Source organism: Lepus europaeus, chromosome 14, assembly GCF_033115175.1.
Source record: "Lepus europaeus isolate LE1 chromosome 14, mLepTim1.pri, whole genome shotgun sequence".
In the NCBI taxonomy this organism is placed as follows: Eukaryota; Metazoa; Chordata; class Mammalia; order Lagomorpha; family Leporidae; genus Lepus; species Lepus europaeus.
Genome location: NC_084840.1, coordinates 68,349,972 through 68,494,150, shown reverse-complemented (window position 1 = coordinate 68,494,150; position 144,179 = coordinate 68,349,972). Strand labels below are relative to the sequence as shown.

General features: G+C 45.8%; 1 protein-coding gene across 1 annotated transcript; it reads right to left on the bottom strand.

Annotated features, from left to right (window-relative positions):
• Nucleotides 1-22,860: 22,860 nt before the first annotated feature.
• Nucleotides 22,861-142,231, bottom strand: CCDC3 (coiled-coil domain containing 3). The gene is made up of 3 exons (XM_062211418.1): nt 141,858-142,231; nt 138,646-138,820; nt 22,861-23,133 (listed from the first exon to the last, which is right to left on the bottom strand). Exons 1-3 carry the CDS (start codon nt 142,229-142,231, stop codon nt 22,861-22,863), a joined length of 822 nt encoding a protein of 273 aa, XP_062067402.1.
• Nucleotides 142,232-144,179: the final 1,948 nt, after the last annotated feature.

Genomic DNA, 144,179 nt, shown 5'->3' with positions numbered 1-144,179 from the left:
TTGGCAAGCAGGCAGACTGGGTGGATCTGAAGGGTTTATGCCTCTGGGACATGGCTGGGGTTACCTGGATGAGAGCCGTGGCAGGATCAGCCTGGCCCTCCCCCCAGCTGATGCTTAGAGAAACTTTCCACTTGGCCTTGGGCTGGGTAATCCAGAGATTTGCAGCAGCCTGCCTCCTCCAAACTAAACACTTGGGTCTGAGTAACTAACTAAAGTAACCGCCTTGAGGAGTCCAAGGCAAAATCAACCTTGCAAAGAAAATCAGTTTTAAGCATAGCCTGTAAATGACAATATGGGAGTAGGTGAGGCTGCTCTTCAGAAGAAATCCATGCACTTGAGCAAGTCTGAAGATTTTATTCTCGACCTATTTTCAGGGACCACGTAAGAATGATAGATATATAAATGATAGATGAATGGATGGGTAGGCGATTGATTTTGTATGTGCCGATGAAGAAAGCAGTGCAGAGAAGCTAAATTATCTGTATGGTGTCATAGAGAAAGTATTTCTAGTGAACAAGAATAAAACTCATGGGGTTGGTGCTTAGCTTAGCCATTAAGATGCTTAGGCCTTGTACCAGAATACCAGGGTTTAATATTCAGTTCTATTCCTGGCTCGAGCTTCCCGTTAATGTAGACCCTGGGAGACAGCAATCCTGTCACTCATGCGGGAGACCTGGATTGGGTTTGTGGCTTCCAGCTTCAGTCTGGCCCAGCCCCAGCTGTTGTGACCATTTGAGGAGTGAACCAGCAGATGTGAGCTATGTCTCTATTTTGATCTCTGTTTCCATCTGTCTTTCAGAATAAATAAACATTTTATTTTCTGAAGATTTACTTATTTATTTAAAAGGTAGAGAGTGATGGAGAGAGAGAGAGAGAGAGAGATCCTCTATCTGCTGGTTCACTCCCCAAATGGCTTGACTGAAGCCAGGAGCCTGGAACTTCATCCAAGTCTCCCACATGGGTAGCGGGAACCCATATACTCGGGGTGTATTCCACTGCTTTTCAGGCGCATTAGCAGGGAGCTGGATCAGAAAGCAGAGCAGCCAGGACTCAGACTGGTGCTCCTATATGCAATGCTGGTGCTACAAGCGGTGGCTTAACCTGCTGGGCCAAGATGCTGACCCAAACAAATAAAAAAAAAAAAACAATTTTTAAAAGAATAAAAGCACTGGGTTTTAAACTCTCAGAGCCATGGCTGCTTGCTTTGAAGCATGTTTCCCCCTGCCTTTGGAAATGTCCCCATGGAGCCTGGAGAGCCAGCAGAGAAAGGGTGCTAAGGACTGCACATGCTCCCCCAAGGTTCGTCTGTTTAAACCCCAGTTCCCCAGTGCAGTGATATTTGGATGTGAGACTTTGGAAGGTGACTAGGTCATAAGGGTCGTGCCTTCGTGTTGGGGATACATGTCCTCATGAGGAAAACATGGCGGTGATTGCTGCCTCTCTCCCTGCTCGCTGACAGATGAGGATACCGTGAAAAGACGCTTCTCCCAAAGCAGATCTTCTAGAGCTGTGAGAAGTAAATGTTTATTTTGAAGCCACCCAATCCAGGGGCCTCCGTGCGGAACTGACTGACACAGGGCTGTTTAGGGAAGGGCTCTAAGTAGAATTACAGTTGGAAAAGAGAATCCTTTAGAGTTCTTTTTTACCCTGGATTTCTATGTGCTTTTTGTTGAGTTTCACAGACTCTTTGTTGGATACTGGATGACATCAAGGAGACAATGAGTGACTTCTTAATGCTCCTGTGATGTGCGGCTCCCTTGTGGGTTACCAGTTGTCCCAGCACACCACTAGGGGTGATGGGATGAAAACGGTGGAGACATGATTGACATGTGTCTGGAGGGATGTACCCCTAGAAGACATGTTTTTTAGACTATGAAGTTGAATATTGATGGCCCAGTTGTGGAGACCACCTGTAGAAGTGTTCTCCTAGAATTCATGTCCCACATACCATCCTCCTGTTGGGTGTGAGAGGGCCTGTGACTTGCTTTTTTTTTTTTTTTTTTTTTTTTAGTTTATTTGACAGATAGAGTCAGACAGTAAGAGAGAGAGACAGAGAGAAAGGTCTTCCATTGGTTCACACCCCAAATGGCCGCCACGGCTGGCACCATGCTGATCCAAAGCCAGGAGCCAGGTGCTTCTTCCTGGTCTCCCACGCAGGTGCAGGGCCCAAGCACTTGGGCCATCCTCCACTGCCTTCCTGGGCCATAGCAGAGAGCTGGACTGGAAGAGGAGCAACCAGGACCAGAACACGGCGCCCATATAGAATGCTGGCGCCGCAGGCGGAGGATTAACAAAGTGAGCCACGGCGCCAGCCCCGTGACTTGCTTCTAATCCACAGATGGTTGCAAAGGTAATGGGGGGTCATTTCCTTGATAGCTTATGTCGGATTGTAATGTACATCTTGTAGACTTTCTACATTGCCTTGCAGCTTATATGCTCTGATGAAGCCAGTAGCCTTGTTGGTGGGGCTCATCTGGCAAGGGACCTAGGGCGGCCAAAAACCAAGCCAGCAAGGAATTGAGGGCTTCAGTTCAATGACCTCCAAGAAACCATCTCAGCATCCAGCTTGTGAGCTTGGAAATGGATCCTTCCTGGTCAAGCCTTCAGAGAAGACAACCCCAGACAACACCTTGACTGTAGCCTTGTGATACAACTGCTAGATTCCTGAACCATAGAAACAGGGAAATAAGAAAAGCATATTATTTTTTAAAATTTATTTATTTATTTGAAAGGCAGAGTTAGAGGCAGAGGCAAAGAGAGAGAGAGAGAAAGAGAGAGAGAGAGAGGGAGGTCTTCCATCTGCTGGTTGACTCCCTAGGTGGCCACCACGGCTGGAGCTGGACGGATCAGAAGCCAGGAACCACAAGCTTCTTCCTGGTCTCCCATGTGGGTTCAGGGGCTCAAGCACTTGGGCCATCCTCCAGTGCTTTCCTAGGCCATAACAGAGAGCTGGATAGGAAGTGGAGCAACTGGGACTCGAACTGGCACCCATATGGGATACCGACACTGCAGGTGGCGGCTTTACCCTGCTAGGCCACAGTTCTGGCCCCATTTGCTTGTTATGTTAAGCTATTAAATTTCTGTCTAAATTGTTATACAGCCACAGAGAGCTAATACATGGCCATGTCTAAAGATTCATAGAAAAATGGAATTAAAGGATAAGTTTATTTTGGTGCACAGTATTTTTGAAATCCATGCATAGTTTTTTCATAATATGCATTTTCCATGGACCCTTTGAAGACCTCTTAAACGTCAGTCTAAAAAATTTGCCTCAGTTTCCCGATAATCAGAACTATTTCAAGTCCCTGAACTTGTGGTTTTTTTCTTCAATAACATATCTGTTCCAAAGAGGAATAACTTATTTCACTGTGAGAGCACTAATTTCTCAACCCTGGCTACAAATTACCATCATGCAAGAGGTGTTAGAGGTGTTTGCATTGCTTTGCTGTGCTTGGTTTCTCATGCCGACACGAGGGACCATTCAGGTAGATGGGGATGGTTGTCCAATCTACAGTTGTTCCTGCTGGGCAGCCAGATCTAGAACCACTAGTTTAGAGTCACCTTATATATAATTGCCTGGCACTTTTATAGTGGCAGTTCTGTCCTTGTTTCTAGCTCAAAGGTTCAGAAAACCCAGCTACGTAATTAAGAAATGTTTTCAATAAAAGAAAAGCACTTTTTCTGTGTCTGGTTTAAATTTTCTCATTTTATTGGGCAGGAAGAAATGAAATGCCAGGCCTCCTAATTCATGGCTAGCCATCTGGCAACTGGAGAGTCATCTCACAGGGACAGAGTGGTGTGGCCAACTCATAAGCCTTTAATGGGAAGCAGGATTAATTGGCAAAACCCAGATAATCAAAAGGTTTCATTTTAGCCTGGTCCCTGCCTTTTTGGTCTTTTCCCTGAACCCTTAGCAAAAACCAAAGGAGCTCCTAAACAAAGTAGGGTTTTACCCCTTAGCTATGTGTAGTCTCCAGCACTAAAGACAACCAGCTCTGTAGATACCAGTGTGGTGGCAGTAGTGGCGTGAGAGCATTGTTAAAACCCTCCCTGGGGGCCGACACTGTGGCACAGTGGGTTAAAGCCCTGGCCTGAAGTGCTGGCATGCCATGTAGGTGCCGGTTTCTAGTCCCGGCTGCTCCACTTCCAATCCAGCTCTCTGCTATGGCCTGGGATAGCAGTGGAAGATGGCCCAAGTCCTTGGGCCCCTGCACTCACATGGGAGATCCAGAAGAAGCTTCTGGCCCCTGGATAGGATTGGCGCTGCTCCGGCTGTTGTAGCCATCTGGGGAGTGAACCAATGGATGGAAGACCTCTCCCTGTGTCTCTACCTCTCTCTGTAACTCTGCCTTTCAAAAAATAAAATAAATCTTTAAAAAAAAAACCTCCCTGGAGAAATGCTATATGGGCAACTAAGAGGTAAGTTTGCCACAAAGCATCTTTCTGTGTGAGGGAGACCAATCACAAGAGCTGACCAGAAAGAAATGTAGTTAACATTAGAATGGAAGTGTGGGGGCCAGCAGTGCTGTGGTGTAGCCACTACCTGCAGTGCCTGCGTCCCATGTGGGCACCTGTTTGAGACCTGGCTGCCCCACTTGCGATCCAGCTCCCAGTTATGGCCTGGGAAAGCAGTGGAAGGTGGCCCAGGTCCTTGGGCCCCTGCACCAGTGTGGGAGACCTGGAGAAAGCTCCAGGCTCCTGGTTCAGATCAGCCCAGCTCTGGCCATTGCAGCCAGTTGGGGATTGGGCCCGCGAATAGAAGATTCTCTCTCTCTCTCTCTCTCTCTCTCTCTCTCTCTCCCTCTCTCTCTCTCTTTCTCTCTCTCTCTTTCCCACACACACTCACACACACACACACACCTCTTCCCCCTTTTTCTCTGCCTCTCTGTGGCTTTGTCTTTTAAAGAAATAAGTGGATCGTTAAAAAAAAAAAAGGAAAAAAAAATGGGAGAGTTCCCCAAATACTATAAGATCATGGAGGAAGAAAGAGTAATTGATGTGAATTAGGAAGTTAGAGAAGTCTTCTCCAATCGAGGCTTCTATGTTGCTTAATTATTGCACAGTGGTATGAATATACATAATAAGTAAGATGTATATTATGTATGTTTTGCCTTAATTTTGAAAATTGATACTTAGAAAAACTTTCCATTTGGGCTTCAACTAGATCGACCAACCCTTCTCAACAGTTCACTTTCAAGCTATAACATTTTGAAGAATTTCACCACTTTCTGTGGGTATATAAGAATCCTGATAGCATTTTTAAAAGATTTATTTATTTACTTGAAAGTCAGAGTTACAGAGAGAGAGAGAGAGAGAGAGAGAGAGAGGTCTTCCATCGCTGGTTCACTCCCCGGATGGCCGCAACGGCTGGAGCTGTGCCAATCCGAAGCCAGGAGCCAGGAGCTTCTTCTGGGTCTCCCACACGGTTTCAGGGGCCCAAGGTCTTGGGCCATCTTCTACTGCTTTCCCAGGCCATAGCAGAGAGCTGGATTAGAAGTGAAGAAGCCTGGTCTCCAACCAGCGCCCATATGGGATGCCAGCACTGCAGGTGGCGGTTTTACCCACTATGCCACAGCGCCGGCCTCCTGATAGCATTTAAATAAGATTTTGAACCACGAATGGGATTCTCTCAAATGGGGGTATACCAGGAGAGGCCATAGCAAAAAGCAGGGGGAATGAATGGTACATGTAAAAAGTTAGTGTCAGGTGGATAGCGTTTGGGTGAATCACATCCAGTATTGCTTAGGATGAGAGAAGTCAGGGGGAAATAAAATTAGTATGATTGTTTTTAAAAAATGAGATAAATTTGCATGATCAAATTTGCTATTTTAAACATTTTGAATTATATATTTACATGCTTTTCAATATATTCACAATATTGTGCAATGATTACTGCTATGTAATTCCAAAACATTTTTATTATTCCAAAAGAAGCCCTATACCTTTTCCACATTCGCTCCCAGTACCTGTCACCACTAATCTATTTTCTGTCCATTTCTTTTTCTCTTCTCCTTCTTGAACTCCCAGTATGTGTATGTTGTTCTACTACATAGACTCTGTTTATTTTTCTTTATACTTTGTAATTTCTCAGTCTGGGTAAATCCAATCAGCCTATCTTCAAGTTCACTGATTCTTTATTCTGCCTGTTCCGATCTGGTGCCGAGTCCCTCTAATGAATTGTTCATTTCAGTTATTATACTTTTCAAATTCAGAATTTTTACTTGATTACGTTTTGTGATTTCTTTGTTGATATCCTCAGTCTTGTGTAATATTGTTCTCTTGGTTTTTACTTTATTATCAAGTTAGCATTATTGAAGAGTGGAAATTCCAGGGTTGGTGTTTTGTTTTGTTTTGTTTTGTTTTTTACTATCCCTGACATAATAGCCTGAATCTCATGGTTCAGAGAACCAGTGTGAACATCCGTCAGATGACAAGAATGTTTATTTTAATTACCTACTCAGGAGCTGGGGAAATGAGCACAGAATGGGTTTACAGACTCGTAAGACTCACTGTGTAATGGCCTTGTGCTCTAACCCCATTCACTGTCTGGTCCCCATTAGCATCCCCCCGACTATAGCCTCAGTGATAATCCAGCATCATGAAGATTTTAGGGTTTCCCTTGCTCTGGTGCACATTTCTACTGGTAAGCACCTGCCACTCCATTTGTAAATGATTAGGACGACTTACAACACCCTATTATGTTATCATAGAGTCTTTCTTCAAGGGGTCCTGACCAAGCTTTTTTTTTTTGGTGACAGGCAGAGTGGATAGTGAGAGAGAGAGAGAGAGACACAGAGAGAAAGGTCTTCCTTTGCCGTTGGTTCACCCTCCAATGGCCGCCACGCCGGCACACCGTGCTGATCTGAAGCCAGGAGCCAGGTGCTTCTGGTCTCCCATGGGGTGCAGGGCCCAAGCACCTGGGCCATCCTCCACTGAACTCCGGGCCACAGCAGAGAGCTGACCTGGAAGAGGGGCAACCAGGACAGAATCCGGTGCCCCGACCGGGACTAGAACCCGGGGTGCTGGCGCCACAGGCAGAGGATTAGCCTATTGAGCCACGGCGCCGGCACCTGACCAAGCTTTAATCAAGCAGCTCCTTTAACTTGTGTCTTAAAATTTGTTGAATGGCTATGGCCTTCCCATAAATAGAGATGCAAATCAGACTTCTGTTTCCAAGATCTCTCTGTCTGTCTGTCTGTCTCTCTCTCTCTCTCTCTCTCTCTCTTAGGCAAGTCAGACTGGTCCTTGCACCACAGGCTGAGATGCTGGGCACCTTTCGAAGGCAGCATCTCCCACATTTGTCTCTGACATCCAGAAGACGGTTACTTCTATGCTTTTCTTCCTTTCTTTTTAAAGGTTTATTTATTTTATTTGAAAGGCAGAATTATAGAAAGAGAGCGAGGGACACACACACACACACACAGAGAGAGAGAGAGAGAGATCATCCATCCCCAGATGGCTGCAGTGGCTGGACCTGGGCCAGGCTGAAGCCAAGAGGGTCTCCCACGTGGGTGCAGGGGTCTACATGGGTGCAGGGTGCACTTGAAACATCTTCCACTGTTTTCCCAGGCTCATTAGCAGGAAGCTGGATCCACAGCACAGCATTCAGGTATTGAGCTGGTGCCACATGGGATGGCAGAGCTGCAGGCGGTAGCTTAACCTGCTATGCCAGAGCACTGGCCCCACTTCTGTGTTTTCCAAAGACACAAACACTTAACACTTTCTAAAGGGAATGTATTCTGGGTCATCTTAAATGCCACATTAGGAACTGGATAACTAGATTGCAATTTGAACTTTCCTAATGATGTAACACTTTGGACTATTTTTTCTAAATTGCAGCTAGGAATTTCTAGCATCACAATTGAATTCAGCATAGGCTATCACTGAGTCCATATTTCAAGTAACAGAGCCAACATTTAGAACAATTCTCAGCTGCTTCGGTTAGTTCATTGAGTCCAGAAGCCTTATCAAATTGAGTTATGAATTCTGAGAGAATTTATAACAACTTAGGTTGTTCTCTCTAATACAGGAAAGATACTAAATGTATATTCCCATTACAATCCTGGGACTCTAATCTGTACAAATTAGAAAAATTCTTGAAATTGTTTTTGACATATGAGTCTTTTTCCAAGTGTGACTTGGCGATGTACTTTATTATGCAATGCAATTACTGTAGTTAATAGTCTGGAGGTAAAACAGGAATGTAGGGTAGGATAAACAGACCTTGTGGGCCTATGACCAGGGCAGCCACACTATTCCTTGTGTTCAGAAAGATCCCACACTTAGTTTATTGCTCTGCTGTCTCCACCTGGAAATTCTGCCAGGGCACACAGGACCCTGAGCTGTTATTTTGCAGCCAGTCCTGGGAGTGGAACACAAAGAGAATTGTATTGTTTGTGCAGAATAACTGTGCCATTTCAGGGGCCTTAGGTGCTAGGTGCAGCTTTGTCCGACAGGGAAGAGGTTGATGCTTCCACTCGCATGGCTCAGTAGTGTTTATGAACTCAGGATACTCGGGCTTAAAATTTCCACTAGGATTTTTGAGGTCCCCATTATCCAAATTAGTCCCTGATACTTTTGCAAGAGTTCTGGTAAGGCTATGACTTCAACCGAGGTTGCCCTATTTTGGATTTTTGGCTATGTCAACTTCGTGATTAGATAAATGGAACGTTTAGGTGATTTTTTTTTTCTTATCATGGCTTAATTAAGAATCTGAAACCTTGAGTCTGTGACTTATTTTCTTGCTTAACTCTTTAGTAGTTAGAAGAAACCATTCAACTTCACAGTTCTTATAGTCCTCACGCTTTTTTTATTTATTAACAGACACAAAGATTGTACGTTTTTCTGGGTTGCCCTGTGATGTTTGTATCCATGGTTGCATGTGTAACGTTCAGTTAGGCTAAGTATATCAATCCTCTCAAACATTTAACACATCCTTATAAGGAAAACATTCAAATCCATTAAAAAATTTTTTTGGGAAAATCTGTAGTATGTTTTCATTATCTGTTGTCCCTCTGATGTGCAATAGTCCTCTCTAACTATAACTCAGTACCTGCTAATCAATCCTTACCCCTCCCTCCCTCCCCCTACACTCCCCAGCCTCTGGGAACCACCATCATACTCTTAGCTTCTATGAGACCAAGTTTTTTTATTTATTTATTTTTTTTTAAATTTTTTTTTTTTTTAATTTTTGACAGGTAGAGTGGACAGTGAGAGAGAGAGAGAGACAGAGAGAAAGGTCTTCCTTTGCCGTTGGTTCACCCTCTAATGGCCGCTGCGGTAGCGCGCTGCGGCCGGCGCACCGCACTGTTCCGATGGCAGGAGCCAGGTGCTTCTCCTGGTCTCCCATGGGGTGCAGAGCCCAAACACTTGGGCCATCCTCCACTGCACTCCCTGGCCACAGCAGAGAGCTGGCCTGGAAGAGGGGCAACCGGGACAGGATCGGTGCCCCGACCGGGACTAGAACCCGGTGTGCCGGCGCCGCAAGGCGGAGGATTAGCCTGTTGAGCCACGGCGCCGGCCAGAGACCAAGTTTTTTATATTCCACTCAATACTGGTCTTTCTGTGCCTGTCTTATTTCACTGAACATAGTGACCTCCAGTACCTACCATGTTGTTATAGATGAACAGATTTCATCCTTTTTTATTTTAATTTTTAGAAAATATTTATTTATTTGAAAGTCAGAGTTATACAGAGAGAGAGAGAGAGAGAGAAACACAGACAGAGAGACCAGTCTTCCACCCCTTGGTCAATTTCCCAGATGGCTGCAACAGCTGGAGCTGGGCCAGGCTGAAACCAGGAGTTTCTTCCAGGTCTCCCATGGGGCCCAAACTCTTGGGCCATCTTCTGTTGCTGTCCCAGGCCATTAGTAGGGAGCTGGACAGGAGTGGACATGAACTGGCACTCACATGGGATACTGGTGTTGCTGATGGTGGCTTTACAATTATGATGCCTCATCCATTAGAGTATGTACACTACACACACACACACACACACACATTTTCTTTGTTCATTTTTCAGACTCATGTTGTTTCTTTGACTCTTGTGAATGGTACTGGATAAACATGGGAGAGCAGGTGTCTCTTCACTAGATGTATTCAGTTTCTTCTGGCTGTGTGCTCACCAATGGGATCGCTGGACCATGTGGTTGTACGGCGCTCAGCTGTTTCAAAAAACTTCCTACTGATCATCCATGATGGCTGTACTGATATAACTTCCCATCAACTCCTGTTCATCACCAGCACCTGTTATCTCTGGTCTCTTTGGTAGTAGCCTAACTGGAGTGACCTAAGAGCTCATTATAGTTCTGATTTGCTTTTTCCTGATGATTAGTGATGCTGAACATCTTTTCACACACCTGTTGGCACTTTATATCTGTTTCAAGAAAGTCTTGCCCATTTCAAAGTCTTGAAGCATCTCCCCGTCTATGTTTTTATTCTTTTTTTAATTGCAATTTGAACCTCCCTATTTATGTAATACTTTGGATTACTTTCTTTAAATTGCACCTAGGAGACAGCATGCTTTTAATTTACATTATAGTTTAAGGCTTAATACTCCACTAAAGAGTTCAGTGAGTAGACAGTAAAAAGACCATAGTTCAGCAGAAATACAGGTTAGGGCTGTAAACAATAATTAAATAAAAGACATACATTTCACTCATATATAGTAAATTTTAAAATAATTATAGATCATTTAAACTATATTAGTACATCATTTTTAACCATTGGTTTGGCAAAGAAATAAAACCAAGTTTGATAAAACTATATTTGCAGCAATACTGATACAGAGGCATTTCTTTCTTTTTTTGTTTGTTTTTAGATTCTCCTGCGTAAAAGGGAGAACATGTGATATTTGTCTTTCTGTGTCCAGCTTATTTCACTCAACATGTCCTCCAGTACATGTAAATGGTAGAATTTCATTCTTTTTTATAACTGTATAATATTTCATTGTGTCTATATAACAAATTTTCTTTATCCATTCATGTGATGATGGACACCTTGGTTGATTCCATATTTTGGCTGTTGAGAACAGTGCTGCTATAAACATGGTGGTGCAGGTGTCTCTTTGACTGTGTTCATGTCTCCTGGGTAAATACCCAGTAGTGGGATTGCTGGATCATATGCCAAGTCTATGTCTAGTTCTTTTTTAAAAGAAATATCCATACTGTTCTCCACAGTGGCTCTGGCTCTATCAATTCATTTTGAGACTATTTCTCAAAGTCAGGTAGACTAATGCCTCTTTCAGTGTTCTTTTTGGTTAAGATTACTTTGCTTCTTCAAGGTCTTTCATGTTTCCACATGAATTTTGGTACTTTGTTTTCCTAATTCTCTGAAAAATGCCATTGGTATTTTGATAGGGATTGCATTGAATCTGTAAGTTACCTTGGGTAGTATAGACATTTAAATGATACTGCTTTTCCAATCCACAAACACAGGATGTGTTTCCAGTTCTTTGTGTCTACTTCAATTTCAGTGTTTTATAGTTTACTTTGGTTAAACTTATTCCTAGGCATTTTATTTTATTGATAGCTATTAGAAATGGGATTGCTTTCTTTTTTAAGGATTTATTTTATTTATTTGAAAGAGTTACAGAGAAAGAGAGGGAGAGATGGATAGAGAGATTGGGGGAAGGGGATCTTCCATCTGCTGGTTCTCACCCTAAATGGCCGAAACATCTGGGGCTGGGCCAGGCCAAGGCCAGGAGCCAGGAGCTTCATCCAGGTCTCCCTCAGGTGTGCAGGGGCCCAAACACTTGGGCAATCTTCTGCTGCTTTCCCAGGCACATTAGAAGGGAGCTGAATTGGAAGTGGAGCATCTGGGACTCAAATCGGTGCCCATATGGGATTAGGTGTTGCAGGCAGTAGATTAACCTGTTGCACCACAATGCCAGTCCCTGGGGATTGCTTTCTTGATTTTTTTTTTTAGATGGTATGCTAGGGGTGTGTAGCAATATTAAGGATTTTGTGTTGTTGTATAGACTTTGATAGTTGTATTTCCATTTTCCTTTATTCAAAGAAATGTTTAAATTTTCTTCTTGATTTCTTCCTTGATTCATTGGTTGTTGAAGAGTAGGCTCTTTAATTTCCACATATTTATGTAATTTCCATAGGCTTTTTTTTGTTATTTAGTTCTGGTTTTATTGCATAGTGGTCAGAAAAGATACTCAGTATGATTTCTATTTTTAAAAATTTGTTAAGATTTGTTTTGTAACATCTTGGAGAATGTTCCATGTGCCATGGAGAAAAACGTATTCTGCAGTTGCTGCATGGAATGTTGTGTAGGTGCCTGTTAGGTGCAGTGATCTGGGGTATAATTTAAGTATGTGGTTTCTTTGTTGATTTTTTTTATCTGGATGACCTGTTCATTTCTAAAATTGGAGTGTTAAAGCCGCTTGCTATTATTGTATTGATCTTGATATCTCTCTGTGTGTGTGTGTGTCTCTCAGTTCATCTCTGTTTGCTTTATGTGTCACGATGCTGACACTCTGCATATATATGAGAAGGTATTGTTTCCTCTCCCAGAATTGAACCCTGTATCATTATCAGTATTGTTCTATAATGATCTTCCTTGTCTCTCTTTACTGCTTTTGATTTAAATTCTGTTTTATCTGCTGTACTATAGTTTCTCCTGTTTTCTTTCAGGTTCCATTTGAGTGGAATATCTCATTCCCCCTTTCATTTTCAGTCTATGAAGTCTTTAGAAGTGGAGTAATTTTCTTGTAAGCATGCATACATTTGGTCACTCTGTGTCTTTTAACTGGAAAACTGAATCCATTTACATTTTAAGTAGTTATTGACAGATAAGTTCTTACTCTTGCTATTTTGATACTTGCTGTCTACTTGTATTTCCCTTCTTTCTCCTTTTACAATCTTCCTTTGTTGTTAAATGATTTTTCTCTAGTTGTGTGCTGTGAGTTTTTTTTTTTTTTTGCCTATTGTTTTTGGTAAGTCTATGATACATTTTAATTTGTGGTTACTATGAGGATTACAACGAACATATTTTGGTTATAACATTTTGAAATGATAGCAACTTAACATTGCTTATATAGAAAAAGAAACAGAGCTAAGAAATTAAAATTAAGAATCCTACACTTGTACTCGATTCTTGTCCACATTTTGAATTTTTTAAAAGATTTATTTATTTATTTTGAAAGCCAGAGAGGTGTGGAGACAGAGAAAGAGAGAGAGAGAAAGAGGAGCCAGGAGCTTCATCCAGTCTCCCACGTAGGTGACAGGGGCTCAAACACTTGGACCATCTTCTGCTGCTTTTCCCAGGCCATTAGCAGGGAGCTGAGTTGGAAGTGGAGCAGCCAGGGCACAAATGGGGTCCATATGGCATGTGGAGTTCACAGGCAGCTACATGCTTCTATGCTACATGGTAGCCCCACATTTTGAATTTCTGGTGTTCCACTTTACATCTTTGTATATTATCTGTCTCTTAACATATTTATGTAATTATTACTTATTTTTCTTTCTTCATACTAAACTAGCATTTCTTGTAAGGCAGATACTGTAGTAATAAATTCTCTCAGCTCTTTTTTTCTTGGAAGGTGTTTATTTCCCCTTCTTCCCTCTCCTCCCCTCCCCTCTGTTCCCCTCCCCTCCCCTCTCCTCACCTTCCTTCCCTTCCCCTTTCATTCCCTTTTTTTTTCTTTTTATTTGAAAAAGAGAGACACAAAGACAGAGATCTTCTTTCACTATTTCACTCCCCAATGTCTGCAAGATCCAGGGCTGGGCCAGGCCAAAGCCAAGAGCCCAGAATTCAATCTGGGTTTCCCACTTGGGTGACAGGAACCCGTATACTTGAATTACCACTTGAACTTCCTCCCAGGGTGAGCTTCCTCCCATGGTGCTCATTAGCAAGAAGTGGAATCAGAAGCGGAGGAACCAGGACTGAAACCAGGCACTCTGAGAGGCTATGTGGGCATCGTAGGTGGCAACTAACTGTTGCACCAAGTGCCCACCCCTCTCCTTAGCATCTAAAGGTCAGCTTTTCTGCATGGGTATTCTTGGCTTGGTTTTGGTTTTGTTTGTTTTCCCTGAGCACTGTGGAAGTCTCAGTCAACTCCCTCCTGGCCTGTAGGTTTCTGCCGAGGAGTCTTCAGTCTGATGGATTGGGACCCCTTTGTGTATTATTTGTTTTCTGTTCTCCTGCAGCTTTGAGAACCCTCTCTCTATCTTTAAACTTGGTGAGCTTGACTCTGTCTGAGGCAGACTTGGTTGAGCTGAATCTTATTGGTGACCTCAGACGTTCTGTGCCTGGGTAGTGTCCTGCTCCAGGCTTTATTAGCACCTCCTGGAATGGACCTTCGGTACCTCTGGCAGTCTCAAGTCCCTCCTGAATGCCAATTACCCGGATATTTGCTGTTTTTGTGCTGTCCCAAAGTTCCCATAAACTTTCTTCATTCCTTTGGATTCTTTAAAAAATATTTCTCCTCTGTATATTTTCTTAAAAAAAAAAAGAAAGAGATGTATTTATTTATTTTAAAGGCAGAGAGAGAGAGAAAGGGGTCTTCCATCTGCTAGTTCACCCACCAAATGTTCATGACAGCCAGAGCTGTGCCAATTGGAAGCCAGGAGCCAGGAGCTTCTTCTGGGTCTCCCATGTGGGTGCGGGGGCCCAGGGACTTGGACCATCCTCTGCTGCTTTCCCAGGCACAATAGCAGGGAGATGGATCAGCAGCCAGGACTTGAACTGGCACCCATATGGGATGGCAGCACTGCAGGCAGTGGGGGGCTTTACCCACAAGGCAACAGCACTGGCCCCTCTCTGTATATTTTCAAATGGCCTGTTTTCAAGCTCCCTGATTCTTTGTTCCATTTGCTGTCTTCTACTGTTGATGCTTTTTACCGTGCTTAAATTGTGCTTTGTGTACTTCTCAGTTGAAGTATTTCTGTTTGATTTTTTAAAATTGACTTCCCTTTCTCTGTCAAGTCTCTGTTGGAGTGTTAAGTTGTCTGTGCTCTCCTGAAGTTTCTCAGGTTTCCTTAAAATGCCTCTTATCTGAGCATTTGACAGGGTGAGATAGGTGCTTTCTGCAAACTTACTTTGTCCATTAGGTGAATCCCCCTGAAGGAGCTTGATGCTTGTTGACATATGACATCACCTGTGCATTGAAGGACTGGTTATTTTTTTTCCTCCAGTCTTCATAATTCGGCTGCATTTGTGGCTGTCTTTTCAGAAAATTCTAAGCCCTCTGCTCCCTTTGTCTGGGCCTGTGGGCTCTTTGATCACTCCGGCAGTAGGTGGCGCCCTAAGCTGAGATTGGCTGCCAGTCGGCTGCAGTGTGCTACTCCTGCCTCAGTGACGCCCTGAGCTCAGGTGTGTCCCCAAGCTGCAGTGGGTGTGCTACGCAGACTGGACTGAGGAGACGTCAAAAAGGGACAGCATTGTGACACTAAGGGCTAAGCTGCTGCTTGGGATGCCCGAATCCCACATTGGAGTGCCTGGGATGGAGTCCCCACTTTACTTCTGATCCAGCTTCTTAGTAATGTAGGTCTGGGAAGGCAGCAGATGATGGATGGCCCAAGCACTTGGGATTCTGCTACCCATGCGAAAGACCTGGATGGTCTTTATTTATTTATTTATTTATTTACTTTGAAAGTCAGAGTTACAGAAAGAGAGAAGGAGAGGTGGTGGTGGTGGGATCTTCCATCCACTAGTTCACTCCCCAGTTGGCTGCAATGGCAGGAACTGCACTGATCTGAAGCCAGGAGCCAGGAGCTTCCTCTAGGTCACCTGCCATCTTTTGCTGCTTTCCCAGGCCACAGCAGAGAGCTGGATCACTAAGTGGAGCAACCGGAACTCAAACCGGCACCCATATGGGATGCCGGCATTGCAGGTGGCGGCTTTACCTGCTGTCACAACTCCAGCCCCAATAAATTTTTTTTAAAAAATGAGGTGGCCCACCCTTACAAGTCTCACCTGGGACCAGGGAAGGCCTAGCCAGCCAGTCCTGTGGCCCTCAGTGGGTCAACTCTAGCTCATTCTTGGGTGACCACAGCCTACCCAGACCAGCACAGCTGGGGTAGGACCAATGCTGGTGGTGCTATGGTCTGTCTGTCTGCTGCTGAGGTAGCCTCTTAGCCCATGCCCACTGCAACTAGCCACCAGGGAGGCTGGCTAGAGTGCTAGTTTAATTGCCTGGAGCCACAGGACTCCACCTGGGTATTAGCCTGGGGATAGGAACTGGTAGGATGTGTTGGGTTTTCCAGCCAAGCCAGCACTGAATTCCAACAGACACTCCTATGAGTCTTTGCTGTCTGCCCTAGGATGGGGCAGCACCTTGGTCACCCAGGCTGGCACTAAGCTGTGTCACACCTGAGACTCACAGTCACCAGGCTCTGCACAGTCTTGGGGGTACAGGCCAGGGCCATGTGAGGTTGGCAGTGGTACAAGTTTGTCCCACCAGGGCAAGGTTGCAGCAAATATGGGGACAGAGGCCTTGAGTTTGGTCAAGTGCTGGGTCTCACCGAAGTAGCCTAGCTATGAGCTCCACAACAAGTCCCTAAATTTCTTTTCCTGCATTACCCTTCCCTCCTATCCTGTCTTGCTCGACTGCCTACACAGTCCTTCAGCCACCTGGCTAAGGAGAGGCTAAAACTCAGGTGTGAGCCTGGGGGCAGGTTTGTATTGTGGGGAGAGCAGCACTGGATTTCAGGTCTAAGGTCTGGACATAACCCCACACCCCCACTGGGCCCCGCCAGGCAGATGTCATCTCTCTCCCTGCTGAGCTGTTTGCTGCTGTGGGAGGAGTGACCTGCACAACTCTTTCCCTTCCGCTTTCTTCAATGCACCTTTTCTTCTTATTACACTGAGACCAGGCACTGTGGCCTTCCACCTGGCTTCTGAGACTCCAGTGAAGGGGACGTGGTACATGAGTTGCTGTTCAAACTGGTGTCTCTGTGGGGAAATCACTTGAGCATCTTACATAGCCACCACCTTGTTCTGCATCCACATGCACTTTGGTTTTCTTTGAAAGAGTTACAGAGAGAGAGAGAGAGACAGACAGACAGACAGAGAGAGAGAGATAGACAGAGAGAGAGAGAGAATCTTCCATCTGCTGGTTTACTCCATAATAACCATTACTCCATAATGACCATAATAACCAGGGCCGGGTCAGGCTGAACCAGGAGCCAGGAGCCTCTTCTGGGTCTCCCACATGGGTGGAGGGGCCCAAGCATTTGAGCCATCCTCCACTGCTTTCCCAGGCACATTATTACGGAGCTGGATCAGAAGTGGAGCAGCCAGGACTCAAACTGGCACCCATATGGGATGCCGGCGCTGCAGGCAGCGGCTTTACCCACTATACCACAACACCAGCCTCTCCACATGCCCTTTGTAGTGGTTCATCAGAGCAGCAGTATAGTCTTCCAAAGCCTTGCCCTCAATAGACATTTCACTCCAGGAAACTCAGGGCTGTTTAATGAAGATGTCTTCCTACTGCATGTCGTGGAGTTGTAGTGCTCCCCCTCAAAAGCCAGAGCTCACTACTTTAAAACCCCATCTGGCCGGCGCCGTGGCTCAACAGGCTAATCCTCTGCCTTGTGGCGCCAGCACACCGGGTTCTAGTCCCGGTTGGGGTACCGGATTCTATCCCGGTTGCCCCTCTTCCAGGCCAGCTCTCTGCTATGGCCCGGGAAGGCAGTGGAGGATGGCCCAGGTCCTTGGGCCCTGCACCCCATGGGAGACCAGGAGAAGCAGCTGGCTCCTGGCTTCGGATCAGCACGATGCGCCAGCCGCAGTGGCCATTGGAGGGTGAACCAACGGCAAAAAGGAAGACCTTTCTCTCTCTCACTATCCACTCTGCCTGTCAAAAAAAAAAAAAAAAAAAAAAAAAAAACCATCAACAACAGAGACCCAAACAGGGAGGAGATCTGTCTCTCCCAGATCCTCAATCCCGGAGGTGGGTGTTTCAAGGCTGATGGCAGCCCCACATGGTCCTCAGCCAGCTCCTTCATCTTCCTTCAATGTTGTATGTGGTAGATGGCTCCTGCCCACACAGTGGCTTCACATTACATTGGGCCTATTAGTGTGCCAGCCATGACGTAGAAGTTCTAGAGAATGAAAAGTAGGAAGACACAGAGTGGCCGTGAAGTAAGCATGCTTTAGAAAGTTTTCTTGTAAGTTCTACCCAGTGACTAGAGCTTATATCTTGAAATGTAGGCTGGGAAATGTGGTTCTGTAACCAGACACATGGCCAGGCACAGCTACATACGGGGTTCTTTTGGCAAAAATGAGCAGAGAACAGGTGCCCGGAGGTAGCTCTGTCTTGAAGTGCTGAAGCATTTTCTCTAGATCTGCACTATCTTGTATGATGTCACTAGAGTTATGTGGCTACACGACTTTAAATTAGAATTCAATTAAAAGTCAGCTTTCGGGCGTACTCTTCACATCTTTAGAGCTGGTGGCTACCATATTGGACAGCGTACACCTCAATGTGGCCGTTACTACAGAAAGTTCTGTTGGGAATCACTGTCCCCATGGCTATACACATCAGCATTTTATTCTTTTAGAGGGGATTTCTTACAACTTTGGAAGTTAAAGATGAGGTGGAGAAGCTGGTAGAGCTTGCTGGCAATGGCCGAGGAGACTGCAGGGGCAAGTGGGGATGAGAGAAGGGAGATGGAGCATCAACTGGTGACTGTGGAGCTTCACACTTAAAGCTTGGTGACAGCAGAGAGAAACTGGGTTTGGCATTCTGGTCCCCTGAGGAGCAGCAGTGGGCACTCACAGCCGGTTCCAATGGGCTGATGATGAGGCATCGGGAGGAGATGAAGAGACAGAGCCAGCACTTGGAGAGGACTCGTTCGGGATTCCCAGCGTAGATTCCAGCAGAGAACCAGGGTCACAAGTTGAGGAAGACTCGGGGGAGGGCTGCTCTCGGACTTGTGGTTTGCAGGTTTCCCACTTTCCACCCTGGGGTGGGTAGCTTTGAGTGTGGCTGTAGGCGAACATAAGGGTTCCTCAAAGAGGAGAAGATGTACGACAGGAGAGGGGGATGTTAGTGCAGCCATTTTCTGTTGCTATGACGAAAATACCCACAACCGGGTAACTCATAAGGTTGTTTCTTTGGCTCATGGTTCTGGAAGCTGGGACATCTAAAGGTACAACATGAGCCTCTGGGAAGGATCTCACTGCTGCGTCACAGCCCGGTAGAGGGCATCACCTGTGAGACGGAGCAGCCATGCTAGCTCCGGTCTCTCCCCCTCTCCTAGAACGGCTAATGCCATCTGGTCTCCCCACAGCGCCAGGTTTTGAAGACAGCTCACAACCTGGCCAGGCCCTCCTTTTGGCCCTTGCTGTGACCTCTGAGCCTAGATGTGGTCCCTAGGATGTGCTTCGATGTGGTAGAGAGGAGAGAAGGATGGGGAAAACCAGACTGCACAAGTGGGGAAGGGAGAAGAGTGAACACATTCCTTGATGGACTGTAATTCTGGAGAAACAGTCAACTATTGCGTGGGAAAGAAAAGGAGATGGCTCAGTCTAAAGAAAATGAAAAAGAGCTAGAAAAGGCTGATGGTGAATGGGAAAGAGGCCAGAGTTTCAGGGAAAGAGTGACAGGAACATCACATGGCCTCAGCAAATGTCCTCTGGTTCTGAGAAGCGTTCTGCCTGTCTGAATACGAATAGCAACTATTATTGTAAGTACTGTGTATTCAGTCTTGTTGAGTGTGAGGCCCTGGGCTGTGCAGTTGAGTGCATCATCTCGTTCCATCCTCCCAACAGCCTTTAGGTTGGGGCTGGTCCTACCCCCATTTTACAGATGAGCAAGTACCAACGGAAATGAAGATGGCGCCGAGTCCTTGCTTGACCGCCTGTTTTGTTGTGGAACCTGGGCAGTTTATGTCATCTGTTAAAGCCTCAGATTCTCCTTGGGGAAATAGGGAGAAGCCTATTTTCTAAAATGGGACCATGAAATAAGATTATACGTATTAAAGAGCCTACTATAGGCTGTGTGTTTGACTTTTCAAATAAACAAAAAATCATAGACCATGAACCATTGCTGAGTTAACCATGTGTTCAAGGTCATCCTGATTGGAGTCTGTATGCCCTCCCCTAGACGTGGCCTTCCAGGAGGATCCATGTTAACTTCTGCTCCTCAGCAGGGAGCATAAAACAGTGGTGCAGCCTGGTATGAAAAATAATAATAGTTAAAAAAAATTGAGGAAGCAGCAGGAGTAGGCATGGTGGCCTTCACTCAGACACACTGTGGAGTCAAAGAAAGCTCCTTCTCCCACCCCATGCTCGCTCTGGCACACACATGCTGCAGCTTAGAGAGTCATGAGGGTCCCTAGATTCCACTTGCCTCTTTTTTTTTTTTTGACAGGCAGAGTGGACAGTGAGAGAGAGAGACAGAGAGAAAGGTCTTCCTTTTCCTTTGGTTCACCCCCCAATGGCCGCTGTGGTTGGCGCACTGCGTTGATCCAAAGCCAGGAGCCAGGTGCTTCCTCCTGGTCTCCCATGCGGGTGCAGGGGCCCAAGCACCTGGGCCATCCTCCACTGCCTTCCCGGGCCACAGCAGAGAGCTGGACAGGAAGAGGAGCAACCGGGACAGAGTCTGGTGCCCCGACTGGGACAGGAACCCAGGGTGTCAGTGCCGCAGGCAGAGGATTAGCCTATTGAGCCGTGGCACAGGCCATCCACTTGCCTCTTGCTTATCATCGTGTGACTCCCAGTACCACAATGGGAAACTAGGCAATGACCTGCATCTCAGAGCTACTGCTGGGCCAAGCTGGCTAAAACAGGCTAAGTGCTGTGTCATTGTTGGAGCTGGAGCCTAAGGATGTCTTTCGAGCACAGTGAGCGCAGGTGAGGGCTGCAGGAAGCTGACTGCACAGCAGATGACAGGGACCTGGCAACAGGGACCTTCGGCAACGGATCTCAGCACCCTTGTGAAGGCAATGAGTCACAAAGCTATCTGTCCCCCGGTGAGCGGCAGGGCAGGCTAACACTGCTTTTCTGCAGGTATGCTGAGAGACGGGCACCCGGGGAGAGGCAGGGCTAAGCCACATCCAGATGGAGACGACAGAGCGGCCCCAGGTGTGACTCACAGGCATTTCCTGCAAAGGCTCGCAATCACTTTTCCAGGCCAAAGCTGGAAACCCTGGAATCTCCCTGACCCCGAAGAAACACTCATTGCCCCGCTGTTGTGGTTGAAAACCGCTGCTCTTATTTATTGGAAAAGCAGAACATGGTGCACCTGTAGGGATCCAGCTCCCCCAGTTCTCCAAGCGCCGGCTGCTCGTCACCCTCAGTCTCACCATTCCCGAGGGTGGGAGCAAGCCTGCTTTCGTGAAACATTCCCAGCAAGAATAAACTAGAAGGCGCAGCTTCTGTCGTTCCATACTAGGAAGACCATAGCTAAGAAAGTGGTGGCAGAAGCTTGGCAGCGTGCGTGCCCTGGGCAGAAGTCCCCTTCTTATCCAATCCAGGGCACGGATGTCTCTCCTGCGGTATTAGGCTGTCACCAAGACTTAAGTGACACGAGGCTCCTCTCCCTAGCCTGGTTGGCTAAAGACAGAAGCACCCAGTTCTCCTAAAGGCAGAAGAGTAGAAATCTGACAGTCACTGCCATTTCCGCCGGAGATGACAGCATCATCAGGCCCTGCAGTGTCTGCGGGGGCCTCTGGCTGGCAGATCCCCGTGAGGGGCCAGCAGTGACTGTTGGTCGAACAGCAGGGAAGGGCATCTGTTGGCTTGCAGGGCCGTCAAGCAAAGAGAGGCGAGAGGCGGCCACTGAACTGACTTTGGGTCAAATGTGCTTGAGTGGGAAGTACAGGGTGCTCCCTTTTTTACTGGCAGTACTGTCTTTCCAGTGAGGATAAAAGTGCTTTGCTCCTGCTACGGGCTAACCTAATAACAAGCACGCTGATGTGCAGACATGATCCTCAGGGTGTGGGCGGGCCTTGGGGAGCCGGGAGCAGGTGCATGTGTCAACACGCAGAGACAGCAATGCCTGCAACAAGCCTTCAGGGACCCGGATGGGAATGAGGCGCGGTCACCTTGATCCCAGTAGGTAAGGAGGTGTCTCGGGCAGCACAAGAGTCCACAGCTGTTTTGGGCAGGGGGCATCTGACCTCGTATTCAGGACGCTAGAAGTAATGGCTGAGCAAGCAAGTCAAGAGTCGAGCAGTGGTTGAGATGGTTCTCAGCTGCTTCCAATTTAGCACCGCCGGCTGCAACCCTGTCGACATCATCTTCAACCGTAGGGAGCTGGTACCGGAGGCAGGTGTAAATGACTTGCTTCATTACCTGTTGCTGCCTCGTTCCCAACTCAGTTCCCTCAGCTGAATGAGCTAATCCAGCCTGAACCAGCCTCAGCTGAGAGGGGACTGCTGGCTGCAGCCGGGTGGGGTTCGCGGATGGGCGTCCTCCTTTTAAAGAGGCAGGCAAGCCGGCGGACGCTCCAGGGCTCACTGCAGCTCACTGGTCAGGATCCATGCTCTTCCTGGATCTGAGAGCTGACAACCACACGGATTCTCTGCTGAGACCAAGGCTGAGCCTCTTGCCACCTTGTACATAGAGCCTAAAGTAAACGCACTTCCACGTTGCTCCCGGGAGGAAGCAGGCGAGCAGAGAGCACCCCCGAGCATCCTGCTGCCTCGGGACTTCCAGGCAGGTGTTTGGGGCCAGGGCGGGAAAGAGCAGGGCGTGGAGGCGGAGGCCAGCGAGGTCAGTACCCACGGGGAAAGTCAATTTGCTTTTTTTTTTTTTTAATCCAAATAGACCGTACCAAGTGCATAATAAAATAATTCCTACCAGGTTTGAAACAGGTGCACGTAACAAAAGCTCCATCGTTCTCCCATCCCACCTCCCACCTGGAAAGGCGAGGCGGGCGCCGCAGCCCGGTGCACCTGCGCTACCCGCGCAGGTAGGGGGCGCGCGCGGGCTCCCGCCCCAGGGCGTTGATGTGCGGCAGCGCGGCGGCCGCGGCCAGCTTCTCATTCAGCTTCTGGTTCACCAGCTCCAGGTGGCGGCCGTTCTTGCGCGCCTGCCGCAGTGACCGCTTGACCTTCTTGACTCGCTCGCGGAGCTGCTTGTTCCGCTTCTCCAACGTGGCCACCTTCTGCTGCAGCTTCTTGACGTGGTCCTCTTCCTCAAACAGGGCCTTCTGCACCGAGGAGCACATGAGCTGGGGAGAGACACCGCGCGGTGGGAGAGGCCGGTGAGTCACAGACGCCCCCCGGCCCCCGACGGCCTCCTACCCCCAGCCCCAGCCCAGGGTGGGGACACACCAAGGAAGGGCCCTGACCGTGACCTTCTGGCCCTCCTCGCTGTGAGTCCCGCCCTGACCTCATACACACGGAGCCCCTCTTTGTGCTTTCCTTACTTGTATGGCTTTGGAGGACTGAGTGTTCAACTGCTGTTCCGAATAGCACTATGCAAGGAGTGCCTATGAGTATGTGCGAGACTAAAACTCGAAACCGAGAAAGAGCAAGGCTGGGTCCCAGGAGCTGTCTCTTAAACTTAAGAGCCTCAACCCTACTCTTTCAGATCTGTATCTTAGTATCTCTTATTTTATGTCTATATAAAAGTATTTTCTCACTGCCTATCTCTGCCCCCACCTGTTCTACATTAGAGTGATGCAGAGAAAGCCCTGAGCCTTGATCCCCCCCCCCCCCCTTAGGTGTAACTCCTGCATTTGCAGATTCAACATGTCTCGGCTCAAAAATACTTGGGGAAAAAATTCACAAAGTTTCACAAAGTGAAATTTTAACTTGCAGAGTGCCAAGAGCTAGGCTGAATCCATGTTATGAAGTGAGGTGTGGTCATACCTGTCATAGCTCCCCCCATTCCATGGGTCCCCCTCTCTCTGGCACCTGTTTTGAGTGTTTGCACTGTGTAGTTAGGCCTTTGGTTGCACCTGTACTGAATAGGTAGACTTTTTTTCCCCCTTGTTAGTCCCTCAACACAGGGTAACAACTAGTTACATAGCTTTTGCATTGTGTTAGGGCACTATGACCTGGAGGTGATTTTAAGCATATGGGAGAATGCGTTGTTGAATGCAAATACTGTGCCATTTCATATAAGGGTCTCGAGCATTCATAGACTTTACTATCTGCAGTAAGGGTCCTGGAGCCAATTCGCCAGGACATTATAATAGTGATGTTAAAATCCAGACCATGAGGTCAGGCTGCCCTGGTTTCAAGTTCCACTTTTTCTGTTGGATGAGTTGTGTGACCTTGGGCAAGTGTCCTAAGCCCAGAACTGGAGTCAGTGCTTCATCAGCCAGAGCCCCCTTTGGAACACAAGGATGTGTCCTCCCAACTTCTGGAGTGCTGCAGGCTGACAGCCCTCAGCTGGGTCTCTTCCCACAAACTGCCCCTGACTTCCAAGAACCATCCAAGGTCACACTCTCTTCTCTGGGGCACCAGTATCTGGTGGCAGATTGACACAAGGGTGTAAAAGCCAAGACTGCCATGACAACACAGACGATCCCGGAAGGGCTGTCCCAGCCTTGCAGCATCCCATGGGGTGGGTTCCAGCCTTTGAGACTGCATCACAGGCCACCTTTTCCCTCTGCCCTGTCCTGCTTCCCTCCCACCCTCTTCCTCTCCCCTACCCTCCCCTGGTGTTGATCCCAGGAGAATTCTCTAGAAAACTCTCATCTCGGTCTTCGGCCTGGTGAACCTACAGCTACGTTCAATCTCCTTGCCCATGTGATGGGATCACTATAGTTGCTGGGAGGGTTGCAAGGGTTTTACTTGACAAGTACTTAGACCCATGCTCTGGTCCACAGCAAATGGTCAGGGCTGGTCACTGCAGAGAATATAGGTCTGAGCCCTGATGGCCGCACCTTGCCCTTATTTGCAGTCTGATTGCTGATCTCTCTGTGCACACTTCAGGCCCCCAAACAAACGGTGTCCAGGTTGTTCCTCAGCATATCTAGTACTTCTCCCATCTCAGACTCTCAGCCCCTACTCTACCTTCTGCCTGGAGGGCCTTAGAGCCCCAGCTCTGTCCGGCAGTCTTGTAAGCACTCTGTGGGTCCCTTTTCTATGGGGTCTCCTGTTGGAGTTAGCCTGCCCCACTCCAGGGTTTGCAGAGTGCACCTGTAGCTGTTGACACTGTGGAGGAGTGGAGTGTGCATGTGTCTGTACAACTGGCAAACAGCAGGCTTTTTTTTTTGGACAGGCAGAGTTAGAGAAAGGTCTTCCTTTCGTTGGTTCACCCCCCTACCCCAGTGGCTGCTGTGGCCAGTGCACCGTGCTGATCCGAAGCCAGGAGCCAGGTGCTTCTCCTGGTCTCCCATGCGGGTGCAGGGCCCAAGGACTTGGGCCATCCTCCACTGCACTCTCGGGCTACAGAAGAGAGCTGGACTGGAAGAGGAGCAACCAGGACAGAATCCGGGGTGCCGGTGCCGCAGGCAGAGGATTAGCCTAGTGAGCCACGGCACCGGCCAAACAGCAGGCTCCTTAAGGCTTAGATCACATTGGTCTTTGTAACATTCTTGATCCGGCCATTTTACTGTACAGTGAAAACTGTAAGCCAAGTGTAGTGATCCAAAAGCACCTGCCATTTTAGTCAAGACCTTTGGGCTCCTGAATGTGTCACGGTTACAAGATGGACCATGCATACAACACTGCCCCCTCCAACAGAAGAGAAGGTGGACCCAAAAATTCCTAGGAGAACTATTAACTTCCCTGCACATGCATTGATGTAATCTATGTCCCTTACTGAAGGTTTGATGTGGCCAAGTAACTAAGCTAAGCACTTTCCATTTACTCTCCCATTAAGTCATGGTTTTGATAAGTTCCAATAGATTCTCAGCTCAACAGGATCCAAGAGTCCAAGCAAAGTCTAGGAAGGAAGGCAGTAGTGTGCTAGGTCATAACGCCATGGAGAATGGAAGGCGTGTTTAATGACATTCTTTAAAAGCTGCATTTTAAAGTGATAAACACATAGAAAGATGGTGATGTTGAGTGCCCCTTGTTCATAGAGTGCTTTCTGAAACATCAATACTCTTCACTGGCATGGCTATGACCACGGGGACACCTGTTCCTGCCTTTGGGGAGCTTAGGATAACAGGATGAACTTCAACTCCAAGAATAACACAGCGCAGCGAAGCAGAGGAACTTGGCAATGACTTGAAGCCACGGTAGAGCAGAAGGTGAACTTGGTAGTGGTTAGAGGTCGAGTTGTGTGTGTGTCTGTAGAGGGCATGATTAAGGTGGGATCAGCGAGTTCCAAAGCAGAGTTGAGTTTGGGAGGAATGGCTGGGTGACTGGAGTTACTTAGTGGGTATGTTCTTCTCTAGTACTCACAGCTTCCGTTTGAGTGGGAGCAAGAAGACACTAAAGGAGTCTAGTTATTTGTCCAGTATCAACAAGGAAGCCACGATCCAGGACTCCCTACCGGGCAGAGTCTCTCTGCAGCAAAGTGGGCTATGCCTCCATCAGGGAGTGCCTTGGCTGTGTGAGTGCAGCCTAATGCTACACAGTAAGGAAGCCCCTGCCAATAATTCATACCAGGACTCCTGAGTCCTGTCCCCTCCGAAGAAAAGGCCACCTTGCTTAAGGGGAGAATTTCTAGGGGAAATGTGTCTGTTTCCTTAAGAAACTCTCCTTTCTCTGAAATGCTTATCCGATGAAATCAGTCTCTTAAAAAGAATCAAGATATGCTATTCTCTTGTTTAGCCGTGTGGTGTATTTTAGTGAACTGAGAAAGGAGAGGGGAAAGCCAATCCCAGTGGAAACAGGTACTGCTACCTTTTTTTGAAGAAGAGCCCAAAAGAAAGTCCCACAGGGCAACCCTGTGGCAAGAGATTCCTAGCACGCAGGCTTGTCCTGAGCCACGGGTGAAAAATCGCCAGCCTGGCAGATGCTCAAGCCCTCCAGCACTCTGTGGCAGATTTTTCTCTGGAAGTTTCCATGCAGCCAACAGGATGCCTGCTTCGGGGCAGATGGGAAGATTGTCACTGGGGAGCTTGCTGCTTTTATGTTCAATAACACACAAGTTAGTCTGGGATATCTATTCTTCCTCATCTTTTAAAAATAACACTTCTAAAAACATAAAAGCAACACAAAGTGATTGCATAAAAACCTAAAACACAGGGAACCAAATGAAAAGAGAATTAAAGTCCTATGTAATTACACCGAGATAAGCACTGTTGGCATCTGAATACATTCTTCCCAGTGTAGTATCTGTGGGTATAGATAAGTAGATAAATGTTTTAAGCAAAAATGGAATCCTGCTGTGACTAGATTTTTCTGTTCTGATTTTTTTTCCCCCTTTACTTTGATCACGATGATTCCCAGACATTGGTTCCACTGCAGCGGCATCAGGTGGTTCCACTTAACCATGAAGTACACAGTTGGGTCACCAGTTGTTAACCCTCTGTGCTTGTGACCACAGGCCAAAGGGGAAATTGGTGCTTGGCCCTGGTGAGAGGGAGTGGTCTAAATGTGGCTCGTGGGTGACCTTTCTCCAATGACAGGCCAGATCCCTGGAGAGTCCCTCACCTGTGCTTCCACCTAATGTCATCTCATTGGCTTTGTGGGTTCCCCCAGAAGTTCGGGTGCCATGAGAAAGTTCCACAGTCAAGATGATGTTGAAAGGTTAAGGAAATGGGTCCATGGTATGCTCTAGAGTCAGCTCTGTCATTTTCAAGCCATTTCAGCTGCCATGTGTTCATTCATACCGGCAAGAAACATTTCCGGCACTGTGTGGTGCAGTTTTCCAGGGCGATTGCAACATGCCCATAAGCTTTGGATCTGACTAAACCAAAAGATGGCACATCTCAAAGTTGCTCTTTGAGGGCAGCAGGGATACCAGATACTCACTGAAAAGATGCTTGCCTTCACAGCTGCTTTCAATTTAAATAACCACCTATTAAGACAAGACAGAGTGTACTTTCTGGAATACAAAAATAAGGGAAAGATAGTCCAAAAGCAACAACACAGACAATTGGCTTGTCTTTTAAACACTTTGTTAGTGTTCTTAAGAATGAAGGAAAAAAGAGAAAGATCTAGGGTGGCGGTCAACAAACTATGACCAGTGGCCCAGACCTGGCCCACCACCTGTTTTTGTGAATACAGTTTTGGTAGACTACAGCTACCCTCGTGTGTTTATAAATAGTCGATGGTAGCTTTTGTGCCACGGTGGCAGAGCTGAGCAGTTGTGACAGTGACAGTATGCCACAAAGCCTGGCATACTTGTTACCTGGTCCTCTACAGCATAACAGTTTTGAACCCTGCATTCAAGAGGGGCTCAAGGCTAATAGAGGTGGAAAGGCAGCCACTGACAGATGGATAGATCAGGGGGCAACAAAGTAGGGATGGCCAAGGGATGGAAGACACTCAAGGATTTCACTGCCCGAACCTCACTCCTTGCATAACACTTTGCATCACTGATTTGTGATGGCGGCTTTGGGCTGCCGGCTCATAACCTGAGCTCTCAGGGATCCTCATCAAGGGTCCTTTTAGCTCCATCTCGATAGACTGCTGCCAACTTCAAGCATCTATGTGGGTGTTAACTAAACAGCTCTCCCCAGCAGGACTTGCCACCCATTTCTAAAACGCTTTCCCCAACAACACTGGGAAGATCAGCTCTCCAGCACCTGTGCTTGCCTCCAAAACATCAGCTCTCAGTGTGGAGAAGCACAGTGCAGGGGATTGCTCCGGCCATGCCACCGGTCATCCATTCTCAGAAGTGTGCCCCGCACTGTGTTTTCTCACGTAGTAGGGGGCAAACAGGAGTCCTGCATTGTCTGTCTGATCAGGGGACTCTGGGGCAGTTGATGAGCCTGTGGGCCTCCACCCAAGACCTCTGCACTTCTCTCTGGCTCTTTCCATAAACAGAAGTGTGTAAGGAAGTGGGTGGGAGAGCTGCATTCATGCATGATGGTTTCCTAAATGACTCTGCAGGGCGAGCCTGGACGACACCCAGAGCTGCTGGAAATGACGACAGGGGAGTTCTTTTGAGGACTCTCTGGAGGAGCAGCCAGAGATGTCTATGACTGTGTTTGACTTGGCAGCAGGTGTTTTTTTTTTTCGGTTTTTGGCTTCACCCAAAGTCAAAGGAGCTGGTCTCCCCAGGCTAGGAGCCCAATGAAGCAAAAGCATAGACCCTAGACTTGTGATGGTCAAAAGGCGAGGCTAGTGGAGAGTAAGGGAGGATCCTGGGGTCAGGCGGGAGTTTGCTTTCCACTGGGCAGCACTGCTTCAGAACCTCAAGGGCCGCCTCTACCTTGCCTGGCTGGGCATGGCCCCAGTTGCTGCTCCTGTTCCTCTCCTCCTCATACTGCCAAGGAGGCAGCAGCTGGGCATCACATACAGGAAGGGGTTAGCAAAACCAGGACCAAGTCCTGGCTCAAAGGATGTAATGGCCTACATAACCAGGCACCTGTTAGAGTCCATGGGGATTGGCGTCCTCAAATGCCCTGTCTCCTGACAGTGGAGGCCATGCTGAAGTCAGTGAACCTGCCTCAGCTCAGTCTTCTCATTGACAAAATGGGCAGAAGACGGTCTCTCCCATAGAACTGCATAGAACTCCGGACAGAGCCCTACAATCTTTCCCAATCCCATTGTCAAGTTTATCACATTGTGCTCTGTCGTTTAGTTGGATTCTCACCCAGACTATGGGAGCACAGGGCTCTATCCCTTTCTCTTTGTATCCAGCATCTAGGAAGCATTAAGAACTTAGTAAATGGATGAAGGTGAAGACTGAAATCAGGTTGATTAGCTTGATTAGCTAGAAGCCAGAGCTATCTGAACACTGTGCATGGTTCAACATCATCCTTGTGCAGCCCTGTCTACAAGAAAAGTTAGCTTTAACTGCCTGTTGTGGTAAGAGCCAGAACTGGCCTTGAGGATCCCTGAAATGAGTGCCTTTTCCCTTCTGATCCCTGCATCTCACCTCTCTACGCCCCCTCTTTCCCCTTCTCCCTCTCTCCAATACTGGGTTATTTTTTTTTTTTTTCATTGCAATACCAAATCCCACAAAAGTTGTGAGGCAGGACAGATGAGAAAAGGAACTGTATTTTAGAGGGGAGATGCTGGCTTACAGAAGACATGATCAACTTTGGAGAATGACCATGCTTCAGAAGCTGGGGCCCATTGGAGAGGGCAAACTGGGAGTGAGGCGGAAGAGGGCTGGATCTTTCTTGGCCAGGATTTAAATCCTGAATTGCCCAGGATTAAAACCAGGAAGACTGAGCTGTCCTGGATGAACTCCCTGCCATCAGAGGGAAGGGAAGTTTATAAACCAAGTGCAGCTATAGAGATCATAAAGCTTTGCCTTCAGACAAACACACGGTGCCTAGTGTTTCCCAGAGAAGGAGCCACAGAACGCTCATGTCATGAGATGCTTGTGTGGAGACCAAAGGGGCTTCACTGGTCCACTAAGTGCAGAGACACTGCATATTATGTCTTCCTCTTTGATGTAATGCTTGTTAACACAGATGTGCACACTGGTCCAGTGTGGGACAAATCTCTATAGTCTGTTTTCCTCCACATCTCATCCATAGCAGAGCTTGCCAGCAAGCATTAAGCACAGACTAGGAGAGCGAGCAGCCATCTGCATCTCCCAGCAAGTTTAGCAGATTCTTTTGTCTGTGATGTGAAGACTGGGAAACAGGAGGCCATGGAATGTGGAGTTCAGCCCTTGGTGTGTTCCTTGACCTACCAAGGGACCATGTGTTGGGGGAGGTGGGGGAGGGGTTGCTGATTCTGAAATCAGAATTCCAGGATAAGACAGCTTCTCTCAGCCCTCATTTAGCTGCTACTATCCATGTGAGTGGAGTAAGGCTCCCAGGTGATGTGGGAAGGAGGATGTTTTATTTTTTAAGTTACCAGATAGTCACTTAAGAATCAGCAGCACCATGGTTGGGGCACTGGTCTCAGCGCAGGGCCCCAATCAAGTTGGTGACCCAAGACAGTCACGTCCTCTAAGTTCCAGCCTCTGGAAGACACCTGCCGGTGCTTGATGCCTCTGAGTGTTTACTCAGAGCTGCTCTGGGACCCCAGCCCTCAGTTAGCCAGTCATGGTCAGCTAAGTCTGTCTTGTCACATGAAATCAGGAGGATGGAAGCCCTGGCTGATGCAGGCGTGCCCTTGGGTGTGATAGGTACCACTCACGGCCACTGGAGTCTCAGGTTTTTGTAAAGATGTGACCATTGGCCCTCTGATGTGTGTGTGCTCATTTCTATGGTATCTCTGGCTACAGGGAAGGAAAGGTGAAAGGATCTGACGATGTAGCCTTCTTCCCCAAACTTAGCAGAAGGCGTGCTGCTGTGAGGGCTCAGGATGGGGTGGGTGTGTGTGGATTCTTGTCCCATCCTGAGAGTGAGGGGCCCTGAGCCACCCCATCAGCCCTTTGAGCTCCATGCCTTGGGTCACTGCTGCTGTCCCAAGGAAGAGCAGATCATCAGCCAAGTTAAGCTGAGCCTTGCCCTGTGGACCCCTGGGTTCCAGGAAGAGCTCAGAGCAGCCCCTCCTCATGTCAGGACATAGCAGTGAGGCTGCTGGGAGCAGTCCTGCTGGCCCATGGACCAAGGGTCCAGGCTACCAGGTCCACAACAAGGCCACCTTGGCACAAGGATCAGCCCACTGTGCCCCTGCTCCCTTGGCACCGGAGCAGTCAGCCTGACCATGTCTGGTGTGATGCTTGCTTCCCTCGGACACCTTTCACAGCCTTGAGGTGTTGGACAGTTAAGGTTCAGGCTTCAGATTGTCAACTGAAAAGGGCAGAGAAGGCTTAGGCTCTGCCTTCCCTGCTGATGGCTGCTGTGTGCGCTGGCATCGGCACCACTGGCTGAGAACCCCAGCCCTCCCGCCTCCCGCCCCCGACTGGGGAATGTGGTGGAAATTTATGAGCTGCGAATGGCTTCATGTGTACTTCTCAGAGCCTGATGACTTGTCCACACCACATCCCGGGCTTGACTCAGCTGAAAGTTTATTTGGGAGAGTTTATCAAGCCCAGCCATGGGTTTTCCTGCTACTGAACTAAGACAGGTAGTCCTCGAGCTGGGACCACCCTCCAACTGCTTTTCCTTACGTTGCGTTTAGCGAGGCTTTGCTTCCAACGTGGCTCCGCCACTTGCTGGCTATGTAGAGACCCTGATATTCTTGGTGAGAAAGGCACAGGGGTATTTGGTACCTTCCAGCCACTGAATGTTGACTGTGGTTAGTATTACATACTGCCAGGCTCAGCCCCGGAATTCCTTCTTAGTTAATATCTCACTCAGGAAAAATATTGTTGGAAAACATGTAAACAACAGATGACAAATGGATCCCGAAGCGCAGGGCTGTGTGTTTCTGCCAATTCAATGGTTGTCCTTCCTGGCTTAGGGTCTGGCACATGTCCTTGCAAACTTGAAGGCTTCAATAATATGGTCAGGGAAAAATTTATATGCGGAAAGCGTCAGGTTCCAGAACCCTACCAGTGCGTGGTTACGGGCAGGCCCTGTGACAAATGAAAAATGAATATTATCTGCAAGAAGAATTTTAAATATGCCTTAATTGGCCCATTATATAAACAACCAGGGAGTCAGTCCTAGCCACCTCTCCAGCAGTCGGCTCTCCCCTCTTCCTTGTCAATGACTGCACAGCAAGCTCGTTTCTCATCCTGCTTCCTAGGTCAACTCCTGGGAAGCTTCCCCCTCTACCCTGTGAGCGGCCTCTCTTGATTAATGATTAATTGCCTCCCCTAAAACATGGCTGGGGGCTGGCACTGTGGTATTGCTGGTAAAGCTGCCGCCTGCAGTGCCAGCATCCCATATGGGCACCAGTTCAAGTCCTGGCTGTTCCACTTCCTATCCAGCTCTCTGCTATGGCCTGGGAAAGCAGTAGAAGATGGTCCAAGTCCTTGGGCCCCTGCACCTGCATGGTAGACCTGGAAGAAGCTCCAGGCTCCTGGCTCCTGATCGGCAAAGCTCCAGCCATTGCAGCCAACTGGGGAGTGAACCAGCGGATAGAAGACCTCGCTCTCTTTTTGTACCTCTCCTTCTCTCACTGTGTCACTCTGACTTTCAAATAAATAAATATTAAAAAAAAAAAAAAAACATGGCCTGATCTCTCGGGATTTTTTTACAAGTAATATGTGACTCGCAGCAAAGTCTCAAAAGAGTGACTGTTGAATGCAGTGATAAATTATGAAGCTATTATATGCTATGTAGTTTTAAAAAATCAGAGACTACCGCCGGCGCCGTGGCTCACTAGGCTAATCCTCCGCCTTGCGGCGCTGGCACACCAGGTTCTAGTCCCAGTCGGGGCACCGATCCTATCCCAGTTGCCCCTCTTCCAGGCCAGCTCTCTGCTGTGGCCAGGGAGTGCAGTGGAGGATGGCCCAAGTCCTTGGGCCCTGCACCCCATGGGAGACCAGGAGAAGCACCTGGCTCCTGCCTTTGGATGAGCGCGGTGCGCCTACAGCGACGGCCATTGGAGGGTGAACCAACGGCAAAAAGGAAGACCTTTCTCTCTGTCTCTCTCTCACTGTCCCCTCTACCTGTCAAAAAAAAAAAAAAAATCAGAGACTACCAAAAAATAGTCACCTGTAATCTCACCGCTCAACAGCAACTCTCGTTTTGCTCTTACTGGCATGTGTTTCCTTTAAATGTTCTTTTTAATTTTGAAAATATTTGTTTATATTGATGAGTGAAAATTTGGGGGCACACCATGATGTTTTGAAGTATGCATTATTTCAAATAGCTAAATTGAGTTAATGTCTGCATTATCTCATACACTTTTTCTGGGGCTGAAAACACTTAAAATCTACTCTCAGAGTATACAATACCAATATCAATATTTGTATATTTCATCGTTATTCATTGTAATCTCAATGACATACAGATTTCCCAGACTGATTCCCATCTAACTGAAGTTTTACATCCTTTAACCGCGTCACCCTAGTATTCTACACTTCTTCCTTCACAACCTCTCGTACCCACCGTTCTGCTCCCTGCTCTGAGTTCCCCTTGTTTTGGATCCCACGTCTCAGTGAGACCATGCAGTGGTTGTCTTTGCGTGTTTCACTCAGCGTCACGTCCTACCAGCTCCAAAACAAGACTTCACTTGTTTAAAGGCTGAGTGCACTGTGGGTATACACCACATTTACTCTGTCCATTCATCTCCTGATGCACACCGAGGTAAATGTCCTATCTTGGCCGTGGTGGATCATGCTGCAATGAACAGGGGAGCACAGAGATTCCCTCAACACCTGGGTTGCATGTTCTTGGGATACATATCCTGTAGTGGATTGCAGGGCCATGTGGTCGCTCTATTTGCAACTTCAGGAGGCTCTTCCATACTGCCTTCCATAATGGCTGTACTGATTATATTCCTACCAAACATACAAGTGCCCCATATCTCCACACCTTTGCCAACATTGATTACCTCTTGTCTTTTTTCATGGTAGCCATAGTAACAGGTGTGAAATGATATCTCCTAATGGTTATGATTTGCATTTCCCTGATGATTAGTGATGCTGAGCACTTTAAAATATGGGCCATTTATGTCTGTTCAGATTCATTGTCCATTTTTTAAAAAGATGTTATTTATTTTAGAGACAGAAAGGTCTTCCATCTGCTGGTTCACTCCCCAAATGGACACAATGGTCGGAGCTGGGCTGATCCGAAGCCAGGAGCTTCTTCTGGGTCTCCCACACGCGTGCAGAGGCCTCAGCACTTGGGCCATCTTCTACTGTTTTCCCAGGCCACAACAGACAGCTGGATCAGTAGGGGATTAGCGGGACATGGACCTACTCTCATATGGGATGCTGCCACTGCAGTTGGAGGCTTATCCCAGTATGCCACAGCACTGGCCTCTTGTTGACCATTTTTTAATTGGGTACTTTAAAATTATTCTTTTCTTGCTTTGGAAGTTAACCCTGATCAACTGTATGATTTATAAATATTTTCTCCCATTTAATTGGTTGTGCCTTCGCACTGTTTTCTCCTTGAATATGCTGGAGCTTCTCGGTTTCACGTAGCCCCATTTCTCTGTTTTCTCCTTTGTTGCTATAATTGGGACCAGGGGCAAAAATCTGCCCAAAAACATCATTATAGAAATTAACTCCCTCTGTTTTCTTCTACCAATTTTACAGTTTCAGGTCTTACTTTGAAGCCTTTAATTCATTTTGAGTTGATAAATTGGAAGGAGATGAGAGTCTAATTTAATTATTCTGTGTGTGGATATCTAGTTTTCCTGTCATCATTTATTGAAGAGAATTGGTACCGTAGTTGAAAATCAGTACACGTGGATTTATTTCTGGGCTCTTCATTCTGCTCTATTGGTCAGTGTAACCAGGTTGACTGGTTGGTTTGTTTGCCAATATCACGCTGCTTTGAATACTAAGGATTTGTAGTGTATTTTGAAGTCAGGTGGTGTGATGTCTCCCAACTTTGTTCTTCTCAAGATTACTTTGGCTATTAGGAGTCTTCTATGGTTCTATATGAATTTTAGGAATTTTTTCCTATTTCTGTGAAAAAATATCATTGGAAGTATTTTGTTTTTTATTTATTTATTTATTGAGATGGCACAGAATCTGTAGATTGCTTTGCTTAGTAAGGACATTTTAACAATGCAATTGTTCCTCAGTATCTGCAAGAGATTTGTTCCAGAGCCACAGTGAACACCATGAGTGGATGGATGCCCAAGCCTCTGACCTAAAATGGTAGTTTTTGCATATAACCTATGCACATCCTGCCATATGCTTGAAATCACCTCCAGATTATTTATAATACTTAGTTCAATGTAAATGAGAATAGTTATACTGTATTGCTTTTAATTTTCATTTTTTAAAAATATTTTTGATCCATGTTTGGTTGAATCCACAGATACGGAACCTGCATACGAGGGCTGTGCTTAATTTTTCCAAACCACGCACAGAGTGTATCTCTTCATTTACTTGTGTCTTCTTTGATTTCTTTCATTTCTGTCCTACAGTTTTCAGTGTTCTCTTACCTCTTTGATGAAATGTGTTAGTAAATTTTTTTGGGGAACTATTACAAATGAGATTGTTTTCTTGATTTTTTTCAGATAATTTGTGGTTAGTGCATAGAAACTACAAATATTTATATCATCAAGCTGCTGTTCATTTATTCTAATAGCTTTTTGGTGGAGTCTTTTGGATTTTCTATATATGTAACACCATGCTGTTGCAAATAGGGAAAATTCAACTTCTTCCTTTCGTGTTTGCCTTAGGTTTCTCTCTTTTGCCTAACTGTTGTGGCCAGGACTTCCAGTACTAAGTTGAATAGACATAATTAGAGTGGGCAGCCTCGTCTTGTTCCTTATTTTAAAGGGAAAACTTTCAACCTTTCTCCGTGAAGTGTGACACTGGCTGTTGGTTTGTCCTATATGGCCTTTACTGTGTTGAAGCATATTTTTTAAAAATTAATTAATTAATTAATTTGAAAATCTGAGTTAGAGCTTCCATTCATCAATTCACTCCCCAAATGGCCACAGCGGCTGGGGCAGGGCCAGGCTAAAGACAGGAACCCGTAGCTGCTTCTAGGACTCCCATGTGGGTGCAGGGGCCCAAGCACCTGGGCCATCTTTGGTGCATTATCAGGGAGCTGGATAAGAAGTGGAGCAGGTGGGACATGACCCGGTGCTCATATGGGATGCTGGCATTGCAGGCGGTGGCTTAACCTTCTGTGCCACATCACCGGTCCCAGTATATTTTTCTTAAACCAAATTTGTTGAGTTTCTATTTTTTTTAATCATGAAAAGATGCTTTTATTAAATGCCTTTTCTGCATCTATTGAGATGATAGTGAGACTTTTTCATTTTCTGTTAATGTGTATCTCATTTACAGATTTGGGATGTTACACCAGGCTTGACTCCCTGGGATAAATTCCATTTGATTATGGTGAATGATTAATCCTTTTAATGTGCTGTTAAATCCCATTTAGGATTTTTTGTTGAGGTTTTTTTACATCTCTGTTCTTCAAGGATTTTGGCTTGTAATTTTCTTTCCTTGTAGCATCCTTGTGTGACTTTGGTACCAGAATACTGTTGGCCACATAAAATGATTACAGAAGTGTGGCCGCCTCTTCAATTTTGTTTTAAAGTGGTTTATTGAAGGACTGGTATAAGCTCTTTAAATGTTTAGTAACATCCAGCAGTGAAGTCCACCGTTCCTTCCAGGCTTTCCAAGTAGTTGGCATATAATTGTTAGTAGCAGTTAGGAACTTTGTGGTCCTTTGTATTTCTGTGGTGTCAGTTGTAATGTCTTCTCTTTCATTCCTGATTTTATTTTTCTTTGTTTTTTTCTTAGTCTAGCTAAAGGTTTCTCAGTTGAGTTTATCTTTAAAAGTCAACTCAATTCGTTCATTGTTTTTCTAGTCTCATTTATTTCTGTTCTTTATGATTTTGTTCCTTTTACTAAATTTGGGCTTTGTTCTTTTTTGTAGTTCATTGAGGTAACATTAGGTTGCTTCTTGGGTTCGTTCTTCTTTTTTGATGTGGATGTCTATTACCATAAACTTCTCTCTTAGAATTGTTTTTTGTTGCATCTCTTAAGTTTTGGTATGTTGTATGTTCATTTTGGTTTGTCTCAAGATATTTTTAAGTTTTTTTTTTTTAATTTCTTCAACTCACTGATTGTTCAGGAACATGTTGTTTAATTTTCATGTATTTGGGAATTCTCCTGAATTCTTCTTGTTAATGATTTGTAGATTCACTGTGATTAGAAAAGATACTTGATAGGATTCCAGTCTTCCTTGTTCAAGTAAGACTTGTTTTGCCAGCCAGTGTATGATCTATCCTGGAGAATTTGCTACGTGCACTTGAGAATGATGTGTACTGTGCTGCCGTTAGATGAAATTTTTGTTTCTGTCCTTTAGGTCTATTTGGTCTAAAATGTAGTTTAAGTTTCCTTAATGATTTTCTGTCTGGATGATTTTTCCATCATTGAGAGCACAGGAGTCCTCTACTATTATTGTCCTGCAGGCTATTTCTTTCAGCTCTATTAATATTTTCTCTATATATTTGGGTGCCCCAATATTGAGTGCATATATATTTACAGTTGTTACATCTTCTTGATGAATTGACCTCTATGTCATTAAGTATAGACTGTGTCTTGTTTTGTAGTGTTTGAGTTAGTTTCCTTTATCTGGTATAGATGTAGCTGCACCTGCTCCCTTTTTTTTCCATTACATGGACTATGCTTTTCCATTTCTTCAATTTTGGTCTGTGTGTGTTCTTAAAGGTGTAGCAAGGGCCTGGCACTGTGGCATAGCAGGTAAAGCTGCCACCTGCAGTGCAGGGATCCCATATGGGTGCCAGTTCAAGTCTCGGCTGCTCCACTTCCAGTCCAACTCTCTGCTATGGCCTGGGAAAGCAGTAGAAGATGGCCTGTGCCCCTGGGTCCCTGCACCCGTATGGGGACCCGGAAGAAGCACCTGGATCCTGGCTTCAGATTGGCACAGCACCAACTGTCGCGGCCATCTGGGGAGTGAACCAGTGGATAAAAGACCTCTGTCTTGCTCTCTCTCTGCCTTTCCTTCTCTCTCTGTCTTTCCTTCTCTCTCTGTGTAACTCTTTATTCCAAATAAATAAATCTTAAAAAGGTGTAGCAAGTCTCTCTTGTAGGCAGTTTATAGTTGGGTCTTTTTAAAAATCCATTCAGCCTTTCTGTATTTTGGAGAATTTAATCCATTTACATTGTATGTAACTATTGATAGGTAAGGACTTCTGTTGTTTTGTTCATTGTATTCTGGTTTAATAAATCTTTTCTTTCTTCCTTTGTGATTATTTTCTCTAGTGGTATGCTTTTATTTCTTTTTATCTTTTGTGTTATCTACTGTGGGTTTTGCTTATTTTATATCTTTTTCTAATATGTATCCCTTAACAAACTATATAGCTATTAGTTTTAATAGTTATGTCTGTTAAATTCTTTTAGCATTTCTTGTAAGACAGGTCTGGTACTGATTAAATTCATCTGCTTTTGTCTGTCTGGGAGTCCCTGTCTCTGATTTCTGACGGACAACTTTGCTAGCTAAAGTATGCTTGCCTGGCACTGTTTTTCCTCCAGCATTTTGAAGCTATCATCCCACTTTCTCCTGGCTTGTAAGGTTTCTGGTTAGAAATGCACTGTCCTTATTTGAGCTTCCTTACAGGTGAGAGGTCTCTTTTTCTGCCTTCTGGATGACCTCATTGTCTTTGATTTTTTTTTTAACCTGATTATGTATTCATGTTTGGACTGGATCTGATGTGAGACCTTTGACCCTCCTGTACCTGGGTATTTTTATCTTTCCCCAGATTTGCAGTTTTCTGCTATTATTTTTTTAAATAAACCTTGTGCTCCTTTGTCTCTTCTTTAATTTCTGCAATTAGAATATTTTCCCTTCTGTTGCTATCCCATAAATTCTAAAGTTTTTTACATTCTTTTTTGATCATTATTATTTTTCCTCATCATTTTTTTTAAAGATTTATTTATTTATTTGAAAGTCAGAGTTACACAGAGAGGAGAGACGGGGTGGGGGGACGTCTTCCATCCAATGGGTCACTCCCTAATTGGCCGCAATGGCCAGAGCTGCGCCAATCCGGAGCCAGGAGCTTCTTCCGGGTCTCCCATGCAGGTGCAGGGGCCCAAGGACTTGGACCACCTTCTACTGCTTTCCCAGGCCGTAGCAGAGAGCTGGATTGGAAGTGGAGCAGCTGGGCCCCAAACTGGCACCCACATGGGGTGCTGGCACTGCAGGCCAGCGAGTTAACCCACTGCGCTACAGCACCGGCCCCTTTCCTCATCATTTTCAAGTCGTGTTTCTTTCAGGTCAGATTCTTCTGTTTGATCACTTCTACTGTTGATGCTCTTTATTACATTTTCATTTCACTCATATTTTTCAGCTCCAAACTTTATGTTCGATTCTTTGAAAATAATTTCAATCTACTAAACTCCTTGTTTTTTGGAGGTTTATTGTTGTCCTGATTCAGTAAGATTTTTGTCTATTTTCTTGAACTTCACTGAGCTAACTTAAAAGAAATTGATTGTACTTGGGCAGTCCATACAGCTCCTTCTCTTTAGGGTCAGTTTCTAGTGCCTCATCTTGCCTCTTTGATGGTATCATGTTCCTGGATGTTCCCAGTCCCTTGTGGCCTTGCATTGGTGTCTGTGTACTTGAAGAAGGAGGGACTTTTCCAGTCTTTGCACACCAGCTTTGGCTGAGAAAGCCCTTCACCAGTAGCCCATCCAGAGATGCTGAGTAGACCATCTGGTGTTGTCCATGGATGAGTTTATTGCTGGAGTCCTCAGGCTAGCTGGCCGGTGGCTAGGGTCTGCAGGATTGGGCCTGGAGCCTGGATCCAGTAGGGTAGATCTACTAATTGGGTCAGTGGGAGCTGCCTAGTGTCTTGAGTCCACAAGGGCTGACCAGGTGCTTGGATGGTTCAGTTGCCTGGTCCTAGGACTGGTACAGAACCTGGGACTTCTGGAATGAGCCTGAATCCTGGGTCTACTGGGGCCTAGGAGCAGCCTGGAACCTGGAGCCTGAGGCTATGGGTCCACAAAAGTTGTTCTGGATGCTGGTCCTGAAATCAGTCTAGCACTGGGGTCTGTTGAAATGGGCCTGAACTCTGGATCTGCTTAGAGTACAAGGCTGCCTGGCCCAGCACAGGGCAGGCATGTAATGTGTGGCCACAGGAGCTGGTCTAGTGCCGAGGTGGACCTGATGTCTGGCGCTGCATGGACTGACATAGATCAGGTCAGATCTGGAACACAGGATGGGCCTGGAGTCTAGGTAGGACAATGAGGTCTTGCCCAACTCTGGACTTGCCTGGAGAGAGGGTTTGCAAGTGCTGGCCTATGGCCAGGGCTACCGGAGCTCTGCCTGGTGTAGGGGTGGGCCTGAAGCGGGGGCTCATCCAGAACCCGGAGCTGCTGGGCTGAGCCTGCCCATGGCCTAGAGATGAAGTCTACATAGCAGTTTTGATGCCAGGATAGTCTTAGGGGCTCAGATCAAAGGTACTGGCCTGGACTCTGGGGCTGCAGGGGCCTGCAGTAGGTGTGGTCCAGTGCTTAACTTCCCACCCTTTCTGCCCAGCTGCCAGAGGGGGGTCTCTGCCTGCACTGTGCTGCCTGGAGCTGGGGGAGAGGTAACACACAACAGTCCCTCCTTCGCTCTCTGAGGTGTCTAATTTCTGCAATGTATCCAGGTGCTGCGATCTCACCTCTGGTTTTCTTAGCTGTAGTGAAGATTTTCGTGTGTGGGTGGTTGTTAGATTGATGTTTCTGTGGGTGACGAGTGCTCCAAGGTCCTGGTCCAGCATCTGGCTGCTGTCCTGTTTCTCAGCAGACACTGTTTTTTAATTGCAAATTGTGCTTTTTTTTTTAATTATTATTTGACAGAGTTAGAGAGAGAGAAAGGCCTTCCTTCCGTTGGTTCACACCCCCCCGCCCCCAAATGGCTGCCACAGCCATTGCTGCGCTGATCCGAAGTCAGGAGCCAGGTGCTTCTCCTGGTCTCCCACGTGGGTGCAGGGGCCCAAGCACTTGAGCCATCCTCCACTGCCTTCCTGGGCTACAGCAGAGAGCTGGACTGGAAGAGGAGCAGCTGGGACTAGAACCCAGCTCCCATATGGGATGCTGGCACTGCAGGCAGAGGATTAATCTAGTGAGCCACGTAGCTGGCCTCAAATTGTGCTTTTTTAAACCTTAAACTACATAAATACATTACAACCTAAGAGTTTGGCTATTCTAATATCTGCTACTATTTCACTTACGATGACTCCTTAATTTACTTACCATAATCCTTTTGTTAGTACAAATTTAGCAATGGCCCAAGTGTCCATTTTAAATACTGTTAAAGAACTGAATACATTTTTTTTATGAGGGTGACTTCTTTAGGATTAACACTTGAAAGTGAGATTGCCAGGTTAGAAATAACAAGCATTTCTTAGAATTGCCAAATTATTTTATAAAAATGTTATACTGGTTATGATTTTTCATATTTATTTAGCTGACCACTAGTTGGGTTTATGGTTTAGAGTAAGTTTTATGTAAATAAAACTTCTCCAATAGCAAATCAGTTATTCTCCCATATTTTAGTAAATACTCCTCCCTTCCCCATCTATTTATATTACTTCCTTCTTTAGAATTCTTACTTGGACTAAGGTCTGATTGGACTTTGTCCTGTTTAGCTGTGGGTTAGTCACCAATACCATATGGCTGTTATTGAATTATAATGTATGATAACATTTTTAATTATAATGTGGCCAGAATTTTTAAAATACAGAAGTATTCCCTAAATGTCTTAAAATGTCATGTGAGACCTATAGAGCTCCATAGGTATTTTGAGAATGGATCAAAAACTAAAGACCATGGCAGGCCGGCGCCGTGGCTTAACAGGCTAATCCTCCGCCTTGCGGCGCCTGCACACCGGGTTCTAGTCCCGGTTGGGGCGCCAGATTCTATCCCGGTTGCCCCTCTTCCAGGCCAGCTCTCTGCTATGGCCCAGGAAGGCAGTGGAGGATGGCCCAAGTGCTTGGGCCCTGCACCCACATGGGAGACCAGGAGCCTGGCTCCTGGCTTCGGATCAGCAAGATGCGCCGGCCGCAGTGGCCATTGGTGGGTGAACCAACGGCAAAAAGAAAGACCTTTCTCTCTGTCTCTCTCTCTCACTATCCACTCTGCCTGTCAAAAAAAAAAAAAAAAAAAAAAAGACCATGGCAGGCGTTATAGTGCAGAAGGTGAAGCTGCCTCCTGGGAGACTGCATCCCATATCCAAGGGCTGATTCAAGTCCCAGCTACTCTTCTTTCCATATGGATTCCTGCGAAGGCAGCAGGTGATGGCCCAAGTGTGTGGGTCTCTGCACCCACATGGGAGACCTGGATGGAGCTTCAGGCTTCTGCCTTTGGCCTGGCCCAGTCCTGGTTAGTGTGGGAATTTGGGGAGTAGCCAGCGACTGGAATCGATCTTGCTCTCTCTCTCCACCCCTCTACCCCTAAGTGCCTTTCAGATTAAAAAAAGAGCTTTTAAAAACCACAGACCAATATTTTGTTCCAAGTATACGGTTCTCTGATTAGTCTCTCATTTCCCATTATTTTATCTTGAACATGTTCTTGGTTCTTTCTGTTCTTCCTAATCAGGGAATCAGGACATGAAATGTTATAGTTTCATCTTGGGTTTAATCTATAAAAGCGGCATTTCCCCCTCTTCTCATTACCTATGTAGAAAAATATGCACAGATGTTCATGCAGGGAATCAACAAAGAGGATCACTGCAGAAATGTTTATAAGCATGAAAAAGTAGGAACAACTTTCATGTCTACCAATACGAGAACAGCTAAACTGTAATCCAAGCACTCTGTGTGTTGTAATGTGCAGTTAGAAAGATCAAAGGGAAACGTTTGCCAACATGCATTATCAAGTGTGGGAAAGAAAAAAAAGACCAGATTTTAGAACCATTCCTATAGTATGAGACCATTCATTTGAATAGTGACAAATATCCACATAACTCTACTTAAGGGGCCACATGTGTGTATCTAAAGGCAAGAGGTCTAGAAGGGTCTTCTTTCTTTTTAAAGATTGATTTGTTTTGAAAAGGTCAGAGTTACAGAGAGAGGGGGAGATACACACACGCACGCGTGCGCACACACACACACACAGAGAGAGAGAGAGGTCTTCCATCCGTTAGTTCACTTCCCAATTGGTAGCAATGGCTGGGGCTGGGCCAGGCCAAAGCCAGGCACCTGGAACTCTATCCAGGCCTCCCATGTGGGTGAAGGCACCTCTGACCAGGCCTTCATCTGCACGCAGATGGTAGGTTGTATTGTTTTCCTGCTTTTATAGATTATAAGAGTGAAGTGCAGAGAGCTGAAGTCCCTTGCTCAAGGCCCCATGAGAACAGACGGAGCTTAAAGTTGAGTCACAGGTTGTGACTCCATGCCCATCACCTCTGTAGGAAATGCGAGATCTTAGATACGGAGATTTAATTTGCAAACCAGTGATGAGGGGAGGGCTGGTTCCCCTGGCCTCAGTTTCCCCCTCCCCGCCCCCCAGGAGCACACATAACCCGTTCTCCTCACAAAACATCCACCTTCCAGCTATTCTCGAAAAAAACAAGCAAACTGCATAGTGCAATATGTGCTTGGGACACGGTGGTTTTCGTGACCAGAAAATAAAATGGAAAACCACCATTCTGTTTGACTGCTTTCTGTGTCCCTCCAGAATCCCGCTCACGGGCAGTCCTGGTATTCAATTTAAAATGAATTAAGGAGGCAACTTAATCGGGGAAGGACGCCAGGCCAGGCTTTTAAAAACGCAAACTTAATGAACATCAAATTCCACACTGGTCCCCAAGAAGGTGACCTTTTGACTCATAAACTCCATGCTCTGAGGCTGGGGCCACCTCTGTGCCGTGTTCCTGTCCCAAGACTGCCTGCCTCTGTGTGTCTGTCTGTCTGTCTATTGGGAGGGTCAGCCCACACCCAGAGCCCTGTGACTGAACTTGAACCAGGAAGCCCTCCCCACTGCCAAGTTTCACTGACCAGTGGAAAAAACCTAGCCTTATCCTTTTCCTAATGATATCTTTAAATTGTGGTAAAATACACATAACACAAATTGAACCATCTTTTTTGTCCTAAGATGTATTTATTTATTTGAATGTCTGAATTAAAGAAAGAGATATCTTCCATCCGCTGTTTTACTCCCCAGATGGCTGCTATAGCTGGAGTTGGGCCAAGCTGAAGCCAGGAGCCTTGTCTGGGTCTCCCACATGGATGCAGGGACCCAAGCACTTGGGCCATCTTCTGCTGCTTTTCCCAGGTGCATTAGCAGGGAGTGGATTGAAGTGGAGCAGCCAGGTTTCAAACCAGCACCGACAAGGGATGCCCCAATGCTGGCCCCCAAAACTGACCACCTTAATCACTGTTAAGTGTACAGTCCAGCAGCATTAAGAAAGACTGATGTGTAGTTATCTACGGTCTCTGTTCCTCTTGCAACACAGCTGTGATTTATCGTGAGATGCATAGGCTGTACAGGTTAGCACCCTAACCCTTCGGGGTGTACAGGTGAGTGTGCTAAGTGCACTCCTGTTGTTAGGCGGTCATCACCGCTGTTGGGCTCCTGGACTTGACCTTCACCTCTGAGTGTTTCCTCCCCACTGACTCCTCTGCGCATCGGCTCAGCGTCTGCCTTTACACACTGATGTCTACTCTCCCAGATGGTTCTTTGCTTTATTTACAGAGGCACTGTGTTTGTGGTTCCATTCCCCAGTGTGACCTGCCCACGTAGCACAGGCTCTCGTGTTGCCTCCTGCTCCCCAGGGGCCTCCTGAGCATCCTTCCAGGCCCAGGCTGGCACTCCCTGCTCAGTGGGGTCAGGAGCCATTGCTTTGGGACCATATACCCTGGGTGAAAGCCCACCCAGCACCTTTGTTAGCAGCTGTGAGTGTGTGTGGGGGGGCACTTGACCCAATGTTAAGATCCCTATACTGTCCACCATAAAACAGGGTGAGTGACAGCTAACTATTAGGGTGAGGTTGTGAGGAGCTGGAGAGAGGCTTGCAGAGAGCTGGCTCTGGAAGGGCCAGTTAGATGCTGTTGCGCTGGATTCTAGGCGCTGTTCTGACCTGCTGTCCTTCTCCTTTCCACAACATCCTCTCCCACCCTCCCCCAGCCCCTCAGTGGGAACCCAGCATGTTCGAGTGATCCCAGCATGTGCAAAGCTGGAGTCAGGCTCGCTGACGTCTGAACCCTAATGAGTTTCTGTGTCTAACCGACCTCCCCTATTTGGCCGAATCTGGTGGAAAATGCCTACGGAGATGTCACGCCCTATGGTATGGAGTGTGTGGCAAGAGATGCTTCCTCGAATGCCAATTTATAGCCCCAAAAGGGAGCTCCGGGTCTGGGAGACTCCAGAAAAACATCCTCTTGCTCTAATTCTTGCCAAATATCCAATATACAAACTTAAGATGACTTTTCCTCCCCTCCCCACCTTGGGCATGAGATAAGACAGTCTCTTGACGGGTCTGAAGAATAAATCACATCATCACTTCTTTTCAAAAGTCAGTTGGATCCTTCGCAAGCCTCAAGAACATGGGCAAGAAACCAGGAAGACACAAGCAGATCAGAGTGAGCTTTCACAGACTCCCCACCGTCTGTGAGTCTCGTCTTGTAGGAGGCAAAGTCATCTCTGCGGATGCTCCCCGCCTGGGGAGCGCACGCTGGGACACTTGCCTTGTGTCACAGCTCGGCTTACCCCAAGCCTGCAAAGGGCCTCCCTTAGCGCTGCTGTTCTGGCAACATAGCTTTTGCACAAGCAGCTGAGTCACAGCCATGCTGAACTGTTCTCCACTGTTCCCTGACCATACCCCAAAAGTCGCTTCCGAGCTTTGATTCCCAACATGTCCCCCTCAGACTCTCCAAGGACAGTCCTGATGCTATCTTCACAGAACCATTCCTGGATCCCTCAACCTCACATAACCCTCCTGTGGCACGGGGAACCTCTCCATTTGCATTTATCATGCGGGGGCAAGAAACAAAACCAATTCTATGTTGTTGTAAGGGCCATAGCTGGGTTGGCCTTTGGGGTCTGTTTCACAGTCATTTCTAGCCTTGTTTGTACCTCTCTGCACCAGGATGAGCTCTGGGAAGGCAGAGTCTGTTTGGGGCTTCCTGCCTGGGACTTGTTGGGTACTCGGTGAACTTCAGTGCATTAAGATTTACAAGCCAACACCACTCCTCTGGCCATGCAATCTTTGGACACAAGTTCTTCTGCCATGTGCATCTTTGCAACTGTCGACAAGGATGCCTGAATGCAGCAGTTCACACACCCTGGCCTCCCAGACTGCACTTGGTGGTGAAAGCCAGGGAGACTGGAGTTTTCCCCCACTTTGGTGCACTGATGCAACTCTAGGCTAGGTGTGAGATGCAGTGTGAGCTCAATTTTGAGATCAGTTTCAGTTGCGATAGAATCATCGTGGCCTCAATTTCCGCGTTAAGCACCTGGTCTCATTAGCAAAAGCTATGCAACCTTCTAAATGAAGCTCTCAGTTCATTGAACCCTTCTGCACCTCCCAGAAAGCTGCAAAGGAGACCAACAGCAGGACATTCCAGATCTCTGATCGTCTTAAAAATCTGCTTGCCATACAGTGTGGTTTAAGATACAAGAGTATCGCGTGGTAGGCTGCCAACTGCTTCCATGCAGAAATGAACTCCTTGTAGTCTTCGGTGAGGTTTTAGGAAATCCTAGAGTGCCTCCCGAAGCAAAAATTCACCACCAAAATGGAATGTCTAACTGTGCTGCCATGGCAACCAATCTGTCACATTTCACTCGGCCTAAGAATAATCTAAACCCTGATGATTCTGAGAATAGCCTAAGTGGAACAGCCAGGTGCAGACTCCACAAGGGGCCTGGGGTTAATATCCATTTTCCTGCTCCTAAGCCACTGCCTTTCCACAGATCCCAAAAAAAGCCCTCACTTTCTTACTGTGAATGTCATGGCGGCGACACAAAGCTTTCAAACCGGAAGTGTGTGCTGCAGCTCCTGCTTCCCTGTCCTGTGTGCATATGGATGTGTGAGACTGTCCAAAACATGCAGTCAGCTTGGGCCTCACAAGTTAGGGGAAATGAAGAAGAATGGAAGAGAATAAAGTGAGAGGAGCTAGAGCTGTACATTATCAATCCAAGAGGCAGATAGAGAGCAAACTCCCATCTACTGGTTTAGTTTGCAAATGTCCACACTAGCTAGGGCAGAGCTGGGGCCAAAGCTGGGGACATAATCTAGGCTCCCTTGTGAGTGGCAGAGACCCAAGTACTTGAGCCATCACTGCTGCCTCCCAGGGTGCACATCACCAGGAAGCCAGAACCAGGAGACAGAGCTGGGACTTGAATCCAGTACTCTATTAAGAGATGCAGGCATTCCAGGTGGATTCTTAACTGGCTAAGATTCTTTTTAAAGATTTATTTACAAGAAAGGCAGAGGTAGAGACTGAGAGAGAAAGACATAAACAGATTATCTTCCAGCTGCCAGCTCATTCCCCATTGGCCACTATGGTCAGGTCAAAGTCGGGAGCCTGGAACTCCATCCAAGTCTCCCACGTGGCCCAAACACTTGGGCCATCTTCCACCACTTTTCCCAAGTCCTCAGTAGTGAGCTAGATTGCAAGTGGAGCTGCTGGGACTGGAACTGGTTGGCCATATGGGATGCAGATATCACAGGTGGTAGCTTAACCCACTCCACAACACTGGCCCCGGGACTCGGGTACTCTTGAGTGGAGGGAGGAATTTATTGGGCTACATGGCTACTCCAGCAGCTGGATATTTTTCACTGGAAACCTGCAGTTCTGTAAGCGAGACTGGATGCAGCAGTGGTGAGCAGCCCTTGGGTCATACTGAGCACAGTTGACGATGGTGGATTCAGTCTGAGGTCCCAGAAGCTTCTGCATGCTAAAAGACGGGCCACCAACTCTGCTCAGAGGTGAAAGCCGATTTGGAAGGCAAAGATAGGCTGCACGAAGCACATGGGCCAGGAAAACCAAACTGGGAGCTGAAAACCCGAGTCAAGCTGGGGAGTCTCCATCAGGGAGCAGGTAGGAGCGAAGGAGATTCTAGACTGAGAAACACTGAAGCAGAGGTGATGAGAAACCCAGCCAGTGGGACAGTCGCTAAGGTCCCCAGACGATGCTATACGCTTTGCCTCTTTAGCTTATATTCAATAGAAAACCACTCTTAGTAAAAAAAAAAAATAACCGAGATCTCTTTTTTTCTCTTTAAAATCCATTCTTTATCAAGAATGATTCCAAGTCCAGGCCTGTTGAATCCCATTTTTCAAGGCTACAGAGGTAGCTTCTCTTCTGGTGAAGGCAGACCCTCTGTAGCTCTGCACATCCTCCCCTGGAATCTCCCTCTGCACCCCTGCAACAAAACACTCTGACCACGCCCGGGGTCCGATCCATTTTGGTTCCTTTTGTTCGTAAGCACAGTGGCCTATCCCAAAGGTAAATTCAACAAAAGGTGTCTTAACAAAATATAGTTAGTTTTACCTCTTGCCTGTGGGTTCATGCAGAATAAACCCATTTCCTCTTTCTCAAGGTCACACGCCAAAGGCTTGAACATAACCATTGTATCTTCTCTCAGTCCTCTCTAGTCCACAGCAAACACTACCAGCTCCCTGGATCATTTCTCACAGTAGATTTTTCCAGACCCCTCATGCTCCTAACTTGACTGCTCAAGACCTCCTCCAATCCATCCTGTTGCGGTGCCCACTTTGGGATGTTATAACTCCAGCTTTGCATAGGAGGCAGCGGAGCACAGGGAAAGAGCAGGGAACTCTAAGGTGAGCGAAGGGCAAAGCAGCTGGGGCAGGATTTAGGAGGCCTTGCTCAGCTGCAGGGGCAGGATCTGTAAGTGTAGCCTGGCTGTCTGAGGCACTATGTCCAAGAGGAGAGGTTGGGCACGAGCAGAGGACAGCTGGCCACTTGGCGACCCAGCTGGAGTACAGGACAGTGCTGTTTCTGGATGGGGACTAGGGTACCGGCTGGGGTGGAAACAGCTGGGCAGTCAGGAGCAGAATCCCAGACATGGGATAGCCTGGGGAACACAGGTGGAGTGTGAACACAGTTGTGATTTTGTGATAACGAGTTGGTCTCTACTCCAAGCACTGGGTTGTGTATAACTGGCTGTGATCATCAAGTCCTGGACCCAAGAACCTGATGTAACTCTTGAGCAGTACAGGAGGGGGATAGAAAGCTAGGTATTTAAAGTTGTTTCTATCTGAAGTGGCTGAACTGAACCTAGGGCTGCAGGCGATGATGGCCTTAGCTCTGAGGTCCAGTGAGAAATAAGCAAGTTTGTGATGTTTTGGGTTTGTGCCCTGCAGAACACTGTTTTCCAGGAATGTGATTTTAATGATGCTTCCTGGAATTCTGCATCTCTCTATTTGGAGAGAGAGCCTACTTTCCTGGGTGCATATCTTGCTTGTCTATTCAGGCAGGAACAAAGGTGAAATAACAGATGGAACCACTATACAGCTCTCACCACCAACCGTAGGCAGTTCCTAGCATTTTGCCTCTCCTGATTAGTCTATCCACTGCCCTTCCTCACCTATCTTTTGCTACAGTACTTTTAAGGAAATCCAGGATGCTTCTCTATCTAATAAGGGCATTCTGAAAAGCAAAACCACCGTGCCATTATCACATTTACAATAAGGGATTGTTCAGGATTACATAACACCTGCATAACTGCTTCATAGCTATCTTTCTTTATGTGGGTGTCCCTTGACATCTGGGGGAGGGGGGTCTGTAGGAGACACCAAACCACAGGTGCTCTGGTCCTTTCGGTAAAACAGTACAGTGCAAGTATGTGCATATGGCTGAGTGCACTTCCTCCCGTGTACTTGGAATCCTCTCTAGATTATCAGCAGCATGATACAAGTGCAGCTGAAGTAGTCATTGGATTGTTTAGGGAATACTGACCCAAAGCTGAACATGTTCACACAGATGCACTTTTCCTCAACTGTTTCTGATCTGCGGTTGGGAGAACTGGTAGGTGTGAAGGGCTGTCTGACTTGAGTTGTTTAAATCATGATTCAGAGGAGATGCAGCTAGAAGGTCCATTGGTTGCTTCAGGTCCTGAGTATCTTTTATGCTGTCTTCTCCCTACTTCCTTGAAGAAGCCTTCCATCTCTTAAGAGAAACCAGGTCAGTCATGCTACAAAATGGCAAAGGGTTCTTTTTAACGTAACCAAAATCTCATCTGCTACATAAATAAACAATAATGTGGAAGCTTAGGGGTGAATTCTCTAATGCATATTGTTTGGTCTAAAAACAACTCCAAAGGGATGACATCTCATTCCCCAACTAATACAAGCATGCTAAACCTATTTAAGACAATTTGAGCCTCATTAGAATCCCATGGACCCCATTAAGATTATCTGGAGCAGAAACTTTTTCCAATTCAATTTCAAAGTGAAATTCACGCTGCATTCCAAAAGCACTAACAAGATGTGTAGGTTCTGTCCATCTCAGACTGCACACACGGTCCAGAAAAGGAACCTCAATGGAGACGGAGGCCCCGGAGTTCTGCAGGATGCAAATATTGCCAAGTCATAAGTAAAGATCTAATTTCCTTCTAACCTCAAGGCATGCAGGGGCCTATGGAAGATGTCAAGGAATGCAGGTGTGCACACCCAGGGCCTCAGCGTGTTAAGACACAGCTGAGCAAATGCCATAGCCACAGTGTTCAAATAAAACTTAATCTAGACACGCTCTGAGATTAGAGGAGACGTTCTGACAGCCGTGGAACCGAGGCTTAGTCAGCCGGTGCCACGGGGAACCGTGTCCAGCTCTCATCTATGCCAAACCTGAACTGGATTTTTCTCTTAAAGAGTGGGGAGAGTCAAAATCTTGGAAAGACAAAGGTTCAAGAAGTCCCAGGCACAGGAGAGAACGCCGTCAAGACCACAACACATGGAAAGAAAGAGCGTGGAATGATTTTTTTTCCCTCTGCAGTTTTCTGAGCAATTTCTCTGCAGCCCTTGACATCCAAGGCGGGATACATTAGTGAGGTGATTAGCAGTGAGCCTCTGCCCCGTGCCAGCCCTGCACTTGCCACCACTGTTGTGTCTTCAGTGAGAGGGGTTTGCCAGTCTCAGGAGTCTCCCTGCAGAACTCTCTCAGGGGTGTATGTTTAATCCCTGCCAGCTGGGCCATGATCATCCAAGCCCAGTGACCTGCCAGCCCACCCGGAGTGCGCCCCCCAAGGAGGGGATCCGATGAACAGAAGCCCCTGCTGCATCCAGTGTGAAGCCCTAGGGTTTCTGTTCTCTGACCAACATTGCATCCCTGGAGCCACTGAGGTGATGCCTCAGGCCTGCTGCAGAGCCAGTTCAGGTGTGGCAAGGGGCTCCAGTTCCATTCAAGGTACTTGCGGTCCAACATTGAGAGTGAGGGGACAGGCAGGTCTCTGTCGCAGGATCACCACTGTTGGAGGTGTCCCTCTCACACACACCAGAGGGACAGAAGAGCAGTCCTGGGCACATCCAGTTCACCAACTGGGACAGCAGCCTACAGGATGGAGCTGCAAGTCACAGCAGGGATGCCCTGCGAGGTTAGTGTTCCTGTCCTCACATTTTGCCTCTGCTTTTCTTCTAAGGTCACTAAAAATCAGGTGGAAAGGCTGCCTTCTCTCGGGGACTGCAGAATCCCTGATAAAGGACTTTGCCAGAAACAGCCCCTGGGCACTGTGTGAAGTCGCCACCTCTGCTCCGTCACCCTCTCTGGGGTGCCCAGGTCTTTGCGTGGATGGACAACACCCCATATGCCTGGACACCAGTTAGAGTGCACGGGGAATGGAGCCTACTCTGCCCCCATGTGTTTCTGTCACTCTCAGCTGCATGCCACGGGCCACTAGAGCATCCCCTCCCTGAGCCACCCATTCTACCACACTTCCGCTGGCCTGTGAGGTGCCCACACGCCTCAAGGCTGGCCCATAGAGTCCAGCGTCACTGTATCCTGAGCTGCTGGGCTGGGCTTCAGATGCAAACAATGATGCCCCTAATGGGGTTAGGGTGATCCGCAAACCTGACAGTAGCAATGGAAGGTTTTTGAAAACTATTTGCCGTACACATGCAAGCTAAGGCATTGAGATGGGAGATGAGCCACATTCAGGTGGACACAATGAGAGAAAAGCCAGAATGAGAAAAGAGTTTGCTGCTTTTCATGTGGCCACTGAAATGCCTTATTTTGTAATGAGGGGAAAAAAGGTAAAGAATGATAGAAAGCAGTCGGCTAACAGAAAATGGGAAAGAAAGCAGAAGTAAAATTGCATTTTAAAAATTACAGTTCACAATGGAGGATAATGGGAGACGCTCACTTGGGTGGTCTCCATGTTCCATAAAGCCATGTTGGGAGAGACGTCATTATGTTATCCAGCCCGCCCTCTCTGCCCCACTTCAGTCAAATCCTTGTCAACACACAGGCCTAGGAGCTTTTTATAAGAGTTGTCTGACGGGGGGGGGGGGGGGGGGGCGGCACTGTGGCCTAGCAGGTAAAGCCGCCGCCTGCAGTGCCACCATCCCATATGGGCTCTGGTTCGAATCCCAGCTGCTCCACTTCCGATCCAGCTCTCTGCTATGGCCTAGGAAAGCAGTAGAAGATGGCCCAAGTCCTTGGGCCCCTTTGCCAATGTGAGAGACCCAGAAGAGTCTCCTGGCTTCAGATCGGTGTAGCTCCGGCCATTGTAGCCATCTGGGAAGTGAACCAGCGGATGGAAGACCTCTCTCTAACTCTGCTTTTCAAATATATAAATAAGTCTTAAAGAGTTGTCTGGTGAAAGCAATTGTCAGATTCCTCTGAGATGTAACGGTTCCACATTTTTGTTTCTGTTCTATGCGGTAATAAGAGGACCCTCGACTTGCAAAGAGCTTTCCAAATGCTTTTATGTCATGAAAGCAATTTGAGATGCTGCTTTGTGGGGAAATAGGACCTAGTTTCTGTTGATGAACCCTGAGTGACAGAAGCTGTTCTCTTTCTGTGACAGGAATGCAGGTTCTCCCCGATGGATTGTTTCTGTGGGTTCTTGGTAACCGGCTCCTGTGGCATCAGGGGAACAGGGGTATCAGGTGGGAATGTGCAGAAGTCTCCCTTGTGTGACTGACACCTGCCAGAACAAACGGTGGCTGCTCTCATCGGGCTGACGGCCGACACCATGTTCTAGGCCAAGAGTTCTTGAAGAGGGAAGGAGGGTATACGCCATTCCTCAGGGGGCCATGTGGCGGCGTTTGGAGACACTCTGGGCTGTCATCCATGGGGGATGATGCTCAGCAGGTAGAGACCAGAGATGCTAGCAACCTTCCCGCAACACACAGGACAAAGAATCATCCATCCTCAAACGTCAGCTGTACCAAGGGTGAGAAACCCTGCTCCAGAGGATGTATGGGGTGCAGAACAAAGGGGGGCTGAAGACTGGGACTTCAGAGAGTCCCAGGGGAAGGGGACCAGGGCATACAGCATAGCAAAACAAGGGCTGCTGTGAACCTGGGGTACTGAAAGGGGTCCCCCTGAGAAGGGTGACCTGGCAGCCTCTCCTTGGGAGAGTCCGTGCTTGATCGCTTGTTGTTCTGGCACTGGTTACAGAGCCACACTGGGCCGCGTCACCCTGTAGCCCTCACCACTGGTGACAAGGTTCATCGGCTGCAGTGTGGGTCTTGGACAGCCCAGGAACGCCTTCTCCAGGTGCTTCTCGCTCGCTCATTCTCAGTATTCATTCGCTTTCTCTTCCAGGCCTGCCTGATGGTCCCCACTTTGCAAATCTGAAGGTTTATGTTGTCACCAGTGTCCGCCACTCGCTTCAGCAGGGGCCACAGCCTACCCCTGGCCCCTGACGCTGAGCTGCAGAGCCTCGGGTGGGCAGTGGGTTGTGGGGCTGAATGCCTTTGCAGAGGGAATCTCCAGGGTGAGCCCCACCTGTATCCCAGGGTGGCGATCTGTTCTGCAGGGTTCTGCTTCAGCTTCTTAGCACCAGGCCAGACTGCACAGGGCTCAGGGCAGGACCCTCGCAGGTGCTCCCCGCCCAATGCCCCTGCTTCACGCTGGGACTGTGAAGTCTCCAGGCTGCCTTAAGGCATGAGCTGCTGTCTGCAGTGCACCGGTCCTCTGCCGAAGTCCCACAGTGGGGAGTGTGAGGGACTCTCCCACACCTCTGTGCCTGGTCCAAACCAGGGAGGGCCATGAAAGCTCAGTCAGGTTCTAGGGTCAGCTGAGCCTGGCTCAGGCACTCCTGGCCCATCATCCCCAGCAGCTCAGGGCATGAGAAGGCAAAGGGTGAAGCCAGGTGTCCCTAAATGGGGAAGAGGCTGCCCGGAGCTGGGGGCCTGGTGACATGAGGGCTCGCCCAGGACTAGTGGGTTTGAATGAATGATTTAAAGTGTATGGCAGAGCTGGTGGAATAGGACCCCACCTCTTTCTGGGTTCACGTTGTTTACGACAGAGGATGGGGAGCTAAGAATGACACTTCCCAGACACCCTTCCGGTTGGATCCAGAGGCCACCAATCACATGCATGATTGACAGGTAGAGGGGAGATGGAGGTTAGCTCGCTGCTGGACCAGCCACAGCTCTTCAGCTTTTTCTTCAGCTGCTTTTTGGCAGAGGTGGCTGCTCCCTTGGTGGGCTGGGTCTGTGGTTTGCGGAGAGTCACTGCTGCAGGTCAGCCTCAAACCGGCTCCTCCTGCCCTTTCAACAGTTTTGCCAAGACGAAACCTCTCTCTCTGTTAAACCATTTGCTCCTTAAAATTCCTAGAATAACTAGTATTACCTCTAACAGAACTGTGATTAGTACAGCCAAGAAAGCCAGAAATCCTAAACTGTTCTCAATTTAAGCATTAAGTCCTGGGTGTGTGGCCTGTAACAGGACTCCCCACCTCCCAAAGGAATTCAGAGGTTCTGTGGGCATAGGTAGGAAAACATTACACCTTTTTAGAAATTAATGAACTCACAGGCTGGTGTCGTGGCACATCAGGTTAAGCTGCCACCTGTAACTCTGGCATCCCATATGAGCGCAGGTTCAAGTCCCTGCTGTTCCACTTGTGATCCAGCCCCTGCTAATATCCTGGGAAAGCAGCAGATGGCCCAAGTGGTTGGGTCCCTGCCACCCATTTGGGAGGCCTAGATAGAATTCCAGGCTCCTGGTTTTGGCCTGCTGGCTATTGTGGCCATTTGGGGAGTGAGCCAATGGATGCAAGATGGATCTCTCTCTCTTTCAAATTAAAAAAAAAAAAAAAAAAAAAAAAAAAAAAACCTCAGATCAGTTTTAGCTTCACAACAAAACTGAGCAGAAGGGACAGAGAGTTCCCATATTTCCCCACACAGGCCCAGCACCCACCCAGGAAATCCAGAGCGATGGTGGTAGATTTGTTACAGCCGATGAGTCTGCACTGCCACTCCATCATCAGCCAAGGTTCACAGTGTGCATTAGCATCCACTCTGGGTGTTGAATATTCCAAGGGGTTTGCCAAATGCATATTGGCATGTGTGTACTACTGCAGTATCACCAGAGTATTCTCAGTGCCTCCCAAATCCTCTGCCTATTCATCCCTCCCTTCTCCAGCCCTGGATCTTGTTTCTGCCTTCTCTAGAATGGCATGTAGTTGGAAGCATACAGTGTGTAGCCATATTAGATTGGCTTCTGTCACAGTCTGATAGGCATCTAACTTTCCGCCATGTCTTTTCATGGCTTGAGAGTTCATTTCTTTTCAGCAATAAATAATATGCCATTCTCTGGATGTGCCGTGGTTTATGTATCTATTCACCTTATTGAAGGATTTCTCAATTGCTTCCAAGTTTTGCCAGTTATGAATATATTTTCTGTAACTGTCCATGTGCAGGTTTCTCTTACACATTAGTTTTCAGTTCATTTAGGTAAATACCAGAGAACACGATTCCGGGATCCCATAGCAAGAGTATTTTAGTTTTGTTAAAAATCTACTAACCTGAAGCCAGTGTTGTAGCATAGTGTTTAAAACCACCACCTGTGATGCTGGCATCCCTTATGGGTGTGGTTCGGGTCCCGGCTGCTTCACTTCCAATCCAGCTCCTTGCTAATGCACCTGGGAGAGGCACCAGAAGACGGCCCAAGTGTCTGGGCCTGTGTGGGAGACTCAGATGAGGCTCCTGGCTTTGGCCTGGCCCAGCCTGGGCCATTGTCATCTGGGGAGTGAACCAGCAAATGGAAGATCTGTCTCCCCCTCCCAGTAACTCTTTCAAATACACACACACACACGCTCTAACCGGTCCTCCATAGTGGCTGCACCATTTTGCTTTCCCACCTGCAATGAATGAGAATTCCTTTGTTCTACATCCTCACCAATATTTGGTTGTTCTCAGTGTTCTGGAAATTGGCCATTTTGATAGGTGCGCAGTAGTGTCTCATAGTTGTTTTAATTTGTATTTTGCTAATGACACCATATTGAACATCTTTTCATATGCCTATTTGCCATTAGTGTAACTTGAGATGTCTTCAGATCTTTTGCCTGTTTTTAAACCAGATTGTTCATTTTCTTATTCTTCAGTTTTTAAAGTTCTTTGTACATTTTAGATGTGCAAAGAGTGTCTCCCAGTCTGTGGCTTGCCTTGTCATTTTCCTGACACCATCTTTAGCAAAGTAGAGGTTTTTAATTTTAGATAAAGCCCACTGTATCAATTATTTTTTTTTCACGGATTGTGCCTTTGGCATGTTATCTTCAAAGTCATTGCCATACCTAAAGTCCTCTCGATTTCCTTCTGTTACCTTCTAGGAGGTTCACAGATCTGAGTTTTACACTTGGCTCTGTGGTCCATCTTGAGTTAAAGGTTTTGAAAGGAAGAATGAAGCCTGTGTCTTTGTCTTTTTGCATGATGATATCCAGTTTCCCCAGAGCATTTGTTGAAAGCACTGTCTTTGCTTTAGTGCTGGCTTTTGTTTCTTTGTCAAAGATAATTTGAAATTTGGGTCTGTTTATGCATTCCCTATTCTAAGTCTTTGTCTATTTTATTATTATCATTTTTGCCAATACCATGCTGTCTTGATTACTGCACCTTTAGAGTAAGTTGTGAAGATAGTCTTCCAACCTGGTTTTTGGCCTTCAAGGTTGTGTTGGATATTCTTAGTCTTTGGCCTCCTTATATAATTCTTAGAATCAATGTCCATAGAAAAAGTACTGATATTCAGATTGAGATTACACTGGCTCTATCGATCAAAGTGAGAAGAGCTGGCATCCTGACAATATCAAATCTCCCTATCCATGAACACAGAATCTCTCCACTCTTATTTTTTGATACCTTTATCAGGGTTTTATAATTTTCCTCATATTGATATTATATATTGTTAGATTATACCTAAGTATGTCACTTCTAGGGAATGCCAGTGTACACGATGACTCAAATTCAATTTGTTCCTTGCATATCGAAAGGTGATTGACTTGTATATTAACTTTGCTGAAATCTTGACACAATCACTAGTTTCAGAAATTTTTCCATCCATCCTTTTGGGGTCTCCATATAAACAATCCTAGATGTACAATTTGGGACATGCTCAATCAGACTTGCCTCAAATGATGGAGTTAGAAATGTGTCAGGGGATTACAATACAATCCCTTCAAGATTGCATGTACCAGTGTCATCTCACTAGTCCAAGTGATCAATTTCAGTTCACAATTGATCACACTGATAGGTCAAAGAATCATAGGGATCACACAAACAAGACTAGTGTCTGCAAATACCAACTGACAGAATCAAAAAGGGAGAGAAAGATCCAACATAGGAAGTGGGATACACAGCAGACTCATAGAATGGCAGATGTCCTAAACAGCACTCTGGCCTCAGAATCAGCCCTTAAGGCATTTGGATCTGGCTGAAGAGCCCATGAGAATATTTTAGGCATGAAAAGCCAAGACACTTTGGAAAAAAAAAAAAACAACCTAAATGAAAGATCTCTGCAAGTGAGATCCCAGTAGAAAGAACGGGCCATCAAAGGAGGAGGTACCTTTCTCTGGAGGGAGGAGAGAACTTCCACTTTGACTATGACCTTGTCTAAATAAGATCAAAGTCAGCGAACTCAAGAGGCTTCCATAGCCTTGGAAACTCATGACTAGAGCCTAGGGAGATTTCTGACGCCATAAAGAAGAGTGTCAAATTAAGTCAACAACAGGAGTCACTGTGTACTTACTCCTCATGTGGGATCTCTGTCCTTAATGTGTTGTCCAATGTGAATTAATGCTATAAGTAGTACTCAAACAGTATTTTACACTTTATGTTTCTGTGTGGTGCAAACTGATGAAATCTTTACTTAATATATACTAAATCAATCTTCTGTATATAAAGATAATTGAAAATGAATCTTGATGTGAATGCAACGGGAGAGGGAGTGGGAGATGGGAGGGTTGCGGGTGGGAGGGAAGTTATGGGGGGAAAAAGCCATTGTAATCCATAAACTGTACTTTGGAAAATTATATTTACTAAATAAAAGTGTTTATAATAAAGAAAAATCCTGTCACCCACAAACAAAAGCAGCTTTTATTTTCCCTATACATGTGTGTTTGTGTGTATCTTTTATTTCACTGTCTTACTGTATTAGCTAGTACTTCCAAAATAATGTTGAAAACCAGTGGTGACAGGAGTATCCTCACCTTGTTCCTGATCTCAGTGGGAAAGCTTTGAGTTTCTTACCACTAAGCAAGACATTAGTATATTTTTAGCAGATATTCTTTGTCAAGTTGAAGAAAATCGTCTGTTCCTGTTTAGCTGAGTCTGTCATGTTAGATTTTGTCAGATGCATTTTCTGCATCTATTGATATAATCACATGATTTTTCATCTTCAGCCTACTGATTAAGAAGGATTGCATTAACTGATGTTTGAATGTATACTACTGAATGTGTGAAGTTTTTAATTAATTTTTTAAAAGAAGTTGACACATAGTATTGGTGCATACAGGGTACATTAAAAAGTTTATGGAAATGCATGTTATGAAAAAACTAGCAGTTTTCAAAAGGTTTTGCTCCGAAAAGTAAACTGTCTAAATTCAATTTCCCATGAGTGTTTTGAAACATCCTCATTTATGAGGTATGGTGTTGCATTTAAGTGTGCAATGATCAGATCAGGGTAGTTGTTAAGTTAGTACTTCAGACACATTTCTTTGTATTGGGAACATTAAAAAAATCTGTTATTTTAAATATCCAACTAATTGTATAGTTATCCTACTCATGCTATGAACATGAGAAGCTATTCCCCCTACCGCTGCACCCCTGTGCCCATTAGCCATTCTCTCCAGCCCTACCTCCCCTTCACCTTTCCCAGACTCTGGTAACCCTTGTTCTCTTCTCTATTTCTTTGAGATAAACTGGAGCCTCCACAGACAGTAACAGAATGCACCATGTTTTGTGTGTGTGTGTGTGACCTCATTTTTTTAATTTAACTTTTATTTAATGAATATAAATTTCCAAAGTACAGCTTATGGGTTACAATGGCTTCCCCCTCCCAAAACTTCCCTCTCACCCACAACCCTCCCCTTTCCCACTCCCTCTCCCCTTCCAATCACATCATGATTCATTTTCAATTCTCTTTATATACAGAAGATCAGTTTAGTATATATTGGGTAACGATTTCAACAGTTTGCCCCCATATAGCAACACAAAGTGAAAAAAAATACTGTTGGAGTACTAGTTATAGCATTAAATAAGAGTGTACAGCACATTAAAGACAGAGATCCTACATAATATTTTTTAAAATAATTAATTTTCTATGCCATTTCCAATTAACACCAGGTTTTTTTTTCATTTCCAATTATCTTTATATACAGAAGATTGATTCAGTATATAATTAGTAAAGATCTCATCAGTTTGTACCCACGCAGAAACACAAAGTGTAAAAATACTGTTTCAGTACTAGTTATAGCATCACTTCACATTGGACAACACATTAAGGACAGATCCCACTTGGGATGTAAGTACACAGTGACTCCTGTTGCTGACTTAACAATTTGACACTCCTGTTCATGGCGTCAGTAATCTCCCTAGGCTCTAGTCATGAGTTGCCAGGGCTATGGAAGCCTTTAGAGTTCGCTGACTTTGGTCTTATTCCGATAGGGTCATAGTCAAAGTGGAAGTTCTCTCCTCCCTTCAGAGAAAGGTACCTCCTTCTTTGATGGCCCAGTTCTTTCCACTGGGATCTCACTCACAGAGATCTTTCACTTAGGTCTTCTTCTTCTTCTTCTTTTTTTTTTTTTTTTTTCCTTTTCCATGGTATCTTGGCTTTCCATGCCTACAATACTCTCATGGGCTCTTCAGCCAGATCCAAATGCCTTAAGGGCTGATTCTGAGGCCAGAGTGTTGTTTAGGACATCTGCCATTTTTTTTTTTTTTATTTTTGACAGGCAGAGTGGACAGTGAGAGAGAGACAGAAAGGTCTTCCTTTTGCCGTTGGTTCACCCTCCAATGGCCGCCACGGTAGCGCGCTGCGGCCGGCGCACCGCACTGTTCCGATGGCAGGAGCCAGGTGCTTATCCTGGTCTCCCATGGGGTGCAGGGCCCAAGCACTTGGGCCATCCTCCACTGCACTCCCTGGCCACAGCAGAGAGCTGGCCTGGAAGAGGGGCAACCGGGACAGGATCGGTGCCCTGACCAGGACTAGAATCCGGTGTGCCAGCGCCGCAAGGCAGAGGATTAGCCTGTTGAGCCACGGCGCCGGCCAGGACGTCTGCCATTCTATGAGTCTGCTGTGTATCCCACTTCCCATGTTGGATCTTTCTCTCCCTTTTTTATTCTATCAGTTAGTATTAGCAGACACTTGTCTTGTTTGTGTGATCCCTATGATTCTTTGACCTATCAGTGTGATCAATTGTGAACTGAAATTGATCACTTGGACTAGTGAGATGGCATTGGTACATGCCACCTTGATGGGATTGTATTGTAATCCCCTGGCACATTTCTAAGTCCATCATTTGGGGCAAGTCTGATTGTGCATGTCCCAAATTGTACATCTCCTCCCTCTCTTTTTCCACTCTTAAATTTAACAAGGATCACTTTTCAGTTAAAATTTAAACACCTAAGAATAATTGTGTGTTAATTACAGAGTTCAACCACTAGTACTAGAACAACAACAACAACAACAAATACTAAAAAGGATCAAGTATTACATTGTACATCTAGAGTCAGGACAAGAGCTGATCAGGTCATTGTTTCTTATAGTGTCCATTTCACTTCAACAGGTTTCCCCTTTGGTGCTCAGTTGTCGCTGATCAGGGAAAACAAATGATATTTGTCTCTTTGGGACTGGCCTAATTCACTCAGCATGATGTTTTCCAGATTCCTCCATCTTGTTGCAAATGACCAGGTTTCATTGTTTCTTACTGCTGTATAGTATTCTATGGAGTACATGTCCCATAATTTCTTTATCCAGTCTACTGTTGATGGGCATTTGGGTTGGTTCCAGGTCTTAGCTATTGTGAATTGAGCTGCAATAAACATTAATGTGCAGATGGCTTTTTTATTAGCCAAATTAAGTTCCTTTGGGTAAATTCCAAGGAGTGGGATGGCTGGGTTGAATGGTAGGGTTATATTCAGGTTTCTGAGGAATCTCCAGACTGACTTCCATAGTGGCTTAACCAGTTTGCATTCCCACCAACAGTGGGTTAGTGTCCCTTTTTCCCCACATCCTCTCCAGCATCTATTGTTGGTGGATTTCTGAATGTGAGCCATTCTCACTGGGGTGAGGTGAAACCTCATTGTGGTTTTGATTTGCATTTCTCTGATTGCTAGTGATCTTGAACATTTTTTCATGTGTCTGTTGGCCATTTGGATTTCCTCTTTCAAAAAATGTCTGTTGAGGTCCTTGGCCCATCTCTGAAGTGGGTTTTTTGTTCTGTTGTTGTGGATTTTCTTGATTTCTTTGTAGGTTCTGGTTATCAACCCTTTATCTGTAGTATAGTTTGCAAATATTTTTTCCCATTCTGTCGGTTGCCTCTTCACTTTCCTGTTTCTTTTGAAGTACAGAAACTTCTCAATTTGATGCAATCCCAAATGTTAATTTTGGTTTTGACTGCCTGTGCTCCTGGGGTCTTTTCCAAGAAGTCTTTGCCTGTACCTATATCTTGCGTGACCTCCTTATTTCATGTCACACAATGTCCTCCAGTTTTTTGGAGAATGTTTTTCTTTTTATGGCTGAATAATATCCCATCACATATATATATGTGAAAAATGGATAAAGAAAATGAGATCTATCTACCTATATCTATATATCTATATAGATATAGGTAGATAGATCTCATTTTCTTTATCCATTTTTCCATTGATGGATACCTTGGTTGATTTCATGTTTTGGTGACTCTGATTAGTGCTGCAATAAACACACAAGTGCAAATATCTCCTCAACATACTGATTTCAATTCCTTTGGATACTTAGCAGTGGCATTGCTGGGTTATACAGCAGTTCTATGTCTACTTCATTTGTGTTGTATTCACTTATTTGAAATGCAGAGGGACACAGAGGGAAAGAGAGGGAACTGACTGGCTCACTGCCTAAATGCCTCTAACAGCTGGGCCTGGGCCAGGCTGAAGTCAGGAGCCGAGGAGAAACTGCATGCAGGCCTCCTACATGGGCGGCAGGGGCTCAGTTTGAGTCCATCATCCGCCACCTCCCAGAAGGAAGCTGGATCAGAAGCACAGTAGCCGAGACCTAAACCATGCACTGCACTATGGTCGACAGTGTCCTGAGTGGTAGTTGCACCCATTGCACCACAACAGTCTTTAGTTTTCTGAATGACCTTCATGCTGTCTACTGTAATGGCCATCCTAACTTACATTCCCACCAACACTGTGTCAGAGTTTCCCTTTAATACCTTCTTGCTGCCACTGGCCACAGTCACTTTCATAAAAGCCTAAGCAGAGCGAGAGGATTAGGACATTTGATTTGGATTTGCATTTCCTCGATCCTTGGTGATGTTCCCTGATCCATGTACTTTGTGATGTATCTATTTAATGATGTTCACATGGATGTCCTCTTTTGAGAAATGCCTCCTCAGGTCATTTGCCCATTTTTTAACTGAGTGATTTGCTTTTCTCACGGTTGAGTCCCATAAATGTTCTGGAAGTTACTCTCTTGTCAGATGAGTAGTTTGCAAATATTTTCTCCCAGTCTGTACGTTGCCTTTTACTCTCTCGTTTCCTTTGCTGTATAGAAGGTTTATAGTCTGATATCCCATTTATCATTTGCTTTTATTGACCATACTTGTGGGATCATACTACCAGAATAGTTGCTCAGGCCAATTTCTTCTGTATTTTGAGTAGTTTTGGATCTTACATTTATTTTTAAATCTCTCTCGAGTTCATTTTTGTTTGCAGAGAAAAAGGGTCTAGTTTCTTTCTTCTGCATCTGGACACTCAGTTTCCCAACACGATTTAGTAAAAAGACTTTCGTCTCTCCGATGTATGTACTTGCTGCCTTAGCTGAAAACCAGTTGGTTGTAAATACATGGGTTCATTTCTGGGTTCTCTATTCTGTTCCTTTGGTCTGTGTATCTGTTTTGATTATACTACCACATTGTTTTGGTTACTATTTCTTTGTAATATGTTTTGGAGTCAGGTAATATACTGCCTCCAGCAATGTCCTTCTACTCAGAATTAATTTGGCTTTTTGCAGTCTTTGGTAGTTCCATATGGGTTTTTGTTTTAGTTCTGTGATGAATATCATAGGAACCGCATTGAATCTATGGATCACTTCAGCAAGTATGGACATTTTAATAATAGTAATTCTTTCAAACCAGGAACATGATGTCTTTCTGTTTGTATATGTGTAGATATGTCCCCTTCAATTAATTTCAAATTATTTTATAATTTTCATAGTAGAGGTCATTTATTTCTTTGGTATATTAGTCATCTTTTCCATTACTGCAATGAAAGACTAAAGGCAACTGACTTTATAAAGAGAAGAGGGTTGTTGAGCTCATAGTCTTATAGGTGACAGCCCCAGATCAGGTAACCCCATAGGTTTGGCCTCTGATGAGGATGGTGGATGTCCATGGCAGGGTATGTACAAAGACACAATCATGGGGTGAGCCAGGCGTTAGAATGGCTGGGCCTCACGCAGGTTTTTACAACCAACACTTTCATGAGAACTACTCTCTCATGGCCCACCCAGCAATGACCTAAGTATCTTCTATTAGACCCACCTCCAAAAATACCATGATTGAAATAAGTTTTCACCCTCTTAATATCAACCTAAAACTCTGGAGTTTAAATGTCTGCATGACTTCAGGGATAAAAATTAAATTCGTACGATAGCACTTGGTTAAATTTATTTCCAGGCTTTTTAATAGAAGTGCTTTTTGTGAGTTCACTATTAGTATATAAAAACTAAACTTTTTATGTTGTTTTATATCCTTTAATTTTACTGGTTTTATCAGTTCTATTAGTCTTTTTGTTCAAGGTTTTCCTCTGTATAGAATCATATCACCAGGAAATAAGGACCACTTGACCTCTTTATTTCCTATTTGGTTATTCTTTCTTTATGTTTTCTTATTAGTGACTAAACCTTTCATTGCTATATAGAACAAGAGTGAGGAAAGTGGACATCCTTGTCTGGCTCCTGATTTTAGAAGAATGACTCCATGGGGCCAGCTCTGTGGCATAGCAGGTGAGGCCACCACCTGCAGTGCAGGCATCCCATGTGGGCACCAGTTCCAGTCCCAGCTGCTCCACTTCCCATCCAGCTCTCTGCTGTGGCCTGGGATGGCCCCTGCACCCACGTGGGAGACCCAGAAGAGGTTCCTAGCTTCAGATCAACGCAGATACGACCATTGCAGCCAATTTGGGAGTGAACCAGCAGATGAAAGACCTCTTTTTTTCCTTTCCTTCTCTCTTTCAAATAAATAAATAAGTCTTAAGAAAAAAGGCTCCAAGTTCTCCCCATTCACTATGACACAGGTTGTGGATTTGTCACATATAGCCCTTAGGGTGTTGAGGGACATTCCTTCTATAACTTTTGGACATTTCTTTCTTCATGAAGGGATGCTTAACTTTATCAATGCTATTTCTGAGTCTGTTGAGGTTATTTATCTGAGAGAAAGGGAGAAAGAGACAGCTGCCAGTCTACTGGTTCACTCCCCAAATGCCAAGCCAAAGCCAGGAACTCAAGCCAGGTCTCCTACATGAATGTCAGGGACCCAGTTGCATGAGCCTGCATCAAGGCAGGAAGCTGGAATGAGGAGCCACACCAGGAATCAAAACTGCTTACTCCGATATAGGATGCAGGCATCCAACTTACTAGACTAAACTCATGCCCCTATGTGGTTATCTTTTATCCTACTGAGGTGGTGTAATACATTGATTGATTTGTGTATGCTGAATTATCCTCATGTTGCTGGGATAAATCTCACTCAGGATGTATAATCTATTTTATGTGCTCTTGGACTCGATTTGCTAGTACTCTGTTAAGGATTTTTGTGTCTGTATTCATCAGAGAAATTAGTTGACAGTTTTTTGTTGTATTCTTGCTTGGTTTTGGCATCAGGGCAATGCTGGCCTCATAGAATGAGTTTGATTTCCTCCCTTTCAATACTTTGAAACAGTTTGCAAAGAACTGACATTCATTCCTTTCTTAAAAGTTTGATAAAAGCAAAGCCCTATCCAGTCATAGGCTTTTCTTTATTGGGAGACTTTTTATTGCTGACTCAGTCTTAATACTTATTATCAGTGTTATGTTTTTCAATGTCCTCTGGTTCAAGTTTGGTAAGTTATACATGTGTATAGTTACATAAGTTTCTTACAGGTTTTATAATTTGTTGGCATATAATTTCTAATAGTCCCTAATGATCTTTTGTATTTCTGCAGTATCTGTTGTAATGGCTCCTTTTTCATCCGATTTTGAGTCTTCTCTTTTTCTTGGTTAGTCTACCTAAAATTTGTCAATTTATCTCATCAAATAATTCTTTATTTCATTGTTTTTTTAAGTGTCTGACATTTGTCTGTCCTTGTCATTGTTCTTTCCGTCCACTAACTGGATTTAGTTTGTATCATTTGTTGTTTACTTGAGGTCTTTTATTTTTTGAGGCATTTACTGCTGTAAACTTTTTTTTTAAAGATTTATATTATTCAAAATGCAGAGTTACAGAGAAAGGGCAAGAGGAAGGAAGGGGCAGAGAGAGAGAGAGAGAATCTTCCATCTGCTGGTTCACTCCCCAGATGGCTGCAATGACTGGAGCTGGGCTGGTCCTAAGCCAGGAGGTAGGAGCCTCCTCAGAGTCTCCCACATGGGTGCAGGGATCCAAGCATATAGGCCATCTTCTGCTGCCCTCCCAGGCACATTATAGGCAGTTGGAACAGAAGTGGAACAGCCAGGACTCTAACTGATGCCCATAAGGGATGCCGGAGCCATAGGCAGCAATTTACCCGCTATTCCACAGCACCAGCCCATCAACTTTATTCTTAGTACTGCTTTATTTGTATCTCATAGGTGTTGGCTTGATGTATTTTAACCTTTATTTCCTCCAAGAAATTGTTTGATATCCTTTTTATTTATCCATTGGTCATTCAAGAGACTGTTTAATTTCCAAATTTTTGTACGATTTTCAAGGTTCCCCATGTTGAGTTCTAATTTTACTCTGTTGTGGTCAGAGTATACACGTTATGATTTTTTTTTAATTTTTTTTTATTTTTGACAGGCAGAGTGGACAGTGAGAGAGAGACAGAGAGAAAGGTCTTCCTTTTGCCGTTGGTTCACCCTCCAATGGCCGCCGCGGCCAGCGCGCTGCGACCGGTGCACCGCGCTGATCTGATGGCAGGAGCCAGGTGCTTCTCCTGGTCTCCCATGGGGTGCAGGGCCCAAGCACTTGGGCCATCCTCCACTGCACTCCCTGGCCACAGCAGAGAGCTGGCCTGGAAGAGGGGCAACCGGGACAGGATCAATGCCCCGACTGGGACTAGAACCCGGTGTGCCAGTGCCGCAAGGCGGAGGATTAGCCTAGTGAGCCATGGCGCCGGCCACATGTTATGATTTCAACATTTTTTAAAAACTTTTGTCCCTGAGACTTCCTTTATGGACTATCTTGTATGATGAGAAAAGTGAGTATTCTGCAGCTATTTGGTCTGCAAATACCTTTTAGGTCAATTTGGTCTATAGTATAGCTAAACTGATGTTTCTTTGTTGATTTTTTTTATGGATGATCTGCCCATTGGTGAAAGTAGAGTGTTGAAGTTCCCCATAATGATTGTATTGGACTTTAATCTCTTTTTTTAAAATTGGGTGTCACAGCATTGGATGTGCATAAATACATATACATATATAAATTTAATTCCTCTTGAACACTTTTTCATTATATGGTCACCTCTTTTCACAGTTCTTGAATTAAAGCCTATTTTTTCTGACAGTTGTAGCTGCTTCTGCTCACATTTGGTTTCTGTTTGTATGGTGTATCTTTTCCCATCCCCTTCCATCTGTGTGTGTCTTTATTGGTGAATTAAGTTTTTTGTAGGCACTGTATCCTTGAGTATTTTTAAAAATCTGTTCAACTAGTTCACATATTTTAATCAAAGATTTTAATCAATTTACATTAAAGGTTATTAATAAGTAAAGGTATACTCTGATTTTTTAATGTCCTTTGTTCTTGTTCGGGTTGTGGTTTGGTGGCTTTCTGTAGAGTTTCTCTTTTTGTGTGTCTGCTCTACTGCTGACATGTGTACATTTTCATGATGACAGGTGTCACCTTTTGCTTCTAATGCAGGGCTCCCTTAACCAATTCCTGAAGGTCGGCCTGGTCGTGATGTGTTGCTTCAGATTTTGCTTGTGGGCAGTTTTTATTTCTCCTTCATTCTGCAGGACATTTTTCTGAGTACAGTATTTTCAACTGGCTTTCCTTTCCAAGGATTTTGACTATGTCACCCTTTTCCTCTCTGGGCCTGTACATTTTCTGCTGAAAAATGTGCCATGAATCTATTGGGGATTCCCTTGGTTTTCTTGCTAAGTTACTCTAAAATCTCCTTAGATTCTAGAATCCTCCCTATGTCTTGTGTTTTTGACATTTTGACTATAATATGCCTCAAAGGGGATTTTTTTTTTTTTTTGTCAAATCTATTATGGGGTACTTTGAGCATCCTGATGTGAGATGTCCAAATCTTCCCCAAGACATGGAAACATTCAGTGATTATTTCATTGAATATATTTTCTGTCCCTGACCCTTTTCTTCTCCCTCTGGTCCCTCTGGGACACCCATAATGTGAATGGGTTGTTTGCTTAACCATGTCCCTTAAGTCTCAAAGGCTTACTTCCTCCTTTCAAAAGATTTTTGGTCTGTTTGAATTATTTCAAGAGACCTGCCTTCAAGCTTAAAAAGTCCTTCTTCCTACTCAGTCTTCTATTGAGGTTCCTAAATGTGTTCTTAATTTTATTTATTGAGTTATTTAGCTCCATGATTTCTGATTAGTTCTTTATGGTCTTTTTGTTGAACTTTTCATATCATTGTCTAATTTCATGGAATTGTTCATCTGCATTCTCTTGTATCTCAGTTTCCTTACAATTTTTAAGATTTTATTATTTGAGAAGGAGACACAGAGAAGTCTTCCATCTACTGGGTCACTCCCCAAGTGGCCACAACTGGGCCAATCTGAAGCCAGGAGCTTCTTCCAGGTCTCCCATGTGGGTGCAGGGGCCCAAGCACTTGGTCCATCTTCCACTGTTTTCCCAGACCATCAGCAGAGAGCTGGATTGGAAGAGCAGCATCTGGGACTTGAACAGGTACCCTTATGGGATGCCAGTGTTGCAGGCAGAGCTTGGCCTACTATGCAATAGCACTGGCCCTCTACAATTACTCTTTTGAATTCTTTGTTAGGGAATTGAATTCTATTTCTTTGTAGTCTACTTTTAGTTTTTTCATATTTCTTGTATCTCTATGTTGGCATACTGGCTGCTTCACACCGATATTATAGTGTGAGTATTGTAGTAGATTTTCTGCTGGTGATGTATCCCAGGGAGGTGGTTGGATGGGCTGCATGGGCACTTTAGGGTAGCTTCTGTGTGACTTGTTGTATCTCAGTGGCCTAACATGCAGGGGCTGTGGGGACTGCACAGGCAGCCAAGGCGGCTCACGGATGGCTCTGGGCACGGTGCACCAGCTCTGAATGTAGGCCACCCATTCGTTTCCATGGGCATGGGAGAGTGGTGCCACCATGGGGGGCCTGGGTAGGTGCAGCATGGAATGCCAATCCCAGAGTCATGCACCTGTCAGGGTCTGCATCGGGAACTTCACCAGGCCGTTGGGGGCTGACTGCTCATGGAGGTTTGCCCAGCTGCTTTCCGGGGACAGAACACGGGCAGGTGGGCGAGTGAGGCCAGACATCGGCTGCTCAAGGCTGAGCTTCTGAGAATGAGTAGCTGTATTGCTTCTTGAGGCCCCAAGAGGGTGGGTGGAGCCACCCAGTTGCTTCCTGAAGGCCTTGGTAGGCAGAGCCACCCCCAAAACACTGCTATGAGGGAGCAGGGAGGGGAGGGTCCACCCAACTGTTTTCTGGAGCCTCTGTGGGCTGAGCCATTCAGGGTATGATGTGAGAAGATGGACAGGGAGGGAGCTCCTGGCTGGCTCACAGGGCTGGGTGTGTGGGAATGCTGGGAGCAGCCACTTCACAGCCCTGACTGAGGGGAGGGCACAGTGTGGGCTGGACTCTTTCTCTGGATTAGCACAGTGCTGTGGCAACCCAGCAGCTCCCCAGACTGGCTCAGGGCCTGTGAGGGCTGTAGGTTTTCCAGGAGTAAATGCCTCAGCGCAGGTGGGGTGAGTGGGGACTCTGGGGCCTCCTGCCCACCTCTTCCCTGCTGAGTGAAGTCCCTTTTGGTGCAGGGTTGATCTCAGAGGTGCACCAAGAGATGGCTGTGTGCTTTTTCCCTTCCTGCCAAGGCCATTGTGTACCTCCTTCTTTTGGCATTGTCCAGTCTTGGGCTACTTTCTTCCCTCCCCCCCAGCAGGTGGAGTCTTCCCTCTGCTGTGCAGCCAGAGCAACCCAAGGCTTTTCAGAAGTCTGCAGCCATGAGAGTGCTTGCATCTGTGGCTCCCTGCAGTGCTCAGCTTTTGCATCTCATGTTGCTATACTCTGCTGTCAGGTGCATGGTATCAAGGATTAATGTGTCTTCTCGAATGACTGACAGCTTTTTTTTTTTTTTAATTTATTTGAAAGTCAGAGTTACACAGAGAGACAGAGAGGTTTTCCATTCTGCTGGTTCACTCCCCAAATGACCACAATGGCCAGAGCTGATCCGATCTGAAGCCAGGAGCTTCTTTCAGGTCTCCCATGTGGGTGTAGGAGCCCAAGGACTTGGGCCATTTTCTACTGCTTTCCCAGGCCACAGCAGAGAGCTGGATCAGAAGAGGAGCAGCTGGGACTTGAACCTGCACCCATATGGGATGCTGGCACTTCAGGCTGGGGCTTTAACCCACTGTGCCACAGCACTGGCCCCTGACAGCTTCTTTCTTCCTGAGCTCTTTTTTTTGCTCTCATGTCCACTCTGAAATTCTTACTCTAGCTTTCCTGGGAGTAGCGTTAACATGGTATATCTTTCTGCATCCCTTTAAATTTCGATCTGTCCTTACATTTCAAGTGCAACACATATTTTGGTCTAATTTCTCATCCACTCTGACAATCTCTTTTAGTTGGGATCTGTAGACCATTTATGATTAGTGAGTGATACTGACCAAACTATATAAATAATCACATTTGATACTGTTCCTACTTTTTTTCTATCTTTCATGCTTTTAATTGAGCATTTCATTCTTGATGATTTCATGTTCTTTGCTTTGTTTGCTGTTATGTTTTGCCACCCCATGGCTGCCCTAGAGTTCTCAGTATACAAGAAATCCAGACTCACTGTTGAGTAACACTATATTGCTTCCCAGGTAGTACCTTCTAATCAAATATGCCCGATTCCTTTCCCACCCCTATACCATTGCAGTTGTTTCACTAGCACATCAACTTATATAAATAATCACACAAGCATATGCCATTGAGTACAGTGTTGCTATTATTTGCAACAGATGTTCTGTCAGATTAAGACAGACATAAGGTTTATTTTTGCCTTTCAAATAAATAAACCTTCAAAAGAAGAGAGATCTCCCATCCACTGAGTCACAGCCACAGTGGCTAGGGCGGGGCTAAGCCAAAGGCAGGAGCTGCATGCTTGTCTTGTTCAGGGACCCAAGGACTTGGGCCATCTTCTGCTGCTTTCCCCAGGCACATTAGCAAGGAGCTGGATCAGAAGTGGTGAAGCTGGGACTCAAACTGGTGCCCAAATGGGATGCCAGCACTACAGCGTAGGCTTAGCCTGCTATGGCACAGCACTGGTCCAAGTTTTATTTTATCTTTGCTTTTCCATTCTCCACTGCTCATCCTTCTTTTGTGTATAGCTAAGTTTTCAATTCTCCCTCTCTGAATAACTTGCAAATCAAAACTACCAGCAAAAACAAACAAGCCTTTCATTTTTATTTGCCTGAAAAAGTCTTTCTCCTTCACTTTAGAAGAGTAATGACAAGATTGGCACTGTGATGTAGCGGGTTAAGTCGCTGCCTGCAGTGCCAGCATCCCATATGGATGCTGGTTCTAGTCCCGGCTGCTCCTCTTCCAATCCAGCTCTGTGCTATGGCTTGGGAAAGCAGAAGATGGGAGACCTGGAGGAAGCTCCTGGCTTTGGATCGGCGCAGCTCTGGACATTGCAGCCATTTGGGGAGAAGACCAGCAAATGGAAGACCTCTCTCTCCTCTGTGTAACTCTTTCAAATCAATAACTCTTTTTAAAAAAAAATGAATGTCAGAGGGTACAGAATTCTAGGTTGGTGGTAATTTTCCTCCTGCACTTCATTTCATTTTCGTCTTCTGCCTTGCATAGCTTCTGAGAAGAAATAGGAAATACTTCTTGTCTTTGCTCCTTTCAATGCTATTTCTTTGATTTCTCTGAAATTTGAATAGGTTAAGCCTAGGTCTCGTGTGTTGGCATTTATTCTGATTGGCGTTCAAGCTTACACCTGTGGTTTGTGTCTGCTGTTAGTTTGGGGGACATGCTCAGTCGTTTCTTCTCCTATTTTCCCATTCCATATATGTTATGTCTTTTGTAGTGGCCCCAGTGTTTGGATATTCTCTTGTTTCATTTGAAAGGCAGAGTGACAGAGATGTTCTGTCTGTTGGTTTACGCCACAACAGCCAGGGCTGGACCAGGCAGAAGCCAGGGCCCAGGGAACTCCAACCAGGTCTCCTACATGAGTGGCAGGGATCCAAGTATGTGGGATCTCATCCACTGCTTTCCCAGGCACATTGGCGGGGAACAGCAGTGACTTGAACTGGAGCTCTGATAGGAGATGCCAGTGTCGCAAGCAGTAGCTGCACCTGCTGTTTCACAGTGCCGGCCCCTGCTTTTCCATTTTTGAAGCTTCTGTTATACTTATTTCCTTTACCCAAGACCCACCTTGAGCCCAAAGACATTCTTCTTTCCCACTGTAGTTTGTTCTTTCATTTATAGCATGTCTTCTTGATTCTTTATGGTTTCTACCTCTGTTGACATCATTCATCTATTCTTGGATGTCGTTTACTTTTTCCATTAAAGCTCTCAGCATAGTCAACATGGGTTTGAAAGAATTCATAGTCTGATAAGTCTGAAACTCCTGCCATCTCCACTGCTTGTTCAGATGCTTGTTCAGCCTTTTCCAACCTACCTTTTGGTATGCTTGGGTCAGTTGGGCTGTGACAAACCTCCAGTGGGGGTGAGGGTCTGTTTGTAGTCCCTCTAGATGGCCTCATTAAGAAACAAGAACATGCTGTTATGTATTTGAGAACATTCTCTCCTCTTCCTGCAGGCAAAGCTTTGGGAAATACCCACCTATCACACCCCTCCAGAGATTCTGACTTTGGGCTTCTCACCCTGGCTCCTGCTGAGGTCTCTGCTCGGCTGCCATTCTCAGCATCCACCCCTCTTTCAGTGTCAGTGTTGGGATCCATGGTTTTCCCCATGACCTCGCTTCTCTGATGGACTGTGGTTGGTTTTTCAACTTTTTCAAACTTTATTTACCGTTCAGATACAGTTAGGACTTTCAAGTTCCTTACATGGCTTAGAAACAGGAAATCTCTACATATTTATTTGCGCTTATCTGTTCACTGATACAGCATTAGCAGTACCTGAGATGTGGGACATGGAACTAACATAGATTACAAATTTTTGCAACAAAATAAATTTGAGTGTTTTTTTCACAATAGACATTGTCCATGAACTTTATGAAGATCCCTCATATTATTTATGCCCATTGTGACTTTGAAATTAGAATTAGAACTGTCCGTAGACCAGCTGCTAGTTGTTTTTTGTAGTCTTTTAACAAAGGCGTAGGTCTATTTCTATATCACAGAATTGTTTTTAAACATTGTCATAGTCTCTGTAACCAAAATTGCTATCCCTTGTAATTCTGTGCATTGTATTTTATGCATTGAAAAATGCTACCCTGCAGACTGTCAGACAGAAGCTCCAGGCCACAGAAAAAGTGACGCACTCCTGTTCATGAGGGACAGCGAGTGTGACTCAGTAAACCCATTCAGAGCTGGTTGCTGTGGCTAAGGGAAAGCTGACTGCCGTGCTTCGGACAGAAGGCTGCCCTGGTCCCCTTGGAAGGCGCAATTTTCCACCAAGTCACTACTTGGGGCCTCAGCCTACAAAGAGGCCCATGCAACCTTACATGTGGAACTTTAGAGGCCACCAGCTCATCCACATTTCAGTCCATCCTTCTCAGTCATTCAACACGCTGGCCCCCTCAGTCTTTCATCTGGTCCCTCCTTGTCTTCCATTCTCTGTGTGTTTGCATCTCTGACACAGCCTCTTCTCGGGTCCCGTTCCCCCAAGTCCCTGGAGCTCTACGGGATAGAAAATAAGTCTCTCCAAACATCTTCATCTGCCTGCTTAGCTGAAGCCTGGATGTTGCCCGAGAGCACGGCCACCCCACCCCTCAGCATTGAGGGCTGGAAGGTGGGGTTCACGTTCTTTCCCCAGCCATGCTGTTTCTAAACCAGATCTCCTCCACTCCCACAGAAGAACCCCCGAGTTTTCAGATACAATCCATCTTATCACATCACCTTCTTTACCTCTTCGTCATTTACTGGCCTCCTGCATGCCCACCCACACTTGTAAATGTTTCTAGCCTCCAGTACCCAAGCTTGTCTCCCCAAGTCCTGTTGTCATTCCAGGGGACATTGGGAGCCATGTGGATAATCAGTTGTGTCTCAAATCTTGCCTGCAGTAATCTTCACCTAAGGTTGGCTTTAGCTGGCCAATGATGAGTGATTACCTAGAACTATACTACCTTTAAAATTCTGCATCCTATTCTGACCACAGCCTTCTTGGACACAGTATAATAAAGTGTGAAAATCTTGGGCCTTGATACCAGTCTTCCTGGGTTCAAGTCCCACCTCCGCTATGTACTAGCTTGAGAACTTGGAAGTTGTGAATGATAATAGTTGTGTCTCAGAGGGTTAATGTGAGAGTTAAACACGGTCATGTGTACAGAGGATCTGGACTAATGCTCAGCATGAAGTCAGAGCTATTGAAGCACTGGTGGGAATGCTCACCCTCTAGACCACTCATCTCATCACTTGTGTTTTCTTTAATCTCTTGACGTCCAAGGCTTTCAGTCTCCAGGCCTCTGCATTTGCTCCAGAAATGCCGTGAGCTCCTGTCTTCACTCCTTCCCTTTCCAGCCACACTGACTCTGCCAATGAATGGACCCAGGTCCATGAACTTCAACCATATTCCTGTCCAGATTCTCAATCCCCTTGCCTTCTTGTCCTTTTAATAGACACACTTATGATCCACTTTGCTGTTTCTAAGAGGTTGGTGGCTTGTGCTACAAATGAAGACTCCCTGACTACAACTCTGATGTCTCAAGTCAGATCATTTTCCCATTACCGACAACAGCAACTTCTATCCTTTAACACTCTCCACACATCTTTCTTCTCCTAACAACTCCTTTTTCTGTCTGGGTTGACGACCTTGCTTCTTACAACAGTCTTTCCCATTCCTTAAAGCCATCCTCATCTTCGAGTCTTTACAGTCCAGTGCAAAAGTTGTCCTGTCCTTGTTGTGAGGGAGTTCAAGTCCTGCTCCTCTGCTCCCATTTCTGTCCAAGTCCATCCCACTCAGAGTTTAAGCTGTGCATTTTATACTGCATGCTGTTAGCATCTAGTACATGGTAGAAGCAGATGAAGTCTGTCCAGTTATCACCTCTAAAAAATACGCACTCTGGGAAAGCTAGTTTCACTCACATGGGGACTATTTGCATGATGTAACAGAGACTCTGATCAAATCATAAAAATTAGCTCCTGAAGGGGTGATGAAATCAAATCCTGGTCAATCCTATCCAAAAGTTCTTTTTACAGCCAATGATTTAAGCACTGGGCTCATTCTATGAATTTCCTGAACCTACAGATTGTTAGGTACTGAAATCGTTCATCAGTGAAGGGTACAGACCTGTTACAAATGGGACATTCTGAGCAGGATAGTCACCAGCCTCCTTGTATATTCACAAGGCAAACCTAGGTATCTGAAAACCTGCCGATTTTTCTGACAGAGAACAGGATTCTGTTGGTGGATATTCTACATAGAAAAGAAAATAGCTCAAAATACATCAGACTATTTCAGTTACAGAAGCAACAACCAAAAGAAAAAATGAGACATCTGGAAAAGGAATAATTGTGAAATATTTTTTTTTCCTAAACCAAGCTCCAGTTTACTGTTTCTCCTGGGAATGTGTTTTTATAGTTGGAAAATGAGATGTGAGCGGTAGCTGCTGCATCTCCGATGTATCATCAGTGCCCAGAATTCAAGCAAACGATCCATAAAAGCACTTCACATTTTATGCCCCCTTGAGAGTTACACGGTAAGATCCAGGCAATGGATGAGGTTAGGCATCTGCAGAAATCACCTTAAAGGTTAGGGCAGTTCTCTAATCAAAGGCAAAAAATCAGGGCAAGGCCTTTGCTACAGCACAAAGAACATAGGATATGGAGCCGGGCACATCCAAGGTTGAGATCCTACTCATCACTAATTTGTTGCATGACCGTCCAATCAGTTAACCTCCAAAGGTCCCAAGTGCAGTATTCATGGTACCCTCTTTGCATCTGATTTGACTGTGTCCTCCCAAAGTTGTTTGTAGGTTCGGGGCAGGGCCAGTGCCTTCAGGAGAGATTAAGGTGGTTCTCAGGGGAGCTGGTTGTCCTTGTGGGAGTACCTTGTAAAAACAGCAGAAGTGGTCACTTCTTTTGGCTTCCTGTCTCCCCCTGTGATGGTTCTTGCTGCTACAAATACACTGCAGGGATCCTCGCCAGAGGCTGAATGGATGAAGCTGCCCAATCTTGGACTCCCAGGCAGCAAAACTGTGAGCTAAAGCTCTAGATGTACCCCCTCTAGGTATATTTCTATAAAAACATAAAATGGATTAGTACATACGTTCCATCCTATATTGATGGGAAGGCGTAAGCTAAATAGTGTATGTGATAGGTAGACGACTCTCCCCTCTCCCTTGCCTTCTGAATTGCTTTTCAATACTATAATGAAATACCTGAACCAGGATAAATTTATAAAGGAAAAGGCTGAGGGAGCTCCCAGTTCTGGAGGTTCAAAGTCTGAGATTTGAGGGCCAACGGTGAGTAGTGTCACAACAGGAGCACGTGTGGAAGGAAGCCAGGGAGTGACTCGGCCGTCAAGTGTGCTCTCGAACCTCACTCTTGCTAGAGCTCAGAGATCCCAGCCTTCCAAGGACAACTCTCCTAGGGACTTCAGGAGCTGTTGCCTGTCTAGAGAATTGGGTGAACCTTACCAAAGATAACAGAATGACAGTGGCCACCATGGGAAAACTCCTTCTACAAGGCAAACAGGCCATATCTTTACAGCCTTGGGACAAAGGAGAATCCCTTTGTGTGCATTTTAGACCAAAACCCAAGGGCCCCTTGTGCCAAGAAATGTCCACCTTTACACCAGTCAGCTGATGAGCCCATTCCCACTAGGCCTAGACTGTTTCCCACACCAGAGAAATAACCCCAGCAGCTTGATTCCCAGGAAAAAAACTCACTGACATCCCAGAGGAAAAGAAATACTTCTGTGGCAGGGATTTCCAATGAAGTCCACGAGGCCTGTGGGTCCAGACCTGTCCAGCTGACACCCAGATAGCTTTCATCAAAAACAGTGGTAAGCACTGATCCTCTGTCCTCAATCTTGCTCTTCCCATGGGAACCTCTTTTCTCCAACCCCTGCAGTTCTGTCCGTGATTGTCACTGTATTGCCAGACTGCCTCTTGAATGGGAAGAAGTAACTATGACACCAGGTATGTGCGTGGAAGATACTTATCCTGCTTTGCCTTGCACTCGGTAACCTCAAAAGCCCAAGCTTTGCTAGGGAAGCACTAAGTTAGCCAGATTAGTTTCCAAAACATGCCTCTCCTAGCTGCTCGAGATCCCAATGCAAGAGAAATTTTCATATTTTGTAAAAAGTTGAGAGGTAGAGTTAAAGTCAGAGACAGAAAGGTCTTCCATCCACTGGTTCATGCCCCAAATGGCTGCAGTGGCCAGAACTGGGCCAATCTGAAGCCAGGAGTTTCCTTTGGGTCTCTCATGCAGGTGCAGGGGCCCAAGTGCTTGGGCCATCTTCTACAGCTTTCCCAGGCCACAGCAGAGAGCTAGATATGAAGAGGAGCAGCCAGGACATGAACTGGTGCCCATATGGGATGCCGGCACCACAGGCACAGGCTTAGCCGACTATGCCACAGTGCTGGCCCTGAAATTTACATTTTTAACTCTGCTGGTGCTGTGGGGTAGTGGATTAAATCACCGTCTGCAGCACCAGCAAGCCACATGGACATCAGTTTGAATCCCAGCTAGTCTGGGACTAGTTCAATCTAGTTCCCTGCTAATGTGGTACATGGGAAGGTAGAAGATGGCCCAAGTGCTTGGGCCCCTACACCCAGGTGGGAGACCTGGACAAAGCTGCTGGCTCCTAGCTTTGGCCTGGCCCAGCCCTGGCGCTTGGGACCATTTGGGGAGTGGACTAGTAGAGGAAAGATCTCTTTCTCTAATTCTGACCTTCCAATAAATTATTCAAAACAAAACATCCTTTTTTTTTTTTTTTGATAGAGTGGATAGTGAGAGAGACAGAGAGAAAGGTCTTCCTTTTTGCCGTTGGTTCACCCTCCAATGGCCACTGCAGCCAGCGCATCGTGCTGATCCGAAGCCAGGAGCCAGGTGCTTCTCCTGGTCTCCCATGCGGGTGCAGGGCCCAAGGACTTGAGCCATCCTCCTCTGCACTCCCGGGCCACAGCAGAGAGCTGGCCTGGAAGAGGGGCAACTGGGATAGAATCCGGTGCCGCAAGGCGGAGGATTAGCCTGTTAAGCCACGGCGCCGGCCAAAACATCCATTTTTAAGCAGCACTGAATTCTACATCACAAGCCTTACCTGTGTTTAAGGTACTTTTCTTGGCCATCTTGTTTGAGCTACACCAGTGCCCTTCCGTCTTTGTTTAGGCAAATGACAGTAATGAAGCTGGAAAATCCAAGCTCAGTAGCTTTGAGAAAGCATTTTTCTACCCTGTCTTCTCTAGGGCCTCACAGCTGTCCCTCAAAATATAAATTTAGGGGAGATGACTCATCTTTACAAGAGCAAAAAAGATATTTGGAAATTGAGCAAATGAAAAATCGCAGAAGTATTTTCCACAAATATTAGTGAAACGCTGTAGCTTTTTTTCTTACATAAGCAAGTAAATTTAACTTGATCCATCTGCCAGAAAGCCAGTTCAGATTCAGATATTTCATAAATGAGTTTTATGTTGTTGTATCTGTCACAAGGCTAACCTTTTAGAACGAGAGCTCTAATTTACTTCTGTGTATGTGTGATTTTTCTACTTCTGGGAGGTATTGCCAAAATTAAATTTTAGAAGAGCTCCATTTAAAGAAAAATAAATGCTTATAAGTATTCCTTAAACTCTTAGAGATGAACTCAAAATCTTTTCAAACTTAACATGGTGTGGGGTAATATTTGGTAAATTAAAGCTAGTTTAAAGTTGCTCAGTTTGGTTAAGCGAGGCATGTCTTCAGAGTTGTCAGCAGTGGAACAAGTGCACAATTTTCTTAGGCTTATTAGTGAAGTCAGCTCACATTATTCCTGTATTACGAAATGTCAAGAAAAATAAGATGACTTCTGGCTGTTTAATGTCCCCTTTTCATGAGTAATCCAGGTATATTTATTAAGAACAAAGAAGTTATATGCAACTAAGGTGAAACTCCCAGGGGAAAGATAGCTTCCATACAAGTATACCAGAAAGGCAAAACATTGAGGCTGAAGGACATTCACGTGATTTCTCAGGCCTAGCCAAAGACCCGAAGAGGCTAGGGACAAAAAGTTCATATCCCCCACGTCTTATCCCAGGAAGATTGCAGACAGTGGGGTCTGTTGGTAAGCCTAAGTGCTGCACTGGAAAAGGAGAGCATGAGAAAGCACAAGCTTCCAGAAGCGATGATTCACAGATTTGCCGCTCTCCAGCATGGCGGCGTGGCAGGCAGTCACAATCACCTGCTTCCTAGTTTTCACCAGAAATAGTCAGGGAAACAACTCAGCATACAAGTGTCCAAAGAAGATGTGTTTTTGGTAAAGAAAGCTGTAAGGTCTGAGGCTGTGTTGTGTTTGTTTTTTTAAAGGCAAAAGTAATTTTTGTTCTAATGTAGAATGACTGGGTTGTGTCACAAGCAAAGTATAGGACCCAAACTGAGTAATATGGCAAAGCTGTAGAGGGTTTGTGGGAAGAGGAATCTGGAGAAGGAATCTGTGTCATGAAGCTAAGATTTTAAGGCAATTACAAGTTTTTCTTAAATGGGCATTAGTGCCTGAAGTACCCACTAGTGCAAAACTGCACTTGGGTCCTCTGTTCAAATAGTAATGTTTTCTTGGGTCTACTCTCAATAAGAAATTGTTAAAGGGTTTTTCTTTAAGTAATTGGTGTAGGAAACAAAGATTCTATTTTATCAAGATAAATTTCCTGTGTTTCATGTTGTCCTTGTTAGGTCTTCGGTTACTCAAGAAGACTGAATCCTCTCTATTAAAAGAGCCAGGGGTTTTCTACCACTGTCTGGCTGTCTGTATTTCCCTTTGAAGTCTTTCAATTATCACCCTGGTTAAGTGGATAAGTATCATTTCACAGGGTCCTCTGATCCTAATTTAATCAAATGTTTTAAGCCTTTTGGCATTTTGACAACATCCTAAAACCAAACTCTAAATTAAGACTTTTTGACCTCAAACTTACTTTTGAGATATTCCAGAGGCCTGTCTGGAAACTCCCAAAGACTGCCTTCCCTCTCCTTAGGGAGATACAGTAAATTAATTAGGCTACTGTGATAGGTTAAACTGCATGAGAAGCATTGTCAAATAATAAATGATACTGAACATTTAAGTCACACTGTATAAATATTACTAATAACGAGTTTCTGAAATTATATCAAATTCCTAGAAATCTGACAATGCTGTCAATTCTACTTATTTAAGATATTGTACGTTGCAGAAATAACCATGGCCATGATTGGGGCCGGCGCTATGGTGTAGCGGGTAAAGCCGCTGCCTGCAGTGCTGGCATCCCATATGGGCGCCGGTTTGAGTCCCGGCTATTCCATTTCCAATCCAACTCTCTGCTGTGGCCTGGGAAAGCAGTGGAAGATGGCCCAAGTGCTTGGAACCCTGCACCCACGTGGGAGACACAGGGGAATCTCCTGGCTTTGGATTGGCACAGCTCCAGCCATTGCAGTCATTTGGGGAGTGAACCAGGGGAAGATCTCTCTCTCTGCCTCTCTTTCTCTGTGTAACTGACTTTCAAAAAAAAATCAATTTTTTAATGACTGATTTATTTGAAAGGCAGGGGAGTTCTTCCATCTGCCAGTTCACTCCCCTAAATGGCTGCAAAGCCCTGGGCTGGGTAAGGCTGAAGCCAAGAGCCTGGAACTCTATCCAGATCCCCATATGGACGCAGGTGCCCAAGCACCTTAGGCCATCTTCCACTGCTTATGCAGATGCGTTAGCAGTGAGTTAGATCAGAAGTGGGACAGCCAGGTTTGAACCAGTGCTCATTTGGGATGCCAGTATTTTAGGCAGCAGCTTAACCCACTGCACAGCAACACCGGCACGAACCATGGCCATGTCAAGTCACGTCTTCCAACAGTTAATTGTTTCACCATGGTAGTTTGCTCAAAGCTGTTACAAGCAGCAATGAATGTCAAGTTTTCTCTGTGAGAAGGTACTCTGACAAGTACTGGTTTCAGATAACTTTAAGATCATACCGTTGTACTGTGTAAGACTTTCCAGAATTCGCACAGAAATTGATTGGTTCATAAAGCTTCTAACACAACATCAGTCTGAAAAAGAATTAGTCGAATACCAAGGAAATGTCTTGGCAGATTTTCATGCTAAGATATGCAGTAAGATTGATCCAAGCCAACTTTCCTATGATAACCTATGCAATAAGCACTGCAGTGTATCTGAATTGGAGAAGCCAAATTAGCACTTAAAAGGATATAAATCCCAGCTAAGCAGACTCATGGAGGGCCCAGATGGCCAGCTACTCCTACCTGAGTCCTTAAAGCTTCAATTATTCAAATCTCTATATTCTGTAATTCACCAGGAATTAAATAAATTGATAAAAATTTGAAAATTGCTAAAATGGTTTATAATCAATGTCTGCCTTATCAAACCCATAATCTTGGTAATATATGATGATTAAAACTTCAGGTGATTCACTCCCACCACCTGCTGGACTGAACACATAGAAGATAGATTTCATTCAATGGCTACCCTCAGTGTAATCTCACAAATTCTTACAGAAATCTATATTCTCAGGGCTGGCACCCCATATGGGCACTGGTTTGAGTCCCAGCAGTTTCACTTCCAGTCTAGCTCTCTGCTATGGCCTGGGAAAGCAGAAGAAGATGGTCTAAGTCCCGGGGCCCCCTGTACCCGCGTGGGGGACCTGGAAGAAGCTCCTGGCTTCAAATTGGCACAGCTCTGGCTGTTGTGGCCATTTCTGGAGTGAACCAATGGATGGAACAGCTCTCTCTCTGCCTCTCTGTTACTCTGCCTTTCTAATAAATAAATCTTTAAAAAAAAAAAAAAAGTCTATGTTCCCTGGTTGAAGTTTTCCTGCACAGGAAGACCAATTCTGTAATAGTAGCCAAGATATCATTAGCAAATGAGTTTTCATGGGCTGGGCATTGTGGCACAGTGGCTTAAGCCACCCCTTGCAATGCCTGCAACCCCTATCAGGATGTCGACTTTAAGTCCTGGCTGCCCCACTTCTGATCCAGCTTCCTGTTAATGCATCCCAGAAGGCAGCAAATGATGCCTCAAGTTCTTGGGCCTCTGCCACCCACATGGGAGACCTGGATGGAGTTCCAGCATCCTGGTTTTGGCCTCACCCAGCCCTGGCTCCTGTGAGGATTAGGATGGAGAACTAGCAGATGGAAGACACCTGCCTCTGCCTTTCACAGAGATGAAAATAAATGAACATGGCTTTTTTTTTAAAAAAAAAAAAATAGAATGTTTCCTTTCTGAGGTGTTCCTGGAGAATCTCTAACAATAGAGGTGGTTATTTCACTAAGCTATAAAATCATTAAATAAGGTATTACAAACACAGTGGCACTTGAGAATGGACAGGATTGCCTTGGTCAAAGGTATTACCACTAGCCTTGATGACAATCAGATTCACCCCTCATGGAATACACTTTTTTTTTTTTTGACAGGCAGAGTGGACAGTGAGAGAGAGAGAGAGAGAGAGAAAGGTCTTCCTTTGCCGTTGGTTCACCCTCCAATGGCCGCCACGGCCGTTGCACCACATTGATCCGATGGCAGGAGCCAGGTGCTTCTCCTGGTCTCCCATGGGGTGCAGGACCCAAGCACTTGGGCCATCCTCCACTGCACTCCCTGGCCACAGCAGAGAGCTGGCCTGGAAGAGGGGCAACCAGGGAAGAATCCGGCGCCCCGACTGGGACTAGAACCCGGTGTGCCGGCGCCACAGGCGGAGGATTAGCCTATTGAGCCACGATGCCGGCCCTATGGAATACACATTTACCCCTCTGACACAGTTACCAGGAGACTGATGCCCCTAATAATACAATATCATCTATCTCCCACCCTTATAAACTCTGATGTGATTCAATATTGCCAGGCTTTAATGCATTATGCCAACGTATATTTTCTCCAGGTAGAAGAATCCCTTCATGAATCACCAACTGATGACAACCAGACTGTTCACGATCTAGAACCTGGAAGTTGGGTTTTTTGGAAACCACACCAGAGAAAGACTGCTCTCAACCTTTACTGGAAGGGACCAGACCAAGTCCTTCTCACCCTTTGTTATAGCACAGATTCAGGGCTTCAAGTCTTGAAGGATCTGCATCCCTCAACTCAAGAAGGTCCCTCCGGACCCTTGGAACTGTATATTCATTGGAGACCTCAAGGAAAACAGACTGAGGAGGGAGCTTTCTCCCCAGAAGCAGACAACATCCTGGATGCCCCAGGCCACAAATCAAGGCTGCTCTACTACCACGAAACCTCTGTTCTTTTCTTTCACCTGTGAAATCTTTTTGTTTATACATGGCAAAATGATGCTGTGGTTAGGATTTCCCAACTGATAGCTTCCATAGGAAATGTAACTGAATGCTGGAAACGCCGTGTAGAATCTAAATCATGTGATCCTCCTGTTCACCCTGTGACACATTTCACCCATGTTCCAAGTGTGATGCCTTTTCAAATTTGCACATCTGGTCCTTTTTTATATTGACATATTTATATTCCTTGTGTGCACTTAACAGTAGTAAAACCTACAGTGAAGATTTTACTGTTAAATTTGGCAAGAAATTACATAAGAAAACCAAATGGAAATGTCATTATGCAGTTTGTAGACAGATTCTCTAATTGTTGGTAGCCTCTAACCGTGCAATAACTCAGTAGTGGAGCACTGAATAAATACTGACCTAAATATTGGCCCCTAAGGCATAAGGCTTCCCACAGGAAACCGTCTGTTGTGCCTCACCAGGGTCTGTTTTCATCTGTGGAGGATTTAATGGTCAACTATGTGATGACAACTGCATGTCTCAGTGAGTGGAAATGAGAGGTGAGTTTGGGTTAAGGATTCTAATGGTACCACTGTTACTCCCTAACCAATAGGAAGCTAAACATTAGTCAACCCCTGGTTAGTATTCCCTAAGGAATGGAGAGGCATTTGCCAGCAGGTGTAAGTCCCTCTGAATGGGCAGCTTTTGGTAGAATGCTCGTTGCCCGATTTGGCATCCCTTTAAATGAGGTTGTGCTGAGAAGTCTTTCTCAAACATGAGCTATTCTATTGCGAAGGTCATGGTTGCCTGAGAAACATGTCTAAAAATCCCTTACTAAAGCTGATTTAGATGACAGGATTGCCTCCGGCCATGTGACAGCTCACACTTACTGCTATACTTGGACAGACATGCCTGGTATTGTAGAAACTCAGCTACAAGAAATCAACAAGCAGGCTACTTGTTTAAAATAAATGGATTTCTCTTCTGGATCATTCTCTTGATACGCTCTTGATCAAGGAGCGTATTTCAGTCTGTTGGTGTTATCCTCATCATAGTCACCATTCTAGCCTTCCTGGTATGTTATATCCTTTCAACTGTCTTAAATGCTTGTAGGCAGCTCTCCACTAGGCACCAGATGGTTTCATTCCAGTTAGAGCAACAAACACAGGAAAACAGCACAGTGAATCATTCATCCGACCTGATATCATGACTTGTGAAGTCCATATGGAGGCCAAAAAGACCACTATGATGGGGACAATGATGGTGGCAATGTTTAAGGTTTTGGTCACTCTCTCAAGATTGAGAGACTGATCAAAAAGGGGAAATCATTAAGTAGGAGGCCATCAGCCTGAGGCTGTCTCTTTATAGTAAGTTCTTCCATAACAGTGCAATCCAAATGTAAGAATATACCTTTTGTAACAAACAGCTAGATTTTAGCCAACCGCAAGCAGTCAAGCCTCAGCCAGCCACAGGCAGCCAACGGCTCATGCCATGTCCCAACAAGGACAGTACTCAGCTGTAGCCAATCAGTGCTTTTCCTGCTTTGCTTCCTGTTGAACCTGTAGAAGCTCACTGCCCCCACTACTGAGCAGAGCTCTCTGAACCCCCTCTGGCTCTGAGTGCTACCCGAATCATGCGTCATTCTTTGATCAAGTAAACTGTCAAGTTTAATTCGAGGTTTTTCTTTCAGACATAGCACATTTTACCGTGATCTCAAGACTTGTATGCTCCATTTGCTATTGTGGCAGGATAAGGTTTTCCTTCCCTAACCTGTCTCCCACCTTTCCCCTCTTAGCAACATTTCCTGCAGGATCTTCATTACTTAGGAACAGTCCACATGCTTCCCTTTCATCCCATGCGACCTCAAAACTCTGCTGTCTCCTGGAGTCCCCATACCAACTCCTCTTACTATAACCAGCCCCCTCCTCTGCGCGGATAAAGACAGAAGACCCTGAAAAGACAGTCTTAGAAAACTTAAAATGGACAGAGGCTACCTCTATCACTGCCGGTTTCCCCATTTTATCTCCAGTTCCTCCCCACTGAGGTTCCTAACTGGGTAGGGCCCTGTCTCCTGCCCAGATTCCCATGTCCCCTGATGTAGCTTCCAGGCACTGTCAGTCCATTCTGAGGCCAACACAGGAGGAAGGAGCGAGGTTGTAGCTTGGCAAGGTTGTTGCCTATTCAGTGTTTGGTAGATGCAATTTGGTCTCCAATGATCAGAGGATATAATGTTCTTCCTGAAGTTTATGCCCAGGGGGACCAATACTCATTTATCTTCTGCTCACTTCACAACAGCAAACATTTCACAAGCATCTACCACGTGCCTGGGTGTTGGAAGCCAGAAATACCTAAAGTGCTGACAGAATCGCATCGGACTATCCTGCTGCACAATTTGGTGGATCATCGCCTCAGCTGCAGGCCACCTTGTCACGACCTACGGTATCTCGTATTGTGGCAAGCACCCAGGTCTTCTGTTTAATGACTGTGTACTCTGTAACAGGAACTTAACAGGAGGTGCTCCGTGCATGACTGAGTAGAATACATCGCTACAATTTGGGCCTAGCAATCAATCAGTGGCTCTTGTATGAAGAGCTGACTTAGGGCAGAGAGGTGGCTTAGAGGTTCCCTTTAAATGACGATAATAAAGGCTACAGTTGTCCCCCTCCTAGGGGTTAGGCACGGTGTTAAGCACAGCTTCCCAGTAGTGCCCTGGTATGCTTGCTATTATTAGCAGCGTCCCCCCGGCCCGCCTAGTCTGTAGATGAGGAAATGGAGGGCTACGGCTAAGGTGTTCCCTTGTTTACATGGACAATCCAGACTTTGAACTGATGTGGTCTGACTTCAGAGCTCAGCTCCTGGCCACTAGCTAAACAAACTGACTCTCAGAATACGGGGCAGGCCAGGGCTCCTGGGCATGTTTGATGTCCCGGAGAAGAACGTGTGTGATGTGGCTGAAGGAAAGCAATGCAGGTATGTCAATAGAGGGCAGGGTCTCCCTCTGCTACTGGAACCGCCTGTTCTTTTTCCTTACTCTAGGAAAAGTTCTGAAGGGAGAGAGAGAAACTCCTCTCTTCCTCCAGCCCTAATGTAAGGGTCCTTGTTAATCAGGGTCGCCCTTTTTAGTAACATTGGACCCAGAGTCTAAGTGACTCAGATACTGACCCATAGTCAAAATCCCAGTTCTTGCTATTAGGCCGACTCTTATGTCTTCTAACATTGTGGGGATACCTAGGCGGTGGCAGGCCCATGAAAAGACTGCAGTATCCCAATTGTTAGGGATCCTGAGAGGGAAGGCTCCATGGGTTAGCCAAATAGCAAAACAGCCAAACACCATTATCCATGAGTCCTTAATACAGGCTCTCACCTTTTCCTTGGTAACAGACAACTGCCCACTACACACATAACTGCCCAGAATAAAGACCATGTATCCCAGCCTGTGTTGAGCCAGGGGTGGACATGTGGTTAAGCTCGGGCCATGGGAGCCAAGCAGAAGTGGTGTGTGCAGATGCTACAAAGTGCTTCATATAGGAAAAGGCACGTCCTTCTCTTGCCCTTTTTTCTTCCTGCCAGCTGGAATGCACATTTCTGGGATCCCGAGATGAACTTAACCATGGAGGCCAGGAGCGGTAGAACAGCCAGATCTAAGACCTGTCACCATCAACTTCCATTCCAGCCTGGACTGCCTGGATTTCCCAACAAAGAGAAATAAGATTCTACCTAGGCCATGACACTTGGGTATATTTTTCAGGAGTAGGTTCAACTCCAGGATCGAGAAACCCTAGTTTCTCCAACAGGACAGGACTGTCCCGCTCACTGAGAGAAAGCCACAAGCACAGGTGTCCTCTGCTAATCAACAGCCTGACCTATCACATCAGTTACTTAGACAAGAAATTAAATCCCTCCTCCCTAGCCCCAGTTACAACAGCTGTTACTAGAGACAAAAGTAACACGTGTTGGAAAGGAAACAGCGACCGGGGAACTCTTACACTCCTTGGTAGGAATGTACATTAGGAAGCTACTAGACGGCAGAGCAGAGGCATTTCTTTTACAACTGACATTAGAACTACCCTATGATCCAGCAATCCCACTCCTGGGTATATCTTCCCCAAAAGTGAAATCATGACACCAAACCCACTCCCATGTTTACTGTAGCATATTCACAATAGCCAAAGTTAGGACTCAAACAGCAGTGGATGAATGGCTAAAGAAAATGTAGTGCATATACACAATGGGATATTATTCAGCAACAACAAAGAACGAAATCCTGTCATTTGCATCCAAGAAGATGTAACTGGAGGACATCCTGGGAAGTGAGTCAAGCACAGAGAGATATACTGCATTTTCTCACTGAAAAGTAGATCTCACAAATAAGTGGAATGTGGAATAGTGGTTGCTGGACACCGACAAGGGCAGGGAGGTGGAATGAGGTTAATGAGCACCAAAATACTCTAACAGGTAGAATTAGTTCTAGTGTTCTTTAGGATAGTATGGTAACTAAGGTTTATCTATAACAATCTGATGATTTAAAAACAACTAGAAAAGAGTGCACAATTATTTCTGTACATAAAAATGATTAATGTTTAAGATGGAAATCCTAATTACTCTGTTGGATCTTTAAAATTATATACATGTATCAAATTATACTGTACCCCATAAATATATACAAATAGTATGTTGTGAATTAAAAAAACTATTCCATTAATCCACTATATTTGGGTTTTTAAGAAACCCTCTCCTGGCCCATGAGGAATGTTCAGTTCAAGGCAATGTGTCTTCTTCTGGACACTGGGACACAGCAGGAGTGGGCTTGGGTCTCTCCCAGCATTTAGGAATAAAGGAGGATAGAGCAGAAAGGATCAGGTACCACACATTCATGCCCTGGTGACACTTTGGGTTATAAAATATTCCTCTGTTGTTGGGCCTCAGCTAAAAATGTTCAGAAGCCAGTAATCAAATGTGTGATGGCTTGGCCAGTGCTGCCTGCAGTGCCGGCATCCCATATGGGCGCCAGTTCGAGTCCCATCTGCTCTACTTCCGATCCAGCTCTCTGCTATGGCATGGGAAAGCAGAAGATGGCCCAAGTCCTTGGGCCCTTGCACCCATGTGGGAGACCCCGAAGAAGCTCCTGGCTCCTGGCTTCAGATCAGTACAACTCCAGCCATTGTAGCCAACTGGGGAGTGAACCAGCAGATGGAAGACCTCTGTCTCTCTGCCTTTCCTTCTCTCTGTCAACAGCTGGAGCTGCACCAATCTGGAGCCAGGAGCCAGGAGCTTCCTCTAGGTCTCCCACATGAGTGTAGGAGTCCAAGGACTTGGGCCATCCTCCACTGCTTTCCCAGGCCATAGCAGAGAGCTGGATCACAAGTGGAGCAGCCGGGACTTGAACCTGCGCCCATATGGGATGCCAGCATGGCAGGGAGCGGCTTTACCTGCCATACACAGCACAGGCCCTAACCAAGAACTGACTTTCAAGTAAATAAATAAATCTTAAAAACAATAAAAATCGAATGTGTGATGGGCAGTCGGTATGCTCTTGGGATTTGTCTTCACGTGTCACGTACATTCATGCTCCCTGGAACCTGGCCCCCATCTGCACAGCGTCTGACTCATTCTGAGGCTGTTCTCACCAACGATGGCCAGGAGTCCATCTTTTTGACAGACAAGGAAACAAAAGGTGCAGAACAGAAACAACCTCTCGCTTCCACACAGAGAACAGCGCTGAACCGATTGTGACAAAATCAGATGCGATCCAAAGGCAGGCTGGTGTGGCTCTCAAACAACAGACAGCCATGCGGACCTAGCAGGCACCAGCTGAACATGAGCTCACAAGAGAGAAGGCTGTCTTTGCTCACTGCTTAGTCCTCAGTTCCCAGAATAGATCCTGGCACAAAGTAGGCCCTCAATAAACATATACTGGATGAGTAACGGTAGGAAGGAAAGAATTAGGACAGGCCCCAAACTCAAAGATAGCTATTTATAGACATAGACTAAATGTACTTAACCCGTCCAAAGAGAATACTTTTCCTCGAGGAGCAATAGATAGATCTGCCTAGACTTAGAGAACTAGTTAAAACAGAACCAAGACTGTGTTGACTTCCGGCTGGAAATGTGCTGACGGAATCTTGTCCCCGAGAACAAACACTAGAGTGGCCTATGTCACTGTCTCCTATCCAAGTTCCCCCCTGCCTTTCTGGTTGCACCTTCCTATGCTTCTCACCCGATTCTGAACTTGATTATCTAGCAACAGTGAGTTAAGTGACATTCTCCAAATGCATGTGGCTGGGTCATGACTTGGTGGCCCTGCACGTTTAGTAATCTCCGCCTAAGATGCCACCTGTCCTGGGAGCTCAGCAGTATACTGCCATCCTCAGAGCCTTCCCTGATCACACACTCACAGTCTCAACTTCTACAAGTAAATCAAGTTCCCATCCATGTTACCACTATCCCATGTGCATGTCCACTGTGGTATCGTTAACATCCTACTGCAGTTTAGCCCATTGGATATTTTACTTTCCCACTGGACTTAGAGTTCATTGAAGGCAACAGTTGAACTCAGTCATCTTTATGAATGAAAGGATGAACGAACGAGACAAATGAGTGATTCAGTCAGTCATCCTGGAACCTCTGCCCGCCCTTAGCCCTTCTCACTATGTCCCCATGAACTATACACATCTGAAGGCATATACTGAGGAACTGCACTGACAAGATTAAAATGTATTCACATAATTTAGATAGTTTGATGCAAAAAGGAAATAAAAGGCAAGTGGTCGGTACTTGTTCTAACAGGTGAACTATGGACAAGCTATGAGCCCACTGTTGAGGCACAGAATGATGAAATATGGGCCAAGAAAAATGCTACCCTGAGTCTCACTCACTTTCTGAAGGGGCCAAGGCTGAACAGACAGCTCCTGCAACTTGACTCCCAGGAAAACAGTGGAAGAAGGGGAATAACAGAAGTCTTTGCCAGGGTCTGGTTCAGGGGTCAGCAATGTTTTCTGTTAAGGGCAAAACAAGAATCTCAGCTTTATTGAACATCAGTCTTGGCCCTAACTTGTACTCAACTGTGCTAACCAAAAGCAGCCACAGACTTCATGACTAGGACTGTGGGCCAGTAAAGCTTCTTTTATAGATGCTGAAATTTGATTTTCAAACAAGTTTTGTGTGTCATCTAATAGTTGTCTTTTTGGTTTTTACAAACTATTTAAAAAACATTTTTAAAAATCACAGTTAAAAGCCTTACAGAAACAAGGGCATGGATTTGGTGCACAGCCTGTAGCTGACTGACCTCTGATCTACTGTGGAGAAATGATGCTATGCAACAATGTCTGGGAATCTTCACTTGGAAAACAAATACTGTAGTAGTTGACCCATAATACCCATTATCTGACCTAACCCACATTTGAATATTTTTTAATCCAAACAAACACAAGGTCCATAAAAGACTTTATTCAACTCAGTTTTTGTTTGGAATGATCTTTGGATTTCCTTTCCCTGATATGGAATTTCCTGAATGGAATACACGAGGCAACTTCAAAAAGTATATGGAAAAATTTATTCAAACAAGGAGTTTATGTTGTTGCAAAAATTTTTTTTTGAAGTCCATGTTTAGCTTTGTTCATAATATACATTTCATGAGATTTTGGCAATCCCTTGTATGCAGTGATTTCAAATATTTTACACCAAAAAAAAAAAAAAATGGGGCGTGGGGGGCAGGTGCTATGGTGTAGTAGGCTAAACCTCTGCCTGCAACAGTGGCATCCCATATGGACACCAATTTGCATCTCAGCTGCTCCTCTTCTGATCCAGCTCTCTGCCTATGGCCTGAGAAAGCAGTGCAAGATGGCCCAAATGCTTGGGTCCATGTACCCATGTGGGAGACCCAGAAGAAGCTCCTGACTGGATCAGCCTAGCTCTGGCTGTTGTGGCCCTGTGAGGAGTGAACCAGTAGACCAGAGACCTTTCTGTCTGTCCTCCTCTCTGTCTGTAACTATCTCTCAAAATAAACTTTTTTTTTTTTTTTGACAGGCAGAGTGGACAGTGAGAGAGACAGAGAGAAAGGTCTTCCTTTGCCGTTGGTTCACCCTCCAATGGCCGCCGCAGCCGGCGCGCTGCGGCCAGCACACCGCGCTGATCCGATGGCAGGAGCCAGGTGCTTCTCCTGGTCTCCCATGGGGTGCAGGGCCCAAGCACTTGGGCCATCCTCCACTGCACTCCCTGGCCACAGCAGAGAGCTGGCCAGGAAGAGGGGCAACCGGGAAAGAATCCGGAGCCCCGACCGGGACTGGAACCTGGTGTGCCGGCGCCACAAGGCGGAGGATTAGCCTGTTGAGCCACGGCGCTGGCCTCAAAACAAACTTTTAATTCAATTTTCCACAAACATTTTTTAAGCAACAGGGAAGGAGAGGGGCGGGGAGGGAGGGAAGGAGGGAGGGAGGGAGATCTTCCATTCACTGGTTCACTCCCCAAATGGCTGCAGCAGCCAGGACTGGACCAGGCTGAAACCAGGAGCCCAGAACTTCTCTAGATCTCCCCCTTGGGAGGCAGGGACCCAAGTACTTGGACCTTCACCCACTGTTTCACAGGCATATCAGCAGGGAATGGGATTGGAAGCAGAATAGCCAAGACTAGAACCAGGCACTCTGATACGGGATGCCAGCATCCCAAGAGGCACCTTGACCTTCCTGTGGCACAGCACCTGCCCGCCCTCTTCCGTAACTCTTAGAAGTACCTTCACATAATGTTTTCCCAATTACAATCTAAAGATCCATAACCACTGTTTTCCAGGGGGTAAAAGGTATGGCCCAAAACTGACAGCTGGTCAAGGTTAAGGCCAGAACCTCTTCCTGGGCCAGTGTTTACCAAGCCAAAACATGCGAGACCCAAGGAAAGTTACAATTTTCTCTCCTTCCTTACTGGTTTTCTGTAGTGGTCTTGGGGACAAAGGCAATGAAAAACACAGGCATGCTGCTTTGGAATATCCTGTCTTAATTCTTTAGCTTTACAGTCTGTGGAATTACACTGCTGTTTTTCTAGTGTTTCCTTTGCATGCGTTTGGGAAGAGAGGAGAGAGAATACCAGAAAAGTGAGGCAGGAGGGACAACATGGGGACCCTGAGAGAAGGTGCTGGGCGCCGGGGCCTCAGAGGATGGAAATTCCCCATCCCTGTGTTGGAATCTTATCTGCTTACTGGCCCATGGAGGGCAGCTGCTGGGCAGGGAGATTAATAACGTGACGTTCCAGCACAGATCTACACTGAATAAACAGACTGCAGCCCACAACTCGCCACGTGCCTCCTGTGCTTTTGTTCCAGGCTCAAGCAGCCTGCCCACAATGACAAATTATCCAGAAACAAAACACCAGGTGGGGCAGGGTGTAGTCTACCGTGGGGAAAGGCGAGAGATGTGGCAAGTGGCCAGGAAGCCCAAGCACCCCAGGCTGCACAACCTTGCCCCTGAGGCTAGAAGTCTGGGCGAGGCAACACAGGTTCTGAACAGCCCAGCTACCCTAACTTCACCTGCTCGGCCACAGGCTGGGGATTCTGTCCTCACGTCTAGAACGAGCCGGCTTGACCAAGCCAAGCAAGATAAGAGATGAGGACGTGTCAGTGTACTACACCCACAGAAGGGGTTTGGGGGCAACCTGCAGACTTTCTTACCCTTTATTGTCGGGAGTGATGGTCTTAAAATGATAGGTAGGTGGGAGATAAAGTAGCCAAAAGGTAGCACAGAGGTGCCCAACGAGAGGTGAGAAGCCTTGAAGTATAACTTTGCCCCTTAGCAGTTTGAAGTAGCTTTTGCCGTGTAGGCAGTGAGCAGCACTGCCTACTGTTCCGCATGGTGCAACATGGGAGCTGGGGCTTAGAACGCCACAGACAGGGGGTCCCAGCCCAGGTTTTGCCCAAGCTCTGTGGCTTGGACAAATGGCTTAACCCCACCAAGCCTTTGTTTCCTCACCTGGGATGTGAGGGTAATAACACTGTGCACACATCAGAGTTGTTGTCAGAAATCTAGCATCACAAGAGCCCGCCCAAGAGACCACTGCCTACTAAATTCACTCTGCCCACGAATGTGTCAGGAAAGCAAAAGGCAGGTAGGTCAATTCACGGCTAAAGACCAATATTCTCTCTAATAATGGGGTCCAAATAGCATAAAGGTGAAGACCAGTGGAAGCTTTTTCTTCTCTCTCCAATTATCCCAGCCACAGTCTATGAGGCAACTCTATTCATTGGAATGGTCCTTGCGAGTCTGCAGGGGATTCTGACATAAACAAATGTGTTTTTTCTGTGGTTCCTTCCCAGAGACTCTGGGACTACTGAATAAATGTATCCCAGCTCTCCAGCTGTCCTGGTTTACTCTTGTTTGTTTGAAGACTTCTTTGACAGAGCTACAAAGAGAGAGGGAGACACAGAGACACAGACAAGGAGACAAAGAGATCTTCTATCTGATGGTTCACTTCTCCAGACAGCCACAACAGCCAGAGGGCCAGGCCAAAGTCAGGAGCTGCTTCTGGGTCTCCCACACGGGAGCAGGGTCGCAACCATTTGGGCCATCTGCTGCTTTCCCAGGCATATCAGCAGGAAGCTGGATCAGAAGTGGAGCAGCCAAGACTCAAACTGGCATCCATATGGGATGCCAGCTTTGCAGGTGGCAGCTTTACCCACTATGCTGCAAATGCCTGGTTTACTCTTAAGCCTGAAGCAACTCAGGACAGCAAGTGTAGTCCATCAACTTGATCTTCAAAGGAAGACTCTGCAAGAAGTTCATGGAGCTTAAGCTCATCCCACCCCTAGGTAATCAGATGGAATCAACACAGTTTCCATTTCAACCTTGTCTTTGCTGATCCAGGCTTATAACTAATCCTCAGGCGTTCCAATGGCTAGCTGTAGTCTGAACTTCAAAACACCACCACTCTGGGGCTGGCACTGTGGTGTAGCAGGTTAAGCCTCCACCCATGAAGCTGACCATCCATATGGGCACTGGTTCGAGTCCTGGCTGCTCCACTTCCAATCCATCTCCCTTCTAATGTGCCTGGGAAAGCAACACACTATGGCCCAAGTTCTTGGAAGAAGCTCCTGGCTCTGACCTGGCAGCACAGGGCTGTTGTGGCCATTTGAGGATTGAACCAACAGACGGAGGATCTATCTCCCTCCCCCTCTCTGTTACTCTACCTTTCAAATAAATAAAATCTGAAAAAACAAACAAAAAAAAAAAAACCACCATTCCATTAATGTAGAGAAAGACCCCCTTGACCCATTCACGAGGGATAGGTGTGGGAGGAAATGCAGACATCTGATGAAGGCAGAAAGGACGATCTGGACTTGTATGTGAAAATACCAAACCAGATAGAAGCGTAAGCAGCAAGTTTTATGAGGCCAATTATAAATAACGGAACATGTTACTCTGAGAAGATTAGAAGTAAAGTTTGAAAAATGTCCAAGAAGAATGGAAACACAAAGTGCTGTTTTCATGCCAGTGTGAGAGTTCCAGCGTTTCTCCAGGCCTTCTTTGGCTCCCCTGAAGTGGAAGGATTTGATATGACAAATTCCTCCTGCAGATGAACACCCTTGCTTTAAAGTTAATTTACTTGGCATTCAGGAAAATCACACCATAAGACCCTCCTTCCCACTCAAAAAAAAAAAAATCTCATCAAGGCTGACACGTTATTATGAAATGAGTTTTCCCATTTATATAGCTGCTTTTTCCTTTTTTTCTTATAAGGACATGAACACCTAGCTTTATACTTGTTACCTTTGCTTTTAAATGCCACATCAAGAGGCCAGAACAAAAAGCTAAGTCCCAAAGGTATAAAAAGCCATGAGCTGGAACCGAGACCTTCTTTAAGTCAAAAGGTGTGGACAAAACTCAACAATCATCTGCAATACACAGAGTAGTTTTTCTTGAGTAATTGTAGCAAACAGACTACGAGGATTATTTTTAGATAGAGCTAAAGCCTAGGAAGCCAATTTGCTTTGCCTTTTTTTGGAGGGGGACTATGACTGCAGGAGCTTTTAAAAGCTTTCTTACAAGTGTTAAGTGTGTGCTTTTCATGAAGAGATATTTAAATTTGCATACCTGTGAGTACATATATACACACACATATATGTATATATACACACATATATCATACGGACACAATATACTCTTCTCCATTTTCTTTCTTCCCATATCAAAAATAATGCGATCTAAACATTTTCTTTGGTAAAGGGACCTCAGCTCTTTGGAAAATACTTCTGCAGTTAAATACCACTTTCAACTAGTCAAAGAAAATAGCTGTGAGAAAGAGCCTACTGAGACCCCATTTCGTGACTACATGGGGCAATTATAATTCCCTTTATTTACAAGGCTGCTTTCACTTCTCCCAATATGCAGACTATGACCAAAGAGGCCATCCTTTCTTTGCCTCTGAGAAACACACTAGACTTCTCCCTATCTACTTGCACATCTACCATTCTTCCTTCATCTCTAATAAAACACACTATTCTTCATTTTTGTCTTCTGAGACTTATCCAACTTATATTTTAATCACAGTAATTACAGCAAATATAAGTATACACACAGCACTTCCCGTGTCTGAAGCACTGTTTGAAGTTTTTAAAAATAATGAATTAAACCATGTGTTACATCATCTATTTCTCATGGCTTATTATGTTGGTTGCCTAAATCCATCCCCCCACTTCCTAGTGAAACCTAGTCATGTCCAAGTTTCACACAGTTGTGACTTTGGGATGAGCTGTCCTAGGAGGTGGATCCTCATTCATCTAAGCTCACAGGCAAAGCCTTCCAGGGACATGTAGGTGACAGATTCCTGGCCAAGGACATGTGAGAAAAAAAAAAATCTACTGATTTTAAGGAAGAAGAATTTGTTCAAGAGGACAATTTTTTTGGTTGCTGTTCTTAATAAAAGTATGCAGAAAGAGACTCTCTCCCTCTAGATTTTTTTTTTTTGACAGGCAGAGTGGATAGTGAGAGAGAGAGAGAGAGAGAGAGAGAGAGAGAAAGGTCTTCCTTTTGCCGATGGTTCACCCTCCAATGGCTGCTGCGGCCAGCGCATTGCGCTGATCCGAAGGCAGGAGCCAGGTGCTTCTCCTGGTCTCCCATGCGGGTGCAGGGCCCAAGCACTTGGGCCATCCTCCACTGCCTTCCCAAGCCATAGCAGAGAGCTGGCCTGGAAGGGGGGCAACCGGGATAGAATCCGGTGCCCCAACCGGGACTAGAACCCGGTGTGCTGGCACCGCAAGGCGGAGGATTAGCCTGTTAAGCCACGGCACCGGCCATCCCTCCAGATTTTTGTGAATCCAGAGCTGATGCCTAGAACTTCTGGAGCCTTCTTGCAAGCCTAAAGAAGCTGTCCTGAAAACCAAGGTACCCCAGAAAGAGAATGCCAAGAGGTTACTGGTCACCGGGGAGGGACCCAGAAACCCAGATTATCCTGTGTACACAGCAGCCATAACTTTTGCTTTCTTGCCTCATGTGGTTATACATTTCCTCATTGTTTTAAGTAGTTGAGTTCTGACATCTCTTACTTGCTGTCAAAGGTATCCTTAATGATAAAATTAACTTCCCCGATGCAGAAAGAGAGTAAGATGACAAGTGATTCATGCTGCTACCCTTAGTAAATGCACAAAGACCCTGCAAACATTAGAGACACAAATTTGAAGGAGTTCGGAATGTGCCACCCTCAAATGTGCAACTCAGGTGTGCCAATCGCTGCAAGCTGAAGGCAAGGAGAGCTGTCTCTGGATTCCCCATATCTGCCTAAAGACAGATCCCCCAAAGGGAACTTGATTGGCCTCAATCCCTTCCCCAGGAGTTTCATCAGCTGAGGATAATTACCTCTTATCACAGAAGAGGAGACCCAAGTCAACACCTCAAGGGGCACAGTGCAGTGTGTCACAAGCCATCCTACCTCCCCTCCATTTGTCTAGGGGCCCACTCATCATCCCCTCAGGGGATGTGTTCTTTAAACTGCCCACACCTCCCTCCCTGCTGCCTTTGAAAAGGATATATAAAACTCCTATATCTGGTATGTGGAGAGGTATTTCTCCAATGCCCCCATGCATATAATAAATTTGTGTAACTTTCTCCCATTAATCTGTTTTCATAGACCCAGAGGGCAAAGGGAAAGTTTCTCTGCTCCCACCCACAAAAAAAAAAAAAAAAAAAGTTCTAGAGAAGGGATCTTGGGGCCAGCACTGTGGTGTAGAAGGCTAAGCCTTTGCCTGCAGTGCCGCATCCCATATGTGCGCCAGTTTGAGTCCCAGCTGCTCCACTTCTGACCCAAATGCCTGCTAATGCGCCCGAGAAAACACTGGAAGATTAATCAAGTGCTTGGGCTCCTATACCCACATGGGAGACCTACAAGAAGGCCTTGGCTCCTGGCTTCAGATCAGCTGAACTCTGGTCATTGCAGCCATTTGGGGCGAGAACCAGTGGATGGAAGATCTCTTTTTCTCTCTCTCTCTCTCTCACTCGCTCGCTCTCCCTCTCTCTCTGCCTCTTAATTTAAAATATTGAGAAGGGCTCCCAAACCCCAGTGTTTAATAACTGACAGGTATATATACTGTCATAACCACCCCCTCTTCATATAATTCATCTTGAAATTATGCTTACCAAGTTCATCAACTAGAGTTCAATATAGGTCTCTGATTCTTACTCCCATTTCTGATTGTGTGTACGTATGTGATTACACACATGCAAATCACTCAACGTATCGCAAGGCACATGGAAAGGCAACTGCATCATTTTTTTTTTCTTAAACACTAATGCTTTGGGCTCTAACAATGCATTTTAGAAAATGCATGAATTCAAAGTATAAAACATGGCAATAATTTGTTGTTAATTGTTCATGCTTATGTCCATATGTAATCATGAGTCAATAACTTTTCAATGCCAGCAGTTTGAGGGTTTTAGCTGCAAGCAGACGTCATGCAGAACAAAACCCTGAGAAAGCTCATCCCTGAAGGGAAAGCTTCATTACATAAACACGCTGCAAGGTGCATTGCAAAAGGAAGCATGCTCCCCAGTGTGTAGCGAATAGGATTCAGAACAGAATTCACTTTGGAAGACAAATCACCGAGTTCTATGAGGCTATTATAAAGATTGCAGGTTTAATGACCACAAGTCATTAAGTGAGGGCTCCAGTACAGAAGTGCATCCTCCATCCCAGGCATCTTATGTCCCCTTTCTCCTTTAAAAGTCTTTCTCCAGCTGTTCCCAAGGCTGAGCCTCTCTGTAATTGTCAGTCTGTAAACACTGAGCACCTGGGAGTAGTGTCAACAGGCTGTACTGAACTCAAAGCCCATAGCATCAGTTCTGTTTCTCATCTTGGGCACCAAGTTACTTCTCAGTACTGATACCTGTTGCTGCATTAGAAGCACACTGCTGCCCTCCCTCCAAGTCCTGCACCAACACCATCCTAGAAATAAGGAGCAAATTATGTTTTGTGGCTTTGGGAACAGGAACTAAGCATGCCCTGCTCAGTCCTACTCGCTCCCTTTTCCTCTTGGGAGCCAGCTGACCACAAGAAGCTCCCAGTCTAATCTTCTAAGCCCAGCCGACCATGTTAGAGCCATCAGACCACACAGACATAGGCTCTATCCTTCCAGGAAGGCCTGGCCTACCGGGGTGGGCAAGTCCATCTAACCCCAAGGATGGGAATCAGCCATGTTGTCTGAAGATAGAAGCTGTTTTTTCCAATATCATCTTGATCAGTTAAAGGAAAAAGTAAAAAGGAATCTTCAACTCATTTAAACCAGAATATGGGTGACAAATTTATCGGTAATAATTGGGCTCACCTGAACCCTCATGATTTTGAAACTAGAGATATTCCACCAGATCGTACTTGTATAGGGCTTGCTGGTTATCTCTCCGGGTCTCAGCACACAAACCTGGGAGGAAGGCAAAGTTGATTCTCCCAAGATGGACTCTACTGGGAAGCGGAGACCGAGCTATTTTTAAAGAACTGTCCAGGGCAGCACAGCCAGTACAACATTCCGCATCCCTAGCTCCTGTGCTGCTGCTTTGGCTGGAGTTCCTTCCCCTCCCCGGCTTCCTCCAGCTCCCTAAGGAGCTGAGTAAACTCAGTGACCTACCCAAGTGGGTCCTGGAGCCAGGCCTCCCCCCACCTCCCCTTAACACAACAGTTCTGTCTTCTACTTCAACACACATTTATTGAATTCTGTGCCATTTAATCAACAATCTGATTCGTTGGAAGTCCCAACTTTAATTCTGCCTTCCTTTGGAGGTTTCTCCCAGGCAAAGAAGAGAGTTAATTATGTTGTTGATTTAGTGAATGCTTTTTCATTCTTAAGCAGAAAGTCTCTACCCAAACTGAAAAAGCTTAAGAAGTTCTTTAAAGTCACTCCAAGAGAGTGGTATCACCAAGATGGAGACACAGGAAATACCAGCCTTTATCCTCCCCGCCCCCTAGAAAAACAAACACAGACAGTTCTTCACAAACCAAAATAGCCCAGGAGGGCTCAAGGGCCCACGAAAGAATATGCAACAACACAGTGGAGAAAAACAGCAAAAAAAAAAGGGTAAGATTCACAGAGAAAGGACTGCTGTTGAGATCAGCATACCTGAGATGCCAGGGGACATTAAGGGCAAAAAAGGAAGTGGGAAGTTATTGGTACCAGCCACATGCTGGGGATCACTGTGGTCCCCAGTAGCCTGGGATGCACAGGATGCCAGGATCTTTGGCCACACAGGGAACCAACAGCCATTCCCATTATGGAACCTCAGGGAGAGACAGACAGACAGAAAGATGGCTGCAAATGCCTACCCGCCATCCCCCAGTAAACAGCCACTGTGGAGACGCTTCTGGAACCACTCTCCAGACCTGATTTTGGTGGCCGCGCTGGGCCAGCCACATCTCAGACACCAAAAGCCATCACCATAGGGGGCTGGTTCACACACCTGGACCTCAGAACTAAGCCCTCCTTGCTCATGCCCATACTGCAGGCAATAGCACACCCCCACCCCCCGATCCTAACACCATTCTAACTCTGCACACACCTGGCCTCCTAGTCCTGGCTCCTCAGCTGCCTCACAAGTATCCACACTTTATTTTCTTTCTTTTTTTAATTTTTGACAGGCAGAGTGGGCAGTGAGAGAGAGACAGAGAGAAAGGTCTTCCTTTTGCCGATGGTTCACCCTCCAATGGCCACTGTGGCCGGCACACCGCGCTGATCCGATGGCAGGAGCCAGGTGCTTATCCTGGTCTCCCATGGGGTGCAGGGCCCAAGCACCTGGGCCATCCTCCACTGCACTCCCTGGCCACAGAGAGCTGGCCTGGAAGAGGGGCAACCGGGACAGGATCAGTGCCGCGACCGGGACTAGAACCCGGTGTGCCGGCGCCACAAGGCAGAGGATTAGCCTAGTGAGCCGCGGCGCCGGCCATCCACACTTTATTTTCTATCACCAACATGGCAGTGGGGCTGCCCACATTCCAAGGGACCAGTGCTATCACCGCCTTGGACCTCAGAGCCATAGTCCCTCTGTGCATACCCAGGCGTCCACCCTCAGCTCCGCAGCCCCTCCCTGAATGCCACTGCCATTGCAAGCAAGGCTGTAGGTAAGACACAGCACCGAGGGCAGCTCCTCGGCTGTGACTTCCCCAGTGGGAAAAGACAACACCAGGAAAATGTTAGCCACCGTGACTGCCAAAGACCCCAACAGCCGTCAGCACACTGAGCAAATCCACAGCAGCTGAGGATCCCTTGACCTCAGCTGAGAGAGCTGCACAAAGACTACCCAGCTGCACCCTCACTGGTACCAGCATCACTTCACCCTGCCCAGCAAGTGTCTCCACACTTCCCCATAGAGAGAAGTGTTAGCAGGGGTGAAACAAGGCCGTGAAACCTGGGAGAGGTGACTGCCCAGGAATGCACAGACGTTAACCCAAGGCCAACAAGAAACATGAAATAAAACAAGAGAGAGTCTTAACACCACCAAAAGAACATGATAACCTTTCAGTACCTGACCACAAAGCAGTGCATTTATGTAGGAACTGTCTAAGAATTCACACTAATTGTTTTAAGGAAGTTCAGTAAACTTCAAGAGAATACAGCACTATTCAATGAATGAGAATGCCCAAAATGAGAAATTTAGTAGAGAATGAAATAATGTCTTAAAAAATAAGCAAATTCTCTAAGTTAAAAATATAATATGTGAAATGAAAAATGTAATAAAGATTATCATCAGTAGAAGCGACCAAGCAGAAGAAAATACCTGAACTGAAGAATAAGGTTATTTGAAACTCTAGGGGTCGGCACTGTGGCATAGTTGGTAAAGCCACTGCCTATAGTGTTGGCATCCCATATGGGTGCCAGCTCGAGTCCCTGTTGCTCCACTTCCAATCCAGCTCTCTGCTATGGCCTGGGAAAGCAGTAGAAGATGGCCCAAGTGCTTGGGCCCCTGCACCCATGTGGGAGACCTGGAAGAAGCTGCTGGCTCCTGGCTTCAGATTGGCGCAGTTCCAGCCATTGTGGCCAATTGGGGAATGAACCAGCGGATGGAAGACACTCACTCTCTCTCCCTCTCTCTCTCCCTCCCTCCCTCCCTCCCTCTCTCTCTCTCTCTCTTTCTGCATCTCCTCCTCTATGTAACTCTCACTTTCAAATAAATAAATCTTTTTAAAAAATTCTGATCATTGTGGCACCACATGTGAAGCCACCTCTTTACCTGGGATGCCCTTATCCTACTCTGAAATGTGTGATGTAACTCCTGCCTCCTCTATTTCCAATCCGACTTCTTGTCATTGTGCACCCTGGGAAGCAGCAGATGATGCTCAGGTAGTTGGGTCCCTGCCACCCAAGTGGGAGACCTACCTGGGATGCGTTTTGGGTTTCTGGCTTTAGCCTGGCCCAGCCCTGGCCACTACAGGCATTTGGGGAGTAAATGAGGAGAGGGAAGATCTCTCTTCTTTTTCCCTGTTTCCCACTCTCCCTCACTCTACTCTCTAAAAAGTGAAAATAAATGATTATATTTAATATATATTTATATATGATAAATAAAAATGGAAACAATATATCAAAACTTACAATGATGTAGCAAAAGCAGCTTTTTTGGGGGGGCAGGAAGTTCATAGCAATAAATGCCTATATCACAGAATAATATCTCAAATAACCTAACTTTACATCTCAAGGAACTACAAAGAGATGAACAAACCAAGCCCATGTTAACATAAGGTAGGAAATGATAAAGATCAGGCAGATATTAAAAAAAAAAAAAACACAGAAACTCAGGGGCCTGCGCTGTGGTGTAGCGAGTTAAGCGCCACCTGCACTGCCAGCATCCCACATGGGCACTGGTTCGAGACCCGGCTGCTCCACTTCTGATCCAGCTCTCTGCTATGGCCTGTGAAAGCAATAGAAGATGGCCCAAGTCCCTAGGCCCCTGCACCCACATGAGAAGCCCAGAAGAAGCTCCTGGCTTCAGACTGGCACAGCTCTGACCATTGCAGCCAATTGGGGAGTGAACCAGTGGATAGAAGACCTCTATCTCTCTCTGCCTCTCCTGCTCTATTTAACTCTTTCAAATAAATAAATAAATCTTTAAAAAAAAACAGAAACTACAAAAACAATAAAAAAATAAAACTAAGAGTTGGTTATTTGAAAAGAAACAAACTACACAGCGCTGGCGCTGTGGTATAGTAGGTTAAGCCTCTGCCTACAGCTCCAACATCCCATATGGGCACTGGTTCATGTCACATCTGCTCGACTTCTTTTTTTAAAACTTTTTATTTATTTATTTATTTTGACAGGCAGAGTTAGACAGTGAGAGAGAGAGAGAGAGAGAGGCAGAGAGAAAGGTCTTCCTTTTTCCATTGGTTCACCCCCCAAATGGCCACTACGGCCGGCACACTGTGCCAATCCAAAGCCAGGAGCCAGGTGCTTTCTCCTGGTCTCCCATGTGGGTGCAGGGCCCAAGGATCTGGGCCATCCTCCACTGCCTTCCTGGGCCACAGCAGAGAGCTGGACTGGAAGAGGAGCAACCGGGACAGAATCCGGTGCCCCAACCGGGACTAGAACCCGGGGTGCTGGTGCCGCAGGTGGAGGATTAACCTAGTGAGCCATGGCACCAGCCCTGCTGGACTTCTGATCCACCTGCCTGCTAATGCCCTGGGAAAGCAATCGAAGATAGTACAAGCACTTATGCCCCTGCTCCTATGTGCAAGACATGGAAGAAGCTCCTGGCTTTGAATGGGCCCAGCTCTGGCCATTGTGGCCATCTGGGAGTGAACCAGAAGATGGAAGACACTCTTGGTCTCTCCCTCTGTAACAGCCTCTCAAATAAATCTTTAAAAAAGAGTAAACTACACCAAGAAAAAAATAGAAGATAAAATCAGAAAGGAAAGGGAACGTTGCAACTGATATAACTAAAAGATTAAAGACCCCAAGAAATTACCAGGAATAAGTCTACATCAACAAATTGTATAAACAAAATAAATGGAAAAATTCTTAGACATATGCAACTTACCAAGGATGAATCATGAAGAAGAATTAGAAAATCCACAGAGACCAATTATGAGTAAGGAGATTGGATCAGTAATACAAAGTCTCCCATCAAAGAAAAGCCTAGGACTCAATGGCTTCACTGCTGAAATCTACTCAACATTTAAAGAACAACAACAACCCTACCCAGTCTCTTCCAAATAAACAGTCAAAGTGGGAACAAATCCAATCTCCTTTCTGTGAGGCAAGAATTACCATGATACCAAAGCCAGACGGGGAAACTCCCAGAAAAGAAAATTACAGGTCAAACTCACTAGCGAGCAATTTCAAAAATTCTCAACAGAATACTAGAAAATCAAATTCAACATTCACCATAATCAAGTAGCTTCTTGCCTGGCATGCAAGGAAGATTGAACATGCACAAATCTATAAATGTAACATACCACATAACAGAATTACAGAGAAAATATATGATTATCTCAATAGCTGCAGGAAAAACAAAAAAAATTAACATCCTTTCATGATAAAAATTCAATAAATTTGGTATACAGGAAACATAGCTCAACACAATAAAGGCCATGTATGACCAGCCCAGAGTGCATCATACTCAACAGTTGAAAGCAATTGAAAGAGAATACCCATTCCCTCCACTTCTACTCAACACAACGGAAGTCCTATTAAAAGCAATTAGGCAGGACAAAGAAATAAAAGGCACCCAAGCAGAAATGAAGAAGGTACAAATTGTTTGTACAAGATGCCACCAAAAGACTGAACTAATAAACAAATAGTTTGCAAAATAAAAAAAATTCCTCATTTTTTGTAAGAATTACTTTATTTATTTGAAAGAGAGTTACAGAGAGAAGTAGAGCCAGAGAGAGAGCTCTTCCATTCTGCTGGTTTACTCCCCGAATTACCACAACAGCCTGAGCAGAGCTGATCCAAAGCCAGGAGCCAGGAGCTTCTTCCAGGTCTCCCATGTGGGTGCAGGGGCCCAAGGACTTGGGCCATCTTCTACTGCATTCTCAGGCCATAGCAGAGAGCTGGATCGGAAGAGGAGCAGCCAGGCCTCGAACTGGCACCGATATGGGATGCTGGCGCTAAAGGCTGGGGTTTTAACCCACTGAGCCACAGTGCTGGCCCCCTTTTTTTCTAAGATTTATTTATCTGAAAGTTAATATTACATAGAGAGTCAGGGAGAGACAGAAAGAAAGATTGTCCATATGCTGGTTCACTTCCCCGGATAACCACAACTGCCAGGGCCGGCCCAGGCCAAGGCCAGGAGCTTCCTCCAGGTCTCCCAGGTGGCAGGGTCCCAGGCACTTGGGGCCATCTTCTGCTGCCCTTCCCAGGCCATCAGCAGGAGGGTGGGTCAGAAGTGGAGCAGCCGGGACACAAAATAGCACCCATGTGGGATGCTGGCATTGCAGGCATTGCCTTGACCCACTATACCACAACACTGGCTCCTAAAATGAGTAACAATTTTATACACTGAGTTATTGGACAAAAGAAAACAATCATATGCATGATATCTCTAGAAAAAGTACACTACTTGGGAATAAAGTTAACCAAGGAGGTGAAAGCATGCAGCTGGTTCGGCTTCTCAATAGGAGACAGCCACACCCTGATATGTATCTGGATAGATTGATCGTGCCCGAATCCTACTGCTGCCCGCATGACCAGTCAGCTTCTCCTCTAAGCCTGGATCCTCATCTGAAAGAGGGTGGGGAATATATCACTGTTTTCAGTATTGTTGTGAGGGATAAAGGCAACAGCAAAGACAACTACAGCAGCTACCACTGATTCAGCCCTGCACACCAGATGCTCTGCTACAGGCCAGGAGAAGACAAGGAGGAGAAGTCATGGCTTTTTCCATTTCTTAAAGATGTGGAGTTCGACTACCTGTCAACAGTCGGAGGTATCTGACGCAGTGGTTAAGTCGCCCATCAGGATGTCCACATCCCATACTGGAGTGCTTGGTGCAAGGCTTGGATCTCTGCTTCCCATTCAGCTTTCTGCTATTGCACACACTGGGAGCCAAGAGATGATGGCTCAAGTGATTTGGTCCATGCCACCCAGATGGGAGACCTGGATGGAGTTCCTGGATCCCAGCTTTAGCCTGGCTCAGCCCCAGCAGTTGTAAGGATTTGGGAAGTGAGCCAATAGATGGAAGATCTGTCTCTGTCTCTGTCTCTCCCTCTGCCATTCAAATAAAAGGGAAATAATTTAAAAAAAAAAAAAAAGAGCAGCCCTTAGCGATGCAAGAGACAAAATATCACAGCATGGTGCAAAGGCCCTCCCACAAGCCATGTGTCCCAGTACTGGGCCCAACGGCAGCAGCAGCAACTATAGTGCAAGTCACAAGGCTGAATGGAGGAGGAGAGCCTCTACCAAGAGGCCACCCAGTGGGGCCAAGGGCCAAGGCTGGGGTGCAGGCAACAGACATATTGGCCTCATCCATGAGTCCCCAGAGAGCTCCTCTGGGCAAGGCCCCTGGTTCTCGCCTGTCAGTTCAGGGAAACGTAGCAGGAGCCAGCTGTGCTCTTCCAATATGGAAGTCTCCTCTAAAGAGCCACAGACAGTGACCATGTAGTGGGTTCCCAGTACCCAACAGTGTTGCTGTCCCCATATCAATGACAATGGATAAGTCCCCCTTTTACTCATGGCACATGTCACCCAATTTCCACTGGGATTAGGCTTCAGGTAAACCTGACCCAGGTCTTCTATTCCCAAGGCCCCTTACCTGAGCCTACCTTTTTCCCTCAAGAAGAATGGTATGATGAACAGGGCACCAGACCAAGCATTAAGGAGACCTGAGATTTCCTCCTTAGGCACTACCAATCTCTGTGACCTTGGTTGGGTCACCTATCTCCATGTCCTCATCCATGAAATGGATGTTTGTGTAGATTGGCAAAGCACCCAAGGAGTGAGGCAGCATTCCAGAAAAGGCCAAGAGGGTCAAAGGACACATCAATCACTCCTTCAACAATAGGAGGTAAGGGACAATGGACAGGATCAGAAATAACGGAGGCCCTGATGATGAAATACGCTGGCTAGGAAAGGCCTGCTGGTGGCAGTGAAACAAAGCTCACCCCATATAGAAAGCAGGGCCAGGTTTGCCAGCTTCCCATCTGGAGTTCCCATTTGTGAGACAGGCTGGTCTTTGAACTTGGCCGAGCTGGTCAGCGTGTTCCACACAAAGTGTCATCAACACAGTACAAAGCTCAGGGCCAGATTTCCAGTATCCTGCTGGCAGGGACCGCCCACATTCCTCTCTTCCTGTTCTCCTTTCAAAGTGTGTTTCCACAGTTGTTACCTCCACAAGCAAAGGGGGTGGAGCTGAGAGTAGACTGATGTATTTAAGTGCCATTGAATATACAAAATGTGGAAGTCATACATGTGGCCATTTCACCCATCTTGACTCTATGTCCTTGAGAATGCAGGGGATGGGTGAGGCAGGGTGGAAAGGCTATTATAACCCAGCAGGAACATGAGGCACTAGGAAGCAGAGGGCGTGGGGCAGAAGATGGATTAAGTTCAGTTTATGAGTCACAGCGGAGCTAGGAGCTACATTCATACCCAGGCAAAAATCCATGCTGGGCTTGTCTCCCAGGCCAACATGATCACCCCATCTTTCTACGGGAAGGAGGAATGGATGAGGTGAAGAAGAACACCAGGTTTTGCCTAGAGAGGGCATCTTCCCTGTGCATCTCAGAATCTGAGGGTATTGAGTGAAAGTTCTTCCTGGCAGCCCCCGCAAAGCCCCATGTGCGCCCCTGGTGGCCGACACTTTGCTCTCTTCCTCCTTGCCCCACAGGCCCACCTTGCAAGGCCCAAGGAGGATACTCTCTCTCACCGGACCCCGACATGGTAGAGCCCATCCTTACAGAGAGTAAGACCCGACGTGTGCCAAGCACACAGGAAGAACACTGGGCTCACTCCGTCTACTGGAACCAAGTGGGAAGATCGGGTGTGGGGTAAAGACAGCTACAACATCAAGTCCCTGCAGGCCTCTCCTCTCCCCTTTCCGTGGTTAAGGAAGCTTCACAGAGCCAGAATGGAAGAAGATGGAGAGGTGGGGAGAGGAGGGAGATGGCACAGTGATCACTGGTGAGAAAGATGTTCCCTGCTCCCTCCCTCCAACATCACACAGAGTCCCAGCCTCCCTGCTGCTCTCCAGTAGAAACAAACTAAGGTTCTTTTAAGCCTTTCTTCTAGCCCAAGCTCTGAACAGGCAGGAACCATCCAGAGTTCCACCCTATCCGAAGCCCACCTGTTGAGCATTAGTTCAGCCTTACAAAGGATTGAGAACGTGGGGGAGTTTTGCATCACCTTTTGAGAGAAAGGCCTGTTTAAAAGGAAATAAATCCACCAACTCAATTCACCCCAGGTTATTTCTATCCTGGAGGAAGCAAGAGCAATTCAATACTGAGGTACCTCCCCCCTGGTTTCAAGGCTCCTCAACCTCCCCTTGTGCAGATGGCCAGGCCTGCAGCACGCAGCCCTGACAAGGCAGCTGCCCACCTGCTGGAAGAGAGGTGGGACAGTCCCACCAGCAGTCATCCTTCTGTTGCCAGCACCCTCTGCCACACGGAGCGGTGTCCCTGGCAGGTAACCAAAACAATGTATGGAGTACGCATTTAACCAACAGCTTCTACAGAAAGGCCCCTTGCTATCCACTATGCATGTTAGCAAGGGTGACTAAGTTAGCCCATCCTCAGTTTGCAGTATGACGTCTTACTTCCCTTCATTTCAATGAGTTGAAATGAGCCAGGCTGGAAATTCAGGCAATGGCCCAGTCATCACCCTGGGCCCCAAAACCTTCTTATACCACGGGAGATGTGAATCCCTACATAGGGAAGCTCTCCATTAGCTGTTTCTAGTCTTGTGTTTCCCCAGGGTGGACCAGGAACTAGAACAACTTCATCTCAGCACACCCACACCCTCGATCCCCGGCTCAGAGCAACAGGCCCCAAGTTGGGCTGAGAGGAACATCTGCACGCCTCTGGAGACTTGGCCTCTTCCTTGCTTCCCTTCTGATGGGTGGATAGAGAATGAGGAGGGACAGCAGCAGAGGTGAGGGGAGGGGAGGGTGGCTGGGGTCAGGAGATCACGGAACAGCAGGGATGAAAAGAAGTAGAATGAAAATTAAATTAATAGTAAATTCTCATTGAAAGAAAATAGCACTTGATCACAGTACTGAGAGGACTCACAGGTGCCAACCCAATCCACTCACCTATAGTGTGCTCTTAACATGGAACTCTCTGGCAACCATCAAACTCACACTCTGACCTGGGGGAAGAATTCCAGGTACCAAAATAGGAGACATTTCAAGTCATGCAAGGCTTTTGAGCCCCCGTGTCCACCCTCAGGGGCTCCAAGACTTAAAGGATCAATCTGTAATCTCTATGCTAACAAACCACTCTGAGATGGCAAGTAAGTAGACCCAAATGCAACCCTTTGGGGATTTACCAAATCTTAGACTCTCATTCACCTGCTAGCCCTTGCTCCTCTCTGTGCCAGAATCTGTGCCAAGCTCTGTACGGGTTTCTCATCTACATCTCCAAACAGCCCTATGAAAAGGGACTCGTTGACCCAGTTTTGCAGCTAGAGAAGCTGAGTGGCTTGGCCACAGTCACAATTAGTAAGGAGCTCTCCTAGGATTTGGCCCTGGGTCTGCCCCAATCCAAAACTCCAGATGCAGCCACCATTTGTTAACTGTCCACAAAAGAGTAGCCAGTACCTTCTACAAATCTCCCAAGTACCCCAGACTACCCGTTACTATCAGCGGCCATACAGCTTCTCAAAAGATGACGGCACACCCTACATTCCATGGAGCTGGTGGCTACTGCAACACTGACAACTGCAGCCTCTAAAGCCAGTTCCCCAGGAAGCATGAAACCCCAGGCAGCAGAGAAACCTATTTGTTGTGTCGATTGGGTAGTCCTCACAGGGCCTATATAGTTATACAGATAGGGGTCACCATTGTGGTATAGCTGATAAAGCTGCTGCCTGTAACACTGGCCTCCCTTGTGTCCTGGCTGCTCTACTTCTTATCCATCTTCCTGCTAATGTACCTGGGAAAGCATCAGATGATGAACCAAATCCTTGGGCCCCTGCTACCTACATGGGAGACTTGGATGAAGCTCCTGGCTCCTGGCTTTGGTCTGGCCCAGCCCTGGGTATTGCAGCTATTTGGGGAGTGAACTAGCACATGGAAGATCTGTTTTTCTCCCTCTCCTCTCTCTCTTTTTAAAGTCAGAGGGAGAAACAAAGATACACAAATAAAGTGAGCTTCTCTTCCCAAATGCCCACAGCAGCCAGGACTGGGCCAGGCTGAAGCCAGGAGCTGGCAGGTTTCTCACATGGGTGGCAGGAACCCAGTCACCTTAGCTGCCTCCCCGAGTCGGCACTGGCAGGAAGCTGGAGTCAAGAATCAAACCCAAGCACTCCGATATGGGACACAGGCACCTTAAAAGGCCAAATCCCTGCCCCCAGTAAGACTTTGTAAGCAGTTTTTGAATGCTAGGAAAGACTATTGATTCCATCAGTCATAATACTACTATAACATAAGTCACTATATAATAAGTTCCTCTTGTTCACGAAAAGAATTACATATAAAAGATAGGATTCCTATTCATTAGCAGATTCACATAAATGCTCATAGAAAACATGGCTGGAATAAACATGATTTAATTTTCCTCCAGAAAACTGGGAGGAGGAGGAACTGGGGCCAGGGCTTACCTGTGATGTGGTGGATGGGAGGTATCACTTACGTTAGCTTACAGAACTCTGTGTGTCATTCCAAAAAGCAAAGTTGTTTTTCCCACTCTTGTGTGAAATGCATTTTAGGGTTGGGGGATCAGAGCTATGAGATGCACATTTTTATGAGAGGTAATGAATTCTTTTATTTTTTTTTTTATTTTTGACAGGCAGAGTGGACAGTGAGAGAGAGACAGAGAGAAAGGTCTTCCTTTGCTGTTGGTTCACCCTCCAATGGCCGCCGCGGTAGGCGCGCTGTGGCCGGCACACCACGCCGATCCGATGGCAGGAGCCAGGTGCTTCTCCTGGTCTCCCATGGGGTGCAGGGCCCAAGCACCTGGGCCATTCTCCACTGCACTCCCTGGCCACAGCAGAGAGCTGGCCTGGAAGAGGGGCAACCGGGACAGGATCGGTGCCCCGACTGGGACTAGAACCCGGTGTGCCGGCGCCGCAAGGCGGAGGATTAGTCTAGTGAGCCGCGGCGCCGCCCATGAATTCTTCCTACCACTCTCTAGCACTGTAACTTCCATTGTCCTACAGAATCAGCTCCACCTGTCCTCCAAGCCTTAGGGTTCCATGCCACAGTCAGCGAAGTATTAGAGGGGCAAAAGCAATCTGTGGGGTACAGAGAACAGGAGGAGAGAGGGGACAGAGAAGGGAGAGAAAGGGGAGACAAGGGACAACCAGGAGGACAGAGGGCAGGAAGCCATGGTGACAGAGTCTGCAGGCAGCAACAGCCTGGAATCTGCAGGGAGAACCAGGGAGGTGACAGAAATCAGGAGGCACTCAGACTGGCTAGGTTCTAGACCCAGCTGCAAACATTTCCCCTGGGAAATCCACCCTTCTTGGTAGCCTCAGAATAAGGAAATGGGAAAAGGGTCCTTCCCTTGAGCAAATCAAGAGGAACAAGTTAGGAAGTAGCAACAGGGTCACCACCTGGTACTGTGAAACCGTGTTCTTGCCTCACTCTTCAAAAAAATTTTGAGAGGCAGAAGGCAAAGAGAGAGATCTTCTATCTGCCAGTGTACTTCTCAAATGTCCCCAGTAGTCAGGGCCAGGCCAAGTCAAAGCCAGGAAGGAGACAGGAACTCAATTCAGGTCTCCTACGTAGGTGGCAGGGACCCAAGTACTTGAGCCATCACTTGTTGTCTCCGAGGGTGAACACCAGGCAAGGAGCTGGATCAGAAACAGAGTAGCTGGTATGCCTCAAACTGGGTACTCTTCCCAAAGCCTGCACCAAACACCTCCTCCCCACTCTTCATGTTTTTTAAACATTTTTTAATTCAAAGCCAGAGCTACAGAGAAGCAGAGGCAGAGAGAGAGAGAGAGAGAGAGAGAGAGAGAGAGAGAGAATGAATGAATTAGAAAGGTCTTCCATCTACTGGTTCACTTCCCAGATGGCCAGAGCTGGGGTGTTCCAAAGCCAGGAGCTTCTTCCAGGTCTCCCACATGGGTGCAGGGGCCCAAGCACTTGGGCCATCTTCCACTGCTTTCCCAGGCCATAACAGAGAGCTGGATTGGAAGAGGAGCAGCCAGGACTCGAACTGGTGCCCCTACGGGATGCCAGCACTGAAGGTGGAGGCCCCACCCACTACACCACAGCACCGGCCCCAGCTCTGCACTTTTGAAAGTGTGGATGTATCTGTTGCCTTCAGTTGACTTACAGCACGACAGTTTTTGCTTTATTACAAAGATGTGACAAAGAAGTCTGCACTTGTAAAACCCTATGCCAGTCACTGCTGATTTTCTTAACCATTTGATCATTAAAATTGTGATGATTGTACTTAAAGTCAAAATAGCATGGCTGGGCCACAAGCTCACAGTTGTAGCTGCACAGTGGGTCTTTGCTCCCCTCTGAAGCTCTTCTGCTGATGTTACATTAAGGGGTTGGGTTGGACAGCCTCCGGGGCCCCTCTGGCCCTGTTATTCAGCCTGTGTCCATGCAGAGCAAGCAGACTGGCCTTAAGTGCACTGAGTAATCTCTGCAGCCCTGAGCCCCTGAACACGTGGACAGCATCCCGTTTTTGGCTTAGACACCCCTCCCCCCGGGAAGCATGTCTGCCAGGTGTCACAGCTGATTTAACTGAAAGAAAGATGAAAACCAGCCAGGGGAACTGAAGCTTGACAGTGTCCCCAAGGGTCTGTCTAGAGAGAGGCACAGCAATGTGGGGAAACAGGGGGAGATGCCCTCCGACCCAGGATTCACAGGCAGGGCTGCTCTAACCACTGCAATGCATGTCTGGAAAGGCCCCCAAGGCCCAGTGTTCTCTGAACACTAGGGAGACAGGAAGCTGCTGGAGAGGAAGTTCCCAGATGGGCTGAAACGGAGCCAGAAGCCCACGGTGAGGAGGGGTCGTGGAGAAAGCAGAGTCAAAGCCAGGATCCTTGTTCCCTGCCCCAGAGAAGCTGACATGGATCACGACATCCACAGGAGAGCTCAGATGGTGGCAAATTTTCTGGTTTCCAAGACAATGGAGAGATAAATGATCACATCTAATATAAATCTACCACTTTTGTCCAGAGATCTCATGAACTCACTTTCTTCACAGTCTCTGTAAATTCTGTCAGCCCCCATGTCTACTTGGTGACAATGAGACAGAGTTTCATCAAGTCAGCCACTGCAAGAGGTCTTGGGAACAAAGTCAGAACTTCTGCTTCCCAGCCTGCAAGACTTCTGGAATGCTGTGTTTCCATTTTCTCAAGCTTTATTCCTAGCACCATGGCATGTTTCCATAGTAACAATCCCAGAATGGGCTATGTCACAGGGCCAGGTGAAAGCTGGCTCGGAATGTCTCCTCTGTGGGGACAGAAATGCCCTTTGTAGATGGCTGGACTCCCTTCTGATCCTCTTCCTTTCTGCCCTGAGTATATCCTGTCCTGAGACACTCTTGAAAGGCTTGCAGGATTCAAGAGTGCACGCTGCTATACAAAAAAAATAAATAAAAATAAAAAATAAGAAATAAGGTCACTCAATGAAGCCCTTTAACCAGCTGAGATTAGACCCTTCTGCTGATGGCTCAGGTTTTGTTAGAGGTGCTATAATTGAGGGCATCTATGAGGCAGTGTGTGGGCTACAGAATCAGTTACATATGAAATTCTTATTTTATTTACTCACAAGTTCATCCCTCTATGACCTACTGTTATCTATGTTGCTGATGGAGAAACTGAGATTACATGATCATCACCAAGTTAAAAACTAGAGTTGACCGAACATGCATGAAAACTTCTAGCTATGATCACATGCTACAATATGGCTGAACTCTTAGGATGACGCGCTAAGTGAGATAAGCCATTCACAGAAAGATACACACACCCCTCTTCTTTTAATATAAGGTATCTCAAGAAGTTACACTCAAAGAAGCAGAATGAAGTAAAATGGTGGTGGGACTGGAAGAGTTGGGATGGGACACGGCAATGAGAAGTTGCTCTTCAGTAAGTATAAGGTGTCAATCACGCTTGCTGAAATTCTAGAGATCTGATAATCCTTAGTGTACATAAAGTGAAGAATACTGTAATAGATCTTAAATTTTTAAATTTGTTAAGAGTAGATTTCATTTTAAATGGCTGGTTAACTCCCCAAATGCCTGTAGTGGCCAAGGCTGGGCAAAGGCAAAAGCCAGGATCTGGGAATGCAATCCAGGTCTCCCATTTACAGGAACCCAGGAACTCAATTACATGAGCCACCACTGCTGTCTTCTAGGGTATGCACTGGCAAAAATCTGGAGTCAGGAGCCAGAGCTAGGAATTGAATGTAGGCACTCCAATACAGAACATGGGTGTTTTAACATCAAGGCTTAACTCCTACTCCTCCTCAATAAAGAAATTGAACATCGATTTTTCCTCAAATGCTTCTAGAAACATGAAAGCAAGGGAATCTAAAATGAGCATTACCTTGATACCAAAAGCAAACAATGGCAAGGTGAGAGAGAGAGTGAGAGAGAGAGAGAGAGGAGAGAGAGAGAGAGAGAGAGAGAGGAGAGAGAGAGAGAGAGAGAGAGAGAGAGAGAGAGAGAGAGAGAGAGAGAGTGAAGAGTGAGAGAGAGAGTGGAGAGTGAGAGAGAGAGTGGAGAGTGAGAGCGAGTGAGTGCGAGTGAGTGCGAGAGTGAGAGAGAGAAGAGTGAGTGAAGAGTGAGTGAAGAGTGAGTGAAGAGTGAGTGAAGACAGAGAGAGAGTGAGTGTGTGAGAGTGAGAGTGAGTGTGTGAGAGAGAGAGAGAGAGTGAGAGAGAGTGAGAGAGAGTGAGAGTGAGAGAGAGAGTGAGAGAGAGTGAGAGTCAGAGAGTGAGAGAGTGAGAGAGTGAGAGAGTGAGAGAGTGAGAGAGTGAGAGAGAGTGAGAGAGTGAGAGAGTGAGAGAGAGTGAGAGAGAGTGAGAGAGAGTGAGAGAGAGTGAGAGAGAGAGAGAGAGTGTGAGAGAGTGAGAGAGAGAGAGAGAGTGTGAGAGAGTGGAGAGTGAGAGAGTGAGTGCGAGTGAGTGCGAGAGTGCGAGAGTGCGAGAGTGCGAGAGTGCGAGAGTGCGAGAGTGCGAGAGTGCGAGAGTGTGAGAGTGTGAGAGTGCGAGAGTGCGAGAGAGAGAGAATTTCCTTGACGAATATAGATGCAAAAAAAAAAAACCTAAACAAAATATTAGCAAATGGAATGCAATAGAACATCCATAAGATCATCCACCATGATCAGGTGAGGTTTGTCCCAGGGAATCAAGGATGTACAAATAAATAAATGTCATACATCAATAGAAGGAAGGTTAAAAAAAAATATGGTCACGTCAATACATTCAGAAATATCATTAGATAAAATTCAGCATCCATTCATGATAAAGGAAACCCTGAACGCACAAAGTATAGAAGGAACACACCTCAGTATGATCAAGGCTGTATGTGACAACCCAGTTACCGTAATATGAGGAAAAGCTGGAAGCACTTTCTCAGACAAGGATGTGCACTCTCACCACGCTTACTCAACATAGTACTAGAAGTATTAAGCAGGATAATTTGGCACAAAAAAGAAAATACGCATAAATAGGAAGGGTGTCAGATTATCCTTATTTGCAGAAGATTCTAAATACTGATAAACCTAAAGGATTTCACCAAAAGACTTTTAGAACTGATAAACCCAGTAAGGTTGCAAGATACCAAAATAAACATACACAAATAAGTAGCATTTTATATACACCAATAAAAAACTTATTGCGAACAAAATTAAAAAGCAATCTTATTCAATGTCTACAAAAAATATTAATTCCTTTGGAATAAATTTAACAAAGAAAGTGAAAGACCCCCTACAATGAAAATTACTAAACATGAAACTAATTGAAAAAACACAAAAAATGGAAATGCTACCCATGTTCACGAATTTGAAGAGTACTGTGAATAAGACTACACTATCCAAAATGATTTACTCACTCTACATGGTCCTCATCCAAATACTAATGACACTCTTCACAGAAATAGAAAAAAAAAATCCCAAAATTCATATGCAAATACAAAAGACCACAAATAGCCAAAGACATAGTGGACAAAAAGAACAAAGCTGGAGACATCATGCTACCTCATTTCAAGACATACTATGCTAACCAAAACCGCATGGTACTGGTATAAAAAGATGTATAAACCAATGGACCAGAATAGAGATTTCAGAAATGAATCCATGCAACCACAGCCAAACGATACTCAACAAAGACGGCAAGGATATACTGGAGAAAGAATGCTGCGAAAATTGGGGGGCCAAAAGCAGAACAGTGAAGCTGCTCACTCTATACAAAAACCAGCTCAAACTGGATCAAAAACTAAATAAATATAAGACTTGAGGCCAGCTCACCAGGCTAATCCTCTGCCTGTGGTGCCGGCACTCCGGGTTCTAGTCCCAGATGGAGCACCGGTTCTGTCCCGGTTGCTCCTCTTCCAGTCCAGCTCTCTGCTATGGCCCGGGAGTGCAGTGGAGGTTGGTCCAAGTGCTTGGGCCCTGCACCTGCATGGGAGACCAGGAGGAAGCACCTGGCTCCTGGCTTTGGATTGGCATAGCACGCTGGCCATAATGGCAATTTGGGGGGTGAACTAACAGAAGGAAGATGTTTCAGTCTAACTCTGCCTGTCAAAAACAAAACAAAACAAAACAAAACAAAAAACAAACAAAAACCTTGAAACTCTGAAACCACTAGAACAATATATAAGGGAACACTTCAAGACATTGGTATAACCAAAGATTTTTAGGATAAGATCCCAAAAGCGCAAACAAAAGTAAAAATAGACAAATGAGATTTTATCAAATCAAGGAGCCTCTGAACAGGAAAGGAGGAGATAAGCAGCAGAGTGGGGAAAGTTTCTCTAAGTAGCCATCTGAAAAATCAGTATTAAAATATGTGAGCATAGGGGCTGGCACTGTGGTGCAGCGGGTTAAAGCCCCAGGCTACAGTGCCAGCATCCCACGTGGGTGCCAGTTCGTGTCTGGCTGTTCCACTTCCGATCCAGCTCTCTGCTATGGCCTGGGAAAGCAGTAGAGGATGGCCCAAGTCCTTGGGCCCCTGCACGCATGTGGGAGACCTGGAGGAGGCTCCTGGCTCCTGGTTTCAGATCAGCTCAGCTCTGGCTGTTGTGGTCATTTGGGGAGTGAACCAGCGGAATGGAGGACCTCTCTCTCTCTCTGGCTCTACTCCTCTACTATAACTCCTATCTTTCAAAAAATAATTCTCTAAGAAAAAAAAATACGTGAGTATAAGGAACTCAAGAAACTTAATAAAAGGTCCAATTTTTAAAATAGGCAAATGACCGGGACAGACATTTCTCAAAAGAAGAAATCTAAATGGCCAACAAATACATGAAAAGATGCTCAATATCATTAGCCATGCATAGAAATGCAAATCAAAACTACAAGGAGCTATCATCTCAACTACTTAGAATGGCTATTTTCTTTTAAATTCTTTTTATTATTAAATAAATGTGAATTTACAAAGTGCAACTTTTGTATTGTTGTAGCTTCCCCCCCCCCCAATCTCCCTCCCTCCCACGGCCCTCCCCTCTCCCACTCCCTCTCCCATCCCACCCTTCATCGAGTTTCATTTTCAATTACCTTCATATACAGAAGATCAACTTAGTATATACTAAACAAGGATTTCAACAGGCTGTCCTCACACAACCACACAAGGTATAGGGTATTGTTTGACTAGTAGTGTTGTTTTTAAGTTTCATAGTAAAACACATTAAGGACAGAGATCCTACATGGGGAGCCTGTACCCAGTGACTCCCGTTGTAGATTTAACAATTGGCACTCTTATTTATGGTGTCAGCAATCACCCGAGGCTCTTGCCATGAGCTGTCTAGGCTTAGAATGGCTATTTTCAAAAATACACACACACACAAAAAAAAGCATACAGAATAAAGGGAACCCTTATATACTGTTGGTGGGATACAGTCATAGAGAAGAGTGCATATGGTCCTCAAAAAACTAATGATAAATCTATAATATGATCCAAGTATCCCACTTCTGGGAATATCCAAGTAAATCAAATCGGCATACCCAAAAGATACATTTCCATCTTCATTGCAGCACTATTCATAATAGCCAAGATGTAGAATCAACCTAGCTGTCCATCAATGGATGAATAAAGAAAAGTGTGGTATATATATAAACAATGGGATATTACTCAGCCATAAAAAGAATGAAATCATGGGGCTGGTGCTGTGGTATAGTTGGCTAAGCCTCTGCCTGTGACACCAGCATCCCATATGGGCACAGGTTCAAGTCCTAGCTGCTCCACTTCCCATATGGCCTGAGAAAGCAGAAGATGGGCCAAATCCTTGGGCCCCTGCACCCTCATGGGAGACCCGGAAGAAGCTCCTGGCTTCCAACCAGCCCAGCTTTGGCCATTGCAGCCATTTGGGGAGTGAACCAGCAGATGGAAGACCTTTCTCTCTCTCTCTCTGTCTTTAACTCTCTCTCTCAAATAAATAAATAAAATCTTTTTTTAAAAAAAAATGAAATCTTGCAATCCTGCAGCTGGCACTGTGGCCTCTCAGGTGAAACTGCTGCCTGCAATGCCAGCATCCCATATTGGCACCAGTTTGAGTCCCAGTTGCTCCACTTCTGATCCAGCTCCCTGCTAGTACACCTGGGAGAGCAGCAGGGGATGGCCCAAGCACTTGGGCCCCTGCAACCACGCAGGAGGCCTGCATGAAGTTCCTGGTTTCAGCCTGACCCAGCCCCAAATGTTGAGGCCATCTGGGGAGTACATCAGTAGATAGAAGATCTCTGTTTCTCTCTCTCTCTCTCTCTCTGTAGCTCTGCCTTTCAAATAAATAAATGCAACTTAATATGAATGAAGTCCTGTGACTTGCAGCAAAATGGATGGAACTGGAAGTCATTACATTAAGTGAAATAAGCCAACACAGAAAACCAAACATCACATGTTCTCATCATGTGTGGATACTGGAAAAAAAAAAAACCTTAGTCTGAACATAAATAGTGATTACCAGGGATTGGGAAGTGGGGTGAAAGAGGGACATTGGATAATAGACATGAAATACAGTCAGAAGGAAGTAATATATTATAGTGTTCCACTGCACAGAGGGGCAACTATACTTTAAAGTAATGCATTAATTACAATATGAATCACTAGAAGAGTTCAAAAAAATGGAAATGCTAATTACCCAATTTGATCCACTGATGCTGTAGATATGTATTGAAATATTACACTTTATTCCATAAAAATGTACAAGGATACATTTTACAACATAATTGATGTCAAATTTTTTAAGACATGACAAAATTGAGCAAAAGACATGAATAGACACACAGAGATCATACACATGGTAAACATGTAGATGAAAAGATGATCAAGCATCATCAGCCATTAAGAAAATGCAATTAAAATCACAGTGAAGAAGACAGTCCACAGAAAGGAAGAAAATGTTTGCAAATCGTATCTGAGAAGATTCTGCAAGGACCTATTAGAACTTGACAATAGAAACATCCAGCTAAAATATGGGCAAAGGACTTGAATAGACATTTCTTCCAAGGGCAAATACAAATGGCCAATAAGCACATGAAAGACGCTCAATGATGCCAATCAAAACTCCCATGAGATACCACTTGACTCCCACTTGGATGGCTGGAATCAGTAAGACCTGACAGAGAATCCTGGAGAAGTTGGAGAATCCAGAACTCTCACGCATTGCTTGGGGGATGTAAAACAGGGCAGCTGCATTGGAAAACAGTTTTGCGATTCCCCAAGAGGATAAACACAGAAATGTCACACAGTCTAGCAACTCCGTCCCTACTTATATAACTAAGAGGAATAAGCTTACATTCATATAAAAACCTGTACATGAACATTCAAAGCAACATTTTCAATAGGCACAAGAAGAAATAACCCAAATGTCCATCAATAGATGAATAGATCAACACAATGTGGTACAGGTTTTATCAAGGAATAATGTACAGTCATAAAAAGGAACAGAGAACTGATTCTCAATATAACAGATCAAACTTGAACACATTTTTCCAAGTGATAGTGGCCTGGCAGAAAGGCCACATTTTCTAAGATTCCACTTTTATCAAATGCCAAGAATAGGTGAATCCATAGAGATTAGTGGGCAGAATTGGGTGTAACTGGTAATGGATATGGGATTTCTTTTCAGGGTTATGAAAATACTTTGGGATTCGGAACTTGTGATAGTCACACATATGTGACCTTACTAAAAACCCCGAACAGTATACTTGGGCCCCTGCATCCACATGGGAGACCTGGAAGAAGCTCTTAGCTCTGTCTGGATCGGCTCTGCTGCAGCCATTGCAGTCATTTGGGGAGTAAACCAGAAGATGGAAGACATATCTCTCTCTCTCTCTCTCCGTAGGTCTCTACCTCTCTCTGTAACTCTTTCAAATCAACAAAGTAAATCTTTAAAAAAAAAAAAAAAAGCTGGCTGGCACCATGGCTTAACAGGCTAATCCTCCGCCTTGTGGCACTGGCACACTGGGTTCTACTCCCGGTTGGGGTGCCGGATTCTATCCCAGTTGCCCCTCTTCCAGGCCAGCTCTCTGCTATGGCCCGGAAGGTAGGATGGCCCAAGTGCTTGGGCCCTACACCCACATGGGAGACCAGGAGAAGCACCTGGCTCCTGGCTTCGGATCAGCACGATGCGCTGGCCGCAGCGGCCATTGGAGGGTGAACCAACGGCAAAAAGGAAGACCTTTCTCTCTGTCTCTCTCTCTCACTGTCCACTCTGCCTGTCAAAAAAAATAAATAAAATTTAAAAATTTTTTAAAAAATTAAAAAAATAGAAACTGTTCCTCTAATTAAATAAAAATTTATTAAAAAAAGCTTTCTAAATAAGTTTATGACATATTGATTCTATCCCAATTTTTAAAAAGTAAAAAAAAAAAAAATTAAGCTACAATGACATAGTAGCACATCACAGTAAAAAGTTAAAGCTAGTGGTAGCACCAAATGCTGGCAATGATGCAAAACTAGATCATTCATACTTTCCTGGGCAAAGTGTAAATGGTATGGTATAGACATTTTAGAAAATAAGTTGGAAGCTTATTTTAAAATAAAACAAAAAATACTTACAATGCAACCCAGGATTGGTACCTCTTAGGCTTTTATCACACAAAAATGAAAATATATGTCCACATAAAAACCTGTATAAGAGGGGTGAGTGTTGTGGTGCAGTGGGTTAAGCTGCCACTTGGGGCACTCACATCACATATCTGAGTGCCGGTTCAAGTCCTGGCTACTCCACTTCTGATCTAGTTTCCTGCTTATGTGTAGCCTGGGAGGCAGCAGGTGATGGCTCAAATAACCGAGTCCCTAGAACCCATGGCTGCAGTTCCAGGCACCTAGTTTTGGCCTGGCCCAAATCATGGGTATTTAGGGAGTGAGTCAGTGGATGGAAGAGCTAGCTTGTGCACTCTCTCTATGCCTTTCGTATCAATTAAAATTAAACAATTGTTAAGTTGTATATGAATGGCTCATAAAAGCTTTCTTCAGAATAGATAAATACTAGAAATCATCCAAATGCCTTTCAGTGGGTAATACGGAATATCCTCCAGCAATGAAAATGTATGCAAAATCTTGGACTAACTGCAAGGAAACTACGCTGAGTGGATTAAAAAAGAAAAAAAAAACCACCTCAAAAGGTACATTCTGAATGTTATATTCATGTGATACCCCAAATAGCATTATAGATACGAGGATCAGATTAGTGGGTGCCATTATTCAGGAATGAGTGAGGAGGAAGGCATATGTACCATAGGGAAGTCATGTGGTACAGGGACAGTTCTGTACCTTGACTATGGTGGAGGTTACAAAATTGCATAGAGTTTTACACACATACACAAGTCTGTATAACTAATAATATCTGAATAAGCACTGTGGATTTAACCAATGTTATTGTTGGTTTTTTATTATTATTATTTGAGGCACAGACAGGAAAAGAGAGAGAGCTTTCACTTGCTGGTTTACCCCCCAAATGGCCACAAGGGCTGTGGCTGGACTAGGCTGAAGCCAAGAGCTGGGAACTCAATCCAAGACCCCTGTGTGGGGAGCAGAGACCCAAGTACTTGACTCATCACCTGTTGCCTCCCAAGGCGCTTATTATAGCAGGAAACTAGAATTGGGAACAAAGCCAGGACTCAAACCTATGGACACCCCTATATGAGATGCAGGTGTCCCAGCCGTAATCTTAACTGCTGGATCAAATGCCTGCCTCCCACCATTACTTGATTTTGATATCATACTATAGTTACACAAGACATCGATATTAGGAGAGAATGGGGAGGGGTACCTAGGAACTGTCCTTACAACAGCTTATGAATCTCTACTTATTCCAAGATCAAAAGCTCCTTTCGGACCTAACTAGTCAGAGTATTAGTCACTGTTGAGGAATCACAGTTGGGGCCAGTGTTGTGACACATTAGGTTGGGCTGTTGCTTGCGATGCAGGCATCTTGTACTAGATCGCCAATTCGAGTACCAACTGCTCTGCTTTCCTTCCAGCTCCCTGCTAGTGTACCTGGGAAAGTAGTCGATGATGGCTCAAGAACTTGGGTTCCCACCACACCCATGCAGGAGAGTTGGATGGAGTTCTGGGCTCCTGCCCTTGGTCTGAACCAGCTCCAGCCATCTGGGGACTGAACAGCAGATGGAAGACAGCTCACATGGTCTGTCTCTCTCAGCCTTTCAAATAAATACATCTTTTTTTGAAAAAAGAAGCAACATTTGTTTCAATAAACCTCTTTTCAGTAAAAAGAAAAAGGCAGCCTACATAGTATAGTCACAAACCCTCCCATCTCACTTGAATGTCAACTGCCTACCTCTAAACCAAGTACAGAACTTCCAGTGTGGACCCACTTCCCCGTGTACCCCTACATACTCTCTCCCCGCTGGTGCCCTCACTCTCTCCCCTGAGTCTTCATGCCTGCTCTTATCTGAATTCTCTCACCTCCACCAAATTCTTCCCATCTTCCAAGGTCAAGCTCGAGTATCCACGTCTCCAGGTGAATTAATTGTACTGTACTCAATAACTTGAGCTCAGAGTTGTATTTAAAAACACAGGTGGGTGGACTACAGGCCTGTGTGCCTCAATACCTTACAGCTGTAAATGGGACACAGGGGCTAGCACTGTGGCGTAGCAGGTAAAGCTGCCACCTGCAATTCTAGCTTCCCATATGAGTGCCACTTCACGGCCCCGCTGCTCCAGTTCCTGTCTAGGAACTGCTAATGGCCTTGGAAAAACAGCAGAAGTGGTCCCACAGCTTGGACCCCTGCTACCTATCTGGGAGGCCTGGAAGAAGCTCCTGGCTTCAGCTTGGCTATTGCAGCCAACTGGGGAGTGAACCAGCAGATGGAAGCTCTCTCTTTCAAATAAATAACAATCTTTTTTTAAAAAAAAAAAAAAAGGGACATGAGAACTATGATGACATGGTGTGTCACACATAACCAATACTCTGAACTTTTTAACGTTAACTCAGTTTTTGTTCTTGCTGTTTTTAAAAGTGCAGTTCTGGGGCTGGCACTGGTGCTGTGGTGTAGCAGGTAAAGCCACTGCCTGCAATGCTGGCATCCCATATGAGTGCTGGTTCGAGTCCCAGCCTGGGAAAGCAGTAGAAGATGGCCCAAGTCCTTGGGCCCCTGCACCCACGTGGGAGACCTGGAAGAAGCTCTGGTTCCTGGCTTCATATCAGCACAGCTCCGGCCATTGTGGCCAATTGGGGAGTGAACCAGTGGATGGAAGACCTCTCTCTCTCTCTCTCTCTCTCTCTCTCTCTCTCTGCCTCTCCTTCTCTCTTTCAAAAAATAAATAAATCTTTAAAAATAAAGTGCAGTGTCATGAACTGTAATAAGTGGGTATACTTAGTTTCTTTTTCTGTGAAATGGGTCTAAGTTCAGAATAGTCAAGTGACAGCCAAAATCGCAACGTTAGTAGTGAGACAGAGCCCAGAACTTAGTTTTAAAACCCTATTAAGTTGCAAAATGCTGCCTTTAAACTTTATTTTCAACAAAGCAAGTTATGAATGCATTGAGGTACAATATTGCCAAAGGAAGTATTACATTTTATGGCATAAAATGTGGTATCGGCAATGCCCTAGGGGAGGCTAAGGTCCTGCAGGATGAGGACAGAGTGGAAGTGTCTTAACAGGCAGGGCCAGAGGAGTGGACTCGGATCAGGGATGAAGTGGAAGAACACAGGAAAAGTTCCACTTCCAAAACATGTCCTGAACCCAGCTGTTTCTCTGCAGCATTCCTGCTGCCCAAGTCCATGCCTCCATTCTTTTTGCCTGGATTATCTCGGTCATTTTCCTAGCCAGTCTCCCCTCTCCCACTGGAGACCCCCAACAGTCCCTGGTTCACTCAACAGCCAGAGCATTACTTTCCTTAAACATTAACCAGATCATTTCATTTCACTCAGTGCCTCCCCAGAGCACCAAGATCAAATCGTCTTACCCTCGCTCACCTCTCCAAACTGCACGTTCCATGCTGCCCCCAACAACAATGCCCCAGTCACTCTTTCCTGTCTCTCACGCATGCCAAGCTGCTTTCATCTGGGAGCCAGTTGCACTGGCTTTTTCCTCCACACTTTTCTTCTAATGTTCTTTTTTTGGCCTGATCTTTTTATGGCTGGCTCTGTGTCATTAAGACTCCAGCTCAAATATCATCTTCTGAACCCAAAGCTAGTATTATATTATGCTCTTGTAATTCTTAGCTAAATGCCTATCATTATCTTGAACTTTTCTTATTGACAAATTTATCAGTTGATGCATATTCTCTCTCTCAACCCTAATACAACGTAAGCTCCTGGGGGCTGGGATAAGGAGCTCTTTTCTTGTCATACGAGAATATTTTTACACACACACACACACACATATACATTCCAAAGGCCTGACACACAGACACATGATAGGTGTTTAATATACACTTGTTCATGCTGAATGAAGGTATGAATGAATCAAAGAACGAGGAGACCACAATGTGACCCACTTCACAGCTTTGGCTATATTTGGCCAAATGAATGGTCTGGTCGTGACAAAAGAGTAGGTTAACAGGTTCCACATACAGGGTAAGGAGTAGCATGATCCTAGATATCTCAAAAGCACTTTGAAAACAGTATAATGGGATCAGGCATTTAGCCTAATGGTTAAGATGCTCATATCCCACAGTGCATTGCCTAGTTTTGATTCCCATCTCCAGCTCCTGTCTGGGACTTCCTGCCAATGCAAACCCTGGGAGGCAGTAATGGCCCCAGTAATTGGCTCTCTGCCATCCCCAGGAAAGCTCTCAGTTACATACCTGGATCCAGCCCCAGCCCCAGCCCCAGCCCCTGGAGGCATCTGAGGAATCAACCAGCAAATGGGAGTTAGCTAGCTTGGTATCTCACTTTCTCTCTTAGCCTCTCAAACAGAATTTTTTTTAAGTTAATCCTTGATCATCCTACAAGATGACCCAGATCCAAGCCTTTTCCTCTACAATCTTCCTGGAATACACAAGGCCTCATTCACCACTTGACTTTATAAAGCTCTTGTCCACACCACTCACATGATACTTAATAATGCCCTTTGTAACACTGCTACTGCCATTCATCTGCATGAAGGCCTACTATGTGCAGGGGAGCTGGGTTAGGTCCTGCGAAGCCAACAATGAATACAAAGGAGCTGACATTCTGTGAACCAGGTGGGCACACATAGCCAACCAACAGGTTCACCAATCCCGACTCTGAGCTGAAAGTCTCCTAGTTCTGGAAGAGAAGCAGCCAGCTAGAAGGTGAAATAAAGAACAAACAGCAAGAGCCTCAAATCAGGAGGCCCCCACACTCATTTTCAGCTCTATTATCCTTTACCCACATATCCCACTGAACCAGTCTAAGCCTCAGCTGACTCAACAGTGATGCGCAGTACTGAGTCAATGCTTACTGTTTATAGAATCCTTGGGAGGGGGCAGATAGTTGGATCTTCATTGTCCAGAGGTGAAAATTGAAAATTAATTCCCATCAATAAAATATGCATTAATTACACGCTGAGCACAAGGATCCGTTGAGATAAGTTTATTCACTCAAGATCACTATCAGTCAGTGGAAAGAGTCCAGACTGGAACCTAGGTCTCCTGAATTTGAGTTTGATTCTTTGCAAACATGTTTGTAGTCCTCTGCAACCAGCGCTAGCCCTACTTACGCAACTTCACACTGTTCCCAAGGAGCCCCAGCTACTGACATCATTCTATAATCAAAGTCTACTCTAGGACTCCTGAAATTCTGGGCCCTATACCAAGGTCACCCACCTCCCTTCACTCAGACCACTAAATACCCCAACCTTAACCCCCCTCAGGGGGTCGGCCGTGGCATAGCAGGTAAAGCTGCCACCTGCAGTGCCAGCATACCATATGGCCGCTGGTTCAAGTCCTGACTGCTCTACTTCTAATCCAGCTCTCTGCTACGACCTGAGAATGCATTTGAAGATGGCCCAAGTCCTCAGGTCCCTGCACCCACATGGGAGACCCGGAAGAAGCTCCTGGTTCCTGGCTTCAAATCAGCACAGCTCTGGCCTTTGCAGCCATCTGGGGAGTGAACCATCAGAAGACCTCTCTCTCTGCCTCTGCCTCTCTGTAACTCTGTCTTATCAAATAACTAAATCTTTAAAGAAAAAAAAAAAGTGTGGCTCGGTCAACACTCCTATACTACTCTAAGTCAGTCCAGGGCAGCAGTTCTCCAAGTCTGCAATTCCTGGGGGGCTCTGGACCAGTTCAGGTAGTCCATGAGATCAAAACTATTTTTCTTTGACAGGCAGAGTGGACAGTGAGAGAGACAGACAGAGAGAAAGGTCTTACTTTTCCATTGGTTCACCCCCCAGTGGCCACTGCAGCCGGCGCGCTGCGCTGATCCAAAGCCAGGAGCCAGGTGCTTCTCCTGGTATCCCATGCAGGTGTAGAGCCCAAGCACTCGGGCCATCCTCCACTGCCTTCCCGGGCCACAGCAGAGAGCTGGACTGGAAGAGGAGCAACCGGGACAGAATCTGGCGCCCCAACCGGGACTAGAACCTGGGGTGCCAGCGCCGCAGGCAGAGGATTAGCCTAGTGAGCTGCAGCACCAGCCAAAACTATTTTCAGAATAATACGAAGATGCTATCTGATTCACTGTGTTGACACAGGCACTACTGGTGCCACAACCACGGTGATTGAAAACTTCTGGCCCTGTGGTGCCAATCAAGGCAAGGGTATTGAAATACATTAGTGGTCATCGTATTCCTTAGTGCTGTAGGCTGGCAGGAAAACACCGAGAGTTTAACAATGTACTTGTTGAAACAGTAAACGTTATTAGTTTTATTAAATCCTGACTCCTGGGTACACATTTTTAATACTCCAGGAAGCAATGGAATGCACAAAGGACAATGGTCATCTCGAGGACACACACACTCATATGACTGAGGTCCAAGTCAAACCAGTCGCTTTCTTTGCCAGGCACACTTTCTACTTCTAAAGAATGAATGACAAACTATATTTATTCAGATTTGAGTCTTTGATAGACATTTTCTTCAAAAAGGAATCAAGTAAGCCTGTCACTTCAAAGCAAACAACTGGCATTATTTGTATCCTGTGATATAATTTGAGCTTTCAAGCAAAAATTAGAATTTTAGGAAAGTTGCCACTCTGAGTGTGACAGGTTCCCAATACTTCACAAATAGAATTTTATATATTATAGAATTATATGTCACATTTGAAATATCTGTAGAATGCAGTGAATTAATTATTTTCCAAATGGCCAATTCCAAGTACAAAGATAAGGGGTAAGTGTTTGGCCCAGTGGTTAAGACAGGCCTGCATTTCCTATCAGAGAACCCGGCTCCAGCCTCTGACTCCGAGTTCCTGCTAATGCAGACTGTGGGAGCTAACAGTGATGGTTCAGGTAATTGGGGTCCTGCCACCTATGTGGAAGACCTGGATTGAGTTCCTGGCCCAGATTCAGCCTGTCCTAGCTCCAGCCTTTATGGGCATTTGAGAAGTGAACCAGCAGATGGGAGTTCGCTTTCCCTTTCTCCCTCTCTCAAGTAAAAGTTTACAAAAATTTAAGTACAAGATAGACCAATGGATTTTCATGCAAGAATACTAAAAGTTCATAGGAAAGGTTTCAGATTCAACATTGCAATTAACTTTTAAACATTTCGTTAATATAAAGAGAACAGATTTTATGCATTCCACAGGTAAAGTTCCAAGACAACAACTAAACTTCTCTCATTCCCCTGTTCCTCCCCAATCCCCTTCCCTCTCTCTCCTCTCATCAGTTTTTGCAAAACCTGAATTTTAATCTACTCTATTCTCACAGGCTTAATTTATCACTAGTCATAATATTTCACAAGTAAAAAGTAGGAAGACCACAGTTGCACTGAGATTTAACAAGGTCTAAAAGTGACAATTATATCTCAAAAGGACCATTTCATTCCTATTTTTTGTATTCTATATTAACTGCCATATATCAGAAAATGTAAGATATTGTCTTTTTGAGACTGGTTTATTTCATTAAGCATAATGGTTTCCAGTTGCATCCATTTTGCTGCAAAAAGACAGGACTTCCGTCTTTTTTATGGCTAAATAGCATTCCATAGTGTATATACACATTTTCTTTATTCAGGCATCAGTTGCTGGACATCTGGGTTGATTCCATCTTAGCTATTGTGAATTCAGCTGCAATAAACATGGGAGTACAAATACCTTTTTCATACACTGACTTCATTTTGTTTGAGTCAATTTCCAGGAGTTGGATGATTGGATCATGTAGACTTTCCAATTTCTGAGAAGTGGCCATACTGTCTTCCATAATGGTTGTACGAGTTTACATTTATACCAACAGATTAGGTACCTTCCCCTCTACCACCACATTTTTGCTGGGATTTATTGCTGTTTTATTTTTGGATAATAGCCATTCTAACTGGGGTGAGGTGATACCTCATGGTGGTTTTTATTTGCATTTCCCTGATGGCTAAGTGATCCTGAGAGTCTTTTCATGTGTCCATTGGCCATTTGTAGTTTTTTTATTTGAGAACTGCCTGTTCGTGTCCTTTGTCCACCTCTTCATTGTATGGTTTTGTTGTTGAGGTTATTGAGCTTTTTACAGATCCTGAATATTAATCCATCAGTTGCACAGTTTACCAATATTTTCTCCCATTCTGTTGGTTGCCTCTCCACTTTGTCGAGTGTTTTCTTTGCACTGCAGAAGCTTTTCTTAGCCTAATGCCACACCATTTTTCTATTTTTGACTTTGTGGCCTGTGCTTCTGTGGTCTTTTCCAAGCAGTCTTTGCCTACACCCAGTGTATTGTAGAATTTCCCCAATCTTTTATTCAAGTAACTTGATGGTATCACACATCATAGATTTAGATCTTGATCCATTTTGAGTTGATTTTTGTGTAAGGGGTAACATAGAGGTCTTATTTACACTTCTGCATGTGAAATGAACTTTAAGAAATGGCCCTTTTTTGAATTTGGGTGCAGAATCAAAGAAGAAAACATCAAGAAAAGGGCAAACTTCACAGGTGCGGAAACACTTGAACAGAAAGCTATACTCCCACATCCCTAAGAGATAAGCACTTTTGTTCACCAAATGACCTGTCAGGCCTGACCACCTCAGCCCACCTGCAGGACTCTTTCAATCAAATTGTTCCAGGGTTCATTATGGAGGTTCTGGATAGTCTGAGTTCTGATTTTCTGGACTGTTTTGGGGCTCAAATCTCATTTGTGAAACTACAGTCCCTCCCTCTCATTACTATCTGCTTTTGATTATCAGAAGCTAAAGTAAATACTGTTTGTGTTTTTTTCCCTCCATGCTGTATGCTCTAACTGGCTTGACCATAAGTCAGGACGGAAATCATAACTTCTAGGTCTGGTCCAGAGGCAGTAAGCTGACCACAGTCTATGACTCCCTAGAACTAGAACCTCTGCATGAGATATAAAAAACAAGCACCTGAACCCTGAAAAGTTACAAAGTTTGGGCAATGAGAACCTGAATCACGGACCTATGCAGCCAAAACTCCAGGGGACATCCCTTATTCTATCCAGAAACCTAGAAAAGGGGCCCAGCCAGCCCACTCTCAAATCTGCACTGCCATGGTAGCTCAGGCTGCTCAAAGAGATTACCTGAATAAGTTTACTAAAGAAACTGAATTAGTAAAGACCTCCCAAACAAAGCAAACTCTTGGCCCAGGTTATTAGCTGATGAAATCTACCAGAAATTATGGTCAGAAATGTGGCACCCCAGCCCCACACCAACCCCCTAAATTCATTTGCTAACTCAGTGACTCAGAATGTGACCATAATACAAGATCATTAGGGCGAGTTCTAATACAATTGAATTGGTGTCCCTACAAAATAAGGAGAAGGGCACATTCACACACACATAGGAAGATCACATGAAGAGGGAGCGAGAAGGCAGCCATGTGCAAAGAGGGAAACCTCAGAAGCAGCCTACCTTGCTGGAACATTGATCTTGACCTTCCAACCTCCACAACTGCGAGAAAATCCATTTCTGTTGTTTAAGCTGCCCCATCTGTGGTCCTGTGTAAGGGCAGTGCTAGCAGACATGTATACAAGCACTTAATAAAAACCTAATACCTGTTCTACACAATCTCAGAACACCAAAGAGGAAGGAGCAACTTCCAACACATTTTCCAAGGCCTACATTACCCTCAAACTCTGTTCCTGATTATAAGAAAAGGAAACTACAGACCAACACTTCTTATGGAAACAGACATAAAAAATCAAAAATTAGCCCATTAAATTCAGAAGTATTTCAAATTATGATTTCTGGTACAGGCATTTAGCTGAATGGCAAAGACACTCACATCTCACTTTAGAATCCTGGATTCAATTCCCAATTTTGGCTCCTGACTCCAGCTTCCTACCACTGCAGACCCTGGGAGGCAGTAGTGATGGCTCAAGTAATTGGGTTCCCATAACTCACATGGTAGACATGAGTCAAATTCCTAGCTCTTGGTTCTGCACTCAGCCCAGCCCCCATTACTGAAGCATTTAGGAAATGAACCAGCAGAAAGAGTATGTCTGCATCTCAAATTTTTAAAAAAGTAGAATTGGGCACCAGTACTGTGGTACAGTGGATCAGGCCACTGTTGGCAATGCAGCATCCAATATTGATGTGCTAGTTTGAGTCCTGGTTCTCCAGGCTTCATGCCAATTTCCCTTGGAAAGCAATAGAAGATGGCCCAAGAACTGTGCCCCTGTCACCCAAAGGGGACCATGATGGAGTTCCTGGCTCCTGGCTCCAGCCTGGTTGTTGTGGATATTTGGGGAATGGACCAGCATATAAAAATCACTCACTCACATTCTGTATTTGTGTGTCTTCCTCTCTTTCAAATAAATAAATCTTTAAATAAAAATAGAATCTGTCCTGAGCGTATAAAGCTGGAAACAAGTTCTTAGATACAACACCAAAAGCATCATCAACAAAAGAAAAAAACTGCTAAATCAGAACATAAAAACTGAAAACGTTTGCTATGTGAAAGACACAAGCCAATCAACAAGGAAATGAAAAAGACAAGTCATAGATTGGGAGAAAATACTTGAGAAGCATATATATGCCCGACATCAGGCTTTTACCTAAAATATACAAAGAAAACAAAAAACTCAGTTTAAAAATGGGCAAAAGATCTGAATAGACGCTTTGCCCAAAGAACACACATGGGTGCCAAACAGGCACCTGACAATGTGCTCCACACCATCAGTGATCAGGGAAATCCATGTTAAGTGATAAAGTGATGCCACAGCACATATTACAATGTTTACTTTAAAAAAAATACAGATGTATTTCCTTAAGATGCAGGGAAGCAGAGAGAGAGACAGAACTCCATTCTGCTGGTTCACTCCCCAAATAACTACAATGCCTGATGCGAATGCTGGCAGCCAGGAGCACAATCCAGGCATCTCACAGCAGTGGCAGGAAACCAATTACTTGAGGCATCCCCATTGCTTCCCAGGATCTGCGTTATCACGAAGCTGCAGTTAGGAGTCAGAGCTGGGCACCAAACCCAAGCTACCCGATATGGGTCACAGCCCTCTTAACCACTAGACAAACACGCATCCTTAACCGTTTTAAAAACTGACAATACCAAGTACTGATGAGAATGTAGAGCAGCTAGAACCTTCAGACATTGCTGATGCAATACAAAATGATATCCCAGTCTCAAACACTGTTTGGCACTTTCTTAGATACTGACACAGGCATTTCCCATATAATCCAGTGATCTCTTCCTCAGCATTTCCCCAAGAGAGATGAAGGTTTATGTTCATGCATAAGCCTGTTCCTGTGCACTGGAAAGGACCTAAACATCCCTAAACAGTGAGTGGCAAGTGAAATTGACGCAGCATGTGGTGGGACACTTCTCGGCAATAAAAAGGAGCGAGCTATTGACATAGCATGGAGGAATCTCAAGTGCACTGTGCCAAGCGAAAAAAAGAAAAAAAAATGCATCAGGAGACCCAGACACTTGAACCTACCCTCTCTCCTTGTCAGGGCTATCTTTTGGAACAGTGGTTAATATGCTGCTTGGGATACTTGCATCCTGTATCAGAGAACCTGGGTTCATTCCCATTCTACTTCCAACTCCAGTGTCCCACTAATGAACACCCTGGGGGACAGGACGGGATGATGGGTCAAGGACTTGGATCTCTGCCATCCACATGGGAAACCCCAATGGAGTTCCATGTTCCTGGCTTTGACCTGGCTCTGCCCTAGCTGTTGTAGGCAGTTGGGGAGTCAACCAGTAGATGGAAGAACCCTCTCCCTCTTGCTCCATGTCACTCTGTCTTTTGAATAAGTCATTCTTTGAAAAAATAAATAAAAAATATGTTCTAGCTCTGTGAATGAAGCAACATATGGTACCAAGTGCATAGTGTGCTACCATTTGTGTAAAAGAGAATGACAAATGATTTATGTCTGGATTTCTGGTGGGATAAAAGCATTCAAGAAAGATCTACACAAGAAACTTAACAGCAGCTACTTGTTTTAAGGGTAAGACTCTGACCTCAGAATCTGCCCCTTAGGCATTCTGGTCTGGCTGAGAAGCCCAGGGGAGCATTTCAGGCATGGAAAACCAAGACACTGTGGCAAAAAAAATGTCCCACAAGAAGGATCTCTGTGGAAGAGACTCCAGTGGAAAGAAGCGGCCACCAAAGAAGGATGTACTTTGCTCTGAAGGGAGGAGAGAACTTCCACTTTGCTTATGGCTCTGCTGAGTTGTAGATCCAAAAAGCTTCCATAGCCTAGATAGCTTATGTCAAGAGTCTCAGGTGATAAAGTCAAACTAAAAATGAACCATAATGAAGAAGGAGATGGGAGAGGGAGGTGGGGTGGGAGTTGGGGCGGGGGAGTAGGGGGAAAGAACCACTATATTCTTAAAGTTGTATCTATGAAAAAATGCATTCATTAAATAAAAACTATAAAAAAAAGAGTCTTGGGTGATCACTGACATCATACATTAAGAGTGTTAATTGTTAAGTAAACAATAAGAGTCACTGTGCACTAACTTCCCATGCAGGACCTCTGTCCCCAGAGATTTGGATTATGAGACTTAATAGTAACAAGTGTTCCCAAAGAGTTATTTTCTTTTGGTGTATTAAGCAGAGGATATTCTCATGTCTCATAAGTTATAGTTATGTCTAAGAGCTTGCAAAAAAAAATGCATCATTCTTGGGTTCTTCTTTAAAGATAATTAAGTCTCTATAAGGAAAGAGGAGGGAAGGAAGGAAGGAAAAGACAAAAAAGGGAAATTACTTTGAGATGCAGTAACTTTGAACAGCACTTGTCTGGACTGTTGAGGAAGAGGATTTTATGGGTTTTTTGTTTTTCTTTTCCCTTTTTCTTTTTCTCTCATACAAAGCGCTAACCTCTATAGAGTTAATCCTCTGCATATAAAACTAAATGAAAATAGATCATGGTAAAAAACAAGACAGGGAACAGGAAAGAGAAGAGGAAGGGGAGTAGGAGATTAGAGGGGAAGGCAAGTACAGTGGGAAAAATTACTATGTCCCTAATGTTGTATTTATGAAATACATGCAAATAAAAAAAAAATGTGAGTGAGAAATGGTGCATGGTGTCAGGGGGAGGAAAGAAACCCACTGGCTACAGTTTTTACTTTCAAAATTGGGAGCCATGTGAGTGCATTCTATGCTTACAATAACTCAATAAACATTTGTCAAGGGCTCCCTACACAAAACTGGTACATTCTGTTGAACAAAAGAGATGAGTGGGGCCAGCATTGTGGTACAGCGAGTTAAGCTTAAAAGCAGGCATCCCAGGCATCCCATTATCGGATCGAATCCAGGCTGCTCTGCTTTCAGTCTACTCCCTGCTAATGGCCTACAAAAGCAGTGGAAGACGGCCTAAGAGACTGGGCTCCTGACATCCAGGCAGGAGACCAGGATGGAGTTCCTGGCTTCTGGCTTCAGCCTAGCCCAGCCCCAACCCCTGTGGTCATTTGGACAGTAAGTCATCAGATGGAAGAACTCTCTCTGTTCATCCATCCTCTCTCTTCTCTGTCACTCTTTCAAATAAATATGTAAATCTTAAAAACACAGAATGTTCATGATGACTACCCCCAAGTCTATCCTTTTCAACATATGTCCACATCACCACTGATGCCCATACACAGCCACGTGATGTCTGAGGACTCCCCAGGGAGTAGTAGGACACTTTAAATATTTTTAAATGACATTTTAAAAAACTAATAGTCAATTTAGAGTAATAAGCCTTGCTATTGTTCTGTACAAAGTGCTTTCAAAATGTAAACTCTAGTTAGGTCTTCACAACCACCTCCAATTTCATAGACAATGGGACTCAAGTTGTGAGAGATAAAGGGACCCGACTGAGGTTCTCCCCCTGGAAATGGCAGAGCCAACCCTCGACCTCGTGAGTCAAGGTAGACATTCCTTCCACAGTGGCTCAGAGGAAGATACAACATCACCCCCCACCCACACCTGCCCCCGTCATCCTTCTCCACTCCAGAAAGCGCAAAGACAAAGTGATGGCAGCAAGAACCTCCTAGATTTCATTTCAATCCCATGACGCGTTGTGACAGACTGATGTTAAGTATGAGTCAGTGTAGGTCTTGGTCCTAGGGGACAGTACTGGCACAGAGAGAAATGACTCCAACTTCTGTTTTGACTGTTACACTTAGCCAGCAGGAGACAGAAGAGGAAGGAAGAATGTCCTTGGCTGGTGTGGACAGAATCCTGCCAGGAAGCACTTAACAGCATGCCAGGGACATCCCCCAAGTCCCCTTAACACCATGACACCAAACCAGAGAGGCGCTGAGCACTCAGCGACACTGCTAACTTCTTGGCAACTTTTGAAAGCAAGATCGTGTTTCTATTGACTAAGGTGTGGGCGAGATATTTGAAATGCAGAGGCCCTGGAAAGGCACCAGAGAGGGGAAGGATTTTTCTCCCCACAACCGAGTTGAACATCACTCTGGGGGGGGGGGTGCATTGCAAAACTTTGCTCACATAAGATTTTCCTCTTGTTTGATCTCTTCACCTCCACATCAACTTCAGAGTCCCAGAGTCATATGATCCTCCAAGACAGAGAAGGCAATAGCTATTAGTAAACGACAACAAAATCCATCTTTGTAACTGTGATCTGGATCCACCACTCAGGCTGAGGGGCAGCTCAGGGGGTTCCAGCACCAATGATGGGAATCCTGGGAGCTTGCTAACACACCTGTGGGACTTGTCATCTAAGACCCAGTGTGTAACTCCACCAAGGAGTGTGTGTGTGTGTGAAGTCCTGAGCCATTCAATGCTACTCAGCACATGCCAAGGGCGAATGTGTTCTCATTAGCAAGTCTCCTAATCCTTATTCCTCATAGAATAAAAACTTGACATGACTAGGAATTCTGACCCCTCCTAAAGCTGGAGGAAAATGGGATGCTTATGATAGATTAATCCTGGGGAGAATCGACCCTTTGATGCTTACTTTCCCACAGATAAAGTTTTGTTTTTTGGATGAGGAAGTTGTCAATAATTCTTCATCGAACTCACAGATCATCAATTCACACCTGTTTCAATCACTTCAGAGCATGCAAAAATATTCCAAGCAGGGTCACAAAATTCTTGGGATTTCATTTTGCTCTCAGGTCAAATACGCAACTAGTGGGCTAATTTCATGTAGCCCTGATGTGATCCCTTTCAAAGTGGGCGAGATATAAAAATGGAGTTCAGGCCCAGCTTCTGAATTCTGCTCACAGCAGTTTAGCACTCTGCAGCCACGATTTTCCTTGCTTTGACTCTCCCTCCAAGTATGTAGCTCTCACACACTTTGTTATCTAGAAGGTCAGGAAGAATCAAAGGAAAGGGAAAAGAAATTCTCCCCAAGATCAACATCTGATCAACAAAAATAGGTCTGCCTTCACACTGGAACTATTCTCCATGGTCTTATTGTTCTATTTTTTCCCCAAAAAAGGATGGAAAACCTAATTCCCAGAATATGTTAATAGCTTCATTATGTGACCATAGGACTCGTAAGTTATGCAGCTCAAGTGTTTTAGAGCTAAGCTACTGAAGTATTTTTAGAATAATATCTGATCTCTTGACATCAATCTGTTATCAAGGGTCTAGTCTCAGAAGCATAGCTCCCGTCTAACGGAAGACCCAAGGGCCACGTCTAGAAAGCTGCATTTGTGATATGGGAGGTGTGGCTCAGGCTTGAGGTTACCCAGGCTTAGTCTTGGCACACCCATTTTAACTCGGGGCAGGCAACGGTAAGGATTAAGAAAGGGGGTGGGGGGGAACAGGTGCTTGGAATCATGTTGGGATCAAATTAGAGGCCAAGCATTCAGAAAATTCCAGCAAAGTGTGGAGGAGGATTTAGAAGAGTTCAGATTATTGTCCATAGCACAGAGCCAAAGAAGAGGAAGGCACCTCTTAGCTATGCCAGAGAAGAATAAATGAGTTCCCTTTGTCAGACATCTCCCTCCACCACACAGCCAGCTTTGGACCTCGAGTATAGAGAAGGCATCTGGGGGCCTGGGAGCCCTGGACAGGAGACAACAAAGTTGGAAAGAACAAGGCAGCTACCCTAGGCCTAGACAAGGGGAAGATACTTCCTTCAGATCCTTCACCTGTGGATACAAAGAAGAACATTGCCCAACACATACATTAATCCACAAAAAAATCTCCTTATGCAGTGCCTATAACAGAACCCCCTCCAGCAGTCTGTTGCATTGCCCTAAAAAATGCCTTCAGTGGGGAGTGGGAATAAACAGGTCACTGCCTCACAGACCTGGACTGACCTGGCCCTACCATCATTCCAATTTGGTTGGGGCAGTGCCATAGCTTTGGGAAAGTGACAATCCTCAAAAAGTTGCCTGCGACTCTGGTGTCCAACTCAGACTGAAAGACCCTTTTATATTTTCAGACTCAAAAGAACCCTGACCCTTGCAGTCCACAGGTACACTGGCCATGCTATGCACCTGTATCTTAACAACCATAACTAGGAATCATAGAAGTGCCAGCTGTGGTAGTTACTTTTGACGGCTTTCCCCTACTCCAAGACAAGCCCTTAGAGCTCCATGCTCTCGATGACAATGATAATGACTTACTCACACATCTTAGACATCCTTTCAAGCACTGTAACAAGCCATTAACATTCATTCTTCATTCTCAAATTACATTGTACGAGCCCCATGATACCTATGCCAGTATTGTCTCCATTTTGCCAAAGAGGAAACCGAGGCACACCTGTGCTCATCTCATTCCACCTTTGTTGAGAATCCCTTGTCAAACAGCAGAGGCTTGGGGTTCCAAAGCATATGGTCCATCCTTTCTAACAGCTGGGAGGGAGTGAGAGAGGAAGGCAGACTGGGAATGATAACAGTCTTCGGATGAGTATGCCCAACTCCTGTGGTCACAAGATACACAATGTACCCCTGCTATTTTTTTCCCTAGTGCACAGTTCTTACCCGACTGTCCTCCTGGATCTCCCAGTCGCTTGAGAAAGTCACCAGCTGCTGCCCTTGGGAACAGTTTGAAAACTGGAAGAGGCTGGAAAACATTCTTCTGTTCTCTTGAGTGTCCGGAAAGATGGCATCTTGGAAATTGACTCCATGGGGCAAGAGGTTATAGTTTTCATCCATCCTGAAGAGGGGGAGAGAAAAGTAACAGAGACTTAGACTGGACAGCCAGGGAGGATCTGGCTTCAATCAAGAGTACTAGAGGGGCTGGCACCATGGCTCACTAGGCTAATCCTCCGCCTGCGGCCCTGGCACACCAGGTTCTAGTCCCGGTCGGGGCACCGGATTCTGTCCCGGTTGCCCCTCTTCCAGGCCAGCTCTCTGCTGTGGCCAGGGAGGGCAGTGGAGGATGGCCCAAGTGCTTGGGCCCTGCACCCACATGGGAGACCAGGAGAAGCACCTGGCTCCTGCCTTCAGATCAGCGCAGTACGCTGGCCACAGCAGCCGTTGGAGAGTGAACCAATGGCAAAAGGAAGACCTTTCTCTCTCTCTCACTGTCTACTCTGCCTGTCCAAAAAAAAAAAAAAAAAAAAGTACTAGAGGACTGTGCCAGCCTTGCCAACCCCCCCACCACGTCTCACACACTCTCACTGGAGGAGCCACTCCAGTTACCTCTGTTTCCCTGCTTCATGCTACGATGCAATGCTATCCTCCAGGTTTATAAAAAGGCAAGGCTGGGCAGGGGAAGGGAGAAGGCATATGCACCTATGCCTGTTAAATCATCTGTGTTTGCCAAGTTCCCCACCAGCCTTCCTTCTTATATATGGTGTTCTTTGCTTCCTGGTGAGGAAAAAGCCAGTCAGTCATAAGGACCTGAGTTCAAGTCCTGCTGTTGCCACTTATTTTCTGTAAGACAGGAAACAAATGTCTTAACTTCTTTACACCTCAGTACTTTTCTGAACAAGTACAGTATCATCTCTTATCTGTGGTTTTGCTTTCACTGGTTTCTGCTCCCTGTGGTCAGCCATTCCAGATATAAAGGTTTTAAATAAATTTTGTAATATGAAGTTGTCATTCTCCCATTTTGTTGTGAGTTATGGTAGTTAATCTGACTATTCCTAATTTAGAAATTAAAGTTTATCATGGAATAAAATACTATCTACAAAGTTTGGTACTATCTGTGGTTTCAGGCATCCGTTGGTCTTGGAGTGAATAAAGGGGAACTATTTGTAAATCACTTTTGCTCCAAAGAGTGTGTGCAGCTTTAACATTAGACAGCATTGTTACAGAGCCTAGCCTAGCTGGTCAGAAAGATGAGGAAGTCAGGATGACAAGGTAAAGGAGGCTAGGAGGCGGATTCACACCCCACTCCCCACCCCCAAACACACACACACACACACACACACACTGACCACAGTCTGTTCTCCCCTCACTGGGTCCCAGAATAACAAAGGAAGAATGAGTTGTGTGCAGTTGTTAGCACACTTCAGAGCAAGACAGCACTGGGAAACGGAAACCTGTCAGGCTACTGTTTCACTTTGTATCTCTGCCCTAGCTTTTTGTAACTCAATTAGAGCAAGAGATGGAGGAGCCAGCTGACCACCACCCATCCAATAGACAAAAGTAGTAATGATTAAAAGCAACAATAACAGAGTCTGTTCAAACCCTGCTGCTCTTTTTATTTCTCCCCTTGGAAAACAAAGTTTGTTGTTTAATAGTTTAGAGCCAAGTTCTCAGTTTTTGTCCTAAATAAAAACGTCAAAACTCAGCGTTCTTTGCCTTCAAGAAGCGCACTCCCTAAGTTCTTCCTGACTTTATTTAGAAACTGGCCTTTTTTTTTGAAGAAGAGTTCAACCTCATCTCGTGAAACCACTCAAGCCAACACAAAGCAGGATGTGTATCCTAAACTTAAATAGTCTGCCTTCAGTATGGAAAACCCAGGTCGCCAGGAGCTTACGAATGCCCCTCTGTGGAACTGTTTTCTTTCTCAGAGCAGCGTGAGCTACAAGTGAATCTGCAGACCCAGGTCGGAGTCATGGCAAATACCCTAAGTGCTACTCAAGGACTGGGAAGACTGCAACGGTTAGGAATAAATTCACTTACCACCTCCATGCATGGGTTCAATTCCATTTTGATGTTTCTCTCAGTTCTGTATCACAATGGGGGAGGCAACTAATGAATTCAGGGTTGCACCTGCCCTTTTCTAGTTCAAACTTCCTAACAGTCAATAAGAACTGATTGTATTCTGATGCAGATGAATTCTATCTTGATCACAAGCCAACTTTCATGAGACTTTACAAGATTCCAGGAGCCTACCATCAGAGAGGACATTCTGCCCGATTCCCCTCTTGACTCTTCGAATAGACACTGTGAGCAGGGGTCGCACTCCCAGAAGGTCCCCCATAACCCTTGCTATTTTCAATGACCTGGCAGCTGAGAGGAGATAGTGAAACAAGAGGCCAGCCAGGCTGCATTCCAAATCATTCCCATCTTGGCAATGAAATGGGTGGGAGATGAGAGTAGGTACTTGTTAAGAGGCTACCATGCACCAGGTACTTCGCGGCAATTAGTGTTTCTAATCAATCTTGCTTCTCACCTCATGCAGGTGAAGCTAAGAAGGCTCTTGGCAAAGTAAACTAGCTCAAAAAACAGCAAAGAGGTGGGTGTTTTGGCTAAGTGGGGAGCAAACAGGCATCTTACATGGGAACAGGTGGATTCTATAACTCTCTCTGGCTCCTGACCCCAGCTTCCCGCTGATTCGAACCCTTGGTGGCTCAAGTGATTGGGGTCTTGTGACTCACGTGGGCAACCTGGATTGAGTTCCTAGCCCAGCCCAGGGCCACTGTGGGCATTTAGGGAGTGGACCAATGATGAAAGCTCTCCCCTTTTCTCCCTAGCACTCTACCTCTCGAATGATTTAGCAAAAAAAAAAAAAAAAATTCTTCACCATCTCAGTCTGTTTTCACCGAAACCAATTTTTAAAAGATGAGGCAAATGGGTTACCGGAAAACACCCGGGAGAGGCTTTTGCCCAACTCCCCTGTGTGCCCCAGGTCAGGGAACCACGCCTGCCTTTGAAACAGAGAATTGATAAAGGGCAAGGGGGCTGCCCAAGGCACGTCCTAGTTGGGAACGGACTCTGCGGGCGTCCCGATCCGGCTCCAGGTACGGGCGACAGGGGGACGTGCGCACCTGCCAGGTGGCACGGGGCGCGGGGCTCACCTGAGGAAGAAGAAGTAGGAATAGTCCTGGACCACGGTGTGGGAGTGGCACGAGAAGTAGCCCAGGCCGCTGAGGTTGAGCCTGGAGCCGGCGGGCACCTCCAGCATGCTGCCCCACGCCTGATCGCACAGCATCTCCACCTCGGCCGAGTAGAAGAGCCCGCCCTGGCCGGCGTGGTACTGCCAGGGCAGGTAGTTGTAGAGGCCGGGCACCTCGGGGTGCAGCGCCAGCACCTTGGCGTACACGATGGTCTCGGCCAGCTCGGCGCGGCAGCCCTCGCTCAGGGGTCTCCACTCGGAGGGCAACTGGCAGGCGCGGGCGGGCGCCGGGCGGCCGGCCAGGCAGAGCGCGGCGAGCAGCAGCGGGCGCAGCATGCCGGCGGCGGCGCGCTAGCCCGGGCGCATGGCGGGGCCCCGCGGGGCGCGGGAGAGGCCCGCAGAGGGCAGCCCTGGGCGCTCAAGGCTGCTAGCGCCGCACCCGCAAGCTCGGCGCGCCGCTGGCTCTGCCGCCGGCCTCCCCATGCCCGGCCTCGCCCGCCACGCTTTAAAAGGGTCGCGGCGCCGGGCCGGGCGCCCGCCTCCGGCCCTGCCCCCGCCACTCGGGAGGAGGCGGATCCGCGCGGGGCGGCCGCTCGGGCCGCGGGCTGGGGCGGGGACCCGAGCGCGCTGAGAGCTGGCCCGGCTGGAGCGTGGAGGCGCGGGCGGGGCAGCCCCTTTTTAGGGCCCCTGCGCGACCTGGTCAGAGCTTGCCCCGCATCGAGCCTTGTTCCAAACGCTGAGCAAACTCGAAGTAATTGCTGTTCGTTTGCATGAGTTCTGTGCTGAAGTTTTTACATTTTCTGTGTAGTTACTTTAGAGCCCATACACATATAAGTGAAATCTGATTTTAACTTCTCAGAGCGCTAACTGCGAAGTTCAGTGTGAGCTAATTCTCTCTCTCTCTTTCTTTGTCCCTCCTCCACCTCCCAATTTAGTAAAGACTTGAGAAAAGATTTGTAAAGTTATTTTGCCCTGATTTCCCTACACCTAGAAAATTTTCACATAATCCTGACTTCCAAATGGTGAACAATCTACACCTGAGAAGTAAGCTTATTAGTAAATTCTGAACAGCCTTTCAAAAGGCAGTGAATTAGAGATCCAGACTCAACAATTCTATTGCTCTCGAAATAGTCCGTTATTTCCAACAAGAAATGATGGTTTTATCATTTATCAATAGATTGCTAAATTCATATTTATTATATCATGCCTATCATACATATAATGTGCAGATTATCATGCATGTGTCGTATCTATTATAAATTACATATATTTACAATAGGTTTATAAGCAAAAGTGCCTTAACATGAACGATCATTCTGCAAGCATCTTACTCATTTAGATTTCTGCAAGGTTGAGCCTTGGAACCAACTGAGTGCTTCTATGAACTGCAAGGAAGAAAGGTCCTGGGAAAATCTGGAAGGCAGGCAAGGAGAAGGGAGGCTACAAAAGTGGGGAGACAATTCACGCACACCCCTCCCCATGACTCCCAAATCTTCTCCTAGGGAGCTTCAAAATGTCATTTGTCATGATCAGATTCCTGAATGCTTGTTGTGAGGACAATTTGTTTGTTTGTTTAAGATTTTATTTATTTGAAAGGTAGAGTTACAGACGTTGAGAGGGAGAGACAGAAAGGTCTTCATTCTGTTGGTTCACTCCCAAATGGCCACAACGGCCGGAACTGCACTGATCCGGAGCCAGGAGCCAGGAGCTTCTTCCAGGTCTCCCACATGGATGCAGGGGCTCAAGGACTTGGGCCATCGTTTACTGCTCTCCCAGGCCACAGCAGAGAGCTGGATTGGAAGTGGAGCAACCTGGACTCCAACCAGCATCCATATGGGATGCCGGCAGCGCAGGCAGAGGATTAACCTACTGTGCCAGGCACCGGCCCCGTGAGCAGTTTTTGAAAGGTAACTCAGGTACCCATCCAGCCTGTGAGGATGGGACTCGGGAAGAGCAGCCAATGGGAAGGGCAGTACTTTGGGAATTGGATGGAACCTGAGGGGTCTTTGGGTGTCCTGGGACAGCGAGGTGATCAGACTTCCTGGCAGCCTTGCCCAGCTCTTGAGGGACCTGAATGCTCTAGCTGCACCAGGGCCACCCTACTGCAGATTCCTGGCATCGACTGCATCAGCTGAATCCTCAGTCCTCACAAAACCTTCGATGATGGTCCTCAAAGCAGTCCTCAGCGACAGGGCGGGATCCCTGCATGTCTAGTCTTGAGCCTCAATAGGTTCTGTAAGGAAAACCTACTTATCACACGGAAAATCAAACAGACGACAGCCCC

What these genes read in the sequence shown, in the direction of transcription:
- CCDC3 (XM_062211418.1), bottom strand. Translation starts at nt 142,231, where the DNA reads ATGCTGCGCCCGCTGCTGCTCGCCGCGCTCTGCCTGGCCGGCCGCCCG. An exon ending in TCCTACTTCTTCTTCCTCAG is followed by an intron (nt 138,821 to 141,857) that starts GTGAGCCCCGCG and finishes CCCCCTCTTCAG; the next exon opens with GATGGATGAAAACTATAACC. An exon ending in AGATCCAGGAGGACAGTCGG is followed by an intron (nt 23,134 to 138,645) that starts GTAAGAACTGTG and finishes GTCTCTCCCCAG; the next exon opens with CTCATGTGCTCCTCGGTGCA.